This window comes from Haemaphysalis longicornis, unplaced genomic scaffold, assembly GCF_048455015.1.
Source record: "Haemaphysalis longicornis isolate Haplotype H1 unplaced genomic scaffold, Haemaphysalis longicornis Haplotype H1 scaffold_1, whole genome shotgun sequence".
NCBI lineage: Eukaryota > Metazoa > Arthropoda > Arachnida > Ixodida > Ixodidae > Haemaphysalis > Haemaphysalis longicornis.
The window spans coordinates 317,021,304-317,165,482 of NW_027526203.1; the positions used below are offsets into that span (position 1 = coordinate 317,021,304).

Consider the following 144,179-nt stretch of genomic DNA (forward strand, 5'->3'; position numbering starts at 1 on the left):
ATTGTCACCTTCATGGATTGGCCAATCGAGTGCATTGGGGTGAAGCTAAACCCCACAATTAGTGGACTTACCGAACGTACCAGTTCGGTACGTGAATTCGTCTAACCGACACTGAATCGCAACGAAAGTAAGTCACCCGAACCAGAACCGGAACCGAACCGGTTCGACATCCTGGTGTTTTCACGCGCTCAAAGACGTCATTATGTGTACAGGGATAGAGAATAATTAGAGCTCCTGGGGTTCTTTATTGTACACTGGAACTTTATACACACGGGCGTACTTCTTATACATAAAATTAATAACTAGTTGGAAGGTGGCCGCAGATTACGCTGCATGAAGTTTTAGCCCCCTTTTACTTTGAACGCCTGGCAGCCGTGTTAGGTTTGACCTAGCGTAATAACAAGGATAAGCAAGAAGCCTTTTGCAGCTTCACAGCTAAGTTCTCTAGTGCTGTGTTGAGTGGCGACGTTAGCGCTACATACTTGAGCTGCACTTGACCGATATTATGAGAGAAAATGACTTTAATGGTGACGCCGATTTAAGGGTGAAGCCGCAGCCTACAGAATGCGAGTCCAACGGCATGCCAGTCGCGGGTCGCGCGACTGACTAGGTCCTTCTTTAGCTAGTCTATAGAGCGAAGGATCGGCCATAGTGTAGAGGTTGCACGAGTCCGACGCGCTACCCCTACACTACGGCCGATCCTTCGCTCTATAGAGTAGCTAAAGAAGGACCTAGTAAGTGCGCTGTGGCTTTCAACTTATAAACGTGTGTTAGAGACAGGTAGTGATGCCTACGGGAGTAATTTGAGCACGCCAATTACAAAGGTAGCAAAGCACATTTAGGTTCATAGCTCATACATAGAGATTACAAGCGCGAAGAAGAAAACTTTAAAAAAGGGAGAACATGACGCGAAGGGAAAAGGGTAATGGTAACCAGAGGACGCAATCGCACCCCTGGAGGGCTACAGGAGCAATTTGGGCATACTAATAACAAAAAATTAGTTGATTAATCACCGGCCTTCATCGGGGCTAGCCGCTACCTCCGGTTGTCTGGCGTCTTTCTTTTCACCTTCTGATCGTTCTTATTGTCTCCTTAGCGTGCACCGCGCAACGCGTGCATTGACGCTGCCAAGCCCAAGAGAAACATCCCCCTCGCGAGGGGCACGATCAAATGCAGAGCATTTCCGGGGGCGCACGGCGTTAAGTAGTTTGCGTTACGTTAGTGTTGTTGCACTTGTTGCTGTTGGTTGTATTGTAATTAAATGAGGAGACGTAATTACGTGGTCATGTGACATCATTTATTAGCAGGTGGGTATGAAGACTCGACGACGGCAACTGCTGACGAGAGAGCGCGGCGATGAGTGCGTTCCAGCCTCGCCGACACCCGCCTTTATCACGCCACGATCGCGCCACGCGCGCGCGATGCTGACGTCACGATCACGTTAGCGTTTAGTGTTTGGGGAGTTGGTGGTAGTGAATGCGTTGTATCAGCAGCTTCTTGACGTAGTTTGAATGAGTCAAGGATATAAGGCGCGTTCGTAGCCTTTCATTCTGTGTCGGTTTTGTGGCGCAGTGGGAAGAGCACCATGTACCTCGCGTTCCGCCCACAGGTTGTGAATGCATTGTATCAGCAGCTTCTTGACGTAGTTTGAATGAGTCAAGGATATAAGGCACGTTCGTAGCCCTCCATTCTGTGTCGGCTTTGTGGCGCAGTGGGTAGAGCACCATGTACCTTGCGTTCCGCCCGCGGGGTCGTGGGATCGAAACCAGGCGCCGGTAAGTATTATTTTTTTTTAAGTGTAGGGGGAGGGGTGCGGACTACTACGGACAACTAGAACGGGTGACATCGTGAGTTAAAGAAATGCTCTGCATTTAAAAGTAGCAAACCACATTTACGCTAATGGCGTACACGAATAGGGCTTACAAGGGCGATTGACCAAGCCTCACAGGCATAGTAACAGCGAGAAGAAGGAAATGGGGCAATGGGAAAATGATCATAAGGGTGCTAGCAAGAGGACACGATCGCACCATTGGACACGTTCTCTGTCGATGCTGGCCCTACAGCGATGGACTAGGTCCGGTGGCAGCTGTGGAACATCGTCGCCCACGGAAGTACGCCTCATAAGAGGATGCAAGAAAATACAAAAATGCCGCAGGGGTAGGCCCTCGGTATAGCTTAAAGGGACTCTGCAACGCTTACGATAAACACTTGCACTCTTTCCTTCGCGTCCGGAAGCACTGCGAAAGCTATAGTTATCGCCAGCACGGAGCGGCGCTGCGTGATTTGCTCGTCGCAGCAGATCCGCCTTCGGTTTCTGCTTTGCTTTTGTGGCTTTCTTTTACGGGCGAAGCACCTTAAGGCCGAGGCTTGTCCGTCCGGTGTCCGGCGTCCGTGCTCACGGCACAGCACCGTATAAATCGAAAATATCTGTGAACAAAAGGTTCACAAAAGGTTAACAAGAACAAAATAAAAGGTTCACAAAAGGTTAGAGAGAAAGAAAGAAAGAGAGAGAGAGAGAGAGAGAGAGAGAGAGAGAGAGAGAGAGAGAGAGAGAGAGAGAGAGAGCCGTGCTGCGCATGCGCGAGGAGCATTGAATTGGATTGGATTGAATTAGATTTAGATTGGATTGAATTGGATTGGATTGGATTGGATTGGATTGGATTGGATTGGATTGGAAATCGTTTTAGCAGCAGTAAGCACTCTCACGGGTGATTTACGGTAAGAACGATCCCCAGTGCTTCGCCCACTCGTCATGATTCACTTCGTGGAGATGAGTGAATTTTTTTTTTGAAGTGGCTATCGGACGCGTTCATTGCTGAAACGGAAGGAAAGCCGGCCAATAGCCGCTACACCGTTGTAATGATATCATTCCAGCGGTCGAAGAACGCCAAGACCGGGAAAGAGAGAAGAACCTTTTGAGCAAATTTCTAAGTTATCTGATGGGCATAAAGCAGTAATTTTTGGCTGAGGTACTTTTCGGCCCCCAAATCTACTAAGTACTGGATGTGTGGGTTGACCACGGTCTGCAAGCATTTACGATTTCGAAAAAGTTGAAGAAAGTGTTGCGGCGGGTCCCTTTAAATCACCGCCAGCCGATCCCATCGCAACCGTTACGACGCCAAGGTCACACACCAGATCCCTCTGATGGCGAACACGCCGCCGCAACAGAATTTGACATAATCACGACATAATTTACTATTAGACATATAGGATCACATAGCTTTAAATTAAATGCAATGGTGTCGCATTTTCATAATAATTTATCCTCTTTTTCCCACACGTATACAGTCCTAAGTGTCTCTATCTGAATATTTTTCTATCCAGCGGGTGTTTCGGCCCGCACATCTATGGCGTGATGTCCATTGAAGAATCTGATAATCAGCTTTCACTGTAAAAAAACTTTCACCATAAAAACGGTAAGTACTTGTGTCTGCAGCGATTGTAAAGAATGCGTGAAACCCAGCAGGTGCGCGCAAAAGCCGCAGGAAACAGGAGGAGCGCGAATACGAGAAACGCGCTTGCTTTTCCCTAAGAAAAAAAAAACACATTCTAACCCACACTGCTGTACATACCACTCGTATTTTATCGGCGCGTGCACGGGAAGTAACTCTATTTACCCGTAACCCTGACTTATCTTTGTCAAGCTCCCTGCATCCCCTTTCCAGGCACGCTGTATAGAATTTCGGCGAGATAATGTATCCTCATGAAGGATTACCAACCCATACATTCCTTGTACATATCATGCCAGAGTCTCATGCAAGCCTCCTCATTTCCTCTGTTCTTGAATGCTTCCTGTACAGCGGCTGTGTTTGCAGAGTCAAATGATTTTTCGTAGTCTATAAATGCAATCTAAAGTGTTTCATCGTACTTATTTTATTTTTCCATTACCTTATCAATGACGTGGATGGAATCAACTGCTGACCAGCCTTTACTAAATAGAGCCTGTTCTCTCTTTTTTCTTCAAGCGAAGCTTGAAAGAACTGACTTGAACGAGCGATGTCTGTATGCCAAACTCCGTACAGTAAAGCCCACCTTAACGAACTATGATTATTTTGATGACTTGAATTCCTGTTCTCAAGTGTATGGGCAGGCCATGGGTAATTCTTCGTTCGGCCAAAGAGCACGCGGTCATGCGGGCACGCGCTCGTGGGGAAAAATATAAAAAAAAACAATTAAAAATTAAGAGACAAGAGAAAAATTAAAACAAGGTGGTTATATAAAAAGAAGCAACATAAAATATTTAAAAGAAATTTAAACTTAAAATAAAAATTAAATTTATAATTAAGAGTAAAAACATGTTATCTAAATAGAAGCTACAATAAACATTGATGTAGATATAAGGTGCGTTGGATGAAGCTCATTCTCCGTTGTCGTTGTGCATCGCGTGTTTACTGTCAAGTTTTACGTTTTCATTTAAAAAATGGACGTTTTATTTTGAAAATCTAGGGTGTCCTATATGGTATTAACTATTACTTTTGTAAACAGGGTGAAGGTAAAGCCCCATGCCCCCCCCTCCTACACCCATGCTTTCACCTCCCCATAAAGCTCGGCTGCGGTGGGCAAGGGCTACTCCGATTTGTAGTCAATAAACGCCATCCGCGTCCACAACGAAAAAATACGGAAACGTAAGTTCTTCGAAAAATAATAAGACTAGCTTTCACATCAACTACCACGTTCAAATAAGACACCCACAGATAGCTTTGAAATAGCTATAAATTAGGCTACAGCCTTGTATGAGACGACGAACTGTGACGAATTTTGCTCATTGAAAACGCGTCTGTGCCGCCCCTACACAGACATTGTGCAGCTAGTTCCCATACCCGCCGAGCAGAAAAAAAAAAAAATCGAGAAATGAAAGGCCGTAGCTCAGTGGCTTAGTGGCTTAGGTTGGGCTTAGTGCTACTGAGCCAAAAAACGCGGAATCGATCCCGGCCGCGGCTGCCGCTTTTCAGATGGAGGCGAAAAACGAAAACGTCCCTGCATGGATATTTCAGCGCACGTTAAAGGTCCCCCGGAGGTAATTAAACCGGAGCCCTCCACTCCAGCTCAGTTGTAGCTTCGGCGCGTAAAACCCACAAATTTTTGTAAAGCAAATTTCCGTGTTCTGTGCATTTCCATGTTTTTTCTATCTTCCTTTCAAACCCCTGCTGAGCAATGTCGTGTGCACGGGGGAGAAAGCTGCCGTGAGGCAGAACTAATCTGCATTTTGCCTCGTATACCCAAGGCATCTTTTGTCCGAGAGAGAGTGAGAGAGAAACAAACGTTTATTGTCTGAAAAGTCTAGCTAGGACTTGGTCCTTGCCGGTCCGTCTTTTTTCCGAAAAAAATAAATAAAAAAAAGAGGTTGCAAATACCAGGAGGCTCCTCAGATCTGGAACAGTTGCGATGTTTATGGTGTTATTTGTCATAAATATTATATTGAGCTTTTAGGAGATAAGTACCCGATTTTTTTTTAAACCAGGCTCATTTAAATAAAAAAAATCGTAAACAGGAGGCGGAAATCCTCATCACATAGTTATAACGACTAGTCTTTATATCTGTCACCGGTCTTGTATTTGGCTCAATAAATTACTTGGGGCCAATGACACCTCCGACAAAGTCACCACTGCAGTTTACGGTGCAACGACTCGAGTAAGAACGGTTTTCTGGGGAAAGAAAAAAAATTCGACCCTATCTATCCGAGGCCAACCTCCTCCTTCCTATTCCCCTTCCTATTAAGATCCATGGAAAGCGTAAGGAATAATTTGAAACATCTAACAATCACCGAGAAAGTCCGTATGTGAAGTTTTAAGCAATTTCACTGTTTTCTCCACGATACGGCAACCGGGCCCATGGACCAGTTGCTAAAACCCTGTCGTGAAACAACGCTCTTTAGAGGGGCGAGGGAGCGACTGCGCTTACCTGCGTCTCTATTTCCCCCCTCTTGCTGTCCTATTAAAGCGAAGCTTCAGTGCTCCCACTGATGCGTCTGTAGCGCAAAAACGCCCTGCAGGAAAGCCAACTTTCTCTGACGATGATCAAGAATTGCCGTGGGTCAAGTGAAAAAAAAAAAAAAAAAACGCCTTCGGGGTCCGGATTCGAACCCGGGTCCCTTGCGTAATGAAGCCGGCGTCTATCAGATTGCTCCATTTCGACTTTTTCTTTTTTTTTTTTTTAATGCATGGAAATTTTAGAAAACTTTAGAAAAACTCAGACAAGGCACCTCACACACAATATAAACATAACAGGCGCAGCAAAGGGCAAGGACATCAGTCGAACAAAGATCGGCACCATTTCAAAACTCGGGCAAGCAAACGCACGCATCCAAAAGAGGCAGCCATTCCGGTGGATCACTCTGCGCAGCATAAATGCTCCACACCAACGCCGCATGTTCCCGAAAAATGCACCTGGTCGGCCTAGGGGGTTCCGCATGCCGATCAGTCATGCGGCACTTCCACAAGCTAAACAATCCTAACAGAACAAAACCGTCATGTGGCACCCGATTGACATCTTCAAATGACAGGAAGCAAATGGTGCACGGGATGATGTCAATGTCCTTTTTTAGTGTCCGCTGCAAAACGTCCCAGAAGAACACAGCGTCCCGGCACAACACAAAACAATGATCAATTGTCTCTGGTCGATGTCTATTCCTTGGTCGGACAATTGTTGCTCCATTTCGACACAATCGGAAAGGCCTGGAAAACTCAGGCGACAACCGAAGAATCCGTTACGAGAAAGCTTCGCGTTCAGCCATCGTCGTCGTTAGACAGAGGGGTGCGTGATTTTTGAAGCACACTGTTTCGCTACAAGGGCTCGAAGAGAGTGCGATTATGACGTTGTGAAATGCTTGTAACGCCATTTTCTGGGAGATAAAAAAAAAGATAACTAAATTAACACTTGGGCCCAACTACTTAAATACAGGCTTCAGTACTTTTGAACTGCGTTCTTGACTAGTGATGGCCGTTACAACTTACAACAAACTACAAACAGCCAAAAAAATTACAGCCGGGAGGGTCATTACCAACTCAACGCATATTTTCTTCAATGTAAATGTTCAGAGATAAGAAACAAACACCCTAAAGGCCTCGTGTAGGCCTAGATGCGACGATGAAGTTTTCGCAAGCTTTCACGCGAGATACTCTCGCGATTGCCTCCCAGGTATGGATGGCGTCTCGTGCGACGTTACGATGACTGCCGTTATCGCGCGAATGGGCGGCACCCTGTCCGTGTTGGGCTCCCATTGGCTAGTGCCCAGTGCACGCCTGTAGGGTGTCTCGCGAAGGCGTCCGACTAGCCGCCACAGGACTGCCACTTGCGAGTCGCCACTGCTGTACTCCTGTAGTGCGCGCTTCGCGAACGTCCATCAGGACCGCCGGGAAGGTACGTTTCGCGGCACCCGTCGTACTCAAATTTCTATGGCCGCTTGCTGGCAGGTCACTTAAACTGGGACGTCACTTATACTTGCTGGCATGTTGTTTATTATTATGCGCGCTCTCATACGATACTGGGTTCTATGGTCATGCCTTTTATTTCTGAACAACAACAACAAAAAAAAACGCACTAATCGCACGCTATAACACCTAGGAACTTGTGAGGTAACTCCAGCAGCCCTATTTGTAAGGCTGTAGGGTGTATTTCGCGCTACCTACGAAGCGAGATGCGTGCGTATCTCAGTATTGTGCAGTGATTTCTCTTTTTTTCGCGTGCATGCACCGCCTTGAGGAATGACAGCGGCAGTCTATGCTGCACTATATGGTTGGCATTACAGACCAGAAAAGTATGGACTGAAGCGCGCATATTAGCACCTGCTCGTAAGTTTAGCCCTTTTGAAGTAAAAGGCTGAGTATTTGGGATTTTGGGATATCTATTGATGTGCAACCATTCTTGTTTCTACCAACACTGGGTTTGCGAAGGTCATTGAGAGTGCATCTACACAATATGCCCGTCTATAAGCTGCAAAAGAACGCTGCGCTGAATGCGACAGCGCCAGGAATATCTCAATATCTTCTAGGGTTAGTAGCTCCTCCGCATCCCCCTCTACTTATGCCACTCACGCACCCAACTCTAAGCGAGACCAATCATCGGCGATCACAAGAATGATGCTTTATGCGACATGAGTGGCAATCTATGGAACGCTGAACGTAGCCCTGCTTCGAAACTTTCTGTAATGAATTACATTTCCGCCAGAAATGATCACAGCTGAACGAAGAGACACCCGAAAAAAAAGAGAAAAATGCAAAACGTTTATTTAAGCTATGAGAGAACTAGCCCAGCGACAGACATTTCGAAACGCCGCTGTTACAAACTGAATGAGAGGCGCGGCACTACGCATATATTCGGTACTTTTTCGGACGAACACTGCAGTACCAAGAATTCGTTTTTCTATAGAAGGCATTATCACGTACGGCAGATATTCGGTTCGGAAAGAAATTGCTGCAACTGTGAATACAACTGATCGGTGTAACATCAAGGAGTGTAGGTAGGTTGTACCGTGTATAAAACCTTGGTCAAAATAGTGCTGCTTAGAGCGCTTTTCATGAGCTTATACTACCACCATCAGATCTCCGCAGCTGCAACTAAAAATTGCGACGACCGTGCCAGCAGCCAAACAGACAGATGTGAGTTAGCTAACTCTTGCGAATAGAACGGGGCTATTGCGCAGCGTTCAGGAACAAGGTGGAGTGCTAGCAAGGCGATGCCATGCCTGCAGGCGCATCATTAAAAAGCGGCGCATACGCCATCCACATCGCCGGTGAGAACGAGCCCTAACAAGAGCTCATTCCCGCTAGCCATGTGGGGGCCGAATACGATGTGTTGGCTGTGCCAGAACGGTGCTACCAAGTAGACGCCGAGTCTGTGCACTCGTCACCAAAACGCGTCACAACCGCCTTCCTAGTCGCCTGTGAGAACGACCCCTAATTCACACGGGACGTGCGGAGGGTAAATACGATGTATTTGCGGACTCCCTACATTCAGGGGAAGCACTTGAAGAATGCGTGGTGCTGCAAGTTTCTACGTCCGCTGGAGTCCTTATTTATGATGCTATTATGAAATTACGTCGAGATGAAGTATGATGATGATTGTGATGACGACGCTGGTGATGATGATGGTGTTATGATGCTGATTATTATGATGATAATCAATAAATCAGTCAACCGACCAATCAAGATCAATTACAGATGATTTCAATCAATAATAACTTCATCCGCAACGCACCTGTAGAGTCACCCCTCGAACCCTGGACACTGAATGACCGATACTTAATTTAAAAAAACGTTAACATAATGAGTTCTGTCAAGAAATTACATTCAATAAGTGATGTCCATCGCAGGACGAAGGCCTCTTCTGTAGACTCCCAACTGCTGCCATTATGTGCTGTCCGAATCCATTGCTTGCCACCGAATTTCCTTATCTCGTCCCCCCACCGAGTTATCGCTCTTCCCGTACTTATAGTCCCGCCTCCCGGTAGAAATGGCGTTACCATGGGAGGTCACCGGTTTTCAGTTCTCCGCGTTACATTGCTCAGACGAACTCCTCTTTTTTCTCTTAACATGAGCTGGGATGTCTACCAACCGAGTTTGCTCCCGAATCAAACAAGCTTCCAAGCTTTCGCTCAGTGGCTCGTTGGGACGACCTCAGTTTTCTGTCAAGGTTTCTAGGAAGTCCCAATGCTTTTTAGCCGGATAGAATCATCGCCGGATAGAGTCATCGCCGGAAGCACTCATTGGTTGTTGTTTTTTTAGTGACACAGGTAGCCCACTCTTCATTACTTCAGAGTTTGCAGGATGCTCTCCAGCCCACCACCTGGAGTCATCTTTTATGGCTTCAGTAAAGTCTATATAACCCTCTCCTCTCCCGCCCATACAATTCTGCGCCTGATTTTGTTCATATGCGATCGTGAAGCGGAACAAAAATTAGACGAAGGACGTGACATATATGTACAGGCGCTATTTCCTTCGCGTGGTTTGGACCTGCACGCTCAACGTGGCCACGATAGTTGTATTTCATTGCCTAGATTGAAAGGGGCGCTTTCAACATGTCAAGCGTTAATTTCGTCTTATTCATCTTTATTGATACAGCGAGGCTTTTAAGTACAGTTACCGAAGCAATCTTTGCAGGTATTCCCCCACGTCACTAAACAAGACGACGTCATCCGCAAATCTTACGTCCCTCAAATATTCCCCATTTACTCGTATTCCTTTGTTCTCACAATCAAGTTTCCTATATACGCCTTCTAGGCGTTGTGTAAATAACTCCAGTGAAATGGTGTCTCCTTGTCTAACGCCCTTTCTAATGAAGGACTTCCAACTCTTCTTATGGAGCTTTATTGTGCCCTTACATTCCCTGCATATGTCCTCCAGGAGCCCTAAATACGTCTCCTATACTCCCTCTCCTCTCGATAAAGAATGGGAATCAAATGCTTTTTCGCAATCTGCAAATTTCATGTAAAGAGGCTTATTACACTCCACCGATTTCTCCATTACCAGGTTGTTAGCATGAATGTGATCAATTGTAGAGTAGCCTTTCTTAAATCCAGCCTGTCCTTTGGTTGTTCGAAATCTATAGGGTGCCACTTATGCGCTAAACTAATAATGCGGATTTGTTGCAGTTGGGTGAAATTATTTATTTCATCAGCTGCGCTCAATCAAGTCGTGGCCACTTCTGTCTGTGTGTAGATGCTTTATGTATGTATGTGCGTACATTGTGGAATCCCTATAATATGCATCAACTACATCACCGTCATCATCAACCACAACAGCCCACTTAGGTTCACAGCAGGGCGAAGGCCTCTCCCATTGACCTTCCCCCGCTCCTGTCGTGCACTGCCGGAGTTTATTCCTTGCCTCCGAATTTGCATCGAAAGGGTGTTCCCCTTCTTCCAGACCCTCCTCTCAGTAGCCACTCTGTTACCCTGGTGGTTTAATGCATGCGAACGCCGTGCATCGCTAATGAAGCAACCCATGCACTGACAGTGGACGTTGTAAAACGCCGTCCGGCGATCCTTGTAAAACGCTCTGAAAGGGCATATTGCCTAACTTCTGTTACAAAGCCAGCTTTTTTGGTGTGAGTTGGTTTCGTGTGACAGTCAAGGCGCTGAATTCAACTCAGCGCAGAAACTTGCTTAAGGCACTGATAGCTTTTGCAACAGGCCGCTCGTGGGCACACCCATACCTATGCGCGATGGGTGTGTATTGAAGATTTTCGAGGTAGCGTTCTATTTTGTAAATGCAGTAACGCATCTTAACGGGACCAATCCCGGGAAAATGTCCCAGGGCAGTTCTAGTTCTTTTTTTTTTTTTTTCACGCTTTCAATTGCGGGTATCTAAAACGGGATGCCTCTGAGACATCTGGTTAACAGTATAGATGGGGTTGTAAAAAGGTTTCTTGCGCTTTCCACTTCACACATTTCTGCGTGAGGACCACGGTCGCGGCAAGCACCGAAACCGCCTTCTTATATTTCTTCCATAAAATAAATAACATCGCATTGTCCGCTCAACCTGGTCTTCAACCACGTCAAGTTTAACGTGTCTGCAAAAACGTTTGGTATTTCTCGCGCCCTTCAAGCTTTAGCACAAGCGGGTTCAGGGTGAGTATACTGCCCCCAAAATGGCCGTAAATTTCGTTCTGATTTGGGTATCTTAAAACAAATTATATGATGCTTGATTCCTAAGCACACCCTAAAAGTACGCTTCACATCATCCAATTGTTTGCTACAAAGACTTACTAATCACACTTTTAAAACGACCGGCCTGACGCTGCCCCTTCCACAGCGTCTGCACGTACGCAAGGTTCTCTGGAAAGTGGCAGTATACATGTTTTGGTAATGCAAATTTTCATGTCGCTAGCAGATGGCGAGCCTTGCCCACTCAACATAGTTTGTCATCTTTGTCATGGGCTCCTGATTTCGGAGAGTTGGTCGCAATGCAATTATTTCCTCTCTCAACGCGTGCATTTATTGCCAAGAAATATGGGCATGGCAGCGCACTCAAGAGCAGTTCGCAGTGAATTACCTTCCATTGCCATTACTTCCGTCGCATCAAGCGCGGCGACGGAGAATCAAAGAAAGGTGCGGTTCGTCGCCGGAATGCTTGGGTTCAGCGCACGGACCGCGTGAGGGGCCGGATTGAAGCTGAAACCCACGGCGGAAATTCGTCAATGCCTTCCAGGAAGCGGCCATGAAACGAACGCGCGAGGCGGCACCCCGTGCAACAGCTTCGAACGTCTTTGCGAACCGCTTTCGCCACGACGCTAACGGCGGAGACCACGATGCCGCATGGCGTCACCCGTTTCGCAAAATCGGCTGTACGTGGCATTCGATTTGATTTGCAAGCTTTATTTGATTCCACCTGACAGAGACGACGTCGTCGCATGGCGCCGGCTGAGGGTTGCGCGACATCGAACGTTCCAGATCGAATAATCGATACTTGCATGAGACATGCATGCGAGCATGCAGGGCGCCATACGTTCGGTTTTCAGACACTATGCGGCGGAGCCGGGTCCGGAAGCTTTCAATCGTTTCCACGATTTCTGATGTGGGGTCCGGCGTTGTGATAAAACAACTACCACCTTTTTCTTGATTTAAAACCCCCGCCCAGCCGCCTTCGGTGAAATCATAAAGCGTCATAAGCACGACTGGCAGTGAAAATGGATACGAATGCAACAACGTGAAGCGCTATCACCCGCCTTAAAACATCAACATTATGCGCTTGGAACCAACAAACGTTCAGTGGTGAACTACCACTCCATTTTTCCAAAGCGCTACACTTTAAGGCAGTAATGTCACATGCGATATTAAGCTTTAAATAGTTTTACACTAAACTGTAATGTCTTCTTTGAGAATTTACCTGGTCCATAAAGATGATGTAATAAAAAAATGATCATGTGTGATCATGATCATGTTAATGATATACGATCCTCCAGGGGTGCAGAGCTGCACGGATCACTAAAATCGTCGTCATCAGCACCAGCAGCCGCAGCAGCAAGGGCTGGGCTTGCTTATCGGTCGATGCGGAGCCGTTGTACTGGTGCAGTGGCTCGGCTCGCTTAGTATGGGTCGTTCGCTTAGTCCAATTTTTCTATCCTACGCAAAAGGCTTCGCGGCCGCTGCATAAGAAAAAGCCTGGATATTTGGTTCTGGAAGCGTGGAAAGGAAAAGTTCGAAAGGCTGGAAGGAGCAAGGTCAACAACCTAGGCGATGCCGCTCGCTAAGCGAAAGGCACAGGGTGTATCAGAAAAGGATGGCACGCGCACGCAAGCCGACAGAAGAGCTCCCGCGGTTCGTCTCGACGAGACACCACGAAAAAGGGACATGGAGGCGCAGTCTGGGCGATCGCCGTGCCATAATGCGTTACTTCATTTGTAACCTTGCCTAAGCATAGAACATCTGCAACTTCTTAATCAGAAGCAAGAAAGCAAGAAAGAAAGAAAGAAAGAAAGAAAGAAAGAAAGAAAGAAAGAAAGAAAGAAAGAAAGAACGAAAGGAAGAACGGAAATGAATTTTATCGGTAAAGCGCACCTTTAGACTACGGCGCCCTCGTAGAAAGTAGTGGCCTGGCCTTCCTCCCTTTGGAACGTATAGTAGAATTAAGCCTCGCCACGTGTGTATCAGCCATCCTCGCCGTCCAAGAGGGAGAGGAGGCTGTTGGGAGCACGGTAGGCGGAAAGCTGACAGTGCAGTGCTGATTTCGTTTGCAGTTTTACAAGTCGGGCAGCATCTGAAATATGAGCTGTTAATCCCCAATCATACGTAGGAGTCACAAAAGCAGAGATGTTCATTCTACACACGCAGAAACACGTGAAGTCTCCCGCGGTGCTGGAAAAAAATTTCGCTGCTGACCTTAGTATAATAGGTTTCGATATTTCAAGGATTCGTTTATTTCGTTCTTTCAGCACTAGGTTGTTGCTTTTGCTCGCCCTTTTCTAGATTCTCTGTAAATAAATTTAAATTTAGGGTCTTAACGCAATGGTCCGATGTGTTAGGCGCACCGTAGCTAGCAGATGACTACCTATTAGTTTAGATAACTAGAGGTCATTTAACGTGCGCCGACTCATCGCGTATTCGCGGGACATTTTAAATGGTCGAGCATTTCTATGTGTAGTCAACGATGAAACCCGCCTGTCCTTCTAAAACGCTTGATGTGCCACACGTTCGCCGCATAGCAAAATGTTCTGGCTTCCATAGGGAGACGTGTGTTATGAGGTATTTATAAAAGGCCTTTGGGCCATCACATTTCGACGTCCGACTTCTTATATTGCTTCCGAAAAAATGCAATCTCATCAAAGCATCTGTGTACAGAAGTGAAGCCGAATTTAAGTGGGCTCGGTGTATAGCAGAGCGGATTAAGCATTTATTGCACGACGCATTTGGGAGTTCTTCGAATTTTTTTGTACTTCCCTGCAAGAATGGAACACGGTCTTCCACGACATTACACCGAACCCGCCCATTCGCGCTGAGCAGCAGAATGACTTAACCACTTCGCCATCGAGCCGGGTGACTTCCTCTGAGTCTTGAATTCGTCAGTCTCTTTAGATTAACAAATTCTTTCTAATTAATTGGGCGTGGACGACACCATTTCTTGGGCCTTGTTTGCCGTAATCTGACCAACAAACACCTGTAGGCCGAAGCAAAAATTTGTCCGTACTGCCAGCATGGTGGATCACCAAATTCGCGGCTGCTCCTCATTAACCGGGCATGACTTGCTCTTCACTAGTGGAGGGAATGAGTAATAGTTTCGAGACTTCACTCTTCACGAGGTATTGCGGCGGCTTTTCGCGCTGATCTCTTCAGTATCGATAAAGAGGAAGAGTGAGAGCCCAATATAGGTCCTCGTGCGATGGAAGATGAGTTGAGATTTTAGTATTTTGAAACGCCGTTGCCCCCCTTGAGCAGCAGAATCATGAGGAGCAGTGAGGTGTCACCCATGCAGTGGAATCCCTTTTTCCAGGAGGGGCAACGCAAGGTCATCGGGTCCTCCCCTTAGCCTGTGCGCGGCAGCACCCGCCAACTGTCTGCTCATTCTATGTCCTTATCAATGCCTCCGTAAAAGAGAATTAGCCCCGTATTTTCGTCTTACACCATAGTCCAATCTTATCAGCACACGCGTAACTCGGGCGGTGGACGCACGGTGCCGTTACGCGGTAGAATCATTGCCCCTCGAAGTCGAGTTGACCTTCTTTTGAAGAGGGGGTAAAACTGCAAGAACGGCCTGTACATGTGTACCTGTGTCAACCAATGGAACTGAACGCCCCCCCCCCCCCCCCTTTTTTTTTTTCAGGGTTTCAGCAGCGACATCGGCGTTTTTAGCATTGTTTTGGGGGAGCTTGAGAAAGATCTACAGAAAATCTAAAATTGTTTACTAATACGTGAGCATTTTTATGCCGCTTCTGCGTTTCAATAACCTTACGTTTCCGTGGTGGCATTGAAGGAACACGTCGACCTCGACAGCGTTTTTCTTTTTTTTTAATTGTAAATTTGGAGTTCATCGCGGGAAGAAGCCGAATTAGATAGGCTTCGTGATTTTTCTGAGTTCATTTCCAGTTTTTTTTTTAAGTTTTGTTTTTGAGTTAATAGCGTGAGGGTGCTTGATTAGGTAATCCTGTGCAATTTCGTTACTTAATTTTTAGTTTTTTACTTATTATATTTTGTTTTTTAGTTTCCTGCGATGGACGATGGTTGCTGGTTTTTGGCTACCAAAAGCTAAATGGGGTGACTTCGTTATGTTTTTTGTTTGGCTATAACCTAGGCCGATTTCGTCTGGACGGCCTCTTTTGTGAAGCTTCCCGCATTTTCCAGTTTATGACTAGTTTGCGCAAGGATTGATGCGCAGTAGAGGGAGAAGGCGATGCGGGGATGCGTCGGCCAGACGATAGGCCTAACGTCGCTCTTTGAGGTCGAACGCCGTCAACCGGTACCCGCAGATCGACGTACGATGAGCATGGCGTTGCTTGGCACGTCGTAATGGTGAACTTGACGGTTACCTAGAGTTAATAGTACGCGTTGGGCCCAACGCAAGTCTTTGAGGTCTATCATCGTCAACCGATATCTATCGCAAATATCATTCTTTTTTATACCTCAATGTGCAGGTACCGGTTCAAGTAAGACCTCAAAGCGAAAGGTGTAACGTCCGAAAGTCACCCTAAGGACCGGCGCGTACCCGCCAGTTGCTGCAGTTATTCTAGCAAAGTTATAGATACCCAAAACGTAGCACGTATCCGCGGTGGCGTATTGGACTACGCTTCAATGAAGGAAGGTGTGCTGCTGCAGCTCGCGTTGATATATGAAAACGTTGACGGCCGCGGTGGGTGCTGGGACATGCACTAAGCAATCTATAAATACATCACTCAACTGCTTAGAGTACAAGCACTACAAAGGCCGCCACCAAGAAGTATGTGCCCGCACTCTATAACCTTAGTGAGCCTACCAAAGTTTACATATACACATACCGAATAACGCTTTATGAGCAGGATTGTGAGCGGCAAGACAAGAAAAGACAAGAAGCCTTGTCTGCCGTACTTGTTTCTCATTTATTCCGTGTTTGGCTATTAACAATCCCAAAATGAAGTGACCAAATCACAAATGTCTATGTACCCACCGCCCTGGGACGATGAACTCAGAAACAAAAACAAATTAATTCACATGCAAGGTGACACTAAAGAAACGTAAGGTTAGTGAACAGGGAAAGCAACGTAACAATGCTTACGCTTTACTATACAATTCTAAGAATTTCTGCACATTTTTTTTTTTCACCTCCAGTATGCTTTCAAGGCGGCTCTCGAGGCACCACGTGCAGTACTGATGTTGAAACAGCGGTACAATTATTACTTTTAAAGTTCCCCTGTTTCGGGTGACAATGGATCGCAAAACCGTGTCGTTGATTTTTCATAAATTATCGGGCTAACACGTACCCCTAATATATACAACAAAGTGAGCAGCTGATGACAAAAGTAGTGTGCTGTTGAAGAAGGGCGCGAAACCATGTATGCAATCGTTAGTTGAAAAATTGCGTCATACTTTGCGTCGTTCAATTCACGATTTGTTTGCTCGGCATGGTTCGGGAGCATTGTACAATCATGGACACGAACACGAAAATATGAACCAGAACACGCGAAATCGAAAAATGTCGTTCGCGGAAGTATAATAATGGCGCGCTACTGGGATATTTGGAAAGCCACATTTCTCAACTTTGTTTTTGTACGCGCCATTTTGCACGCGCCATTTTGACTTGCACGAAAAGAAATCGCGCCATTTGTGTGTTCTGGTTCACATTTTCGTGTCCGCGTTTCATGTGTTCATGACCGTACGTATGAAATACGTACCACGTAGTGACAAGATGAGTAATCTTGTCACTGCTCTGTTTTAAAAAAAAAACATCGTGGCATTTTGCATTAAGGTGTAGGTGACGAGACGATATGCCACTGGTGGATTACTTTTTTTAAGCGCCACCGTAGTGTCATGACAGTTTTTTTCTGAGTCTGTGATAATCTAATCTATTTAAGTAACAGGCGTGCATTGCATACCAGCAATGTAGCCTTGGAAGGTAAGGGTTGCAGACAAAGTGATCTGATTGGTTGAGAGATTTAACGCGCCGGAGCTACACGTGGGCTATGAGGCGCGCCCTAGTGGAGGGCTCCGGAATAATTTTGACCCCCTGGGATCTCGACACATGGACATTTTTTCTTTTCGCCTCCATCAGAAAAGCAGCCACCGCGGCCAGGATCCTGAAGACAAAGTGGCTGCAGGCAAATGACAGGCAGTTGCTTCAAGCAGTGGCATCATATTAATGCTCACCATGTTCCCTTTTCGAACGTGCTTAGTTGATTCTAATAGTAAACTTTGACCTGAAATTTTTCTGGTAAAGAGCCACTTTTCCCTCTTATCCCGCTGATTATTGCCAACGTGCCGCGCCTAGCCATGGCGGGTCTGCTATTTTCGTAAAAAATGATATCTCCTACATTTTTAGATTAGACCTTTCACTAAACATTGCTGATTGCAAATCTTTTTGGGTGGAAGTCGATCGCTCAAACTACGAAACTGGCGGGAAAAACACAGTTATTAGTAGTATATACAGGTCGCCTGGTACTTCTGTATCCAACTTCTGTGCGCTTTCGATGGTTTACTGCACTTGAGTACTTGTGAAAACAAAAACATTGTTGTACTAGGAGATATTAACATTAACCTTACAAATTTTACGTCGGCAAAATTCATCGAATATAGCAGTTGTTTTCAGGGCCATGGGTTTGAATCACTCATTAATTTACCTACGCGTTGTGTGAGCAATGACAATGGCTGGGCTATTGATCATGCCCTTAGCAACATTTTCTCCCCACCGGAAGCTTTCATTGTTCGTAGTACTATTACCGACCATTCTCCTGTAGCTCTTCTTTTTAAACGTACCAAATGTGCCCAAAATACTCAATTCTCCTAATCCGTTTTCAACAGGCAACAATTCACTTACCTCATTAACAACGCCGATTGGTCTCCAGTTACTGGCTCCAGGGATGCTGAAGTAGCTTACAGTGAATTTTCTAATATTATCACTTAACTCATAGCATCTTGCACCACATGTACGTTGCGGAGGAAAAGTAACTTTTTTCCTGGGAACCCTTGGCTTAGACAAGGATTGTTAACGAGTTTAAGAAAAAAAGACAATTTATATCGCAAAACAGAAAGTCAGCCATACAGCCTGCAGTTGAGAGCCCGCAACAAAAGGTATTCCACCCTTCTAACAAACTTGCTAAAAAGCGCCAAAGAGAAACTTCTACGAAAACAAAATTTTGCAGACTGGTAACAACACCACTAAGCAGTGGCATATATTAAATTATTTTCTTAACAGCCAGTGCAAAAATGAGATCAGAAAAATACGCCAAGCTTCCAGCACGTATTTCAATCCCTCAGATATTGCAAACGTTTTCAGCACTTTCTTTTCTGAAACTTCTTCCTTATCAACGTCAACGCACATAGTCATTAACATTGCACGCGCTTCGCACTATTTCTTCTTATATTTGTCTACACCCATCGAAGCCCCCGCAACAATTCTTAACCTTAGATACTATCCCCGGACACGATAAAATTCACGCCACTTGCATCAAAGAGAACGTAGACACCATAAGTGATATCTTCACCCAAGTAGTTATCCTGATTCTCAAATCTGGAGTGATAAAAAAATGATGAACTAAAAAAAGCTTGATAACGTGAACTAAAAAACTAAAACTAAACGTGAACTAAAACGTGAACTAAAAAAAGCTTGATAATTCCTGTCTTCAGAAAAAGCAATGCGGCGATAATGAATAACTACCGCCCGATTTCAATTCTACCATTTTTCAGCAAGGGCACTGAAAAAATCATATAAAAGCACCTGTCATCCAATCGAAATAAAATTAATTTGCTTACGTCTAGGCAATTTGGTTTTAGGCGCGGTTTATCTACCAACCTTGCCATTATAGCTCTGACAGACTATATTAAACTCGAAATTGACCAGGGCAAGTTTGTGGGGGGCATTTTCATCGATTTCAACAAAGCATTTGACACCATTAATCATGACACCTTGTTTTCGAAACTCTTCTTATACGGCATTAACGGGCCGCCGTTGCAACTATTACGAAGTTTCTTATTTAATCGTGAACAAATTATTAATATATCTGGTACACTCTCAGACACTAAAACTACAAACAGGTGCTCCGCAAGGTTCCATTCTCAGCTCTCTTTTATTTTTGTTATAAATTAATGACGCTCCTACTTACCTCAAATTATCTAATTTTCTACTCTATGCTGATGATATTACCATCTACGGGTCAGACTCATCTATTGATGTTTTTACTACAAATCTCAACATCGATATTAGTAACGTTTGTTCATGGCCTCAGAGCAACGGTTTATGAATCAATCCTTCCAAAACTAAATTTGTGGTATTTTCTCCTCGTTTGAAGACTCTGGCTTCTATTGCCCCTGTTTACATTAACTATGATGCTATACCACCGATTGATCAATGCTTATTTTTGGGTGTTTAACTTGGCAGCTCCTTAAAATTTATTAACCACATAAACTTTCTAAAAAAGAAAATTGCTTACGGAATCAGAGTATTATTAAGGCAAGAAATTATTTCCGCCTGCCTACACTTCTATTTCTTTACTATGCTTTTATTTATAGTCATATAAACTATTGCATCTCATCCTAGGGCTTAACTTACATATTCATTTAGTTCCTTTGAAGCGCATTTAAAACCAAGCCATCCGATTCATGACATTTAGCTCTTTCAACTCCATGTCCTTTCCCTATATCAACACCTGGATCTCCTCCCGTTGGGTAAACTTATTTTATATAATCTTGGAATGACCGGCCATGGACTTGTTGCTGATAAGAGTGGTCTTTTTGTAATCGGTAGAACTGATTTGACTAACCATAAAATAACGCTATTTGCATTACAACATAATTTGTTACTCCCAAAAGTCAGAGCAGACTGCGGTAAACAGACGGTTGTATTTGCCGCCATTAAATATAAAACGACTTGCCTATTAACGCTAAAAATACCTTAAGTCGCTCATTTTACAAACAATCAATTCTTAAATTTATCCTAGACCCCCACCTTTCAGATGATTAGTTCTCACGACTTCGTTCCTCTGTTTCTGCTTAGTTTATTTTGTTTTCTTTTTCTCACTATTTTTCCCCATATATGCTTTTGCACTTTCTTGTATATCTGATACATGTGGGCTCCTTTCGTGAAAGAACTTATTCGGTGTCAGTTTTGTGTAATGTTGCAATAATCTTAGTATTACTTCTTTTGTAAGTTCCTTCTGTTTGATTGCTTCTATGTATTATTTACTGTTCATTTACAAGAGGTCCCACCTATGTGCCAGACTTCGGAACCTCTTTCTCCACATTACGATGCTCTTAATAAAGTTCATCCTCCTCCTCTGTATTATCAACCGCCACGCACTGTCCCTTCGTTATCGGTTACAATAAACTGAACTGAAAAGAACTGAACCGATTTTCTCGTCTTGTATATGCTTCGACTCAGGTTTTCTGCTGCGTTTCGCGTTAATGCGCTATGCGGGAATCGCTATTCGAACACCCACACAATGCACTCGTGTGCGTCTGGGCTGTATGGATGCGTAACGTGTAGCAGCTTTTAGCATACAGCCTCCAGGCGAAGCCTGTGTGCACCGCCGACATTATCTCCAGAAGGCTCATTCTCAGCCCCGAGTCCACATTGAGCGACACGTATTGTCCGCGCGCAAGGCACGCACTCACGAGGTGTTTGTGCGCAGGTGACTGGTGAGCGGAGGCCGTACCATTCGGTGCCGAGAAGAACTGCTTCGTGTGGAGCGCAGGAGCGGGAGATGAAGGTCTCGGTGCGTGTGCGCGGCGAATGGCTGGCCGTGCCGTGCCGCGACGGCCGCCAGACGGTGCGGTGGCTAGGCGAAGAGGCGCTGCGGCGCTACATGAAGCTCAAGCCGTCCTCCTACCTGGACGGCCGTACCGAGAAGGTCTTCCAGATACGGAAAACCCGCGGCGGTGCCATTATTGATGGCGACGACGTCATCAGGAATGTACTCGACGACAACGAGTTCCTGTCTGTTGGTGAGCGCGCGACGATTGCTTGTTTCGAGTAATGCTTTTGTGGTTTCCCAAGTGTTTGCCCTACGTGGAATTTTTTCGTCCACTCAGAAACGAGTGTTCATATTTGGGATACAGCGTGTGCGTTATGAAGTGTCTCTTTTAGAGCTTTTAATGACCTAATGGGCGTTTTTGTTTGGACACAGTTCTGGAGACGGATCGTCCCTCGCCCGTTACTGGACCTGCGGAAATAACATACGTCCCGGAGCAAGTGTATCCTTTACATAATTCTGCACGCTTGGCTGTGGAGGTAACTTCGGCGTCGCTTCGAGACCCCGAAACCCTGCGCGCAGTTGGCCGCCACAGGTGCTGTTTCCATCACGGTCAATGCTGTGCGTCACAGTACACATCAATGGTAGAAATGAACGCCCTTATGTTCATCGCGACACCCTTGGAGAAGATAGTAAAATGGCTGCTTTTAATTTAATCGGCAAACATGTGGAATGCGTGGGCTGAAGACATTCTTTCATTTTTACGAGGCGTAAACCCAGTCGTGGCAGCTGGTAAGGGATAAGGTGGTTTCTCTGCTAGACTTGCCGTCTGTGCATTAACAATGTCCTCGTGTCTCAGTCCAGCCACACGCTTTGCAGAAGGCGTAGCATCTTTTCAGTGGAGAGGATCATTGTTCTGAAAAGCGTTCACAAGGCAGCCCGAATGGCGTCCGACAAACCTCCTTCACAAACACTCACAGCCCAGGGAAGTTCAAGACACCAACACAGGTATACCAGCCATTTCTATGCGAACCTCTCATGATTTTGCGACCCGTACATTAGTCGGGCGAGAACAAGAGAAGTGACGCATTGCCGTGCATGGATTCGGTTGCGCTCATGCGTCCAACTGTTTGTCCGGGTGTGCGCAAATGAGCTTCATGCGTTCGTTCTGGATTGCTTTCAAGGTGATGACTATAGATGGAAACAACTTGACGCCCGAAGACCTGCTCGAGCTGGGCAGAGGAAAATACAAAATACAGGTACGCATGCGCTTTCGCCTTCTTCACTTTCTTCTCCCACGGAATGTAGGCCCACGCAGACACTAACAAGTTGTGTTACTCTGTGTGTATTCTATTTTTTTTTTTCAGCTGAGCAGTGACTCCATTGAACGAGTAAAAATGGCCAGAGAGATGCTGGAGGCCATTTTGAAAGAGAACAAAGGTAATATCACGTTCATTTGTTACTTCGCCGTGCTGCTTCTGGTGCAAGTGCCCAGCCAGCCAGGCTACACACGTTATGACGGCGTCATTCTCCGGCCACCCAGTTTCGTGTTCAGGGCGATGTATTGCGGCAGCTCTGCTAGGAACATGCAGCGAATTCCTTTCACAACTCTGGAAAACAAAAATTGACGAGAAATGCGCGGCATCAGAATAATGTCTTTATAGAACAGTTTTACGTATAATAGAACTCGAATTTGTCTTGGGATCTGACGAGATTTGCCGTGTCTGTTGGGTGCATGAGGTCAGCAGTGCAGTTATGAGTAACACTGACTTTGAAGAAACAAGGAGGCAAGACGAACCTCTAGTAAAAGGTTCTGTCGGCCTTTTTAACTAAGCCTGTAGTCGTAACACCGTCTTCCACGATGAAACGTAAATGTCCGCTTTTCAAGACAGGCCGCCGACGTCAATGTAGCTGAATGGCGCTACCGCGCCCTCATTGTAGACTTGGAAGTGTATCAGTAAAGGTGCTCTTTTGCACATAATCCCGTGTCATGCCTTAACTTCCTGCGTTTCTCACGGTGTATGCATGCGCTAGCTTAACAAAAGGATCTGTGCACGGGTCACGTATTTGACCCTCGAGGCCCGTATTACTGTAACATAATTTCATAAGAAATACACGCGGAATATAATCGCTATTTACCTTGAGACTCAAAGTTTTCGTACGTTCACTTTCAGTGGCATACGGCATAAACACTGGCTTCGGCAAATTTGCCCGTGTGGTCATTCCTGATGACAACCTAAAGTAAGCATGGCTTATTCATGTATGACCGAGCACTGTAAAATGCGAGCAATATTCCAGCACTTGTAAAAGCATATCGTTTTGTTTTGCGCAGGGAGCTGCAAGAAAATCTTGTTCGCTCGCACGCAGCAGGTAAGACCTTGTCACTTACTTAACACTGCATGCACCTTTACCTTTACTATATCGATTTCAAGGAGCGTTACAATTTCCTTTTTTTTTTGCCTTTACTTGCAGCAACATTGCACAGGTATTGGCCGAGAAACCTAGCATGCTATAACTACTAAACTCGCATCTCTTCGAACAGATGGAAATCGTGATTCAACAACAACATGCGGTGCTTGAGCAGGGTTTGCGACAAACATTACTTAAAGGAGCCATGAAGAGAAAATACAACTTCGTTTAATTTGAAAGAACTAGGATTCAGTATCTCACTCAGCTCCATTACAGCCACAAAAGATGTTTTTTAACGAAAAAAAGCAAGTATTTAAAAACTTTCAAATTTTGCGCCACAGTGACGTGTTATGAGCAAGAATGACGTCATACGGGCCAACAATAAAACATAATTTTCAGTGCGTTAACTGCACGTCAGCATTCAAGTGATGCGGTCAAATGTAACTAGAGGCCCCATTACAGACGTCCAGTCATGTCTCGTCGCGACAGGTCAGTTAGGCGGCCGCCAATCGCACAAACAAGGTTCCGTGACGTCATAGAAGAGTTGCGGGAAATTGGCTAGGGGGTCGCGACTGCTTCACACGTTTTCTTTAATATCTCCGTTATTTGTTCGAAGATTGCGATGGTATTGGTGTCATTGTTATCGGGACTAAGCAATCTTTCTAATAAACCAAACTTGTATTTTGTCTTCATGGCTCCTTTAATGCTTAAGATCTTTTTTTTTTTCCAAAGTCGCCATTATCATGTGTCGGGGCAACACCTCCCTGATGATATAACTCGATAACTAAAATTAGTAACCGCAAACTAACAATATCTTTAGTTAACTGGACGGACTGAACTAGGGTTTGTTTGCTTCACTGAACTGTAGACCAACGCCAGAACCGTATTTGCGCCAAAATAAGCGCGGCACAATCGCGTTAGTATACTGCAATGACTAGCTAATGCCCCATATTGGCGCAATCAACTGCAGTCCCTTAACGCAATACGACAATTCTCCGTATTCAGTCCACGCTGTTTGGAATGCTGCACTGCCTTAAAGGGAGACTGAAGTGGGTTTGTCGAAACCTTATTTGTGACTGCATTTCGTTGTTCAGCACATTAAATCCGTAATGCCCCTGTCCAGCGGAAGTCTAGGGTCCTAGTTCATCTGTAGTCGGCGACACAGGAGAAAACACCATGCGCCGTTGGCGGCGGCCACATCAACTACCGCACTGACGTCACACTTGTTTGCAGCCTGTTCGCATGCTATCTCAGACGTGAAATGACTTTCATACATTCCATGGTTAAATCAACTTTTTGCTATTCGTATACAGGTTGTACACATTAAACACGTTAGCAATCAGTTAAATTTAACTGCCAACATGCCAGCGTTTTGTCACAGCCGACGCAAGCAAAATCGGCTTGCAGGCTTGTGCGAAAGAAACAAAATTTGGCAACGCGTTTTTCTCGTTAAAATTCACGTAATTTGGCTCGGAAAACTCAGAACACGGCTTGCGCCTTATAATAGCCCTTAGTATGGTAAGGAAATTAGATAATATTTACGACTCGCTTCGGTGTCCCCATAAATGACAAACATGTGGCTACACTGACAGCGATAGCAATCAACACGGCGGTGCTTAATGCAGAGCGCTCCAGACAGGCAGTTAGTTGGCGCACTGTTTTCGTTACGGTCTCAAAGGGTGCGCGTGCAGCGTAGAACCGCGGGAGTCACAAAAATAGTGTCTTCCTTTCGGTAGGCGTCGGGAACCCACTGTCACCCGAGAAGACACGGATGCTGCTTGCCCTTCGCATCAACGTCCTGTCCAAGGGTTACAGCGGGATATCGATCGAGTGCCTGCAGCAGCTGGTGGAAGCCTTCAACGGTGATTGCAGAGCTCCTTCTCCTCTTCGTTTCCCCTCCCTCATTCTCCACAGTTGTCTTGTAGAGGGTGTGCATAGTAACTCACGAACGCGCACTTCGACGGTAAAACGGGTCACACTGGGACCTGGGAATCCTGGTTTACCGTTCGGTGAAATCGTGACAGCTGCGCCACGCATCCTCAAAGTATTGAAAATTATAGAAACCTGTACAGCCCACGGCCCTGCACTTTACTGCGAGCACGTGCGGCCGGTGTGGCGGAGAGAGAGAGAGAGAGAGAGAGAGAGAAAGAGAGAGAGAGAGAGAGAGAGAGAGAGAGAGAGAGAGAGAGAGAGAGAGAGAGAGAGAGAGAGAGAGAGAGAGAGAGAGAAAACGTTTATGGAAACAACAGGGACGGGGTAGGGGAGAGAAAAAAAGCAAGCTTTTGCACACCCCTGCAAAATAAAGCTGCGCAATGCCGGAAGCGTCACGAGGGATTCTGAAAGGTAATGAATGACATCTCATGTAAGGAGCAATGGATAAGGACTGAAAGTTCCGGTGTGCAGAGCTCAGAGAAAATTAGCCGATGGTTGACCTAACATTATTAAAATAGTAGACGCTTTTCCAGATTTAGGTTGCAGCCATGGCCAACAAATTCACGTGGGTGCGTCCCTGGAATACAACTGCTTGCAGCACGGCCAAAAAAATTCAGCGTCTTTCCTTAATTTGCAGCAAGCTACGTGGAGAAGCGATGTGTGCACTTTCCTGGTGTTTCGCTAAATGTTGCGCGCCGTACCGCAGACTCTGTAACGCAGCCGGCGCACCCATTTTCAGCTATCTTCCTTCCCTCCAGAGAAGAGACGTTACAATGGAGCCGCCAACTGCGCAAGGACCCCAGCGTTGTTGCTCGCGGGTGCAGCGCATTACACCGGGGCAATGCGGTGTCCTCCGCTGGGCCGCTCAGTTCTTCTTGTGGGGAGGCTGCTTGGGTCAGTTAGGGTGAGGGTACTCTGGGGGTGAGCAGGTGATAAGCGGGTGCACACGCTCGTGCTTTGAGGGGGTGGACTGGCATGCCCTCAGGATGCGCTGAAGTGAAGAATGGTTCAGTATGGACAAGCATCCCCGTAGATTTGGGGTCCTCGGAGTGAGGAGTGATTGAGTTTGTAGTCTTTGGTGTGCGGTGGCCTGTTGGAGCGTGAGTGAGGCATGTGGTGGTGGGTGCTGTCTTGTCTGTCTATTATGGGCGAGGATGTCTAGCTTTGAAACCATCAAACTGACTTTTATCGATTCAACTTGCGGGCCCCATGCCCCACGTACCTGCACTTAGTGAGACCGGAATTCGATAGCCACCGTCGGCCGGCTTACTTTCTCTTCCGAAAATATGTTACTTTTTTTCCCGGCAAATTCGAATTCAGTGAGGTAGCTGTTCAGTATAAGTTCCCCAAGAAAAACTATCGCTTTTAGAGACCGCGACACTGCTTGCACATCGACAAAAGAGTTTAAAACAGACGCGGACAATAGAAAAAAAAGAAAAAAGTCGCGCGCTAGCTCTATTTTATTTGGAAAGTCCATTAGAGAATTATCCAGCTAAAAATAAAAGCAAATACAACAAAGGCATGCTGCACCTATTAAGCGGTATATGCGCATATATACCGGGAAGGCGATGAGTGCAGACATTATGAGAAAAAAAAATTGGGAGCTATAAATAAAAAATATGGCCACATAATCAAGAGACACTGCATTTGATTAATTAAATTCAATTCTTCGTCACTCAGCGTTGCTTCTCTAGACATCTTTCCTCTTTCTTTGTATTATTCGGACAAACAATGTGTTTTCTTGACAGTGAAGGTGTCTACAAAGGGCAGTAGTGTTTTCCAAGGCCGGGTGACGTCCGCATGCGCTACTGTGGATAGCCAGACAGCAGGCTAGGAGTTTATAAAAGACGTCCGCGCACGCTCAGCCACCCGGGGACTCACCCCGCTGTGTTCTACCTTAGCTTTCTTGGATGTTGATGACAGCTAATAATTTCAAAAAATTCCACACCACAAGGAGCGTATTGCAACGTGTTCAACACAACATTTATCCCCTCTCTGCTGAGCAGATTTTAAATTCGGTATAGAAGTTTCGGGAAGCCTGCCTAAAGTTAGCTGGGTAGAGAAAAAGTCCGCATTTGTTAAGAAAGCAAGGTAACAGACGGTTTAAAAGATGAAAAGCCATTCCACTCTGTGAAGGTGAATGACCAGCGAAGCTGTAGCGCATCACACAAAGTTAGACAAGGGTGCACATATTTAGTTTCATCATTTCGCAATGGTAGGAGAAATAGCTTTACGATTACTGTGATATACACTGAGTGGTTCGCTTACAACGTTAGGCACATTCTTGGCCAAAGTTAAATGTATACACGACCGTTGCTGAGTGGCTTGGACTGGCGTGGCCCTTCAAACCAAACTGCCCCAGCCCGTACCAAGTGAACCACTTCTTGTCTGGTTTTGAAATGTCCACATTCAAGTCTCCAACGATGATCACAAGGGCAGTGTCATCACAGGTAACCTATGCAAATTTCGCGGCCATGAACTTGTCAATATCACACCTGGACGTGCCTGGAGGTATACACACAGTGTACGTTCAAAATCTGTCTTCCGTTTGTACGGCACGTACAGTCGGTGTCATTGTTCCCTTGCGGGTTAAGGGTGGACGCATAATCCGTCGAAGCAACCAGGCAAAAAAGTCCATACCAGGAACGAAGGAAGGGAATTTTCTTTAACTTCCCCACATCCTTCTCTTTTCTTTCCTTTTGCCCTGTTGGCTTCACGTTAAATCCCATCCCGCCACAAAACACGGGGCAGCGATGTCTGACGATCCGTGTGCGCGCACCGCTGCAGCGTCCTGCTTGTCGTGGGTGCCCGAGCAAGGCACCGTCGGGGCCAGCGGAGACCTGGCGCCATTGGCCCACCTGGCACTGGGCCTGATCGGCGAGGGCAAGATGTGGAGCCCCGAGACCGGCTGGGGCGACGCCCAATACGTGAGTGGGCCGCCGCCGGATGGGTGGCCGGCCGGAGGCTCCCCGAGCTGCTGCTGCGAAACGCGACCCGACTAAACCGGGAAGAGCTCAGAAAAGACTTTCTTTGAGATGATCGAGAACATATCCGCTCTTAGACGAGTGCAAGAGTAGAGCAGATACATTTGTAAAGGAGTAGCGGAAACTGAGTGCGCATAAGCATCACAGTCACCTCATCGAGTAACTTTGCATGCCGCAACAGCTCGAGTAGCAGTTTTTCCGCCAAGCCACATACGCAGGAAAGAATGGCCTCCTAGCTAACAATCTGTACAAAAGCGGATACGCGCACTCGCCAAATTTATTTCGTCATCAAAATAGAACCCCGTTTTTCCTGAATCTATGGTTTTCTGCTACTATTTTTTGCCCAGCGTACAGGTACGCACACAGCCGAAAGCCGCGAAGCCACCGCACCCTCGCATTATATTTACACTCCCCCCAAAAAAGCCCACGCACTGACTTGGAGCATTATCCTCTCCTTATCCCACGTTGCCCACAGCACCAATGTTGAGTGTTAATGCTATCTCTTTGGTTCGCCATTTGCGACCGTCCGCTATAGTAATGGCGAAAACGTTTCTCGCAGGTACTTGAATCGCACAAGCTGAAGCCAATTACGCTCAAGCCAAAGGAGGTAAGTGTATTGTCTGTATGAATAATAATAATCAATCAGTTATTATTTGTATGCCATGTAATAGTTCTAATAATAATAATAATAATAATAATAATAATAATAATAATAATAATAATAATAATAATAATAATAATAATAATAATAATAATAATAATAATAATAATAATAAAAGACCCGCAGACTTAAGGGAGTGCATGAAATGCATTTGATTTACCTGGCATGGAATGAACGAAGAGTATGTCGTCTGTGACAAGCCATTATGCTGAGAAAGTAAGAAACGGCTGGTGGTCAGGTAACTCAGGTTTCCTCGCGGGAAGAGACGTATACTCAGCACTGCTCGCCGCCACAAAGGTGACCACGGCGCCGTCGTGTACAGGAGATCGTGACTGAACGGGTGCGAGGTTTAAAAGTACAAGCATTTTCAAATTCGGGTTTAGAATATTTCTGAGTTAATTAGCGCAACATAATTACGTAGGGTAACAAACAGCTTTAAGAAGTACGCCGCTGTTACGACTCTAGGTGCGTGGCCGATGATTGACTCGGTTTGCCTCCAGTCGCGGCGAACATCGGGGCCTAGTAGGACGAAGAAAGAAGGGACTTTGTACAGTATGTTACATGATTGATTCTGATCTCAGTAAACAGGGCGCGCGCTCCTGGGTGCCGGGGCAAAATAAAATCGTTCCGGTCCATCCCTATTAAAGCGAAGCTTTCAATACCTCACTGATGGCTTCGTTCGTCGCGCAAAACGCACTGCAGGAATCTTAGATAGGTTTCACAAAACGATGGCGATGATAAGCGAAGGCACATCAAGCGTCTCAAGAAGAAAACGCTTCCCGTGGTCGGAATCGAACCTGGCTCCTTCGCGTTGTGAAGCCGACGTCTATCCGACGCACCATTCCGGCACGGTCGAAGCAGTTTGGGTTTTCGACTTTGACTTTGACTCAGGATGCATGGGAGAAAGCTTTGCATTTTAACATCTTTCTCTAAAAAAAGCAGCATTGATTTTTTTTTTCCTTTCCCAACGCTGTTGCCTGGAGTGCAACAATCAGGGAAACCCTGACAGAGTTCTCACACAGGAATATACACTCACACCGAGAGGGCACCCTTCCCTCTTGCACACGAGCATGTGTCGTCGACTTCGACGATGCTGTCATCCGGGATCAAAGGCCATCGAGTCCGCCGAGGCGGACAAACACCTCGGAAAGCTTCACATGCATGCGCGTCCAGCGGGCCGCGAGTCTACGTAATTGTGGTCGAACCACTCGTCTAAGTAAAGCTCACGGTAGCGCGCTCCCACATGTGCTTATGGTCAAGAAGTCGAAAGAGTCAAAAGATTCACAGAGTCAAACGATCCAATAAGCCAGAAACCGCGTCAAAAGGTCCAACGAATTATGAGAGCTTTCGGAGCTTTGGCTATATGAAAGTTAAACTACGTCATTTCATCGTATTATTAGTGTATTAAGCGCACGAAGCGTTGTTGTAAATCGAGGGGTCGTGTATTATTATTACAAGCGGCATCCACCAACAAAAGGCTCTGGGTGACCGCGGTTTAAGCTGAAAGCGAAAACGGCGGTGGCGCGTCAAAAGAGATAACCGCTGCGAAAGGCGCCTACCCGGCGGTTGTAGCGCCGAACAACTCGTTTGGAGGCCATTTTCATGCATGCAGCCGTTAAAGCAGCATGCGCAAGCAGCGACCTCGTATCGTTTATTCCAACACTGTGGTTGCTAACACAATGAGTTAGGCAAACCTCGGTACGGTTATAGCTTCGTCTTGGAGAACAAACGTGGTTTATGTTAAGTACATTAAAAGGAGCTACAGCCATTCTCTGGGACCTTAATTCACACGTAGCGGCAAATTTATTTGAAGTGCAGAGCTAATGAGAGCAAAATATTTTTGAAACTTCACTGTGAACTAACTATTATTCACAACGGCCTGAATCTCGACGCATATATATATCTACGTTGGTAGGCTTACGCGGGGTAATGTTTGCCTGGAAATATCACTGTTGCGCCGCCGGTGTTTTATTTTTAACTTCTGCCCTACAACTGTTCATGCACACGGGCACGAACAAAAATTTAGAGATTCATTGTAACACTATAGATACCTTTTATGTCTAAGATTAGTAAGAGACTTTTAGGAGGTTAAATAACGGCATACTTTAACATCTGCTGTGCAGGGTCTTTGTCTTCTGAATGGAACACAGCTCATCACATCTATTGGTGCTGAAGGTAAGATAAAAAAAAGTTGGTTCCGACTCTTTGTATGCTTCATAACTACGTGTTCGGCATATTTTTCTAACATTGCGGTTAATAACCTCTACCTATCTCAGGGAGAATTTTCAGGGAGAATTTTCACCGTACTCACATTTTTGTGAAACAAAACTTTCCCTCTATTTGTTTGCTCCATTCACAGCCGTGCAGAGAGCCACCATACTGAGTCAGCAAGCGGATGTGGTGGCAGCGTTGACGTTAGAGGTCCTCAAGGGCACCACGCGAGCTTTCGAAAGTGGTAAGCACTGCTCGACTCCAAGCGTGTCAACGCGCGTTTGGAAACATTCATCGTACCATTACGAGCGTGCTTCAGCCATTCGAAGCACTCGCATTTTCTAAATTGCGTCTTTATTGCTGTCGCCGTTTGCAAAAGGCGGCGGGACAGATAGATCTATGCATGTGGTGCATGTAGTTGTCGTTTTAGACATAGTGCTTATGAATGCAAATACTTTATACGCGTTTTAAAGCAGAACGTTTTATATAGACGCGAGCGTTCATTTGCCTTTTTGCCGATCCCCGCGCAACCTTGGATTCAATTTATATTTGCCAGAGTGATACGACGGGGGATTTTCTTTTAAAAAGTTGCACCATTACCAGCCACGCGTGATGGGAAAGATGTCTTCCCACCATCAGGGTAAATATAACAGCAGGAGATTGATTGATTGTAGGGTTTAACGCGCCGACGCAACCCAGGCGATGAGGCGCGCCGTAGTGGAGGGCTCCGGATTAATTTTGACCACCCGGGGATCTTTAAAATCGAACCCGCGTCCCTGTGTTCAGCAGCACAACGCCATAGCCACTGAGCCACCGCGGCGGGTAACAGAAGGAGATGTGAACCATCTAATGGGCAATAGCAGCAATCTCCGATACCGGAGACAACCCGTATGCCTCGGCTTTCTGCTTCATACAACACTTTGCAAGGAAATATAAAATGACTGCCCCCCCCCCCCCCCTCCCCCTTTGTTTTTGCATGCTTGTATGCGGCAGTTGTACCTCTGGTGCGATTGAAATACGGAAAGAAAGGCCTATACACGACGTTTCGAACGCAAAAGAGGGACAGGTGGTCAAAAACAGATGGCGTGCTTCATAGCTCAGGGGAAGCTTCGGCGGGTTATATCGCTAGAAATTCGCACTGTAGGCGCTCTTCTTTTGTCTTCGCAGACATCCAGAAAATCCGGCCACATTGGGGACAAGGCCTGGTAGCAAAGAGGCTGCGCGCCCTCCTGCACTCGGAGACGTTCCCGTCGGAGATTGCTGGTGAGAACAAGATGCAGCGCTGCATTAATAATAATAATAAACGCCGGCACGGAAAATAATGCTGCCAGAAAAAAGACTTGGCAGAAATGGTTCCGCAAAAAATGACCCTATGTGGCAAGTAAGGCAAAATGGCCCGTGCGGTAGTCGTGTTTTTATGCTGATGTTGCATTGTTTTGCATTGAGTAACGGGAAGCATGCAATTTCTGTGTTCAGTTGTGTTGCACCGCAGGATCCTAATACAACACTGTGCCGCACGGCTCCGTTTTCGGGGACATTTTTTCCCTATCGCTGTGTTCCTGAAAACATCGCTGCGGATGTATTTACTGGCGATGGTTTCCATTAAAAAAATAATAATAACGGCGTTTTGCAAGCTACCTTATACAAATCATGTGAATTCATTTCGCTACAGCGCACAGGAGTAACCAGTCACTGCGTCAAACAGGGCAGCTTTGCTGTATGACAGGAGTTATAATGCACTTTACTCTAAAATGTGATGCGCTCTGCGGCCCAGTGCAATGAGAAACGTGATCTCCTCAATGCGTTTTGCAACAACAGAGACCTGTTCTCTTTGTGTTTTTTAAACGTCAAATGGCATGCTGGGTCTCGTTATTCGCTCAACTTGATTCACTGGTCGTACTGATTGGTATTTCGCTTACGTTGTGACGAAGCAGATTTATGGGAGAAAGTGTAGCACTCAAGGAAGCTGTCATTGGTCGTATTGGACCAATGAAGTTATCCTCAGTCTGTAGTTTAAACATAGCCACAATTTTGAGGCCAACACGTGAGCCAAAAAAATTCAAGCAGTTTCACTCAACGTGAAAGCTGTCAAAGTGCGAAGCAGTGATTCGCCAGAGGGGCTGCGGCGCCTTCTCTTAACTAGTTTCAGTATCAGCCTGACGTTGATACCGAAAGTAGTCAAAAGAGGGCATCACGGCTCCTTAAAAGTCCTATAAAGAGACACTGGATTGAGTTTTCATTAATGTGGGGTAATTAGTGCGTCAATTCATGTTTTCCATATTTTATATTATTGCGTTATTTTATTTTATTTTATTATTATCTTATTTTATTATTAATTGCGGCCTAGTAACGGCAGCGTCCGTGGAAACGGCGCAGAGCAAAGATCACCACCAACACTTTGCATATGAGTAACGTGTGCCTCAGCGGCGCAATGGAATGGGCATAAGCTTTCCAACGCGAGTGACCCGGGTTCGATCCGGACAGGGGAAGCGGTGCTCTTTTCGAAGCCTCTGTTTGGGTGCGTAGCGCCGTGACCTCGGTAGCCAGATACCGGAACCCCAGACGACCAACGACGACAAGTCGTGTCCCTACAGTGCTCCGCACTTAAAACTATGCAGTCAGTAGAAAGATTGGGATGATGTTAGCGCCAAGCCCCTTTCGAAGGAATACAGGGGCGTTTTTACAGCAACGTATTAGTCCTTATGTCTGTAAAGGGTGCTCCACTGCACACGTATTCATAGTGAGGGAAAGCCAACTTCATAAGGAGGCTTATGAGGCTTATATTCCCTTCATCTACATGAAGGGAATATTGGGCTTTCAGAAGCCCTAGGATTTAAGGGTATCACAGAGGAAGTTAACTTCAAGGCTGTCGAGGGGACGAAAAGAACATTAGAATGCTGGTGGACGAAAATCAGAGAGGGGAATATTGCCTAGGACAGTTACCACCTGTAACAGAAAAAAAAAGTATTTTGTGCCTAATAAGCTTTTTGTGCCTGCCCTAAGCGGCGCTAGTATTGAACCAAAAGGGTAAAACATAGGTATAATAGTCCTTTTTGGTAAGATGACATGTCATCACCCCGATACAAAGGGGAAACCAATAGAAATCATCATCATCATCATCATCATCATCATCATCATGGGGCATGATCGAGCATGATCCCCCGTTTGCGCGGCGGGCGCTCGTTGAAGTCATCCCGAAGCCCCAACGACCGATGCGAGCCGAAAAATAGTGGAAGCTGGCAGTCATATTGCGACCCATGTACGTTGCGACCATGTACAGGTCCGCACAGAAGTAAACGAAGAATGGGAGCGGTGGCCGAATTGCATCGCTGCGCCTTGTATACGAGCGCTGCCGTAAACCAAGGAGCAGCGTTCGGTGGGTACGTTCGCACTGCAGCCGCCGCCCTATCCGATATGTTTAATCGCCATTCTTCTGGCGTGTATGACTGGGCGTGACAGTTCCCAAAAGGCAGCGCTAGGCTATCCAGTGGTGCTGGTTCCATTGCCGCTCGTAGCCGGCTACGGTGACCGAATCCGCCGCTGTTGGGTTCGAGGAAACTACGCAAAAAAGTAGGCTTCCGAGCGTATCTTATTGCGCTCCGTACAGCGTACTCATGAAATCTCTTCGGCATGGGCACAAGCGGGATATTTTTTTTCAAATAACGATAATTACCATAGAGACTCACACTTCTGGGGTGCTTTCTATATTCTTTAGGCATATTTTGCAGCCGCGTTATAATTTCGTGTATCGCCTTGGCACGCCGCGAGAAACCGGATAAGCGGAGAATACTATGCCACCTGTTAACAGGACTTTCATGGGTGCAGTTTACGGAGCGCAGCAAGGCATGTTTCCGTGCGTGCGCAGTTTCCTCGAACCCAACAGCGGCGGATTCCGCCACCCCTGCCGACTGCGAGCGGCAATGTAACCAGTGCCACTGTGTAGCCCAGCGCTGCCCTTTGGTAACTGTTACGCCCGGCCTGACACGCCAGCAGAACGGCGAATAAATGTATTAGATAGGGCGGCGGCTGCAGTGCAAACGTACCCGAAGAACGCCTCTCCTTGGTTCCCGACAGCGCTCCTACGCGGCGCAGCGATGCAATTAGGCCTAGGGTGCCTCGATGCCAGCGCCGCCGTACAGGGTGGAGACACCCTTCGAACGGTCCCGTGCCGCCGCTATTGGGTCAAAGTACTCAACGCGTTGTTCTTTTCGTTTCCCACAAGACCCAGCAGCGCGAAACAGCTAAGATGTATCAAACCTCGCCAGTAAACCACGTTTCGGCGGTAATTTTAGCGGTAGTTTTGATACAATGACTTGCTTCGGTGGTGAGCAAGTGACCCAAATTGGCGGCGCCAGCGTATACGTGTCTCCACCCTGTACGGCGGACGCGTGAATTAAGGCACCTTAATTCGGCCACCGCTTACGTGCTCCGTTTACTTCTGCGCGTGTCTGTACGTTGCGACTATGCACAGTCATGGAAAAATGAAATGCGACAACGAAAACATGAACCAGAACACACAGACAGCGCCATTTCTTTCCATGAAAGTGAAATTGACGCGTGGCTTAATTACAGCAACAAAGTTGGGAAACGCTGCTTTCCAAATATACCAATAGTGCAGCATTATTGGACCTCCAGGAACAGTTTTTTTTTTTTCAATTTTGCGTGTTCTGGTTCATATTTTCGTTGTCGCATTTCATTTGCCCATGACGGTACGTTGCGTGTTGCGACCATGGACGTTGGAAGAAATCGTTGAGCGATTTCGCATTTTTGACCATGTCCGCATGCAATGCAAAGTGAAGGCGTCCCATTTCAACACAAAGCGAGAATGTTTGTTCATAGAGCTCGGCGAATCTGCCTCTGTGCATTATACATGTCCTCATAAAATTACACATATCGGGAAAAATGAACCCCTTCTTTGCTTGTGGGCTTGTAAAAATTTGAATAGCTTTGGTTGTGGAGCGATTGCTACATGGATCGCAATATGATTGTCGGCTGCTGCTATTTTTCGGCTCGTATCGGTTCTTGGTGCCTGAGGATGACGTCATTGATCGCCTGCCTCGCAAAGTGGGGATTATGCTCGAACATAACAAGTAATCGTTTCTCAATAAAGATTTCTATACGCGCTTTTGTTTTATATTTTACTCCCAATGGAGGCGGCCTATCGCACACAACCACACACCATCACGCCTCAGTGTCTGTTTTTTTTTTTTTACTTAAGATGTGGTTTTGTTTTGGAGTGCTATTAAAAAATTCACTTTTGGTTCATACTCCACTCCATCATGTAACATGCCCCCCCCCCCCTCCCCCCGTTCCCCCCTCTGTCTGCTTATGAAGTGCGCATTCCCTTTTAAACAAAGTGAACATTCAGCCTCCACGCTTATTTGGACAGTGAGACTAAAGTTCCTTGCAGCCTCCACCATGAATATATATATATATATATATATATATATATAGAGAGAGAGAGAGAGAGAGAGAGAGAGAGAGGGGGGGGGGAGGGGGGGGGCATTGGACATAGGCACGCTTTTCAGTGGGACGGGATTCACTTCAGCCCCAGGTTATAGTAAACAAGGTGGGGTGGCGCTTAGGTGGGAGAGCGGTAGCTTTTTTAGGAGGCCCCGCGCAGCTACTAGGAGATGAAGGGGAAGCGAGGGACGCATGCACACTCAACGATGGGAGGCAGCCAGGCCTAGAGCTAACCGGAGAACCTACAGACATAACTGAGAACGTTGTCAGAAGCGATTTAAGTGGTAACAATAGAGCGAACAATTTTGTAAAATACAAAAATAGACCCCATAAGTGGAAAGGGGAAAACAAATGCAATAAATATTTAATCAGCTACATAAATATGCAGGGAGGCAGAAAACGGGATAAGTGGGTAGAAATTCAAAACCAACTTGAACGGGAAAAAATAAACGTGTACACTTTAGCCGAGACTCACCTCCGAGACCTAGAAGCACCACCTGTGATAGACAACTATGTCTGGGGGGGGGGGGGGGGGGGGGGGTTGCAACAGGACCACAGGAATGAAGAGAGGGGGAGGTGTTGGCATGCTCATTAAACAAGGGACCGACGGGCAGAGAGTGCATGAAAGCCGTAAAGAGCATCTATGGGTTAGAGGCACCATAGAGGGGAAAAATAGTGGTTAGGAGTGGTGTATCTGTGGACCGGAAGTGGTGCTAGGGAGGAAAATGAAGAAATGGTAAACTGTTTGAGAAGAGATATAAACGAGTTCAAAGATTCGGGTGAAATAATCTTAGTCGGAGATATGAATGCCCACATAGAAGGTTTGGATGGATACACAGACCACAGCGGTTCTCTAGTGATAGATCTATGTCAGGAAAACCGGCTTGTAATAGTAAACACGGAAAAAAAGTGTGACGGACAAATAACGTCAGAAAGCGGTAACAGACAGTCCCATAGACTATAGTCTAGTATCCGAGACAGTATGCGAAAGGTTGCGGAAAATGAGCAGAGATGAAAATGGAAAAGACAGCTTAGGAAGCGACCACAAGCGGCTTACCTTTGCATTTTGGAGGCGCAACCCGGACAAATTTAGAAATAGGTACAATCGGAGGAACTAACTTGAACAATGAGCAGTTAAAGATCATCGCTGATAGAGCGGAAGATGAAATCAATACCCAGACAAAAATTGGGATTACGACTAAATGATTGCGTTCATAAAGGGTAAGATGAATGAAGCAAAGCAACAAAACCGATGGAAAGGGAAGAGAAAGCCGAGAAGCTGGTGGAATAAGGAAATAAAAGAGGCTATTGACCAGCGAAGAAAGGCGTCGAGAGAATACAGAGAAGCAAAAAAGAACTGGCATGGAACCGGGGGTAGTGAAGGAAAAATGGGATATCTACCGGGGGAAAAACTAGAAGTGCAGAAAATGGTGCAAGCAAAGATCAAGCAGAAAAGCGAACAATGGATGGAAGAAATACGGAAGAAGGACAAAAGCGCGTCCAAGAAGTTTTGGAACCATGTAGAATTACTAAGCTCAAAAAACGATATCCATCAAAAATTCTTGATTGATGAGGAGGGGAAACATTTAGAAGGAGAGCACGCGTTGGCGCACATTCATCGAGTGATTAGTGAGAAGTTTAGGGCAATAGTGGTAGGGAAGCCTGCACCGATAACATCAGCGCCACAGAAGACTGCGGAAAGGGAAATAAGTTTGAGCAACCTTGATTGGAAAAAAGCAGAGCAAAAGGTCCCCCCCCCCCCCCTAGACAGCAGTGGGCCCGGACGGAATACCAATGCAACTGATAAACCTGCTTGGACCTAAAAGTGAGGAATCGTTTATGAGGGCAATAGATAAGGTGATACAAACCAAACAAATACCAGAGGACTGGCTAGAAAGTAGGATGAATTTAATATATAAAGGCAGAGGCAACAAAGCCAGTATTGATTTATACAGACCACTCACAGTAACGTCAGTGGTGTATAGATTCGTAATGCAGGCGATAAAATCAGAAATTCAAACATGGATGGAAGAAATTGAAATACTCGGGGAACTGCAGAATGGATTTAGACAAGGCAGTCGATTGGTTGATAATTTGTTCGTGAAAACGCAATGCATTCAAATTGCGAAAGCGCAGAATAGACCATTGTGGATTACGTCCTTGGACATTAAAGGGGCAGTATGACAACGTAAACAGAGAACTGCTGTGGAGAATGCTGAAACTCCAGGGATTAGATGACGAGTTGATACAGTTCCTTATAGCAACCTATAAAGACAATAGAGTGCACCTTACATGGGAAGGACAGAAATGCGCCCAGCAGGTTAACACCCATCGGGGACTGAAACAGGGATGCCCTTTGAGCCCAATACTGTTTATGCTTTACATGGCAGGGTTAGAAAAGAAACTGGAAGAAGGTCAAGTAGGGTGCAGCCTAATTCATATGCTACAAGGCGAAATGGTACAACAGCGTATTCCGGGAATGTTATACGCAGACGACATTGTTCTTTTAGCTGATAACCAGACCGATATGCAACGGCTAATAATTATTAGTGGCCAGGAAGCCACCGAATTCGGGTTAAATTTTAGCGCAGAAAAATCGGGAATAATGGTTTTCAATGACGCTACCACTGACGCAGTGTCTATCCAGCAAGGCGAATTACCCAGAGTAAAGGAATATAAATATTTGGGAGTGTGGATAAACGAAGGGAATAACTACTTAAGAACTCACGAGAGCAACTTAAAGGTAAGGGAAAGCGAAACGCAGCTACAATGAAGCATAGAGCTCTGTGGGGGTATAACAAATATGAAGTAGTGCGAGGACTGTGGAAAGGAGTAATGGTTCCGGGTCTCACATTTGCGAATGCTGTACTCTGCTTAAAATCAGACGTTCTATCAGGCCTTGATGTGAACCAGAGAACGGTAGGCAATTTGGCCTTAGGCGCGCATGGAAAAACAACTAACGAAGCAGTACAGGGAGATATGGGCTGGGCGTCGTTTGAAGTTCGAGAAGCACAGAGTAAATATGTTTTGAGATGAGGTTGAGAGCAATGGATCAACGAAGGTGGGCAGCTAAGGTTTTTAGGTACCTATACTTGAAAAGCGTAAACACGCAGTGGTTAAGGAAGACTAGAAGACTAACGATGAAATACGGAAAGAACAGTGGAGAATCCAAAACAGCCAAGGTAACCAAAAAAAGAGGCAAGGCCGATTGAACCGAATAAATGGAGAGAAAAAATGGAAGCTAAAACGTCGTTAGAGATGCACAGGGCTGAGAACTTGAACACCAGAAAGGAAAATTTGTACGATAATTCCCAGGGCAGTGCTTTGCTTTTTGAGGCTAGAGCAGGTTGCTTGCGAACTAAGAGCTTTGTGGAGAAGTATTCACAAAATGATGGGGTGTGCGAGGTCTGCGGAAAAGAAACAGAAACTATGCGGCGCATAGTGTTAGAATAGAGAGGGTATCCATCCAAATCTTATTCGGCTTCCAGAAGCCCTAGTATTTAAGGGTAGCACAGAGGAAGTTAACTTCAAGGCTGTCGAGGGGGCGGAAAGAAGATTAGAATGCCGGTGAACAAAAAGCAGAGAGGGGAGTATTGCCTAGGACAGTTACTACCTGTAACGGAAAAAAAAGTATTTTGCGCCTAATAAGCTTTTTATGCCTGCCCGAAGCAGCGCTAGTATTAAACCAAGAGTATAAAACATAGGTATATTAGTCCTTCTTGGTAAGATGACATGTCATCACCCCGCTACAGAGGGGAAACCAATAGCAATCATCATCATCGTCATCATCACCTCGCACCCCTCTGCGGACACCTATGCATGTGTGCCAGCAGCGTTGGTGACAGCGTTGCAGGAAGCCTGCAGATAGCCAAGCAAGTTGTCGTTATATGGATTGAGTTTATCGCCGTACGAACAGGCGGGACTGCGGCAACTCTCGCCTCTACATCAAGTGCTACGCCTGATCAATAGTCGTCTTCGGCTCTGGTTATGCTCCTTTATTACCACCCTTATACGGCGCTGACAGGACATAAAAGGGCGTATTTAGTATCGATTTCGTTGGCCACCGCGTGCATTCCCGCTCCTCCAATCAATCATCTTTTTTTCCCCTCGCAGCTATTATGCTGACTGGAACTGCGTCCTTATAATGCATTAAATGGCCAATTGAGCGAAAAAGACGGCGTCGGTGTTGGAATCCGTGGAACGGCCCCTAACCCACGTGTCCAGGAAGCGTTCGATGGCGCGAGGCGTTCCACGCGCTTTATCTTATCATCCATAAATGGCAGACACTTGCTGACCGGAAGAAGGGCATTGGCACCGCTGCCCCCTGCACATGTACCTTTTGTCACACTGTGTGTGAAGCAAACATGAACCATCTTGTTCTACACTGCTCCGCTTTTGATATTCATAGACTAAACCATAATGTTTTTCAAAATTCAGATATAGAAGCATTACACAGGGACATTCTCGGAAATCCTCAACACCTGGTGACCTTAGCCCAGTTTGGCGTTGCCAGTGGCCTGGCGAGCGTGATTTAGTGGGCACCTACCTCCCTCCCCATTCCCCCTCCAGCGACCTTCGGTCCTCCCCTTCCTAATAAAAGAATTTATCATCATCATCTTGGCTGTAGTGAAAAGTGGCTGACCGCGCCAGTACACCGCAGGCGAAGTAAGGGAGCGCAAGAACGCAGCCACACGAGTGGACGGGCACGGAAGTTTACCATGGTCGTCAACTCTCGCACAACACGGCGGTAGGAACAAGCCGCGGCGCAAAGGCAGGCGAAATATCAAAGCCGTTCGAAAGCGCAAAGCGGACGGGGATCGCGAAATTACTTCCAGCAGTACTACTGACACTGCAACTGTTAAGTTCTAAACGAAAAAGCAGGCGAAAGAAACGACCTAGAAAGGCAGCAGACTAATAATTGACTAGTATAGTGCAACAGAGGACTTCATAGTGCACCTGCAGCCCAGCGCATGCTGTCATCCCGTAAAGAATACATCTTGCACCGTGCTTCTAACGTAACAAGTAAATGACAGCAGCTGCTTCTGACTCCGCAGCTTTTAAATTTCTTCCCATTTCTGCTGCAACAGACATCTCAAAGTGCTTGCTCACCAGCAACAAAAGCGCTAGTTGCAAATTTGTGTCTTGTTAACGTTACTGCCATCTTGTCCCCTTGAAATTATTCTTGAAAACTAAAGCTACAAAAGCCGGAGTTGAGCATAACCCACCTGTCTATACCACTGCGTCTGGTAAGACCTATTACATCAGGTGGAGCGTACGAATGCTGACAACCGACCTGTGGTCTTGCTCCTTGCAGAGAGCCACCGGTTCTGCCACCGCGTGCAGGACGCCTACACCCTGCGCTGTTGTCCACAGGTGCACGGCATCGTCCATGACACTATCGACTTCGTGCGCGGCATCATCACGACCGAAATGAACAGCGCCACCGACAATCCCGTATCCTTTTGCAGGCTCAGTCGCTGAGGCAAATCAGCCGCGGCAAATGTGTGCTGCGTGTTCCGAGCATTCTGGTGCGAGTCGCTTAATTGGCCGAGCTCGGCATTTCCCCGGAGTCGCTGTACCAAGCTCATCCGCACATTTACTATTTTTGGTCCGCTTGGGTGGACGCAGTTTCCATTCGCGTCCATACCTTAACCTAATCACACCAACTTCGCTTATCGACCAGTGATAAATGCAATCAACTGATTTTAAATTTGGCAGTGAAAGGAGGTAGTTACGGCGATATAGAGGCGCTGATCTCTACGTCATTTTCGTTACTCTTTAACCCCCGCATTTGAAGATTTTCACACAGTGTAGTATGTTATGCTGAAAACGAATATGCAACCAGTTTTTGTCAACGCAGCATTTTAACTTTGAAGATATGTGGTGCGTTATGCTACAATTTTCTGCCCGAAATGTGTACAAGCACAGAAGGTTCCAATCAGCCGGATCTATTTCCAGTTGGGGTCACAGACAAAGCCCCGAAGCGGAAGGCCGCACCTGTGCGGAGGGGGAGCGTTACGTTCAGCGACCGAGCGCCAACGTGCGGGCCTCAGAGCAGAACTGCGCCATGCAGGAAAAGAACGACGCCGCGTGGCGTGCATGCCACAGCAAGCTTGCCTATGCACCTATCTGCAACAAATCGTTATTTAACTTTTGATTAGCTAGGCGCCAAACACTAATCAATCTATACACATCAGTGTTCTAAAAGTGCCCGAGAGCGCATCTCAAAGTTTATCTTTTTCGTGTAAAAACAACGAAGAAATTTTAAGTTATACTAATATTTTCGTAAGATACAGTACAGGAAATATTGTACTTGTGTCAGCAAGTGTCACATTTTAAATATTTTATTGCACCTTTTAATTAATAGGCTCTTGAGTGCAGCAAGAGTGATGAGAATCTGACGAGTACATTTAAAGATACTGTGGGCAACAATTAGTCCCATGGCAAAAAGCTGGTTTGGAGAAAACAGGAAAAGTTCAGAAATGTAGGCAAAAAGGGTCATTTGTAGGTCTTTTGAAACCAATGACTTTGTAAATGTTCACAATAGGAATGGAATATTTTGCAAGTACTTTCTTTGGAAATTGATGATTAAAAGTACAAATATAACATTTGATTTCTTGGTGATTTTTAACACGAAAGAACAGGTTCTGCCCTTAAGATTGAGTTGTGGAGCAAGGGGATCATTATTAGTTATGGTACATTATTATTCAGTTGTATGTGCAAGAGTAATAAGGCAGTGGGTGACAGTGGAGTAATATTTGTAAGAGCGGAATGACGTACAAAATATGGGCATTTGATCTGATTTACGCTTGGGCTGGTTTTGAAAAATGCATTTTCTTGCATTAAGGCCGAGGGGGAAAGGGCAGGGGTGTAAGAAGCAAGTTCTCGCTTACGCCACTATGTCTTCTTTGGTTTCGGTTTTCATATAGAAATTTTTGTCATTACCAACTCGTATGCGCTTCAATGCTGCAAGCAGCCCCCTACTCCTCTACACCTCCGAATCCTTTGTATCTGGCAATGACGTCAGCGTAAAGTAACAAACAAGGCCCTTGCAGGTGCAGCTACAACATGCGTATGCTGCATATAATGCATCTGGACATCTAGACAAAAGTTAGCAAAAGCTCTGTATCCTTAAACTAGAATCCAATGTGCCAGTATGTCTGGCACCATGTTTACACTTTTAATGCATCAAAGGAGGTACGAAAGGCACGTCCGCAGCGTGAGTTTCTGTGCAAGCTCAAAGCTGTTTGCCACTACCTTAAGATTGTAAATACAAGGTCGTTGTTAATGGCTAATGCACCAGCGAGGTGTGGGCTTGCAGCTGGAGCATTACAATTTTTAAAAATCAAAACAGGGGCGCGAGATGATTTACCTCATCTCCACGGAAAGGCTGCTTAGGTCACTTAGGTAGAAAACAGGTGCTTTCCTATGGAAATAGTTGCGTCCTGAACACCTCACGCTTCAGCTGGTGTTCTGCGAGCGTGGCGAAATCATCTCTGGGGGCAACTTCCATGGCGAGTACCCAGCTAAGGCCCTGGACTACTTGGCCATCAGCGTGCATGAGCTGGGCAGCATGAGTGAGCGGCGCACCGAGCGACTCATCAACCCGGCGTACAGCGAGCTGCCAGCCTTCCTGGTGGCAGACGGCGGCCTCAACTCGGGCTTCATGATCGCGCACTGCACCGCCGCTGCCCTGGTGTCCGAGAACAAGGTGCTCTGCCACCCGGCCTCCGTCGACTCGGTGCCCACAAGCGCCGGAACCGAGGACCACGTGTCCATGGGTGGCTTTGCGGCGCGCAAGGCACTGCAGGTGGTGCAGAACGTGGAGCGCATCATCGCCATCGAGCTGCTCTGCGCCTGCCAGGCCATCGAGTTCCTCCGGCCGCTCAAGACTACGGCGCCTCTGGAAGCCGTTTACAAGCTCGTCCGAATGTTCGTCAAGTGAGTGCAAAACAAAACAGCCGGATAAAATACTAGACACGCAGGGACACAGGCGGGCGCCGTTGGGGAGTGTCTCATTGGGGAGTGTGTAACAGCGACTTAAGAACAACTTCTTCCAGCTTGTGAGTACAGCAAGACCTTGTTGCAGCGAAGTCCTCAGATTCGGGAAAAAAGTTCGTTTCAAGATAAGCACAAGGTCAAAAATTTCAATAATAGGATGCACATTCAGAAAATGCCGTGCACCCGAAAACCAAGGCGGAAATTTTGGGAGCCGGAATATGTTCATCTTGCACAGCATAAAAAGAACGGAACCACGGGTAAGTAATAGACACCACATAAGTACACACCACAGTGTGTATCTTTCATTAAAAATTAGTCGATAGTGAGCGTTTGTGGTGTCTATTACTTTTACTTGTTCCGTTCTTTTTACGCTGTGCAGGATGATCCGAAAACCATGCCATTTGTAATTAAAACCCAACACACATATTCGTATCTATAGGCAGAAAACTAAAAACTAGGCACTCTTTCAGAACAGATGCCTCAAGAGGAATCGTTTGAAATTAAAGGCCAACTGCACTCAAATTTTCAGCAACGTAAAAATAATGTCACCTAATAGTACACATACAAAGAGTGAGAAATGCGAAATTCCACGTTTAAGACATGAACGAGAGCGACGCAAAGGGGTCACGACATGGGCGTTTTCGGAACCGAAAATGAATAGAAAAGGCGGCCATTACCAGCGGCCGGTCGTGACATACGTGGTGGAACGGAAGCGGTCGCGCTAGAACCGGCAACCGCTCAGAGCCGCCTTCAAATGCGCGTGGTAGCCTCGCGTTTCGCACTGTTAATTCCACAGAACTACCGCTAACGTTTGCTCAGGATAATGGAGTTAGGCGCAATTCCGACATCGCGTTGCAATCAATCGAAATGAAGTAGACCGTACGACAGTTCTTTTTCCATCAGAATAACGGCTATTATAGTAATCCTTGGCATTGCGAGTAAAAAAGCGGGCCCTTTTTTACAAAGCTAGTTGCTCGTATGATATTGAAAAGCAGCTTTGGTTAGCCGGCTCCTCGGCTGTCACATCGCTCTCTTTGAAGGGAATAAACCGCACGCGAGAGGAGATCTTAACGGTAACTTTTGCGCACTCGATACGGGGACACAGAAAAAGATGACACGAAGACAAGCGCAGTCTTCGCAATCAATCTTTATTTTAGATGCGACGCTGAGAGCACCTCTTGTCGGCGGCCGTGTCCTTCCTGCGTGCGTCCGTCGTCGCCGTCGGCGTCCGCACTCTCCTCCGCTCACCCCCTCTCCTCTCCGATAGCGAACACTCTCTCGCGAGGGGCATTGGATTGGATTCGATTGGATTGGATTGAAGTGGATTGTGTTGCGTCATAGCCGCAGCAGACGCACTGGCGCCGGTGCGTGCCCAGGTGAGAGCGAACACTCTCTCTCAACATCTGCGGGTGTGCGGCCCAGTGCACTCTCACTCCGCCGGTGGGCGGCGCTAGGCGCGGTGCTGCGCATGTGCAGTTCTCTCTCTCCGCAGTCTCCTCTCCTTCGGGCGCGCTGGTTGTGCCGCTCTCCGGCGGCCTTTTGGTCGACGGTTGCTCTCCGCTTGCGCTTGAACCCCCTCAGCGTCGCATCACACAAGGTTTTCGCGAGGGGAGGTGGGCGTAATTTTTACTATAAATTACGTGTAAACAGCTTCGTGAATATCAGCCCAGTATTTTTCACTGCACATCGAGGACCGAATTATAAAAGGGATCTAAAAATATAAGCCAGCTTCCACAGCTAAATCATGCACTAAAACACGAAAAAAGTTACCTACCTACCATTGTTTTCTACTTTCACCAGATACATGTGCGGTTGAAAACATTTTACTCTCAAGTAAACTAAATCTAGCGCTCTACAAAAATAAATACTTCGTTTGGGAATTGAAAAAAATCAAGTTTATTGTTAATGGGAGGAGGAGCTTTGTTAGCTTTCGCACTTTCGCGAATACGACGGCGATATTTGTGCGGATGTATTTGTTACCAAGAGCAAGGCTGATTTTGGCTCACTTAGCAAGTGAGGCAAAAGTCGCGAAAATGTTTATACCCGCGTGTACAACTCCAGTTAGGTCGTGAAATTTTTAGAAAGGTCTAAGGGATCGAGGTGGCGTTGGGCCATCCCAAATATGGCAAATATTGTGCGCGGAAGTGCAAGTGGTCAAGAATTTATAAAATATCCTTTTTTTCTGTGATAGATGCAATAGGAATGACAAATGTAAGGAAATTGTGCGTGTCGCGATATTTTTTTAGTAGAAATATTATTTTCAAATAAAAAGTTTTGCTAGTTCCAGAACGTTCGCAAGCATTTGAACAGTTCGTAGGCTTCTAACCTCTTTTATTGCACTGAAAAAAAAAAAAAGCGGATATTGCTACCTATGCGGTTAGCTTGGGACATGTTATGGCGACGGCGGTACAGCGCGGTGGTGTAGCAGAGAAACCCCGGGCGAACGCGTCCCGGCGACCGGCGGAGCGCCGTGCGAGTCGGCGGAAAAGCGCGAGCTCCATGGGACAGGTTCCGCAACCTCCGTCAAGCCCGTTTTCTTTTGAGTCCGACAGAGCACAACATGGTCCGGCTGGGCCTGTCGTGCTCTGTCGGGGGGGCTCTGTCGGGCCAAGTTGGACGCCGAGGTCGAATTCGCTCGGCGAGCGAATTGTCCGGCTGGAGCCGTCCGGCTGCGCCGTCCGGCTGGAGTTGGCTCCGCCCATCGGCCTTCGGCAACATGGCGGCGGCGAGCTGCGGGGACGGTGTACGTCGCACAACTTGATTGTGATATCAAAAACGACAACGACTTGCAGAAGTCACGACAGACCACCCCGGTCCTGAGTCGGTACTGCGATACGCGTTTATCGTTCGTCTTTTCAAATGTTCGTGCTTTGTGTGGAGCCGAGGCAGGAAATGCCCCAGTACCAGCGTCTGCAGAGTGGTTCGCCGTGTTTTCGTTCTTTATCAACTGTGTAGAGATACGCTCGTCGTGCTCATCGCTAGCGCGAGACGATTGATAAGTCCAAATTCATCGTGGCCCCGCTCTCGCGCGCTCCGAGCTGTCAAGGTCTGTCTCCGCGCTTGGATCATCGATAACGTTCAAAATATGGTCACTGTGAGTGAAAGCAACGCGCAGTGGCGGTCAGCGCTTGTGTATAGTGCAAGTTTTTCATATCAAGTGTGTACGCCGTGCTGTTATCTGTTTGATGTGTCGAAGTTCGGCTCTCGCGATCAGCCGTGTGTGGTGCGTCGCAGTTCTCCCGGAGTTGAATGTGTGTCTGTGAAGCTGCGGCGCCGCTAGCTCCGATACTGCAAGAAACACATCGCATCCGAGGGGTGCACCTTTTACATAACTTTCCCGTTGTATATCTGCGCAGTTGGTAGCGATGTGTGGCGGTGTTTGTGCGTTTTGAAATGCGAGGGTGTTCCCAGTGCTTTAGTGCCGCTGGTGGACTGCGGCGTTCCCAAACCAGCGTCGTGAGTGCTCCGCTAGTTCGCCTATTCTAGTGGCCGCGTGATATGGTGGCAAGTGTGCTTGGTGCAGCAACTGCAGTGTGTGTCCAGGCTGTGCTTTTTTTTTCGCGTTCAGCACTGCCTGGTTACGTGATGTGTGCTTCATGCGAGATGCTGTTTCCGTTTGGGACTAGTTTTCGTGGTCATTTCACTTGCAGCTGTTGCTTGTTTACATATGCCGCATATATGCGCTAGGTAAAGCTTCCATGCACCACTATCCGAAAAAGTACCTTTACTAATGAAGCACATGGTTATTGTAATGTAATCATGCAGTCATGACATCTTCCTGTGAGTAGTGTTTACACACCGGGTTCACAAAATGGTTTCTATCATAAACCTTTTCAAATGCCCATTTACGCTTTTGTTATAGTTGTTTGCTTTAAGCCACACCAAAGTTGGCTATGTTGTGGTCTTCCCTGAACTCTTAAAATACCAGCACTGTCAATCATCAGTGAACATTCTTAAAGCGGAGTTGGGGGTAATTCGTGTTCCTTGGGCGGCACACGTGACTTCTTTTGAGAATCCCTTTTTGCTCCCAACATATCCAGTATCGTTCAGCTTGATTAAGCTCGTCGGATATGAGGGGTCCCAATTTGCTGCTTTGTTGTTTGGTTCTAGTGATGAACTGAAAAACCCGAGCTGTGACTCTGATTAGCTTTAAGATTTTGCCGTAGTGTTCCAGATCGATCACGCCCGACTCAGTAGGCGGCGATGCTGCCGCTGGCAATGATCTTGTTTTCTTCCTTTCCCCTAGTTCGATTTCATCGTATATCGCTTTCGGAACCACTCATTCCCAATATGCATGCGGGACAAATCCACAGTGCTTTGCTCCGCTACAGGGCGTTTTTGGCCAGCTGCATGGCTGGGATGTCGCGAGCTAGATTTTCTCTTCCCGGATAATGTCTACATACGCACTTGTTCGCGAGGCGTTGAATTTTAGTGACTCAGTTGCGTGTGAACTGCTCTCAGCGGCCAACATCTTCATGAATCCAATAGAGTGCTGTTGTTGAATCTGTCCGCAGGTAGATGTTTGATGGCTGTTGCTTGAGGGCTTCCAAAATATAGCCACACAATCGACCAGCGAGCAGGCATGCCATCAGTTCCAGTCTCGCCAGTGTAATTTCCTTGCCTGGTGCAACCCTTTGTTTGCTTACCAGAGTTGTCGATCTTGTACCGTTTTCACCCTCCAGGGTGAGGTAGGCAACTGCCTCATATGGCATTGGACGGGTATCAGGAGAAATGTGAAAGCAGTCCGTCCTCCCTCCATTTGTTTGCGACCTGTAGTACCGGGGTACTTGAACCTCAGGGAGATAGGGAGTCCGTCTAGCTACCTTCCAGGCCGCCGTGCTGTTGGTAGGTAGCGTGTTGAAGTCAATGTTTTTACGCCACACTTCGTGGAACAGGACCTTGGCATGGACAATGAAAAAAGAAAGCCCCCCCCTCCCCCTCCCTTCCCAGTGGTTCATGTTGAACTTCAGCGCAAATGACAAGACGCAGTACGATAGCAACAGGACACACGAAGCGCTGCTTTGTCATGTCGTTTACGCTAGGGTTCAACATGCTTACCAACACTTCCAAGTTTTCACGTTGCGCCCTAGTGGGTCACATATCCACGCCGTTGTTTGTAGCATGGGCCAATTTGTGAATGGTTCTATGCCATGAATACAATCCATACATAGAGAGAATGTTAAGTGGTCGGCACACGGGTCCCACGTACGTCGCAAAACCTTCAGCACACCCGACAAATAACCGGGATGCATGGTATCCCGGGAGTCACGTTGAAATCACTGGAATAGCATTTTACTGCTTCAAACATTTCAGTGGCATTTTTGTACAGCTTCACGGCAGCTTTCTCGCTTCCAGCTCCTGTGAGCACGTCATCCGTGTATGTCTCACAGTTTGAGGGTACTGCTCTTTGTTTAAGTGGTGTTGAAGCATTTCGGGAAGTAGAAATGGGTTAGCCATCACTCTGAAAGGGATGCGGGTCATACAGCAAGTCAAAACTGGTGAAAGTGGTACACCCGGTTTTGGTATTGCTTGAGACCACAGGAAACGCAATGCATCTTTGTCCACCGGTTTTATGCCAACCTTTAAAAATGTTTGTTTGATATCCGACCTTTGCGCCACTTGGTGTCTTCGGGAGTTCAGCAATAGGGTGTATGCACTGGGCTTTTGGCCGTGCAGCAATGCTACCTACACAACGGCCCCGACACCATATCCACAGTTGCATTCTGCCGTGCAGGCAGCATGTTTCCCGATGCAAAACGTGGTTTGCGGCGTGGTGTTGGTAAGAACGTTCGCGTGGGCAGTGTTTTTTTCTGCGTGATTCGTGGGTTTGCGAATGCCTTGTCACAAGGAGTAGTCAGCATTGTTTTTGTTTCGAAATTTCGGACTGTGCTGTGCACACTTCTGCAACCGCAGATCCGAAAGCAGGCCGCACAACAAAAGCAAGCGTTTCGCTTTTTTTTTTTCTGTTTTGAAGCGGTAGCTAGAGCAGTACTTGAAGATGATCTGACTTCAGGCAACGAATTCGCAAAGAAGCTATCGATGATGGGTTTAATCAGTACCGAATCAGGCGTGCCCATTTTATTTCAGGTGGAGACGGCGGCCGTCAAAGCTTTCACCTCATACCTTGCACATGCTTGTAACACGATGTGTTAAGGTAGCCGGCATACTTTATCAATGAGGCTAACCCGACTGTGCATCCAGCCGCAGCCTTGTCTACTTCCAGTGTTTTTAGGTGAATACGTGCACATGAAATGCAACCTTTTTTCAGGTAATTGTGGGCATCCAACTCTTTTGTCGTCTTCGAGTGCTCTTTAATGACCAAGCGCGTTCTGTGCTTATGCACTAAAGCTTGACGTTGGCTATACAATTTGACTACTTCAAGAACAGCGCAGAGATGACGACTTATGGATTGGCAAACTAGAGCAATATGGTTTATCGCTTGTCTCTGCGCTGTTTTTGCAGTATTCAAAGCATGTTCCATAATCTTGTTTTGCTTATAATTTCCACCTCGTCTACATAAAAAAAAAGCACTTGAAAACTATCGGTCGAATCTTTGTCGACGTGGCTGCACCTAATTTTATATACATATGTCACGATTGCTTCCACCGAGAACCTCTGCGTAATTGCTCACCATCATTGGGAGCTTAGGTAGACGTCAGTCATACGTTCAACACACCATAACACTGTTGCCAGAGCACCTCACCGTCTCTCGCACTCCCCAAGAAGCGCGCAGCATGCCTGGGTGGCTCAGTAAAGCCAGTGCCTCGTTGCAGCTTTGGGTGGAAAAATTTTCCTAACTCGAGACACGGTCCTTTGAAGCAACCCAAAAATAAGAAAATCAATGCATGGGGATCACACTGAGATAGTGCAAAGCGGACTACGTTATCAGCGCCTGTCCAACGGTTAGACAGGTGCGGACAGCGGTGCAGAGAGCACTGCACAATGTTTCAAGCATGTGACAAAGTGTGAGGTGAAAGCTTCAAGACCCGTCGTTTCCACTTGGAACGAAACAGGTGCAACAGATTCAGTACTGATTAGTCCCATTATCGATAACTTCATTGTAAATTCGTCGCATGAAGGCGGACTGTCATCGAGCGTTGCTCTACTTGGCTCCGAAGCAGCAAAAAAAAAAAAAAGTGACACGCTTGCTTTTGCCATGCGACCTGCTTCGGATCTTCGGTTGTAGCAAGCGTGCACAGCACAGTCTGGAATTTCGACGCAAAAACAATGCTGACTACTACTTGTAACAAGGCATTCGCAAATCCACAAATCGCTCGAAAAAAAAAACGCTGTCCACATGAACGTTCTTGCCAACACAACACTGCGAACCACATTTCACATCAGGAACGCCGCGGCCCATGCGGCAAAATGCAACCGTGCAGATGGCATCGGTGCAGCTAAGCAAATAGCACCACCACGCATTCGAAAGCCCATTGCATACACCGATAGACTGACTAAATCGGAGGTCAGGTTCAGTCCACTTTCAAAGTTGTTGAAATATTTCGGTGAGTTACTGTGCGATGAAACGTCAAAAACCACCTGAAGCTTGGGAGAGTAACGTGCAACAGCCTAGTGCAGCATGTAGTAAACGGCATCAGCTTCACTCATACTGTCCGTAAGTTTTGCTATCCCTAGCTGGTCGTAGTTTTTGATCACAGCGTCGGTAGTCCTGACACAATTCTGGGGAGTTTAGAAAGTGCCTTATCAAGTGGTATAGTGACATTGGCTTCCAAGGAAGCGCCTTCTTCTAATGTCCATCCATTTATTTGATGGTCCCGCCAAACACAGAAAAATACAATAGAGGCGTGGAAATTTCTGAAATTTCAAACACTTTGCGAATGCTGTTTGCTATTTGATTTGCAGTGCACTTTTATCATTCAAAGTGCTGAATGTTTTCGAGTATTGAAAATTTGGGAATAATTGAGCAGTAAAAGTTGGCTTTGCCGCATGACATTCAAATTTTCTAGCTTCACTGCATGGCATGCCCTCTTTTGTTGACTTTTTGCATGACGCTGAAGTTGTGCAAAAAAGCTTAACATGTGGTCATACTATCACACTTAAAAATAAATGAACAACTGTATACCAACTGGTAGAGGTTTCAGAAGTGTCAAAGGCCCTGGCTTTAACACACCATTTGCTCACTTCTCATTTTTCTTCCACTCAGTTTTTATGTGTACCAACTTTCAGCCTTTTGTCCACCTGCTTGTGGGTCTAGCTTCATTCAACAGCAGAAGATCAAAAAATAAACTAAAAAAATCACTCCACAAAGTGAACACCCTCTTCCAAAACGCTTATTCAGAGGCTGGACGGGCTGCAGAATGCAGAACGCCCTTACTCTATGAAAGAGAACATGTGTCATTTCTTGTGCTACTGCACGCAGCATGCAACCCAACACGAGACAGCGAAAAGAACTCTTGTGCGATTGCTACGAAAAAACTTTTCAGAACTGAATCACTTTTGTGAACTGTAGCAGTCATGCTGACACTGCGCTACGGACAAAGGCTCTAGATTGGTCGACGTTCTATAACTTTGAGATCCTGAGATCTGTTATCCTACTACTGCCATTTTTTTCAAATGTTCCTGATTTATTTCATTCTCCCTCTTATTCATTGTTTCTACGTACTCTTTCCAGATTTTTTTTTTTTCATTTACTGTGTTCACCCTATCTGACGCAGCAAGCAACGCCATTTGTGGAGCTAATGTCTTCAGTATTCATTTCCCAAATCATTTATCTAACATCACTATCATCATCTGGAAGGCTCCCGCGCAATTACAGCTTTCAGCCCCATTTCATGCAGCAATGGCCTCGGTCTGCCTTACATGGTTCTTCCACTACACCATTCCTGTTGCACTAAGCTCATGTGCTTGCGCTTTGTGCATAAAGTAACCGACAGGTGTCCTGAGCTCGAGAATGCCTAGATTGGGCTGTGTGTCGACCTGCCATTCCAGGTGCAGAGGCACAAATGAACGGGTGTAGCACTTTTGTCTTCTGTCTGGCTCCAAGCGTAGGGAGAAGTGGAAAAGGGCACTAGAACGGTCGGAAGCTGACTGTTTTAGCTGTGATTGTAAGAGCGTTTGATTTTATGAGGAGTACTTTGATGGTATTGGCATTATAGTAACTTGCAGCTTTATTGGCAGCGGGCATGTGTTTTTGCAAAAAGATAAAGCAAGGCGCTGCAAATGAACTGTGTTTTCGACCTCTCAACTGGTTACATTGATTTGATTGATTATGGGGTTTAATGCACCAAAGCTACACTTGGACTATGAGGCGCGCCGTATTAAAGTACTCTGGATTTATTTTGACCTCCTAAATATCTTTAAAATATGCCAAAATCTCGACATGAGCATTTTTGCTTTTTGCCTTTATGGTCGAGTCCCAGTCATGCTGCACGTGCAATCAAAGCTCCTTTGGAGTTTCTTCGGAGCACAGAACTGGACAAAGTTTTGTCATTGAAAATTTTGGCCGCATCAAAAGACATCTTTTCGTCTTCACGTTTTATTTTGTTTGTTTGTTTTTCTTCTCTCATTTAGCGTAGCAAGCCAGCCCGACGGCTCGGCTAACATCGCTGGTCTCCATTAAAGTTATTCTCTCTCTCTCTCTCTAAGCCATTGTATTGGTGTTGAGTGCATAGACTTTTTACTGATTGCAAGAACATAGTGTATGTGATGATGCTCAAGTATCAGTTTATAACTAAGGCTAAATAATTCATGTATCTATAAATATCTGGGGCCTATCTGTTTTTGTACATAGCTGTCTTGTTTTGAAATAAAATTATATCGGCGAGTTTTATTTTGTGTGGGGTATACACGTCGTGTTCTGCCGTGAGTCTTCTGCAATTAGTGTGAGGCCAATTTTTCTTCAGCACCTCCAGCTGCCCTTGTCACTAATTTTTTAAATTTTTATTGAAGTGTGTACTGCGAACCAGAGGCCCAAGAAGGAAGGGCATAAAGGTGTGAACAAGATCATAGATACCAGCAGTTCAGCATACAACATGTGGCAGCAATGAGAAAGAACAAAAGGTTAAAATAAACTAAACATTTGCTTCTATGTATTCAAATTAATTAAGACATATGTTCAGGCGTATTTTTCCAGTCGATAATACATGTGGGAAAAAAAAATTTCAACCGGTGTGTAGAACGGGTGAAAGAATGAAAATGGTAATGATGAATATTATTTTGAAGTATGTCGTGGTCTTGTATCTAGGCCAAGTTTGTAGCATAACAACAGCAAAAAATTTAAGGCATTAAGATTTCTTTTTTCCCTAGTGTTTCAATCGCACCAGTTTGCATGAGCTCATTAACAGAATCCTTGTGCCCATAGTTAGAATTCTAAACAGTGAACAAATGTAAGATGCAAAAACTTTCTCCTTGACTAATATTCGAATCCCATAATCTTATATGACCTCACAAAAAGAATTTGTGCAATTATATTTAGAATAAATAAAGTCAACAGCCTTTCTTAGAGCCTTTTTAACCAATTCGATATTATTTCCTCTATAGGGGTCTGAGACGGTGCAGGCATACTGAAGTTTCAATCAAATTAAAGTAGGGTACAAAAGTAATCTAACTTTTGCTGGAGTATCGGTGAGTTTATGATTTATAAAACCGACTTCATGACAAGATGAGGAAACATTGGTTTTTATATGTGACTTCAGCTCAAGTTGCTAGTTTATACAATAGCTAGACGAGTACATTTCTGAGCTTCGGGCAAGTTTTCCTGAAAAAGGGTAAAAAAGTGTGAGTGGACTCTTTTTGTTGACGATATGAAGGGAGACTGCAGTCATCCGGTTTTAACCCCGTAGCCCACACATGACTCCAGGAGGGGATATTATAAGAAATAGTGAAATTGCCAGCATATAGCGAAATATGTCTAGGCTCATTTACAATGGAAATATTTCATTACAGAAAATTTAAAGGAAAGACCAAGGGCACTACCATGGGGACCATTAGAAGTAGGAGGAGAGTGTCAGCTATTCACTCCAATCCGATGAACAAGCAGTAACCCAGGCTGCAAGAAAGGAGCGGGGAGGGTGGGAGGCAGTATGTGAATTGATTTTTTGAAATTAATTTGGCCAGACGGCTGGTACCCTCAGTAAGTGCAGGTGGTGGGACTGGCCTGCTCCTGTGAGGGATAAAAAAAAAACTTCCATTCTGCTGTATGAATCGCTCATGCGTTCTGGTATATGGCCACCATATGCAGACGTGTATGGACGCCTGCTTTTACAAACCTCGGACCAGGTTCTAAGCCTGTGCTAATTTGCAAACAAAATCTGTGTCGGAATCAGCATAATTAACTGTAAACAAATGTACTTGAAACATGCAGCAAAGCGTTAAATGTGCCTACCTGTGTTTTCTGTGGAAGTTATTAGTAAAACTGTTGACCTGGATGGGAGCCTTCGTACAGTCGTCCAGAAAAGGTAATCTCGTTGTAGAACACAAAGGTCAAAGCTGGCATCGCCATAAAAAAAAAAAAAAGAAAACACTGCGGTGACGGTCGGTGGAACTACTCCGGTTTTTGCCAGTTCCTAAATACGATCGCTGACTGTCGTAGTTCCACAGGCGCGTAATCGCAAAATGAGTACATAAATATGTGTTTAAGAGATGCGGACATGATGTTAAGGCAACAACTATGCTGCCGATATTCCCATACCAAAATTTTGTACCCTGCGTCGCAGAATTTAAAATACCAGTGCTCATTGCAAATGACGAAAGAAGCGCTAACATTTGCCGCAACGACGCAAATAGACAGCCCGTGCGCACCGTATCAGAATGCGATGCGCTGAACGGTCAAGAGCTTGTTTCTGCGTAATCATAGAGCGCTGCTACGTACGTGGACGCATGTTACATTGCTGGGAGAGCGATTATGCTTCAAAGAACAGTCTTGCCGCATGAGATTCGGAAAAACGGGAAGATTTTGCGCCGTCGCCGCTTCATAATCCAAGCCAGAGTGACCCTGCCCGAGCCAAGCTGCAGCATCGCCGGGCATGCACTGGTTTATGGGAAGCTCTCCAATGCGCTTGCGTCTACATAGACGTTACGGCTGCAGGCTGATTAAGTCTAGCGAGATCAACATTCGCGCCATGCTGAGGGAAATAAACTCAAATTTTCTCAAATGACCATAATAGCTGTTTGAGCGTAAACAAAAAGTACTATAAGGTCGGACGAACCAATCACAATATTCGATTCAAGTGACGTCTTTGGCCCGACACTGCTGTCGGGGTCCTGCTCCCGAACGCAAAAGAAAACGGCCGCCCGACACAAACTCGCGTGTCGGACCGACAAGTCGGACCCGACATGTTGGATCCGACTTGTCGGACTCAAAAGAAAACGGGCTTCACAGGCCGCTCGGAACTTGTTTCGGTGACTCTCCGCCAGGCGCAAACGTCGTCTGCACGAAGCTACTTTGAACGACGGTACCTAGTGTGCTGTGTGCTTACGAAGCTTAGGATTTCGCCATGGTGATTTTAAGAGCATAGACTACTTATTTCGATCAAATTTGGACAAAGAAAAATTTGAGTGCAGTTGGCCTTTAAAGGCCAACTGCACTCAAATTTCACCTCGACCGAATTTATTTCTGATGCGTAGTAAGTGCCCCCAAATCAGCTGGGACACAAGTGGTAGCCCCGTGAAGCACCTCGTTAATCAGTCAGAAGCGTTTAAAAAAGCTCCGCCGCAGACCACGCTCCATATAATGAAATTCATGAGGTACCTGGAAAACTGTTGTTGTGGAAGCCTCGTCGTTGTGAATTTGACACAAAAATTAAAACTTGGGAGGACATGCCAAAGCTTTAGTGTTCAAGTAATCACTCGGTGCAAGCAGTTCACTCTTTTTTGACAGAAGTGCTATTAAGTGATTGACACTCACTGGTCTGTTGCAGAATATTGCTCAGTGACTGGCAGTCAGTGATCAGTTGCACAACAGTGTCTTCACTGCGTGCCTCTTGCACTGGACACACCAAGTTCCTCGGGTGACACACCCCGAGTGCTGTCTTCTACTGAAGACGCACCACTGTAGCAAGCACTTAATTTTTATAATCTTTTGATCATTTATGAAACTTTCACTTTTACCTCTTACCTGACAGCACTTTTGTCGCAGAGTGCTCTGAATCACGCTCTTAGCTGGGCATCAAAGGCCAACACCTTTTCTAGCTGGGAATTGGCGGAGGATTTGCTCCTCCTACGGATACAGCCCTGACCTTGTGACAATAGCTCTCTTCTATTTGGCCTGCACTTTCTGCATGAGTTCAAGATGAGTTCAGCCAGTTCAGCGCAGGCACCGCCACTGCAGAACCGGTCCTGCGCTTTTGTCCTCTGCTTCTGCACGTCCTCCCTAGGAAGTGCAGGGAAAGCCGTGAACTCAACCTGAACTATCTGCACCGTCGGTAAATCTAAGAGAAAAGTGCAGGCGCCGCGCACTGCACTCGAAAATCGAAGAGGCGAATGCTGCACTACCTGAATGAGTGCAGCAAAATCGAAGACACCAAATATCACACTGTACCAAAATGTTAAAGCAACATTAAAGGTCAACGGCACTCAAATTTTACCACGACCAAATTTATTTTTAATGTGTAGGACAAGAGTGGTAGCCCGTGAAACGCCGCGTTAATCAGTCAGAAGCGTTTACAAAAGCTCTGCCGCAGACCACGCTGCACCTGCCGGCAGATCGCGTAAACAGCCATGACGCGCCACGGCCGGACTGGAGGAGCGGCGAGCGTGCGCGCCCGCCGCTCCTCCAGCCCGGCCGTGGACGCGCCTGTGACGTTCCAGCCAACGGGGCCTTATTCCTGTCCAGCCACGCAGCTGGAGAACCGGTCGAGCGTCGAGCTCTGCTGCGCACGCTTCACCCATGTGCTACCCCGTGCGCGCGTAGAGCTTGCGCGCCGACTTTCTCCCGAGCTGGTGACTGTCCGGCCGCTCGCTGGACGGCTGCAACGTCACAATGACCGCGCTCTCCTCGGTTTCGGTTTCAAAATCGCCGATTTTCGCTGACCGGTTGCGGCGTCCACGCGGTATTTCAGCTGTTGAATTTTGCATGTTGCTTTCTTTTTAAGCAGACTATACGAAAATAGGGGTTTAAAGAGGTCGAATATTTGAGTGTAGTTGGCCTTTAAGCTCCAGGTAATGTAAATTTATAAAAATCACAGATAGATGAGACAAAGAGGATAGAGTTTGTGCTGTTTAAATATGAATCTCAATCACCTGCCTCAAATTTCTCTTTTGTTGCAGGTGAATTTAAATTTGCTTGTTTGTGCACACATCACTTAGCTCTAAAAATGTGATGACTGCCTTCTTTTGTATTACAATCTTGGTTCTAAGCAAGTACCTCAAGGCCACTTGATGCATCTCATATCCTAGCACAACTGAAACAATTGATAGACAAGCCATCTTTCTGAAAAAAAGATGTGGACACCAGCAAAAAAAGTAATATAGAACCTTGGATACACCAAATGGGGCGGGAGGGAGGTGATAGCCTGACCCTTAGGAGAGAAAGAAGAAAGAAAAGACAGCGTGGTGTCCTTTGAACAGGTGCACCTACCATCACGTGTGCTCATAGACTGTGAGCAGGACATCCCATCAGTGCATCTATGGTTACGCCCCTCCTCCCCCCTCACTCCAACTCAATGTCTCATATCAGTGTTTGCATAAAACAGTGCCATCAAGTCGAGCGTCATGACTACTGGAACCAGAGGCACTCTATCTGACTAGTAGAATGACTAGAAAGTTACTTACCCACCACACCACAAGGACAAATACTTTGCTGTCGTTTTAGCACAAGCATGCAGAGACTGGAAGATGACTTGTCAGTCATACCCACACAGAAACACGCCTTTATTGTATGATCACGGGAGCAGAAAGACCCCAATAACAGTATCAGTTGCCATAGCCCAACCTTCCCCCCTCTAGAAATATTCTCTGCATTCCCTTTCATGTAATCGCCTTAACCTTCAGACGTGTGCATGGCTGTGTGACGGGAAGCTGCACATGCATGGCCTTGTATTGTACACATAAGTGGATTTTCCCAGATTTACTTCAGCTGTAAGAGGACTCATCTATGTCAACTATGTGCTTAACTGCCGTTGTGATTTGCGCTCACTTGTTTGTTCATTTTAAGTGTTTCAAACCTTTTGGACCATCATTTCTTGCTTTCATGAGACAAACCTAAGTCCAAGCCCAGCAGACTCAACCCGAAAAACACTCTCTTGTCACACTAGGTCTTTCATAACTCCCTACCCATGTAGCCGATGGACAAAGAGACCGCACCTTCGATTTTTTTTATTCTAGGACACAGTGCCTCATTGCCTCCTTTAAAGGGGCTTTAAATAGGCTTCCCAAGGTCGCCATTTCAATCATGCAATCGCTCTGGTACCTCTTCACGACAACATCTACACCAAATATCACACCTCTGCGTAAAGCAGGGGCCGCACAAACATGCAAAAAATATCGTTCTTTCTTCCCTTGTTTACCTGAAAATCCTCGTCGCCATTCTGCCGGACGCAGCCCCCATGGCACACGAGGCACTGAACAGTACAGCGCCACTATTGGTGGGCCCCTTTAAATGCTGTAGCCAATAAGCGTTCCCAGCTCTAGGGGAAACGCGGGTGCACGTTTCGGCGGTTCTGGCGAGTGGCACTCCAGCAGTGGCGGCACGGTGTATCTTAAAGGCCAACTGCACTGAAATTTTCACCAACGTAAAAATTATGTCATGGTACACATAAACAGAGTTCTAGCTGCAAAATACTGCATTTCAAGCAGGAACGCGGGCGACGCAAACGGCTTGTTAAGATTGGCGTTTTCGGAACAGAAACTGAAAGAAAAGGCACCCATTACGGGCGGTCGGATGTCACATAGGTGATGGAACGGAAGCGGGCGTGTCCGTGCCGGCGGCCGCTCGCAGCAGCCTCCGAATTCGCGTGCTGTTATTCCCACAGAAGAACTTCGACTAACATTCTGCCAAGGTGCAGTTTCGTTAGCTTTTGCACTTCGCGAAGACAACGGCCGATATTTGTGCGGATATATTTATTAAAATGAGCAAGGCTAGTTCTAGTTCACTTAACGAGGGAGAAAAAGGTAGCACTAGTAGTGTTTCTACCGGTGCCTACAACAACTCAAGTCAGGTCGTCCAACCTTTGGAGGTGTCTAAGCGTTCGAGGTGGAGTGGGGCCAGCCCAGATAGAGCAAATAGTGCTCGTTGGAGTACAAGTGGCCAAGGATTTATAAAAGATTTTTTGTGGCAGATGCAACACGAATGATAAATGGACAGGTTTAGTGCACCTTTTGAGCTATTTTTATGAGTAAAAATATTATTTTCAAGTAAAAAGGCATTGCTAACTCCAGAAACATCGCAAACGTGTGCATAGTTTGTTGGCTTCTAAAGGGCTGCAGATATTGCTACCCATGCAGTTAGTTTTAAAACATGTAGTGCTGATGGTGGGACAGCGTGGCAATGTAACAGAGAAATCCCCAAAGAATGCATCCCTGCGCGCAGCAGTGTGCCATGCCAGACGCCCGGACAAGCACGAGCTCCACAGGACAAGTTCCTCTTCTCCGTCACAGGCCATGCAGAACTTGTTTCGGCGACTCTCCGCCAAGTGCAAACGTCATCTGCTCGGAACAACTTGGAACGCTTGCAGTTATTGTGCTAAGTGGGTATCTGGCTTAGAACTTTGCCATGGTGATTTTTACCACATAAACAACTTATTCGGATCAAAATTGGGCAAAGAAAAATTTGAGTGCAGTTGGCCTGTAATAGGGACGAGTGTCGATTGTTGCAATCTGTCACAAGAGCTTAGCTGAGTTTGCCAATATACCGCATCGTTTACAAGGTATGAATAACGCTGAAAAACACGGAGCGTCTCTGCAGGCGGGAACACGCGGGACTGCGGCAAGCACGGTCAACAAGGAGTCAGTCAACTGTGCGCACGATATGGCATACACCGCAGCAGCCAAAACTTTGAAAGCGTCAACGCACGGCATGCCCCCAAGGGCGGGCTTTTCTGCACGACGCAAAAGCTGTGCAAAAATGCCTAACATGTGTAAGCCTTGCAAGAAACAAGGGTTTGCTGACTCTGATGTACTATAGCTGAAGTGGAACACTAAATGTGTACATACATAGTATAAGTTGAAAAGTTTCCCGTCACCATACTGGCATCAGTGAGAAATCATGAGTTATTACTTGTTGGCCTATGGCTAGCAAGGGCCTTTTTTCCATGACTGGAGGTACTGTTGCCAGACAAATTTAAGTACTTCCTGTATTTGCCGCATGTTTAGGAACACGCATTTAAAAGTTTCATTGCACTGCTTTGGCATTGTGTCTTAACCTGTTAGTTTTAACTTTTTGTACCATTTTCTCACACTTTTTCAAAAGTTCAAATTTCGAATTTTATGTGCCAAGCCTACACCTAGGCTATGAGGCGCACTGTAGTGGAAAGCTCCGGGTTAATTTTGACCACCTGGGCATCGTTAACTTGAGGCCTGTTTTTGCTTTTGTGTGCCCATCCAAAAGCAGCAGCAACGTCTGAGAATCTAACCCGCATCATTGGGCTCAACGGGACAACGCCGTAACCACTGAGCCATCGTGGCAGGCTTACCAGTCACACGTCTTGAGTCCCAAATGCCTAAGTTATCATTTTTTGTAACTATGCTTTAGAGTCTCTCTACAAACTAAAGCAAAAATATTTGTATTCAAAAAAGTTAGATTAGATTCGAAGTCGGCTTTCACTATTCATGTTTGAAATTATTCGATTCAATATGCAGTCGAGCTTTACTATTCATGTTCAATTCACAGTCCGAAATATCATATTTGTACACGTCTAATATGTATCGAAGCTTGAAAAATGAAAATGCACAGGCAGCACATTTCTTTGCGTAGACGGCAAGCAAATACAAGAAAACAAATATTGCTTATGCGCAAAGCTAATCCTATGGTGCTGACCAGAAAGTTAGCTTCCCTATCTGACAACCTGATTTCGACTGTTCTTTGCAATGTAAAATGCTTCTACTATCTCGCCTAGCGTCACTACATAGCTTATTTAGTGACGCTAATCTCGCCAGTAAGCCGATCCCTATGTTTATAAACCACCTCTGTGTCACTGAATCACGGGATGCATCCATACAGTGCGCATCCTTCCTGAGGTTATTCTTATGGTCCTGCAGGCGTATATTAAGGTATCAGCCAGCTTTGACCATGTACACGGATCCCACCTGATAGAAGAGTACAGTGGCTTTAGTCTACATTGAACAAAAGAAACGTTTTACCTTATCTTGCACCCACCCCACTTACATAGCTGCGTTGCCATGCAAATTTATTTTGAAAAAACCATATCAATGCCATACCAGCCCACTACATTCTTCAAGCCATGAGGCAACTGGTGCTGATAAGGGATGACTGGGAACTTTTTTCTTCTTCCCGACCGCTGTCGATTATCGGCTCACTGTGGCTCATTTGAATGCATCCCGTGCCCCCGTGGCATGGATGTGGTTCTTAAACATAGAGATTAACCGACCCGCGACATAGCAGAAGCGTTTCACATCGCAAAGAATTAGTCATATCAGCCAGGCTTCAATGAGGTTGTCAGATAGAAGGTTAATTTCCTGTTTGGTGCCTTGTGATTAGCTCCGGGCACGTGCAAATTTTTTCTTGCATTTGCTTGCCGCCATGCGCAAGAAAATGCGACCTGTGTAAATTTTCATTTCTCACATATTTATATATATGCATTTCTTGTGGAATAAATTTACAGGTATTAGTCGGCACACATCCTGTGTCCCCATTTTCTGAGTGTCATTTTGCCGCTGTTTTAATGATATATATATATATATATATACACACACACACACACATATACAATCATTTGTGTTCATCTGTATAGACCTATTCTCGTTGTCATTATATTCCACGAAAATAAGAAAAAATCTGAATGAATTTTCTTTCTTGGGTGTACCTTCCTCTCAATCTCAGTTGCTTACTTGACACAACTCCAGGGAAGGTAATTTGCCACTCACAGAAACTGTCAGTTTCATGGTAAGTGGCAACACACATCAGAGTAAAAATTTAATTTTAAACTTTTGCAGGAAATAATTACACTTATATGGGCAAGCCCCCAAAACCTTTGGAGATGTGGGCAAAAATTTATGTAACGATATAGGTGATGACTTTGGGACTTTAAAGGCGTTCACGTTAATATATCAAGTTGAGTGAACGAGGTTCTACTGCGACTACAGAGGGTAATCCTAACAAATCAACCCGATGGCGACGGGTTGCGACATTATAAAATCTGCCCTTACATGAGCCAAGAAACACTCGGTGCTGTTAAGGGGGCACACTGGTCTTTGAAACTTTTTTTTGTTTTCCAACCAATCTTCATGAAACTTTATGGGCTTGTTCAGATTTTTTAGCTGATTTCAAATATCCAATTAGTTTTGATGTAACACATTTAGTTTTCGAGATAATTAGAAATCTTTATCGATTGTTCTTGAGAACAATGGAGAAAAAACTAATCAATAAAAAATTACAAGCAAGGCATGAATAGATACTAGAAGTTGTGTAGAAGGTTGTATGGAAAGCAGTTTTTTTGTTTTACAATCACATACAAGTTTCCATCAATTCTTACTTTTAGGTTCGAAGTACTGCTGCTAACCAATTAAAAATAATGCTAATTAAACAATTACTGAAACACAAAATGCAAAATCTGCTTCCCATACCACATGGTTTAAACATTCAGCTTCCTGCTGAAAGAAAAATTATCATTCTAGCTGCCTACGTGCTGAGGTATGCCTCTCGAGAAGTTCCTATACGTCAAAAATATGCATTTTGAGAAAATGGCAAAAAACGTAGCGGTGCTATGTTTAATGCAAACAGTAGAAGGTGGAGTACTTTTTTTGCACGAAACAACTAGTAGGCCCCTGCAGCATAGTCATCTTGACTGCTGGCACCACCCAGGTGCCTCTTCTTGAGGGTCCGCTGCACATTTTCTGCGGATGTCCGCCTGCAGGAAGAGTCCTTGGTTTGCCGGCGGTCCTTTTCGGCCATGTGTGTGCTGCTTAGTGTGCCAACGGTCATGTTGAGCTCCTGCAGGATCTTTGATGATGCCAACTGGCTTCCGGCATTGAATCGCATCACAGCCTCTGCGACCGCAGCTTCCACACTGTGAAGCGATGCGTGGCGCTCCTTGGGAGCCAGCGACCATATCACTGAGTGAAGACTCTCATTGCTGTTTTGCGTCTTGCCGCGCTGGCACCGCTCAAGCAGCTTGTGGTCCGCCAGCCATTCATACACAGGAAGCAAGGCCTCGCAGACGTGAGGGGGCAGGTTGCAAGCGGTGCTTGAGGGCTGGCTCCCCTTTGGCCTTGGCAGCGTTATGGCGGCACCACGAGTCAGGACCAGTGGGGCAGAGGCTGTGGTTCGACACTGCATCATTGGATGTCATGTGATAGTACGTGGCCATCACAGCCTTGTGCATGGCTGGCACGTCCCCTTTGTGGGACTTGATAGCCCAGCCAAAGTAGGAGGTCAGTTTGTTGATCAGGTCGCCAGTCAGCCGCCCCCTACCACTGAGGCTCTCTGAGCCAGCTGGCCTCTGCTTTGGGAGGTTGCGCAGTTGAGTGCCCATTCTCTTCTGCACGTGGTTCACGCACTCCTCTTTGAGGATCTTAATGAAGCCATAAACATCTGCATCCGTCAAAGCGAGGTAGGTGCGGCAGTCACCATCCGAAACCACTGTGGTGTACCTGAGCTTATGACGCTCCCACGACCTCTGAAAGAGAATGAGGGCAGCCTCCACTTCCATTTCCCCAGCTTTTTTGGTGGTGTTTCTCTGGCAGAGGTGCTTCGCCTTCCACTCTTCGTAGGCAGGGTCACTCTCTTTGGGCGCCCGCTCGCAGCCGGCGCAAAAATTGGAGAGCACGACATAATCGAGCACGAGCCCCGTGAATAACTCGATGACCGTGCCGACTCCGATGTGCGACGAGTGTCCCCTCGTCATCCAGGAGCCGTCGTACGACACGGCGATGTTGCCCGGGTTTGCAAGGTCGAGCTCAGCGTACAGTTGCCGAACTGATCGTGCGCAATCTGCAGTCACCTTCTGCGATGCGCGAACAGCTGCGGGCGTCAGTTTAGTCTTCACGTAGCTCTGCCACGTTTTGTTGTGCAGGCCGCGCGAAGAAATGTTCATCGACGAAAACACGTCGTTGAACGCCGTTTGCTGCTTTCCAGTCGACTGCATGGCGCGCGCGCCCAAAACATTGATGGCAAACGGCTTCGCCTTGCTCTCGCCGTCAACGCGCGGCGAGCTCCACGCCGTCGACACGTCGCCGCAGTTCGCGCACTTGAGCACTAGCTTTACGGCGAGGCCGTACTCCCTGTCCTCCTTGCCGATTTCCACATCACCGGAGCACAACTTGCATTTCACTGCGCGCATCAGTTCGTTCAGCTCGGTCAAAGTGACGATCATGAACCATGTTTCGTCCAGCGGCGTGGCTGCGGCGTTGTCAGGGTCGCCCAACAGGCTGCACTTCCGTTGTGTAGCTCCAGTTGAAGAAAGCTCGTGCAGCTTGTTTTCCGCGTTTTGACGCACCTCTGCCACTTGTAACGGGTGCAACATTGCTGTATCGAGACGGATGCGGCCACTGCCGGAGGCGTTATGAGCGGTCGGCGGAGGCGCTAGGCCTACGTTGACAAGCGCGTCGTCGCCAACCACGGAAGGTCGGTCGCTATCTCCTTCATCGCTCCTCGCTGGTGTGGAGCGGCCTCTGAGATTCTCGAGGTTGCATTTCTTTTTCTTTTTGCCATACGGGTTCTTCGTGCAGGATTTTCTTCCGGCCTTCCACATCGCAAACGTCGTAGTCAGAGCCCGAGCAATATGGCGCCTGATTGCGCCGACAACGGCATGGAGCAGACGACAGACGCCGCCTTCAGCCAATCGCATCGCGCTGTCTAGTCACGTGCGCTCGCCGGCGAATAGGAACGCGCATTTTTGCTTTTTTTGGCGCGTGTTTCCCACTCTACGACTGAGCGGGCAGGAACCGCAGTGGCGAGAAATTGAAGACCGAAGTTCGCTCTTTCAAACGAGACCGAGATCGCTGCGATACCGCCCGTTGCGCAGCAGTGAGGAATTATAATAGTTATTTTGGCGTCGGAATCTTGAAGAATCGGCCTTGTAGGGCTTTTATAAGTTGCTGTTACTGCTCAAGTACCGACTTTTCAGAGGAAAAACTTCGCAAACCGGGAGAAAAAGACCTGAACATTTCAAAAATGATGCTTATGAAAAGTGCATTTTTTGGCACTTTTTCGGTCCCAAAGACCCGTGTGCCTTAAGAGGAGGTTAAATTCAGTTTTAAAATCTCATGGGTGTAACGTGCCGATGCTACACACCTGGGCTCTTAAGCATGCCGTAGTGGAAGGCTACGGACTAATTTAGACCACCCGGTGATCTTAAATGTGCGCCAAAATCTCAACCCACGGGCGGTTTTAATTTTTTGCCTACATCAGAAAAACGACCTCCACAACCGGGATAGAACCTATGTACACCTTAGCCACTGAATCACAGTAGTGGGTCAACTTGGAGGTTAAAGATCAGCAACATTTTTTTAACTCTTCTGACCTGGCTACCCAGCATTTCTTACCTCTTCTGTGCTGACACACGCGAGCTGGAAGTTGTTCAATGGTGGGTCTAACATACTCCTTGAAAGTTATTCCTACAGGGATAACTTGCAGTTTTCTAACCTGTAGTTAAAGATGTCATTAAAATGTACACATTTAAAAGCCACTGAGCAGAGATCTCTGCCATGATAATAGTAACTGATAAAAAAAAAATAAAAAAGACTAAAAATAAATAGTAAGTCATTATAGCCCCCACTCACACTAACCAGTGCTTTTCAACCGCGACTGCTTGCATCCAATCGAAACTCCATCTGCCCCAGATGGCAGTGAATATGGGGAGAGGTGGCGATAGGTCAAAAGAAGAGAACCAGAAGCTCCCTTTCCTACTCATGCATGCTTCTGCACTAGAGCTACTTTAACGTCGCCTAATAGTCTTGCCTGCCATACTGTCTTTTGCTTGTGTGGTAATATTTAAGGCCACGATATCTCACTGCTGTGCTTGCTCTAGCCGTCTCCAGGCTTGTTACCCAGAGCAATAACTGAGCGCATTATACGGCTACTCCACTTACAGGTGCTGGGACAAGGATCGAGTGATGGCACCCGACATTGATGCGGCCACAGACTTGCTGAAGCAGGCGCGCATCTGGGACATGGTAAAGCCCCACATGGACCACTACTTCACGGTGCAGGAGGAGGAGACGCGAATGCCTTCTCCAACCACGTCCGAGATCAGCGTGGCAAGCTCAAGCAAGAAGCGCAAGATGGACAACCACGACTACTAGAAGAACAGGGCCAGGGTTCTGGCCAGATGGACCCCAATGCACGCCCCATTTGTTTCTTTTACATTTATTAAAAGATGATTACAAAATCTGTCTAAACATGAGAATGTCACTGTCCTGTGAAGTGAAATATTTGATACAGATGCTTGTAATAATAAAGTTAAGGAGACAAGAGATCAAATCCTCGTGGGGAAGCCCTCCTGCCCTGGCAGTTACTTCAAAAGTACCCATAATGCTACGGTCAAAGAAGCATATATACTTGCGGTCGACCTGTGCCTATGGGTGAACACATTTATCTTGGGCCTTGCACTTGGCTTTTGTGCACTGCTTCCGACACACAAAAAACTGAATCAACAAAAGTTAACTTCGGGCATACAGATATCCAATTTAAATCAAGCTCACAAGGTAACATTTGCAGAAGACATCAGTAACAACTACATTTGAAAAGTGCTGGAGCTGCCATCTGTGGAAATGCACAAAGATGCCACTCTCTCTGGCTCCTCAACTGTTTTGTTTGCTTAACTGAATTTCTTGATCCAAATGTGAATATAAGAAAGAATTATCTCCAAATGACAGCCAATTAAAAAAGAAAAAAACTTGTACAGAATTAAATTTAGCATCTCAAGTGTCAATGTAAATACGAAACATAGCAACCAGCACATGCCATACTCAAATGAGCCATAACATGAACCTCTAGGTATAAATCTCAAGTTCAAAACAGTTGAAAAGTGCCATAAACCATCACGGTACTCCTTTGCAAACAATTCGTTGCGTGCCAGCAGGACTGTATTAGGTATATAACAGGTAGGCTTTGCAACCCCACCTGCAGTAGTAGCAAAGAATACGAACATTATTAAATAACTTCATGACTTTTCCTAACCAGGCAACCTGTTTTTAGCTCTATGGCACCTGTCATGTGCTGCTTTAACAAAATACTGTTTCACGAGAATGGAGGAAGGGAGCCATGCTGGTAACCAAATCTATGCTATTATTCAGACTATTTCTTAACCAAACAGAGCTGGGAAGCACTTTCTGCACTGTTTAAAACCTTTTCCTAATGCGCACTGCCTGTAGGGATACTCACTATTATGCTGTGTGAGGGCTAAGCAGATGACCTAACAATACAGTGCAGAATTACATCTCATAAAACAGCACAAACACACATGGGCTGAGGAAAGTAAAGACCCACAAGCGCCAACTTCAACGTGTTGATCTGGCCATGAAAGCTTTCGGACATCGTTTTGGAGCATGAATGCTGTGTCAAATAGTATCTTCAGAGTGGCATCACCGGGCTAGGCTGGATGCCTTTCGGACGACGCAGAGATGGGCAACTGACTAGAGATGGGCAGCATCACCACCAGGAATTTAGGTCTTGGGGCAAGACCACAGAGGTCACCACCAAGCAGGTGTGGCCCAAAATCAGACCTCTTCTGCCAAAGAAGAAAAAAGAAAACAGACTTTGCCACCGGGATCATGTGTTTGTGGACCCAAGTTTGGGTTTGAGCATAGGTTTCGGAAGAGGAGTAGCCCATGTGCAGAGGCGAGTATGTCAACACAACCACTGGGGATGTAGGTGTTCCAAGAGTTCAAGGCAAGTTACGACCCGTGGTTGAGCATCTCGTATCAGAGGGATTAAAGGCTGTTTTTTCGGATAGGGAAGGTTGCTTTGTGATTTTGTCTGAAGATATATGTTCACAGAAAGGCCATGAAGCAGTGGAGAACATTGTTTCAACAAAAGAAAAGGTCACAAAACTGCAGCAATAAGCGTTGACATAGCTCGAAGGCTTGAATTTGACTTCTTTGGCTTTGGATGCGAGAAAAGCAAAAAGCAATGACTTGAAACTGTTTTTTTTCTTTTTTTCAAAAACACACAAACCAGGCCTTCCTTTCATGACTACTGCTTCTGAGAGGGGTACATGGCAGCTTGTATTGTCCAATTACTTTCAAAAGCATCTGTTATCCCTGCAGCTTGAAAACCCCTTTTTGCTAAGGAATTCAGACACAGTAGTTTTAGGCTTCAGGGAACTTTTCCTTGATCACAGGCCTTAAGCATTGACGTCATCAACCTTTATTACTCTCTACCCTATAACCAGGCGTTCGAGTGGGTGAAAGTGTGTATTCTTCACGAGCACGATGAAGTGAAATTTAGAAACTCATGTGGCATTCCGGTAGAGTCATTTATGGAAGCACTGTCCATATATTGCAAATCCACTGTAGTAGGGTGGGAAGGTAAGCTGTTCCTTCAGTGCGATGGCGTTTGCATTGGGTCGAAAGTTGAACCTGTTAGCATTATATTTCTCAGTTTTGCGGACAGGGCAGTGAAAGAAACCCTCGTAGGGATGACCAGCCTGATTTGAAGGTAGTGGACAATTACTTGGTGGTGCTAAAAGGTACACATTTTGTGCAGAACAGCGTTGTCGTACAGCGAGCATTTCAACAGCGTGCACATGGATTGAAGCTTACTGCTGAGTTGCTGCATGACAATAAATTGCAATTTCCTGACCTGTGTTGAAGGTTTCGTGGTACCCATCTGTGCTGGTTATATAAGCCTATGACTGGGAAGCCTCTGCGTGATTATGGTTCGAGCCATTCTAAACTCACCAAAAATGGCACGGCCTTGTCGTGTCTGCATGCTGCTTAACCTGTTCACGCTCCAAAATGATGTCCAAAATTTTTCACAACCAAAACAGGTTGAAGTTGGCACTTGTGAGCCTTTCCTTTCCTTATTCTGAGCACGTTTGCAGTGTTTTACAAAATGAATTTACTCACTGACTTGCCCAATTCAATACGTTACTTAAGAATTACACCCTTCCATAGTTGATGTCACTGCAAAGAGGTAAAGTCTCAAATTGCAGCATTGAAAAAAGAAAGGAAGATTCATCTTTCAAGCCGGAAAGGGAATGGTTAATCCTGCTCTGCGTATAGCCAGGTGCCTAAAAATAACTTTACAGCAAAAGATCATGTTCATAACCAATTCCCAGATGTAGACGCTCTTATGCCCCTAACAGTACAGTTTGTGGTTATAAAACACAAAAAAGTAATCAATCATTCTTAATTCTGCATTCATATGAATTCTCAGTGCCGGAATTTTTAAACTTCTTTAACAGGGATACAATTTATCTGATCATAGATTACGAAGGTTGCCACAGGGCCAAACTAGACAGCTAAAAGATTCTTACAAGTACATTGGTTTATTTATCGTAATAATGGGTATGTATAATAGGAATGCTAGTTAAAACGGATATCATGGTCACGCTAAAAGGTACTGCCCTTATTGGGCCTCTTTCTTGGCCCTGAGTAACTCGAACCACACTTTTAAAAGTGGAACAGATGATGTCTTATCAAATTTGATGGAGTGCTTGACCAGGTACAGATAATGTTGAATGTAATGCACAGCATTACATGCACCACCTTGTCCTGCAAAAAGCCTCAATAAGGCAACTCACAGAAAAGATAGGCACGAAAAATTCTGAAGAGTCAATAAACATTGGCAGCAGGAACTTAAAACTACAGGTGAATACTTGCACCTGTTCCTAACACAAAAAAGAATTTAAAAGCCTGCGCCCAAAACGATAACTTTTGCCATAGTTTGTTCTTGTGGCAGACTGCACGAAAATGATGCCAAGTACAAGATTTCAATGTGAAGGCTTAAAGAATGTCTTTTTTTTTTTCCCTAGCAATCTCAGCCAGTATCAGCTCCATTGCCCATCCTGCCACAAAATGCTCTGGAACACAAGAGTGCCGCCATGAGAAAATTTCCCCTCCCCAAAACAGCCTACAGTCTTCTGAATAGCCCTGTACTACAAACACTAAATCCTGGACCGCAAAGTTGGAGAGCATTAGGTGTCCGCTGTTGTTTTTGTGCTCCATTAGTTTGTGCAACAGACTACACGCTGGAAGAGTTTGCGGTCCCGTGAAGCTTCAGCAACAACTTTCCCAGCAAAGAAAAGAACCGGCAAGGAAGCGTTGCTTGCAAAACAAGAACAGCTGGCTTCATGAACCCCCATTTACATCTGCAAGCTCAAGATGTACACTCCTCTATGGTTTCTTCCTCATCCTTCTCATCAGGCGTCACTGAGGGCAACTGATACTGCAAATCTGTGCAAGCAACTACCGTGCTCCCGTGCTGTGCATTGGAAACCATGTCCTGGGAGACCTCGCCCGTCTCTGCCAAAGTGAGCACGAGGTTCTGGCTGCTGACAGCCTGCTGCACGCCTCTTGGCTGGGGCTGCATAAACGCCTGCTGGCTGGAGATCATGACTGGCATGCTGGTGGTCCCAAACTTGTGCAGCACGGTCTTCACAGGGGAGGTGCTGCTGGGCGCCAAGGTCACGGGGATGCCTAGGGCGCTGGGGCTGCTGAGCACCATGGTGACCATTGAGTTGCTCTCGGGCTGCAGCAGGGTTGTGCCACTGCTGTCCACAGCTGCCAAGATGGTGGTGCCATTCTAAAAGGGAAAAACAACCAAACACTGTAGTCACAAAACCAACAGAAACTGGCAGAGTTGAAATCCCTCAATTTTTGTCATTTCCGTCACTAAGTACGCATGAGTGCGACTACTGGCCCAAAGCATTGCACACAAAAAAAAAAAAAAAAAAGAAAGCCTTTGGAAACACAAAAGACAGAAGGTTTACTTGCAGGACTGCACCAAATTGCAATAGAGCAGGTGGGGTTATACAGTGGGACCCCGATAACACGGCTTTCAAGGCACCGCGCGAAAGCGCCGTACGACCAGGGGGGTCGCATGACCGGGGTGCGGGTAAATGCCGGACTCGTAGACGGTCTCACGTGACAGGTGGGCTAAGAGCTTATTTAAACTGCAATATTTAGAGCATTCTCGCGTGATTTGCAAACTTTTAGCTAAAATCATAAGAAAAAAAAAAAACTCTTATTTTGTGTCCCCTTCCCCCTCCATGGCGTCTGAGCTAGTATGCCAGCCAAGCGCCGCGAGCTACGTGAGCCGTCTGGTGCTTTATAGCCCGCCAGCCTCGCACGCGAGACATAAGGCCGACGTGTTCGAGCAAATTGAGACTGGAAAAGGCGAGTGTGAAATTGCCAAGGCCAAGCGAAACGAACTACAGTACGAGACGGCGATGGAAAAAAGGCAGCAAAGAAATGAGCAGAGCGACAACACCGCTGAAAGACACTGATAATCAGAAATCAGAGAGGGGGGAGAGAGAGCGTCATAAAAAGAAGACACCTAGATCGAGCGTGCGAGGAAAGCGGGTGTTCGGTCATCGCTGTGGGGTTGCGTTATATGTTTCCATGTTCGTCGGTGGCTTGATGGGAGCTTCAAATTCACGGCACGCCAGCCACCTGAACTTTCACTTCTCGCGGTTGGCGCGTTGGCGTACTGCTGCTGCGTGGGACCGTCGAAAACGAACTCCTGCCGACGAGTACCCGCCTGCTTGCTTGCGTCTGTTCAGCAAGTGGTCTGGCCTGCCTGTGGACCTTTGCACATCAAGCAGCGTCAAACAGGGGTTAAGAATAAAGAAAGGTCGAAATGGAGCAAGGAAGCGGTGTAAAAGTTTGAAAAAATGCCGCTTTATCTGCGCCAGGGTACGTCGTATGAAGCGGATCATGTGCACCCGGGTGTCTTATCATCGGGGGGCTTTAATGCATTGTTTCTATGGGGTGTTTGCTGGGACTACGGTGATCCGTCGTAAGAAGTGAGTTGTCGTAAGTCCAAAGGACGTATCAGCAGGATTCCTCTGTAGCTACATGAGGTGCTCTATATGTTTCCAAATGGAAAAGAATTTTTTTTTTATTTCCAATGCCTGCATGATCAGCCTCATTTGTCATCAGAGAATGCTTCACCCCATTTGGCACATGTCACGTTTAAACATTGCAATGAGTTTACAGGAGAGGTGTCATAAGCTTTTTATACAAGTTCATCAAAACTTGTATTTGCCAACATTTGGGACTTTATACCAGACAGGGGTTCGTTTACCCGAGTGCATGGCCTAAAAATGCAGATTCCTGCGCTTTGCTTTGTAATTAGCGATTTGGCACAGACCTTATTTGACAATTCTGTGTGCAGGTTTCCTTCAAAAATGTCTCCGGTTGCTTTCTGTATTTTTGCATGTGCGCGCGCACACTCAAATCCAGCTATAAATTAAATTCATGAGGTACGTGGAAAAATTTGTTGTTTTGGAAGCCTCGTCGTGAATTTGACACAAAAATTAAAACTTGGGAGGACATGCCAAAGCTTTAGTGTTCAAGTAATCATTCGGTGCAGGCAGTTGTACCCTCTTTTTTGACAGAAGTGCTATTAAGTGATTGACACTCACTGGTCTGTTGCAGAATATTGCTCAGTGACTGGCAGTCAGTGATCAGTTGCCCAACAGTGTCTTCACTGCGTGCCTCTTGCACTGGACACACCAATTTCCTCGGGTGACATACCCTGAGTGCTGTCTTCTACTGAAGACGCCCCACTGTAGCAAGCACTTTTTATAATCTTGTAATCATTTATGAAACTTTCACTGTTACCTCTTACCTGACAACACTTTTGTCGCAGAGTTTAGGACTCTGAATCACGCTCTTAGCTGCTACCGGTGGAAGCTGGGCATCCAAGGCTAACACCTTTTCTAGCTGGGAATTGGCGGAGGATTTGCTCCTCATACGGATACAGCCCTGACCTTGCGACAATCTCACACTGTACCAAAATGTTAAAGCAACATTAAAGGCCAACGGCACTCAAATTTCACCACGACCAAATTTATTTTTAATGTGTAGTCAAATTAGCTGGGACCCGAGTGGTAGGCCCATGAAACGCCGCGTTAATCAGTCAGAAGCGTTTACAAAAGCTCTGCCACAGACCACGCTGCACCTGCCGGCAGATCACATAATAGCCATGACGCGCCTGTGACGCTCCAGCTGACGGGGGCTTCTTCCTCTGGCCAGCCACACAGCTGGAGAACCGGTCAAGCTCTGCTGAGGACGCTTCACCCATTTGCTGCCCCATGTGCGCGTAGAGCTTGTGCACAGGCTTGCTCCTGAGCTGCTCACCATCCAGCCGCTCGCTTGCCGGCTGCAACGTCACTTTGGTGGCTGCGCTCCCCTCGATTTCGGTTTCAAAATCGCCGATTTTCGCTGACCGCTTATGGCATCCACATGCGTATTTCAGCTGTCGTATTTTGCAGCTTGCTTTCTTTTTCAGCAGACTATACGGAATAAGTGTTTTCAAGAGGCCGAAATTTTGAGTGCAGTTGGCCTTTAAAGGCTGAATAGCTTTGTTTTAATTGAAACCCCCCACCCTTCATAGCTCTTTTGGATTTCTTTCAATGATAATCATTAGTTTGTTTCTTTAGAAATTAATTATGAAAGCTGGCATTTCTCTAATTTTTTTTTTCATTACATAAACAAACCCATCACAAAGTGTGACAACCAGAGCTAAATTGCTTGTGACACAGCACTGCCCAACAATAGGTAAAGTTTTCCTTTGTATCAAGGTGGTGACACGTTTCATACGCTTACCGAAGCTAGGGGATCTATATTCTACTACCCTTTTAATTTGAGCATGGCTGTTAGCGTCAAGCTCAAGTAAATCAATTTTGTGTGCAACAGGTGGTGGCTGATGCATGTTACATTCTCATCTCGCCCTTTCCTCCACAGCCTTTCAATCTCCTGTCAGTCACCTCCATGGCTTTATAGTCTACCCGATTTCTAGGTACTACCTAAGCCTTTTAATTCTTTTTCTGGTCATGAGGTTCCAACTAAACGCTTGCTTGAGGACAAAGGTAAGGGGCCCTGCCGCAGCTCAAAGGGCAATGGAGTAGCCACTCTGTGCATTCAACCATGCAGCATAATGTCGACCCACATTAATAGTAGTTTCTCTACTTTACAGAAGCATGCTGTTCACAGTTAAGAACTCAAAGGTGAGATCTGAATAAAGAAAAACTCGCGCTCAAAATGCATGATGGCTGGATTTGTTGATGAGAAATTTTCACAACACCAACCAAATACAAAAATTTTTGTGTAGGTTGCACTCCAAAGTGGTTTAAATTCTTCTGTAGCCCTTTTCCACAGCACTCCTTCTAGCCATGCCGAAATGTAGCTCTGAACCTTGCAAATAGATATTACAGCACCGCCACAAAAGCTCTGTGAACGTCTCCGTTCAGTTCTAAGATGAATAAATGTACACGAAAGCATAAGTGGCTTGATCGAGATGCCTCCATTTTTGTGTTACAAAAACAGCACGATTCAGGGCATTTTTTTTTCTTTTACATCATATGATGATGCTGAAATAGTGAGTGATGTGTGGAACTAATTTCTGCCCCCTGTAGGAACTAAGTATTGCGCACAAAAAAGAGAATAGGTTTTGACACTGCGCCAGCACGGTCAGCTAATGAGTTCCTTCGGGCTTGTTCGGACTCCACTCCTTTAATGTTAAGCTGGGTCGCAAATATGTCATCTGGTGTCGGTGATTCATTGTACGTATCGGTATGGAATGTTTAGTTTACAATGCAGGGTTACAGCAATTTGAAGATGATCGCTGTTTGGGCAGAAAGGAAGAGGTCCCTGCCAAAGAAGCGGCTATTTGGGGCGACGGTGCGAAAAAACTTCAGCCCCCTTTGTCTTTCTCTTTATCGTTTTTCCCCCATAAAGCTGCATGAAGCCACAGATAGTTCATGCTTTGGAATCTTGAATCTTTTATGCACACCAACAAGCCACGGACTCCTTGACTATTTAGAGCGGGACATTCGAAGAACAAAAATAAATACAGGACAAATGCTGATGCAAATTCAGTGCAGGCTAAACAGATACTACATTTGTACCAAACCACATGCCCATAAAGCCCTCTGCACGTATATTGTTACTGGACAATTTTCAAAATTATCAACACTTTGTGCAGTAGCCAGAATACTAATGTGTCTTAAACAAGAAACAACAATTCTCAGTCATTACTGCTGCATTTACATAACTTGGAATAAAAAAGCCGGGAGTTCACACCCTAGGATAGTAGCAAGCTTACCTGAAGTTCATTTAGTGCACCTTGATAGGCCTCGGTCCGTACTTGAGCTATGTGCTGCAAAAGCAGCTCTGAGTGCTGATTCTGCATGGTCTTGAGCAACTTCTGGAGAGAGCTGCTCGGCTGGGGTGTCCTGCCAGAAAATGCTTGGGTCTGTTGCTTCTTCAAGTGCTCAATTTCAGCATTTCTCCGTTCCAGCTGCAAGGAACATAACCAAAAATTCCACGGTCAATCCCTCTCCTACACAAACTGGTAAAGACAATGTGAGCGCAAGCAATGGGTGTAGGCATGAACACGCACATGCATGCACGCCCACACTCACCAGACACAAATAAAAAGTTCAAACTGGGTTTAAGCATGCTATAGCAAGTGTTTGTGGAATAATTTGGACTTCTAGGAGGCCTTTAATGTGCATTAAAATCTCGCACACACGGCTGTTTTTGATTTTCCTGTCTAATAGAAAAACAGCTGATCCGGCCGGGTACTGAACTGATCGCCTCATGCTCACTAGTCCCTTAATCCCAGAGCCAAAACGGTGGGCACACAGACTGCACACACACACACACATTTTGCCCCACTGTGATTTTATTTGTGTTGTTCTTATGTCGTGGTTCTCGTGCTAAGGCAAGTATTTGGAAGTTTTTGTAACGTGTTATAGGTAGCACCGTGTTCATGCGTTGTTTGTATTATTGCTCTGTATTTCCGTCCCTGCATGGGCCAGCATCTTGGCCTGCAGTATGAATGAATGAATGAATGAATGAATGAATGAATGAATGAATGAATGAATGAAGGGCATGCGTTCTCAGGCCTCTCCACCTCACCCTAACTCCAGTTCTACTTTTGTGAACTATGTGTGGGATACGGGTGTGGTGGGGTGGCAGGAAGGATCAAGGGTTTAGAAGTATTTGTGACGACAAAACCAGAAGCAGGATCCTAATTTGTGTGTTGAGAGGCTGAAGCTACACCTGGGCTCCGAGGTGCAGCACGGCAATGGATGCCTAAGCAATAATTTAGTGCTGCTTGGATTTCTTTACTGTGAGCCAAACTCTAGTGCACGCAGCACTTTTGTACTTTGCCTCCAAGCAAAATACAGCCCCCACTGATGAAGTTATGTGTGTGCATACCTGGTTAGGTCAAAAAGGATGCGGCCTGTGGGAAAAAGCTGACCGGGTGCTACGTGATTCGTGCAGTGGGGAGTTGCCGCTGAGCTGCGGTAAGTCCTATATTGGACAATCTAGCCAGTGTGTCAGTGACAGGGTTGCCAGGTCCCCGGATGGGTCCGCCGGGAAATGGCCGAAAGTAGCCAAAAAAGTCGCCACCTTTAAGTGAATACTGGAAAACGAGCCAAAACAGTCCCGATTTCCAACAAGTTGGTGCCAGTAAATACTTTTGATTAGCTTCGTGAAAAAAAATGCAGAAACTCCGGAGGTAGAAAACCGTATCACAAATTTCATTCGTTTTCTATGGGATGGGAAAAAAACAGCGAACTACTATGTACAAAAAAGCTAAAATATGCAATTTTAGGTAAAGCGTTCAAAGAATATGAATGACTTAAAATTGGCGCTCGCTACACACCATGTTTTACCCCTTTCACTGCCTCTTTACATTCCCGTGCCTGTTATACATCATCATACACACTTTCCACCACTCTGCATAAAATTTCAAGCTCCCATTAACGACTGAAGCATTAAACCGACGGCGTTGCTTGAAGGCTTTGACGCTCTTTATATGACATCAGTTGCTGGATATTAAAAAGAGCAAGGCAAAGAGCAAGATTAGTGCCAATAAGTAGCGCAGTACGGTGGTGTGTTTGAGTGATTGATTCATTGGGACTTTTCCATAATAGATTGTTCTGTTCTGCTTGTTTAGTTCATCTCGACGGCTGAAATTGACTGAAAGGACGGCTGAAAGGACTGAAAGGCCTTTTGTGGAAAGTGGGGCACCAAAAGGGCCCAGAAATATATAAAATCACCAATACTCAAAGGAGCCAAAAAGTAGCCAAGTCGCCACACTGAACTTCCTGTCACGACGAGTCTCAAAAAGTCACCAGTTTTTATGTGCCTGGTTGATGCGTGTGCAGGCACGCCTGTGGTCTAGTGAGCTTACACTCCATGTTTTTTTTTTTAATATAATAATAAGCACTCATCCCGCCTGCTTGTCTTGCTGTCTCCTTATCCTTTCGCACTCTACTTTTATTTGAAGTCAAAACACTGAGTTCAAGCCACAATGGCCATTAGGTTCCTTATATAAGGCCATTTAGGGAGATATGAATTTTATATTTTACGGTATACATCAATGAATATTTTGTATCTGAGGTTCTGACAAAATTTACATAAGCACGACAAATTTGTGTGAAATAAAGGCACTTATGAAGAATACATACTGGCCCCTTTATATGCTGTGTGGTTATTTTTTAAGCAACCTCATGGTTAATGTGGCCCATGCACCACAATATAATGACGTTACATTGCCTTGAACACAAGGTTTTTGTATTTACCATATTCCCTTGCATAATGAACACACTCCAACCGCCCCGCCAACCTGAAAAATGCCAAGGTTTCGGAGGCAAGCTTCCGGACATCCGTGCTTCCCACCGCCCCCCTTCCTATCCCAATATCGGCATTGCAGATGGCCTTTTACAAATGCGCACGCACATTCCGTATTGCTTGATTGATTTGACTGACTGATTGTGGGGTTTAACACGCCGACGCTTCACAGGCGATGAGGCGTGCCGTAGTGGAGAGCTCCGGATTAATCCACCTGGGTATCTTTAACGTGCGCCTAAATCTTGAACACATGGGAATTTTTGCTTTCCACCTCTATCAGAAAAGCGGCTGCCACAGCTGGGAATCGAACCCACATCCTCGTGCTCAGAATTCAGTGTTGCAAGCCCTACACCCTGTGCGCAAACGTTGCACAGCCAATGCACAGGTTAGCTCGTGGTTTGTCAGGCTTGACATAAGCCTGCTGACGGCAATGATGAAGTTCAGTGAAGAGGCCCTTGTTTGCTGCAGGATGCGGGCTTCCCCTTCAGGCTTCAAACCAGAGCTAACCTGCATCGTCCGATTCTGCCCTCATCTCCCTCTGCCAAGCTCCATGCCTCAGTGATCATTTTGCAACACAGGTAATCCACCTGTACTCTGCATCACATGTCCAACCCAGCACCACTTTCTCTCTAGTCTGAGCTCTAACGTCCTCACTAAAGGTCTCTTCTAAAATCTACAACCTATATTTCAAGTGTAGCACCTAGCATCCTTCTTTCCATAGCTCACTTGGGCTGCCAAAAGTTGTCTTTTAAGGTGGTTAATAAGGCCCCAAGTTTATACCCCATAAAGTCCCCCAACAGGTATGAATTGATATTATATGTTTCTTACAGACGGGTGTTATAGTTACCACAAGGAAAACCGCCCTAGAGACATTAAACAAGGACAAAGCATGCATCCAGATTGGCCTTCCATTGGTGCTTCCTTTGTGTAAGAATCTGTGCAAGAATCTCTTGCACAGTTTTTTTTGTGACAACCTGCGGTTGCCCGCAAATCATATCACGCAAATGCTGCAACGATTACCAAGCTATGAAGATTGGTGAACGGAGAACTGGACAAGTTGGTGAGGATTTATCTTACTACAGACAGCACTAAACTGTCGAAACAGAGAGATGAGCAAAGGCACAGGACAGGCCCCAAATCCTGCACCTTCTTCATTTCTGTGTTTCGTCGGTGTAGCGCTGTCTGTGGGAACTATGAAAATTGTTACATGAGAAATCTCCATGAAAAAATTTTGAAATCAACGAGTAGTTTTCCATTTAAGAATTTCGCTACGCAAATTACAACTTTCTACTATATAAGAAGCCATGAACCCAAAATGTAACTGCTCAATTTGAAAGAACTAACACACTGAACTCCACTTTAAGCCCAAAACGTTTTTTTACCCAGAAAAAAAAAAAAGAAGACAACAAATATTGAAAAACTCTTCAAATTTCGATTGAACAGGCGATGAGGTGCACGCACTGTAGTGAAGGGCTGCAGATTAATTCTGACCACCTGGGGATTTTTAACATGCGAAAATCTCGAACACACGAGTGTTTTCGCTTTTCGCCTGCATCAGAAAAGCGGCCACCGCAGCCGGGAACTAAACCCGCATCCTTGGGCCTCTTCAAATTTCACCCTAGATGATTTCAGCATTGCGATAATAGAGGGAATACGAAATACAAAGTAATCAGTGAGCTAACTGCTGGCTACGATTCACGTGATACAAGCAAAGGAAACTAGAGGCACCATTACAATTGTACAGTCATGTTGCTTGGCTGTGGCTTTGGTTGGTGATCGCTGATCGCACAAACAGGTTCCTGAGACGTCATAACGACCCGGTGAGGAAGTGGCTGGTGAGTGGGCACTGTTTCAACTGTTCTCCCTAATACGTAGCTGAGTTGTTGGAAGTTTGCATCCAAACTGGCATCACTGTTATTGGGAAAACTAGCTACCGCATTTGAAGCTTGCTTTATGGTCCCTTTCCAAACCACTAACCAAAACCTTTCCAAACCATTAAATGTGATACCATACTTCATTCATACTAGTCAACTTGTTCAGCAAACAGAAATACATTAGGCATACTTGAGGCAATATATCAGTGCATAGCTGGTACTAGGCAGTGTTCTTTAAAGGAGCCATGAAGAGAAAACACAAGTTTGGTTCATTCAAAAGATTGTCTCGTTAGAATCATACTGACACCACTTTTAACGTAAACTTCGCTCAAATAAGCTACATAATTAGGAAAAACGGGAATGGTCATGCGACCCACCAGCTCATTTCCCGCAACAGAACCTATGATGTCACATGAGCTAAGCTCTGCGATTGGCGGAGGCTGGCAGAAGCAGACGCAAATTAGGTAGAGCTTACAAACTAGACGAACGAGCGATTTGCGCTTAAATTTAGGGCACATTCTTTACAAAGCAATAAGAATGGTGGGACAAACACTGGAAGTTACGATAGCACATGTAAACATAGAAGTACTGATGCGTTCTGCTGTTCGTACTGCACACAGCATGCTTGGTTTAGCTGCACAGCACTACGGGGCTTGGGGTTGTCTCAGACGACACTGGCCGATTGACGCAAGCAACGGTGTCTTACGTGACCCCATTTGTCGAGCGAGCACTGTTTCAGGGAACGAATATTTTCTCCCAGAACAAAAACAAGCCAGGTTTAAATGAGGGCAAAAACAAACCAAACGCTTGCCCTGGTATGGTGGCGCCATCTAGGTTACGGAACGTAAAGAAACGCGGGAACAAACCAACACCGCTGTACAGGGTGGAGACAACCTTTGAACGGTCCCGTGCCGCCGCAATTGGGCCAACGGGCTCAACGCGTTATTCTTTTCGTTTCCCACGAGACCTAGCAACGCGAAACAGACAATATGATTCAAACTTCTTCAGTAAACCGCGTTGCGGCGATAATTTTAGCGCGGTTTAGACACAATGACTTGCTTCGGCGGCGAGCGAGCAACCGAAAATGGCTGCGCCAGCGTATACGTGTCTCTACCCTGTACGGCAGATGCGTGAATGAAGGTACTCTAGGCTGCAGAGCGGTCGGTTACTGTGATGTCATTTGGGACCACGAAAACGCACGATTGAGCGGGAAAATCCAAATTTTAACCTAAATTGTTTAAAAACCAACTTGCATTTTCTCTTCATGGCTCCTTTAAATTGAAAGTAGACGTGCTCTTGATATTTGCTATAGCAAATAAAAAATTTGTGTTAAAAACAATATGTTGATCCCAAACTACAAAAAGCGCTCACACCCGAGCCTAGACATCGTGGCGACATTCCAACTCCAACAGTAACGAAATGTTCCAATACAGTTAAACCCCTTTATAAAAGACACGTACCGGGGTGCAGCTTCTGTCTTTTATATGAGAGGTCTCCTATAAGCACGGTACCATGTTTTCACTAACTGATCAACCCGTAGTTCTGTGTGGGCACCCTAAGACTAAAATAAGTACAAAAAAGTGCTACAGTATGTTGCAAAAGGTTTATTCAAATTTGTTTTGCACTCAAAATTTATGAAATAGTTCTGAATCATTCTTTGCACCATGACTGTATTTACACTGTTTTTCACAACAGCTTCTTCAAGCTTTCTTTTCTTTCAATGTCTGCGGAAGATGAATTGTACATGTCGAGTTTACAAGCCTGATGAATAGCCAGAGTGCACAGCTTCTCCTGCTGTGTGCTTTGGCTATTCATCAGGCTTGCAGGACTCAATATCTGCGATGCTTCTTGACTGCGAGCTACGCGATTGGGAGAGCCCACTGCACACTCCCGGTATTCTTGGCTTGCGCAGAAGCCCGCATGCATGGTTGCGCTTGTGCGCATGGCAGTAAGCTTGAACCTCTTCTGTACATCGCATTTCCATTGGCAAGGCTTTTTGTCATCGTTTCATAGTTGACTGAACCATTGTGTGTTTGCTGAAGTAGTAATAAATAGCGACTGAAGGCGTCTGTCGTCCCCTTTGATTCCGAAATGAAAGCAACAGCAGTTAGTGACTGGTGGCGCCGCATCCAAAGTTAAAATGTCTGTTACAAATGAGCTTGTCGACCAAAACTCAAGGATAACTTGTCCTCTATAACCAACTATCTTCTACATCCCATGTCTGTAATAAAAGAGGTCAATTTGATGGGAAAGATAGGGCAGCCGTTCATGTGGGTGAATAGTGTCTCTTACAGCCATGCCTCTTATAACGAGGTTCAACTGTAGATGGCGTATGAGCACTGGAATGCGGGACGATGGCACTGACTTGAGAAAACCCCCATGTTTATCGTGGGAGGAGCGAGACGGGTGGGAGGGGGTGAGAAGAGAGGAATTTACATGGCAGGGGCGGCAGAAGACTATCGTCATTCGGCGACATTTGCAGCAAAGTGAGCAGATAGGCGGCCATTTTTTTCCCCCTTTACCTTTCCTGTGAGGAATACAGAAATGCACAAAATGTATGATTACCTGACGGCGCAAGCTGACAATTTCACACTGAAGTGCGCTCTCAGCTTCTGCATGCTTTGCTTTCATGTTTTCCATCTGTTGTCTGAAATCAACCACCAGCTTTTCCAGGAGAGCATTCCTTTCAATGATGTCTTCCTGAAATATTCCATCCAGAGCCAATTACGTGGAGCACTAAGGGTGGAACGACATGCGCAAAGTAAGTTTCTTACATCCCGAGTCTTCGTCACACAACCTGGCTCAGATGACAGTGACGTGGTGTCCTCCTCTTGAATGATCATAACAGTTGTTGGAGCCTCTGCCATGCTTGGCGAGCCAGCGTTTCCTGCAGATGGCTCTTCAGTCATGTCCACTGTCACTGCTGCAGCAAGGTCAGTATTATGAACACCAACACCAATTAAGGGGCTGGAGACGGCAGAAGTATGCAAAATGCACCAGAAAACTAACACGTGGGCGATACCCTTCCTCATTCTCTAGCCCCCTTCCCGATGTACATCTGGCGCAGACTTCAAACTCGCACCTATTACAGTCAAACCCGGTTATAGCGAACTGTAATATGCACCGTGATTAGTTCGATATATCCAATAGTTCGATATAGCCGAACACGTCTATAACGATTTTTTTTGTTACAAGTTCGCAATACGCGGGACCCACCTGCCAATCCCACGTAGAGAAACAAACGCATAAATTATGCCATTACCTTACACAAAACAATCCATTTATTGCATGCAATAAAGCTAGTTTCCGCCTTAACTGCCTATTTCACAAAAGAGCGGTGAGTTTTGTTTTCACTTTCGTTTTGGCGAAGGCGTCGTGTGCGCCAGTGCAAGTCCGTGTCCTTCAATATCGAAGTAATATTGGCAGAGCACATCGACTGGCGAAAACGCTTCATTAACCTTCATTAAAGCACCGAAGAGACTGAGGATGTCCCTCGTGATAATTTCAGTCTATTCGGTGCTTTCAGCAGCACCATCTACCATGACATCAGTAACGCTGTCTGTGTCTGAGGGGACAGTGACGGCAAAGTCGTCGTTGACACTCAGGAAATCTTCAAAGGACACTCCTTTCGGCACAGCATCTGGAACGTTGACGAGCTCTTCGCGCAGTTCACCGTCGGTGCCGTCTTGGTTCGGACTCGCTGACTGGATGTGCTCCATCGGGAATCCCGTGCGTAGGAAACAGTTACGGAAGGTGTAAGGCGTCACGTCGCTCCATGCGAGGCTCAACATCTCAATTGTGGCCACTCAGCATCTCAATCGCCGCTCCGAGACCATGCATTTCGGTGGCAATTGTAGGCGCGCCGAGTTCGATACGTCCGATGTGAACTTCGTTATAAGGAATATGTTTCGCATGCATTTTCGTAACGAATTTGCTTTTGTTCGATATATAGCATAATTCACTCTATCTGGGTTCGTTATAATCGGGTTTGACTGTACAACCACATCACCCCCCCCCCCCTACATATCCCCCAACCCCTTATGCCAGCACCAGAGCCTACCCCTTACCACCTACCACTTAGCCTTCTCTTGTTAAAGGGGCCATGAAGACAAAATAAAAGTTTGTTTTGTATTCAAAAGATTTGGTGTTGTATAGTACCCTCTGCGCTTGTCCGGCAGCAAACAATGCTGTACAATGCTTTATTCACGGAGAAATTAAAAATTTCAAAGGGGCCATGCATACACATAACAAGTTTGTTTTATTCAAAAGATCCCAGCGCTTGTCAGGCACCAAAGGATGCTGTATTCACTAAGAAATTAGTCAATTTAGGTTAAAATTTTGATTCTACCACCAAATCATGTGTTTCCATGATGTCTGCAATGATGTCATAACGGCGCATATTCAAACGAACATCCACTGCATCATTCGGCGCTGCAGCCTTGCTTTCTGTCAGTCCTCCCAGATGGCGCTACCATACTCAGCCACGAACCATTGTCCGCCGTTGCTTCGTTTTTGATCGTATTTACACCTGGCTTGTTTTTGTTATGGTAGAAAGTAAGCATTTCATGAAACCTTGGGTATGCTCGACAAACAGGGTCATGTAAGACAACGTCGCTTGCATTAATCGGCCAGTGTCGTGAAAGACAACTGCAAAGCGGAGGACTGCTGTGCATCTAAAACAAGCATAGTGGACCCAATACCAACAGCAGTGCCCATTGGTACTTCTATGTTTACGTGTATTTTCCTAACTTTCATTGCTTACTGCACCAGTCTTACTGCTGTAAAATGAATATGCCTTACATTTAGGCGCAAATATCTCGTTTGGCAAGCTTATAAGCCCTGCCCAATTTGCGTTTGCTTTTACCGGCCTCAGCCAATCGCACAGGTGGGCATATATGACATCATAAATTCTGTTGCAGGAAATGAGCTAGTGGGTCGCATGGCCATTCCCTTTTTTCCTCATTGTACAGCTTATTTGAGCGACAAGTGCATTAAAAGGGGTGTCATTATGATTCTAACGAGGCAACCTTTCAAATGAACCAAACGTGCTTTGTCTGCAGGGCCCCTTTAAGCCAAAACTTTAACTCACCCACTGCATTGTATGTTTCATGACGTCAGCAATGACGTATCTGGGGCAGGTACCTAAAACGAATGGTAGTATGTTGATCAGGACTGCAGCTATCTGACAGGTGCCCCTTTTTTACCTTGGTTATCATCCGTCTTCCTAGATAGCGCAGCAATATTGGCACTAGGTTTGCTTCCGACCGGGCAAATAACAACCATATTTTTGTTATGGTTGATGGTAATTGTTTCGTGGAGCATCAAATATGACTTGACAAACAGGGTCACGTAAGTGGCCATGCCAATTATGTCAATTGGCCAGTGTCGTGTACATGACAAGACAACGTGCCCAATGGCGGTGTTAGGCAGTGTTGCCCGGCAAAGTGCCGCACTAACTGCTTCTATGTTTATGCGCTCATTTGCAACTTTCATTGTTTACCCCACCACTCTTCCTGCTATAAAAAGAAGATGCACTAAATTCAAGTCTAAATAGTTCATCCTGCACGCTAATAATCCCTATTTAATTTCCATTGGTTATAGCCAGCCTCAGCCAATCGCAACAAGCTGCCCATAATACATCTTAACTTTAGTGCGGGAAAGTAGCTGGTGAGCCACATGCCTATTTTCTGCCTTCCTCATTATATAGCCTATTTGAGTGAAGCATAAATTAAAAGTGGTGTCAGTGTTATTCCAATGAGGCAATCTTTTGAATAAACCAAACCTGCATTTTGCCTTCATGGCCCCTTTAACACAACCTCCACCAAACCCCAACCTTGAGCAATGGGGGACCACGCAGACCAAACCATTGCCAGAGCAACACCAAGTCCTCGTGGCTAGGGCCCTGGAAACAGCATGGGCTTGCGGCCTCTTGGACTAAAGAGGCTGAACACACTCCCCAACCCTCGACCTTATGACAATGTTCATTACTACTACTGCTACCACGCTTCTGCAAGACTATTCCCTCACGGCTTTCGACATTTTTTGACAGAAGTGAATATCGATTCAAAATTCACACCACTTACCAACAGCTGCATTTGAGTCCATATTGACATCTGATACAGACGTCATTTGAGATTCAGACTGATCACCTGAAGTGCTGTCCATCCGCGACTGAAGCCCCATTCCTTCATACACATCCTGTAACGTGATGCCACAAGGTCAGAAACAAAATAAAGCACTGAGCCCCGAGAAAAAGGTTGTGTCCTGGACGACGTGTAGCAGTACTCCTTGTGGGCATGCACGCACATTTGTGCAGATAGTTGTTCGCAGAGAAACTAGCAACTATGATAGTTCCCAGACAGTTTAACGCCACTTTATCGAAAAAATGCCCGTTTTATCCGATGCCGTTTTATCAAAAGTGTGGTTTTGCGGCTTTCATTGTAATTTTTGGGGTTCATTTTGTTTAACGGGCCATTGCATTAACTTAACCTATAGTTAGCTTCATTCTACATTGTCTCTGCCGTGCATTACATACAAAAACGCGTCTTTCCCGTGTTTTCGATCACCTTTCTTTTATTCGAATTTTTTTTCCGCCTTCATTGATTGCCCTCAAGCATGTATGTCCCCCTTGTTTATATTACAGAATTTGCCACCATAGTAGCAACCCTGACCCCGTGCGCAATATTTCTTAGATGTGTATCGGTGTATTTAGGTTGGTGTTGCCAAATATATCTCTTGCGACATTGTTCATCAATACGAGATCCAAACTCTTGCCCTCCCCCAACTTTTCTAGTCACGTGGTTTGCACGTGACTACTACTCGGACCACGTGGTCACATTTTTTGCACCTGGAGAAATATCGTGCCAAGAACTTCGGAAAGATTAGTGCTGTATGAATGGAACAGGGGGGGGGGGTGGGGGGGGGGGGAGGGTTCCGACAGTGAAAGTCAGGCCCCAACAGAGGTCGTGGAGTCTAGGAGAACTCGTCATAAGTGAAGCTGTCACAGCTACTCTTCAAAGGTGAACTCGTCAAGTAGGACAAGTCATCACAGGCACTCTCGCACTAGGGAGACTTGTATCGTACGACAGCTGGACAATTGCCCATCCTGTCACAATTTACGTTTTTCGTTAATCATGCTCAAATAAAAAGATACAGGATTTTGCATAATGTCTGCTTATGCGTAAACATTCTGACGGGGCCCTCCTTCGATAGGTGACCGGTAAAAAGCGCAAAGGCAATTGTCTGCTCCCGCGGAGTCCCACCACTTCCGGTTCGAAAGCTCTCCTGGCCTCCCGTAGGCCGGCGGCGTTCATGCGAGCGTGTGCTTGTTGTTCATCTTTTTTCCATCGAAAACAAAAACGCTCATGCATCGCGAATTCAATGAATAACAACGATGAATCCTACTAGTGGCTGCTCTGAAAGGTAAGCACTCTGTGACGAATAAACAACACGCACACGCGCGCGTAAAAGCCGTCGGCGTACGGGAGGCCAGGCGAGATCTCGAACCGGAAGTGGCAAGAGCAGACAGCGCACTCATGAACCTTTGCGCTTTTTACCGGTCACCTATTCCCCAACCTTGGTGGCCTCGGAAGAACACGCCAGACCAGACAGCGCATTTTGTTGGTTTTTTGTGTGCTTTGTTAAGGCTAATATGGCATGAAGCCATAATGTGGCATAAAGGTTAATATGGCATAAAGCCATATTAGATTTTGTTTGTTCATTCTCATTTTTTTTTCAATTTCACATTTTTATTTCCAAGTAATCGGCTGACAGCGCTGTATTGAGTAGCCCTCCACGATTTCTCTATTTTTGATGTTTACTGTTTTGATCTTATTGTTTTTTTTATGCCTTACCATAAAAGGTAAAAGAGTATGGGCTAAAAACCCCAGACATGATGGGAGGCAATGAGGGGGGGGGGGGGGGGGGGGGGGAGAGAGAGAGAGAGATGAAAACCAACCAACCCGTAGTATGGTGACTATTTTCGTAACTAACTTTTTTCTCGTTAGTTCTAAGCAAGGCACTGAGAACAGTAGGGCAAGGCTTGGTACCTCTCAGCAACTAAACTCGGTGCCCATTAAGAATTAGAAATGCAGAAATTGGGAAACACTTTTGCTAGCGTTCCAATTAAGTTTTTGACATTTGACCCACAAGCACCAAGTGCCTTACTTATTTAACAACATACGTGGAGAAATAATTAGATTGTGTGTCGACATGAAAGCCGTGTATACAAAAAAGTACGAAACATATCGAGGCATTCTAGTCTATATGCAACAATGCCGTGATATGCTTCAGATCAGAGGGCAGACTAGAGACACACGGACATTCATTATGACAGTACCACCTGCGCAATGAACAGAACAAAAAAATTGTGGAGTAAAATTTCGCGCATCACAAAAACAAAAAAGGGTGCAGGAAATAAAAGACTAGTACAAAGACTACAAATTCTGTTAAATAGGCTCGCTGTGGAGATAAGATTTGCAAATTACATAGCGAGGAGGAAACTAAAAAACATTCTACAAATTTTGTTACACGGAAAGGCCGGGAAAAACACTTTCTATAAAACGGCATTCGATAAACTGTCCGGACCCCGTTATGATGCATAACGGCGGTTATTAAACACCGAAAAGTCGAAGCGCTATAGGACAGAATATAAAACATCAATTCTGACATGAGCATGCACTAGCAAACCAATGTGCTGTTTCGCTACAGTGACAGTTGCAATTCTAGAAGCCAAAGTGTTCGCTACATACCTGAACAATGTTAATTTGAAATGTTGTTTGTGGCAGTTTGAAATGCGTCTCGAAATGCTTCAACGCCTCATCCCGCCTACAAAATCCATTTTTGCATTTGTAGCAGTGCCAGTGTGGTCCTCTAAATTTTTTTTCGCCTTTGATGCTCCCCGATATTTTGCACGTGGCGGAGCATCGAAGCATTTTTAAGCCTAAGAAGAAAAGTAGGAACACTGAGTTCATTGGAACAAACTCCCAGTATCACACATTCAGCACACAGAAACCGTTGCCGCAAGACAGACAAGCACTTCTTACCCGCAAAATAGAGCCCTTTGTCGACATGCTTGACCCTGTAGTGCGCCTTCACAATCCGCGGGTCCTTGAACACAGTGTTCGTGGTACAGAACGGACAGTGCAGATGAGGAATCGGCTTCGCAACGCAGCGCTCCTTCGAGCATTCAACAGGTTCGAAACTGTGTTCGGACCCCCTGACCCGTACGCTAGGGTGGGCCTGCAAAAGCGTTAAACAATACTTCACGCACTACGTCAGTACAATCAAAGGCAACAGACTCTTTTTTTTAGTTTAGAACCCAAATACGTCCCTTCAACGCAGAGAGATGAAAAGGAGCATTTTTTTTTTAAATCCAGTTACAAGACAAAACGCTTAGTAGAGTAGATCCCCGCACAGTGAAACTTCGCCTTATTAAGCCTTTGAGGAGAAATCGGCAAGAGCGTTGAGCAAATACTTCAAGTGAACTTACAATAAGTTTTGAAGGATCCATGCGTTTGTTTTGAATGTGCTGAATGAAACCCACGTTTCTTGTCGGACGCGGCTGTTGACACCAGAGATTGTAAACGTAATTACGATTCGACGCACATACAACAGTGACGACAACAAACCCGCACAAAGTACGTCTCCTTTCTTTGCGCCCAAGAAAGCTCTCCTGAGGAAATGTGATTGGACAACGGCTGACAACGGCATGTGCACACTAGAGCGATACCAGAAGAATGACTGCCAACGCATAGAGTCCTGAAGCCCTATTTTTGACTTTACCTGAGCGTCGCCATGTTTTCAAAAGCTTGTTCTGATTGGCCTTTAGGCTGCTGAAAGCCAATCAGAAACGACCTTTTTGGCGCTGTATTAATATGGCAGCGTATACAGAAGGCTATTTTACTATGTCCGTGAGGCTGTGGGCAAAGTCATTTTACATAAGGAAGAACGGGAAGGGCCCTTGCATTTGAGCTTCTAGCGGCAGAGAAGCCTCATGTCAAACTTAGTTACTCATTTTAGTAGTTTGTTATTAGTTATAGTTGACAACTCCTTTTATTTGATCCCTGAAAACTGGCACGACTGTGCCAGGCTTTGGTGCCACGACCCGTCGGGTTTGCAGGACCATCACTGGGGCTCTTCGATATACAGTCTCGGACTCACCGCGGACTCCCCGAGAAGCAGTCCAGCATTCGATTTTTCCATGTATCCCTATGGCTTCGGGGAATCCTCGGACTATCCGCGGACTATCCGCGGAGAGTCCGAGAGTGTAAATCGAAGAGCCCCACTGCCATCACCATCAAACGGCATGCTGGCGACGCCTGGCGATGCCGTCAATACCGTGCGCAGCGCGCGGAACGTTTGAACGTTGGCTGTACCCGCGTTCGAAAGGCCTGTTCGCTATTCTCATAACTTCAGAGTATCCCCTTTGTGTGCCTGCTTTCCATCAGTACTCCAACAAGGGGTTGGACGGCCTTGAAATGGAAGCGCGAGTGCGAGTTCTGCTGTGCGCAGTACTGCAGCCCGGCTGGTCTCTTGCTGCGGTGTAAGCTGCCTGATATGTCCGGTACCGAGAGCCAGGAGGACGTTTACACCCCCGCGAGCAACCACCACGTCCACGATGCTTTCGTCGGCATGTCGTCCTCCATGACGAACGTGCTCAGCGATCCCAGCGGCATGCCATTGAAGGTTGACGGGCTGCACGTTGACAGCGGCCGCATGGACGTCGTGATATTGGCACGGCCGCTGGATGAAAGGCGTAAGTGCGCTGTCATCCAGCGGCCGTGGTATTGTATTGCCTGTACGGGATACGGCCCGTTCGTCACATGGCGTTTCGTCATAGGCCGGTTCCTAATAGGCCGTTTGGTCACGTAGGATTATTCGTCATAGGCCGGTTCGACAAATGAGAAAGTTCGTCATAGGTGCTCAAAACAAATGTCCACGTGTTTTTTTTTTTTTTTTGAATGCATGTGGGTCTCACCAAAGTGATGGGTCGACTCAAAAGGGAGAAGCGAGGCACATGTTTTCTTTTTTTCTCTCTTTTCGGCCATACATCTGGGATAGTTCAGTGCTCGTCCTGTCTGGTTTTTTTTCTTTGTGGTCCTGTTTTAACGTGCTGTTTCCAAATAATCTCAATGCCAACTCGCCCAATTAACTCCTCATCCTGATGCAAGCAGTAGGGTGACCTGGGTTGATCAAGTATAGGTACGAGTTCAACAACACTAGACTGAAAGGTCAGGCAGGGACGTAGCCTAATGAAGTTCTTGGAAGACGGAACACAAAGAAGAACCTGCGCCCCCCTTTTTAATATTGCGGCCGGCTTGGGCACCCTCCATGAGAACAGGCCCACTTGTCACAGCCGGCTCGTCGTGGGAAAACTGGTCGAAGAGGCATATGGTTCTAAGTGGTTCGTAATGGGGAAAGTGGTAGCACCGACCTTCTCATTCATGGAAATTTCGTGTGGAAGTTTTATTTTGGGCGGATGTCGAGAAGGTGGGGAAGGGGGGGGGGGGGGGTGTTAGGTGCTTCAACTCTGATAATTCGTACTAGGTTGACCCTTTTGCAGTTCGTGGGTTGGCCTTTCCTTTTGCTTTTTTGCTGGTGGTGGTTGAAATTAATTTTTTGGTTTAACTTGCTGTCTCTTTCTTGTCTTACTTCTTCCAAAAGAAATGTGTCACACGGGTCGGGAAAGATATAGTACAAAACCTGTTAAATCCACATTGCTGAAAAAGGATTGTGAGAATCACGTGGTTTGTGAGAACAATGTGTGGAAATTGGTTATAATTACACTTTCTTACTGATTAACCATTACGGAAGATGTACAACCGATAGTGAAAGAACAATGTGTGAAAATTATAATTACACTTTCTTACTGATGAACCATTGCGGAAGATGTACAAACGATAATGAATGATGCCTTATCATCACTCACGTCTAAAAAAATTGGGCCCATCTCCCCACGAGGGGGGACTCGAGTAAATGCGTCGCGTAGGGGGTGGGTGTATTGCGTTAACGTTAGAGTTTGGGGGGTGGTGGTGGGCTGGTAGTGAATGTGTTAACTATTATTGCTTATTACTATTAATTATTATTATTTCTTTCATATATTAATTATTACTTTCGTGATTTTGCGACTCGAGTCCCCCCTCGTGGAGAGATGGGCCCAATTTTTCTTTTTTTGTGACGCAAGAAGTGAAGGCAAGGAAACCTCTGCAATCACTCCATGCGGCCCTGTATGTATATTTGTAAATAAAGTAACTGTTACAAAAAAGGGCTTATGGCCGAGTGGCCTTAGCACTAGGTGCATTGTTTTGCAATTCGCAAGTTCGGATTCCCGATATGTTTTTAAGTTGATTTATTTGTGTATGGGCAGTGTATTCTATACTGAATTCACCATTTTTGCGCTGTAACGTTCATTGGTCCACGAGCGAGTTCGCAGAAAGCGTGCAGACTGACACTGACGCGCTGGCGAGTTCTCGTTGGTGTGGTGTTGCCATAAGCACCGACTGCTTGCGGGCGCAGTTTCGAATCAGCCGACCCTTGGCCTGGTGCGAACGCTCCTCCTACGATACAGGCACGAGCCAAGCAAGCTCCAACGGTTGAGGAAAAGCGCATCGCATTTGAGCGTCTCCGGTGATGCGGAGGGTTTTCATCCGCTGCGTACGCGTTGTCTAGTGTTTGTTACGATTCCAAGCCGTTCTAGCTTATCTGACGCATTTTACAGCCGACAACACGGCAGAAGCGTGGTGTGCTGATTTCTGAGATATCGAGAATGCCCAGCCAACAATAACGTCGGATGCCAAAACATGTTGTTTGACAGAACCGATACCGGAACTTGTTCGAATTCTAACCTTGGACATCGTCCAATCACGTAGCACCTTGTATGGACGTCACTGGTTTAGTTGGTGCGGCCGCCGCAGACCGTTCCGATGATGGTAGTTTTTCTTCTTTCGGGCTTAATAAAACAAATACCGCCTTATCGACTGGATAGACGATGAAAAGTGTGTTTATTTGAACCAGTCTACGCAGTGCAAGCAAAAACAGGCACTTGACAAATTCCCTTCAGTGTCTATTTAAGCATTCTTGAAGACCCACGAATGGGTATTTCGTTTTTTCTTTCACTGGGTGCCCCGTCATTTTTGAAGAACACAACCTTTGCGGCAGCACACGGACGGTGGCTACGAATTTATATTTTCTCGCCTGATACATGAAAAGCGTAGGTCCCTGGGCCCCAACTCATGCCTTGTGACGGAAATAAAAGCATGCCGTACGCGTTGGAAGTCGATGGCCTGCGGAAGATGATGCATGCAGCGAACAATAGACGAGCGCAGGTGCATGTGGCTCCGCAAGTAGAGCGTTGACCGCTGAAGGCTGCCGTAGACACAAAGGGAGCACGAGTGAGGTAATAGTTTAGATAGCGTAAACGTACGCAAACGGGAGTCGTATGACACAAAACACAAAAAACTCCTATATGCACAGCTCTTTTTGCGTCCTGGTCCATTTTTGAGTTATTGAAATCCTACTGTACCCTACAAATATATCTCCGCCTATAATCTCAACAGTTGAGTATATACTGGGGAAAAAGAATCAAAAACTAGGTCACTGGCAGCTTCTCAGAGCTCAGACTTCAACGCCATTTCTGCTGCACGCACGCATAGTGAATGCGCTAGGTCATAGGTGTCATGCAAAATTGTCCATCAATTTCATCCCTGAATTTCAGTAAAAAAAATCAGAGCATATGTCAGGTTAGTCAAGTTGGAGTACATGCGACTAATGCCGTCATGTGCCTAGCACTAGGTGATATTGCAAGACGCGCTTCGAGGTCTAGGGCTCTTGAAGCATGAGCAAATTGAAACCGGTATATAGGCTCAAACGCAGTGACTACCAGCGATGGTTCTCTGTCACAATAACAAGTTCGAAGTGCCACGTCAAATGTCACAATAAGACTTACAATAACTAAAAAAAAAACATTGGCAGACATTACTGGCTTTTGACCAGATATTAATAGAGGAAGAATACTATAAGTGTAATATACAGGCTGTAGCTGTGTCATGTGGTAAGAAGAGCCCATACCCGAAGGGGGATTGGCCCCAGAAGAAGATGTTGTCAGAAAAGATGAAGAGAAAGAAGAATCAGCATACGGGATGGTGAGAAGGATTTTGAAGTGACCAATGGAGAAGAAACACAGGGTAATCGAAGAGGAGGAGGAGGTAGCTTGTTCAGCGAATGGGAGCCGCACACGATAGAATGCGAGGTGAAGAGGAAGAGAACAAAGTTGGAGTAGACAGAGTGGAACGGGTTCTTTGGAGGAACGGTGGGAAGTTCGGGCCGTGCCTGCACAACGCACCAGCGGCATCCCACCGTTTGGCAGCGGGCTGCCCGGAACCACCGATTACCAGCAGCTGCGCTCTGCTGGCCTCGCATCGCCGGCGACCCGTCGAGCCGTGCCCCACGACGCACCAGCGGCATCGCACCGTCTGGCAGCGGGCAGCTCCGGACCACCTACGACCAACAGCTTCGCCCTGCTGGCCTCCTGCTGAGCCGCGCTGCTCAGCGAAGCCGAGTCATCGCACAGCGGGCAGCTCCGGACCACGACGCACCAGCACGGGCCATCGCGACGTTCGGCGAAGTTGGGTGACGCGTAACCCAACCGACCCACTGGGCCACGTCATCGGCATCGCACCGTGGTACCGGCGGTAGGATTTGCTTGAATCTGACAGAGACCGTTAATGTATTATAGTAACTTTAGGAGTAGAGTGTTGGTAGTGTGAGGTCGTGCTTGTTTTTGCTGTTTAGTGTGATATATGTGTGTTCAGTCACTATGATTTCGTTCGTTTGAGTGGTTTTGTTATGTAAATATATTGTTGTTGCCATCAAATGAACCAACTTGAGCCTCATTTCTCGGCCGCGTGAGACGCGTGACAAGCTGGTATCATGAACCAAGATTTTTCATAAAAAATTACGAGGAAACATGGCACCCCTAATGATGTAGTGAGTTCCAAAGCATTAGAGTTTAATTGCTGTACTTGTTTTCTCATTATCATTATGATCCTTTTCTTTCTTCTCTTGGTTATTACGGCTGATTATACGGTTATTGCGGACATAAAGATTGAATGAAGTTATGGTTTAATGGCACAGCAACCTTTCGATTATAATGCGCCAAACACGAGGTGAAATGTATCAGTCGACTGAAAAAAATTTGTCAGGGTATTGTAAGGATTACAACCGTTGTTCGAAAAGCATTCAAAGCTGTAAGTATAGCTAGAACTGGTATATAAGGCCAGTGTTAAAAACATTAAAGAATGTTACTAAAATCCACCACTGGTTCGTCACCAAGATTTTTTTTTAATATAAGGAAGAAAGAAAGAAAAACACGCGCCCAGAGTGGGGACCGAACCCACGCCTTTCGATCGAAAGGCGTGGGTTCGGTCCACACTCTGGACGGGTGTTTTTCTTTCTTTCTTCCTTATATTCAAAAAAAAAATCTTAACTTCATTAACCGTAGGAAAAAATAGAGCCTAACCACACCCCTATGCCTCCTTTGGCGTTGTAGACTGCCGACCTATGTTTCTGTATTTCCTCAACGAGCCCCTCATTTCCTTACTATATATATATATATATATATATATATATATATATATATATATATATGTGTGTGATATGTGTGTGTGTGTGTGTGTGTGTGTGTGTGTGTGTGTGTGTGTGTGTTACGTGGTGGCAGGACAAAGTTCGTGAACCATGAGATGGGCGAACGATGTACAGTCATGTCTCGTTAATATGGATGCCTCCGTTCCCTAGTAAAATCGTCCATAATGTGAGTTGTCCATAATAACGAATCAAGGTCAAAAACACGGACATTAAGGAACACATGCTGAAGGCGTGTCACTTTTGAAATGGCAAATATTTCCTTTTTATGCTGACCGGAAAACTGTCTCCGTTTACGCTAAACAGCAGCCATTGCCTCCGCCGAACTGTCCAGAGAAGCGCAGAGCCTTGCCTTTTGTGCGCATCGAATATTGACACGAACTACAATCGTCCTATTACCTTGTCCTGCGCCTCACCATTTGCTGTTTCCGGCGTGTGCCGCACCGGGCGATCTTGTTTGATAGGAAAAGGCTGTCGCCCTGTCGTCACTACGCTAGAGTGTTGTTCGCTAATCACGAATGTTCCAAATCTAATACGATGGTACTGAATGGAACGGCGTTCCGAGATGGTACTGGAAGGAAGAACGTCCAGAAATAATTGCATGCTTCTGCTTTGTATGCTTTAGCCAGCAGTGTATTCCTGGTAATTACTGGGGCCTCTGGGGGTCACCAGTCATTTTTTAAATTTTTTATTTGTGGACTCGTGTCCATAATAACGAGACAAAAATGCCCGTATACAGCCGTTTCGACCCAGAAATAGCTGTCTATTGTCCAGACTGCGGGTTTCCATATTAACGAGGCAGAATTGCTTGGCGAGAGATCGGTTGCCGAAAATTTCGCCCATATTGCGGGGTGTCCATATAAACGGCGTCCATATTAACGAGACCTGACTGTATTTGCAGTATTTACAAGATGTCGGCCATTAGACAGAACCGGCGCTGGCTGCGCGCCTTCCCAGCTTCTTCTTCCTCGGACGTTGCACCACGTTTCGTTGTTCGCATCCTTGTCGTCGTCTTGTAACATAGCCCGGCCGTCGAGGGAGACCGTCCCGGTCGAGGCATTAGTAGGTGAGCGAGTGTAGTGAGCACGAACGATGAAATGATAATACACAATGAAGACGTCGTTGCCACCGTGGATTAGGATGAAGAGCTTGGTGAACACTGGCCCCGGAACAGCCATGCCCGCCGACGTGGTGAAGCAACGTCGGAAGCCATTGAGAAGACGCGCCGGCGAGCGGGGCAGGGCGACGGCATCGTCGTCTTGTCTGGTCGCGGCTTCTCAGGTCTCGGCTGATTTCGGCTCGTCATAGGCGGGGGAACGGGCTGGGGAACAGATGTCGTGATGGCTCACCGGGGCTGGGGCATGCCGACGCGGTCCAAAAGCCTGGAGAAAGTCACTTCAGGAGCCAAGACGGCGTGATGCTGGGGGGCGAGGATGAAGATGATCGTCCCGCACACTCCACCAAAAATTGTAAAAGAGATACTCGACGTTCATGTAGAAGGATGGGCTCGTTTATTCGTGAACGAGGCGACAACGCAGGAGGGGCGAGCCGAAACGACCAGCTTTTCGCGAGGCTCAGCTTGAACGAGAGCGTCCTCTTCGTCGGCATCCGGCGCATACCCACATACGGGGATTTGCCCGTTATGACTGATGCTGGTCACAATTACTCTTCCATGTGCGCTAATACATACTTGCTACAATATATATATATATATATATATATATATATATATATATATATATATATATATAGGAAGTGGACCTGGAGGAGCCCGAATGGGGAGCACAAAAATGAAATAGACTTCATATTATGCGATAACCCTGGCGTCGTGCAGGATGTGGAAGTGCTCGGAAGGGTAAGGTGTAGTGACCACCGTATGGTAAGATCTCGAACTAGGCTAGATTTGAGGAGAGACCGCAACAAGCTAGTACGAAAGAATCCGATAAATGAGCTAACAGTAAGACGTAAAGTAGAAGAATTCAGGATCGCGCTGCAGAACCGATATTCCGCCCTTAACGAGGAAGCCGAGCTTACGACACAGGAAGCCAGCGACAATCTTACACGCATTATCACGGAGTGTGCAGTAGAAGTCGGGGGAACTATGGCTAGACAGGATACTGGTAAACTTTCACAGGAGACGAAAGATCTAATCAGGAAACGGCAAACCATGAGAATCTCTACCGCAGCTGAAGGAATAGAACTAGCCGAGCTCTCGAAGCTAATCAATAGGCGTAAGACAGCTGACATACGGAAGTATAATATGGAGAGGATCGAATACGCTGTAAAGAACGGAGGTAGCCTGAAAGCTGTGAAGAGACGTCTTGGCGTGGGGAAAAATCAGATGTATGCACTTAAGGATAAGCAAGGCAATGTCATCACAAATAGGGATAAAATAGTCATAGTGGCCGAAGAGTTCTATAGGGATCTGTACAGTAGCCGGGACATACAGGATAATGCCGAACGAGACGGTAGTTCAGAGGAGATAGACATCCCACCAGTAAAGACTGAAGAAGTAAGGAAGGCTTTGAAAGAAATGAAAGGGGGCAAAGCACCTGGTGAGGATCAGATAACAGCAGACCTCTTGAAGGATGGCGGCGAAATTGTACTTGAAAAACTGGCAAACATGTATACGCAATGCCTAATGACCGCAATGGTACCGGAATCTTGGAAGAACGCGAACATCATCCTAATCCATAAGAAAGGCGACATGAAGGACTTGAAAAATTACAGGCCTATCAGCTTACTGTCAGTCGTCTACAAGGTATTTACCAAGGTAATCGCTAACCGAATCTCTGCAACTTTAGATTTCAGTCAACCTAAAGAACAAGCAGGGTTCCGTAAAGGTTATTCAACAATGGACCATATTCACACGATCAATCAGGCGATAGAGAAGTGCGCTGAGTATACTGAACCCCTATATATAGCCTTCATAGATTATGAGAAAGTATTTGACTCAGTCGAAACCCTAGCAGTCATTCAGGCATTACGGAACCAGGGGGTAGATGAGCATTATGTAAGAATACTAGAGGATATCTATAATGGGTCTACAGCTACCATCATCCTCCATAGGGAGAGCAGTAAAATACCTATAAGGAAGGGTGTCAGACAAGGAGACACAATCTCTCCAATGTTATTCACAGCATGCTTACAAGAAGTATTCAGAACACTGGATTTGGAACAGGTGGGAGTAAGGGTTAATGGAGAATACCTCAGTAACCTCAGATTTGCTGAACTCGGGGGACGAAGTGCAAAGCATGCTTTCCGCACTGGACAAACAGAGTAGAACCGTGGGCCTGAAAATTAATATGCAGAAAACTAAAGTAATGATCAATAACCTCGGGACAGCACAGCAGTTTAAGATAGGTGGCGAGGCAGTGGAAGTGGTAAGCGAATATATCTACTTAGGCCAAGTTGTGACCCCAGATCCCAACCATGAGGCAGAGATAATTAGAAGGATCAGAATGGGGTGGGGTGCATATGGCAGGCATTCTCAGATAATGAATAGCAGCCTACCATTGTCGCTGAAGAAGAAAGTGTATGACAGCTGCATCTTACCGGTACTCACCCTACGGGGCAGCAACTTGGAGGCTCACTAAGAGGGTTCAACTTAAATTGAGAACGACTCAGCGGGCAATGGAGCGAAAAATGATAGGTGTAACATTAAGGGACAAGAAGAGAGCGGAGTGGGTCAGGGAGCAAACTGGTGTTAAAGACATATTAGTAGAAATTAAGAAGAAGAAATGGACGTGGGCAGGGCATGTAATGCGAAGGCAAGATAACCGCTGGTCATTAAGGTTAACAGAGTGGATCCCTAGAGAAGGCAAGCGTTGTAGGGGGTGGCTAATTGGAGAATAATGGGAGAGGCCTTTGCCCTGCAGTTGGCGTAGATAGGCTGGTGATGATGATGATGATATATATATATATATATATATACAGTGAATGCTCGTTAATTCGAACTTCCGGTTAATTCGAACTATGATCCACTGGTTTCCATCGCTCCTCGCAGAAGAAGTCGGCCCAGAGTGATTACAGTGTATTGCAAATCCAAACCAAACCAAATTTACTACAGGTGTAAAACAACGAAATAGCAAAACAACAACGTGCGCGCGCGCTACGCTCCTGCAACAGCTTATTCCGTTTCTACAAAGGGCGCCGCGTCACCGGCCCCAGTGCTCCGCCGCATGCCATTAGTATTTACGAAACATTATTTACGAAATCACCTGCCACAAACGTGTAGTAGCGCCTAATTGACGATAACGAGTCCAGAGGGGGCTTCTTTGAGTTCTACCCGCGCAGTGTGGCGTGATTTCGATTCATTGTAATGCCCTCCCGCTAATTCGAACTCCGCTTCGCTTAATTCGAAAAATTTTATGGTTCCCTTCGAGTTCGAATTAACCAGCTATATATATATATATATATATATATATATATATAATCAACAGAGTTAACAGCTCACCAAATATTCTCTGTTCGAAGAGAACTGGTTTATACCGTAAAAGCTGCAGAGGTAGGGGCATGCGATTAGTCCATGCTGACCTAGTAGCATTCTTCAATGGTGTGACTTGCAGGACATGAAGCTCCGTACTAATAAATCCAAAGCAAGACAAGTAAAGCTTCTTGTATTGTTTTACGGTATCCAAAATATTTCTGAATAATTGCTGTTTATAGTCTAACTTTCCACCGGTGCCTCGGTGAAAACTCAACTGAGCATGCCTTAGAATGTTTTTTCCTATCTCCTTATTGTTTCTATTCTCTGCTAACTCACATCCCCAGCAAGGGAATGTTTGGTGAGTTCAGGGCCCAAAAAGTTCTTTGCCGATATTCACGGTTGAAATTTACAAAAGCGTTGCATCTTTTCAGTATTTGCCAACGATTGCTAACAGGCCGCTGAACTATACCTCTTTAAACGTTGAAATAATTCTTCCTCACAGCAAACAGTATTCCGTTGTTTTATAAGGCGAAACCATTAGATCTCTATGTTTACTTGAACGTGTTGTGGAATACAGAAAATCGTTTTGCGGTACAAAAATGGGAGCGCGAGCCGGACAGCGGACACAGGGAACGGGAAACAGCAGCGTGGGAAGAAGGTTCTGAGGAAAGGCGACGGCGCAGACGCCGGGAAAGAAAAAAATGGCCGCGTATCTGCTCGCTTCGCCGAAAATGTGGTCAAAAGTTAGTCTCCTGCCGTCCCTGCCACGTAACTGCTTCTCCTCTTTCTCCCGCGCCCTTATCACGCTGATCCCCTACTGTCTGGGTCCTCCCGTGATAAACGCGATGTGGAGGTTTGCTAAATTCAATTAAATTTTCCCGCGTTCACACTGCTACCGCGGAAACTGTTGAGAGCTTTTGTTACTGTTCCGAACTACGAGCCCAAGGCTTAAGTGCGTGCCCTTTATGTACTTTTGGTGAAAATATTGTGTTTAACGCATTCTTTTTTTTTGTCTGCTGTCGCAAAAATTACGCCCACGTCTATTTTCAATTCAACGAACGCTGCTGTTATGAGTTATGTAATAATGTTATTCCTCAAATAGCTCTGTTTTCTTTTTGCTGAATAATGTTGCTACCAGATTTAGTAGTTTGGAAGTTTTTTTGCTTATATAATCGTCTGGTTCAAGAGTTGTGCTACCAACAGCTGTGCTACCATATTTAGTAGTTCGGAAATTTTTTTGCTTATATAATCGTCTGGTTCAAGAGTTGTGCTACCAACAGCTGTGCTACCATATTTAGTAGTTCGGAAAATTTTTTGCTTATATAATCGTCTGGTTCAAGAGTTGTGCTACCAACAGCTGTGCTACCATATTTAGTAGTTCGGAAATTTTTTTGCTTATATAATCGTCTGGTTCAAGAGTTGTGCTACCAACAGCTGTGCTACCATATTTAGTAGTTAATTTTTTTGCTTATATAATCGTCTGGTTCAAGAGTTGTGCTACCAACAGCTGTGCTACCATATTTAGTAGTTTGGAAATTTTTTTGCTTATATAATCGTCTCGTTCAAGAGTTCTTTTCTTTTCGCCGGAAGGCTGAATCAAGGGACAGACAGACAGGCATATAGACCAAAATTTTCGGGTTGAAGTAGCCCAAGAAAGACTATTATCCCCTTCAAAACATCACCGCCGGAGTAGGCTAGGCCGCTGCCGCGCATGGGATACGAGGCGTCTTGAGAGGGGAAGGTATCGACGGGGGCAAACAGGAGGCTCCTGGCGATGGCGAGCGAGCGGAACGAGTTTGGGAGGTTGCTGTCCCGGGGGCTAAGCAAGGGGTGGCGGGCGCGGCCGCGAAGTTCAGCAGGAAGTTCAACAGCGGATTAACAGAAGGTACAACTAGGCTTTCCTCTCCACATTCTCAGAGAGTTTCAAGCAATCCCGTGATTTTTCACAAAACATTTTTATACAACCTAACCCCAGAGTTTTTTACCCAGCCGACTTGTAATTTGAAATGAACATATACAAAAGATCTGCCCTATTAAAATACGTTCACATGTCTGTCTTACAGCGAATCTGCTGTGACTAGAACAAGTTCAAACAACAGGAATTAAAAAGTCCCCCATGTTTTAGCTTTTCTTCAGAGCTTTGGGTGCACTTAAAAATATATTTCTTGTTTATTCGATTTTTCTGCCGAGCTTTTGTGTCATACAAAGAGACTTCTGTGATTTATTTCGCTTTTTATAAAACTTTGATGTCGGGCAAAAAATTATTTGGCTTTTACGCAGAGCTTCAGCGTCGTGCAGAACAAACCTACTATAGGACCTATCAATTTGAAGCCCGAACTTCCCATTATGGACTGCGCAGAGGAAGAAGAGCTACTCGCTGGCAACTTTATGCCACAACACCAAAATATTGGCAGAAAGAATCACTGTTTACAGTTCCTGGCCCATGGTGAGAAACCGGGATAGTTGGTTCATACTCCGCGAAATAACAGCACAAATAAACGGGACGGAAGAACGAACACAGCGTCCGTGTTTGTCAGCTTCTTCGTCAAGTTGTTTGGCCTATTTTGATGCAAATATTTTCTGCAAACATACTGAGTGGCGCAAATACACAACACACAAGAAAGAAGACATGGACAGGCGCTACACTTCCAACAGTTTAATAGCAACGACCGCAACGTACATATATACACACATCCCGACATGCGCAATAGAGATGCCCACAGCGTCAACACAAGAATTTATCTAAAAACCGCCCCTCGGCTTTGTACAATGGGAAAGAGCAGATTTCAGAAGGCCCGAGAATTGCTGGAGGCGCATCGTATCAGATTGAAGGGAAGTGACTGCGTCAGTGACACTTCGGTGGTATTGTACAAAGCCGAGGGGCGGTTTTTAGATAAATTCTTGTGTTGACGCTGTGGGCATCTCTATTACGCATGTCGGGATGTGTGTATATATGTACGTTGCGGTCGTTGCTATTAAACTGTTGGAAGTGTAGCGCCTGTCCGGGTCTTCTTTCTTGTGTGTTGTGTATTTGCGCCACTCAGTATGTTTGTAGACCTCAACCAACACGCCCAGCAACACGTTCTCTTGAAATATTTTCTGCAGTGACCGAAGAGCGCGTTTTTGTATAAAGCAAAAATAGCAACGTCGAAGCGCTTATCGAGTCCCGCATACATACTGCCCACTGATAACACCTGTGTTCGGTACAGTCATTTTATTGGAAAAGCCGCTCAAGGTACACTTTTTAGCAGTGCTGCAACTTTCATGAACACGTATGAAGACACGCATCTACACAGGAGGTTCTGACTTCAGTTCCTGCTCAGGGTATTAAGAAAAAAAAAGAAACTCTCGGGAGGTGGCAATGTCAAATAGGACGTGTACTATTCCCACATAATTGTGCTGCCCGTGCGGCCTCGCAAGTTTGCACTTAGAATCAAAATTCTTATAATCTCACTAATATATTTTTAAATCCTGTTTCCTGCCTTGTTAACAAAGCCAGTGGACACACACTAAGCTTAAAGGGGCACTGACACAAAATTTTGAAGGCGAGATAACGTCGGAGATAGATTGGTGGGAACACATATACATCATCTGCAAAATACCAGCGGCGAATACAGCCTAGAACATATTTAAAATCAATTTTGAAGTGTGCGAAACGCAACCGAGCAGCCAGCAGAGGACCACGCGCAATTGTAAATAAACAACATCCAAACACGTCACGAGTTTGTGTTTGCCGCTTCCGCACTACCGGCGTTTTACGCGGGCTCGCCCGGCTCGCCGCTCCAATCGGAGGGCCGGAGGGCGGAGCTTCTGCTCTCGAGAACGAACGACCCGATCGTTGGCGGCGGAGGCACCGTGATTTCGTCAGCTAATCGGGCAGCTGGCCGCGACCAAAGTTCTACAGCGATTCCAGGCACTCTGTTTCTATTACTGTTTATTACCATTGGATGCGAAAACGCGCCGGAGGCACGAAAAGCTCACTGAGCTAGCCGCACGGTCGCTGTGCAGGCGGCGGCCACGGCCGCGAAGTGGCCCAGGCCGGCGCAGGTAGCTCGAGTGATAGCTTGTTACCGCTGCACGAAATTGTCCCCAAGTCCCGACCATAGTGGCTTACATGAGAAAGGAGTTAATGATGCGATAGCGGGTTGCATTAAAAATTGTCATCTTTACCGCTTACGAGAGCGGCACTCGAATATCCGCCGCAGTGCTGAGCCGAACACATCTGTAGGCGGACCTGTAGGCAGACCGGCCGGCTGCTCCCAGCGCGCGTCTTGCCACCCACCGTCTCGAGCGTCGCGCGTCGTTCTTTAGCCGTAGTAGCATTTGCACTCGCAGCGCCTGCGTCACATCCACGGTCGCTTTTTAATTAAGCGCCTCACGAGATCAGTACGTGGGGGCATTCGCAGAAACTGCCGTCGATGCGGATTCGACAGTGCTACGGCGGCTCTGCTCTGTGATATCCCTCCGACGGTCACGTGGTCAGCTTTGTTCACACAAAATCCATCGTTTCGCGGCACTCGCTGAAACCGAAACTGCGACTGGCCGCATTTAAAATGCCTCTAATTAAACAACCGTCGCACGCTGAAGCAAATGAGGTTTCTACAGGTTATAAGTAGGTCACTAGCTACTTATCGCAACGAAAAAAACAAGATGCTAAATTTTTGTGTCAGTGCCCCTTTAAGTCTTCTCTCTATCCTGCAACAGAGAATGCGCTCTCTAGCGGTCGGGCTCCGTCGAGACGGGCTGCATTGGGAACTAAATGTCCCTTACTACTGTGCCGGTTTGCTTAAGCAAGTTTTAATGCAAATGCCGGTTCAGTTTTTTAAATAGCAAGGGATTGCTGCCTGAAGCTCCTTAGCCAACGGACTGCTTGCGTGTTGCACTCGTACCCATTTTAATTTCAGATTATTGTAAGTAGAAAATCTTTTTAAAGCAAACCTTTTTTTACCTCTACCCCCCAAGTGTTCTTTCGCGACCGTTGGTGTCACCAGAAAACTCCAGCGAACAAATAAGAGAATTTACTGCCACCGCCGGGAATCGAACCTGGAACTAACGGACTAACAAAGCGAGAGCCCGTTGTCTTACCGATTTAGCTACGAGCCCACGCGAAGACTGGCAAGACAGGTGGTGTACTCACCAAGCACATCTACGGGTTTACCCCCTGCGTTCTCGCTGAATGCCACGTGAAATCGTCACGCGACCACTCACGCCCGTCTAGCGGCCCTGTGCGCACCTTGCTCATGTGCTAAGAGTTACAAAAATTAAAGGAAGCTCACACCAATGCATGGCATCTCACTTTTAGTACGCCAATGTGCTAAAGCCTGTGGCCTCCAATGTTCACGTAAACAATCACAGCTCCTTGTCGTCCGCCCTAACGCCAAACTAAGGAATACATTGAAATACTCCTTGATGGCCAGGCCATCACTCCAAGCCCCAGCATCAAGATCCTGGGCCTACATCTCGAGGCTAACACCAAGAGTGACGTCTCCTTGCAGCGCCTCAAAAACAGCATTAATCAAACCATACACATGATCAGGCGAGTTGCCACCAAGAAGCGAGACCTAAAGGAATCCGGTACCTTTCAATTAATTGAAGCTTTTGTCCTCTCGAGAGTTACTTACGTCAACCCCCTGTCTTCATATCGACAAGGAAGACATAGAGATGCTTTATATAATTATTAGAAAGGCGGTCTAGCAGGCCATTGGTCTTCTCATGAGTGCGTACCCACAGAGGCTGCTTAGCACGGGGCTCCACAACACGGTGGAAGAGCTGATAGAAGGCCATCTTTCTAACCAGAAGGTCCGACTCAGAACTGTGATGGGTAACCGCATGCTTCATCAGATTGGCTGGGCAGCCCAGAATGTCACTCCGCTTGACGCACTCCCAGACTCTTGGCGACTAAAACTAAAGATGCTCCCTTTGCTTAGAAATATGAACCCCTCATATGACGAGGGTCACCGAAAAGCACGGGCTCAATCGCTAAACACCACCCTCGGTGGGGATCATGCAGTTATCTACACAGACACCTCCAAACATCCAGGGCAGCAATACGCCATCATCATGGCTACCTCCAGAACCAACCTCCTTGCGTGTACCTCGCTTAGGACCCAAGAAATTACGGCAGCAGAAGAGGCAGCCATCACCTTGGCTCTCGCTCAACCAGGGGTTCGGAGTGTAGTCATCGATTGCCAGCAAGCCTACTGGAATTACCAGTAGGGTTGGGTGTCCTGACCTGCACTGCGCGTGCTAAAAAACCACTCCCCAAACGGTTCCATTCGGCTCATCTGGACACCCCCTCACGCTTCAATGGAGGGCAACAAATACGTCCACCCAACAAGCCTGCGTTTTTACCTACCGTGCTATGGAGCTGCACGAGGACAGTCACCCGCTTGTCACGTTCAGGGAGATAACCCAGCATTATCGCCTTCTGAGACAGACCGTACCTGCGCCTTACCCTGACCTTTCCAGAGAACAACAAACTACCCTCCGGCTCATACAATCCGGGCTCCTTCCCACAGCCTACGCGTCTTCACTTCATGTATCCGAATCGCTACGACGCTGAATGTAAATTTTGCTCAGAAGTAGGAACACTCCGCCCCGTAATCGGGGTGTGCGACTTTAGCCCTGAGCACCCTCCTCTCTTTCCGTCAACCACCCAACAAGAGCAATGGGAGATGCTGCTGTCCGGACCCTCTCTACCTACCCAGCTTCAGCGGGTGGACAGAACACAGGCCGCGCGGACTGCATATGGGCCCTACAGAAGAAGGAATCCCTCCCTAGGTCTGCACTCTGGGCCGTTCAGAAATTTGAACAGAAGTATTTCTTCCTCCTCCTTCTTCTCTGCCGCAAATCTCGTCGCCTCCGTCCGCGGCGCAGAGGCGGAGAAGACAGATCGTCTAACACCGGGTGGGAGCTTACTTTAATTTTATAAAAAAAAGTTTCCACTCTTGTGCTACACCAATATACAACTCAACCAAACACCGGTCATGCTTCATGCATTGATTTAACCTTAACAAGAATATCTCTTTGAAGTAATAAATGGTGTGGTTAAGTGCATTTCACTTCTGTCTGGTTTTGCTATTTGTAGAGCGATGTGAGTGAATTTAAGTGACGTCGCATGGGTAATCGTTATGGGTGCCGTTTACAGCTTTGCTTTCCAACCACATTCACGGGGTGGATTGGCGCGATTTTTTTGCGTTCGCGTTTTTTGCGTTAGTTGTAGATCATTAGGCAGCGCTCAGTATGCGTCCCGCATTAGCTTATGACATTCATGCCACCTTTATTCCGTGCACTTTCCGGTGCTTTGACGCTGTTGCAAAATATATGTCACCTTCACGTCGTTATAGGCTGCTGTCAGGGTCAAAGTTCTCGTGTCTCGTCGTTGGCTTCGCCCATGACGGCTGTACTTTTGGCAGTGCGTCCGTGGCATAGCAATGTTCGTGCGATTGGCGTTCACAATTACTTCGAGTAAGGCCCTGTCGGGCATATATGGAAAAGGCTGGCACAAAGAACGCGCAGTTAAAGAATGCGCTCAGCTTACAATTAGCTGTAGTGCCCAGTTCTATAATAACTACCGTATTCCATGGCCAGAAGCGCGCTAACAAGCGCAATTGTGAATCAATTCTATGCTGTAAAGCTAACATTGATTCATGTGTGGGCTTCGATAAATTGCAGCTTGCTACAGCCGAGCTGGCCGTGACTGCACTCAGGGCCGTACCCAGAGGGGGGGTTTGGGGGTTCAAACCCCTCCCGAAATCTTTTCCAGGCAGCACGTAAACAATACTTACTCTTGCTTTCACCAAAATTACCCCCTTCCCAAAATTCATAACCCCCCCCCCCCCCCCCGAAAAAAATTTCTGGGTACGGCCCTGACTGCACTGACCTTATTCGAGCAGCCGAAGGCACAACAACTGCGAAAAACAAAAACGCCCGTGTGTACGAGATTTCGGCGCACGTTAAAGATCCCCAGGTGGTCAAATTTAATCCGGAGCCCTCCACTACGGCACGCCTGATCGCCTGCGTTGCGTAGGCGCGTTAAACCCTACAATCAATCAATCGAAGGCACAACTCGGCATCGCGAAGCTACATAAAGTGACGCCGACGCAACACTTGTTTGAAACGAGCAGCTGACTCTTCGGTTGTTATCGGTTATTATACGCTGGCGGCTTCGATAAGGCCTCCTCCGAGGCAGCTGAGCCTAAAATGGCGAATTTAAATAGACAGTGGCGGCGAAGAGAAGAAAAAACAAACAACGAGGAGACGAGGTACTACGTCACTGGCCGTTGGCCAATGGCGCGCGGCGTTCGCCGGCGAAAAAGAAAATGGCAAAAAACGAAGGAGGAAAGGGGCGCGGGCGAGGGCGAAAGGCGGCGCGATCTAAAGATGGCGCTACCTTAGTAATTTCAGGGACCTTAGCTCGAAACACCAGCGCACGGAGCCTATAGCATTGGAGGTGGTGGTGAATCACAGGAGCGTGCTCAGGCAATTTTCTGCCCATTACAACCTGCGTTGTAACTGGCGGTCCCACGCCTGCTCAGACGTCCGCAAGTGCGACGTGATGAGGCCTGCTGAACCTCCCGCAAGGTGCCACTAGTTTCTAGAGCAAGAGCGGGCAATTTGCCGTTTTCGGGCGCAGTATATCTGGGAAGTGCTGCTTGCGTCATCCGTTGGGGTGATTTTTAAAGCGAAGCTTTATATGGCTTGGCGAAAGGAAAATCCGGCGGTTTGAGCACGAGGTCGCGGGTTCGATTCCCGGCCGCGGCGGCCGCTTTTCTGATGGAGGCGAAAAGCAAAAACGCCCGTGTGTACGAGATTTCGGCGCACGATAAAGATCCCCAGGTGGTCAAAATTAATCCGGAGCCCTCCACTACGGCGCGCCTCATCGCCTGCGTTGCGTCGGCGCGTTAAACCCCACAATCAATCAATCAAAATCCGGCAGTCCTGTCCACGCAGAAAACTCCTCCGGCACAACCCGATAAACATGCGTGAAAAAAAAAGAGAGAAAAACAGTTTGGAGGGGAGTTAAAAGTAAGGGGAAACAGTGTGGCTTGGTTTATCGCAGAGGAGCGCGCGCGGAGCCAACTACTGCGCTAATCTCAGCTCAAGCGATAACGGCGGTCTGTGCGGGTAAAGCAGCGTCAACGTGGTAATGGCAAACACCGGCCACTCGTTATTTCGAACTGGGTTGACCCCGCCTCATACGTAAACACCGGCCGCACGTCACAGCTTCGCTGGTTAATCATCTGTGCAGTGTGCATGGGCGCATTTTTTTTTTCGATTTTGTTCTTCTGTGTTATTAGTTTCTCTGTTTTTTTTTTACTCTTGCTTTCACTGTTTTGTCTTGCTCGGATTCGCAGACTGGGGATGGGCGTTGAGTGAGCTACCTGGAATGCAAGAAAACGTTTTCATCTTAGAGGATCATGCCCAGGCATTCCACTATTTTCATGGGAACAAGAAAACATGCATCATATGAATGCTGCGAGTGCCGCGGCGCAAAAACAAGCGCGCCCTTCTAGTACACCTGCAATTGAGGTGTTTTTTTATCGAAATGAGCCACATCCACATAACGCGAATTTGAGGAACAAGCGGAAGTTTGTTACCGGACCTAAATGCAACGCCGTCAAATCTATTATACGATATATCTTACATATGTCAGCTGGGGAAAGTTTATGGCCACAAGTACTTTAAAATTATGCCGTGTATATGAACAATATTGGGGTGATAAGCATGAATTTGGCTCATATTGATTTGAAATACTAAAGTTTAGGCGGCATTCTTAAAAAAACTTTATTTAAATTGACTTTCAAGCATTGGGCGGTTGCGTTTTGGTGGCAAAGGCATTTAAAATATGCAACAGGGCTTAAAGAACACTAGAACTATACATGAAGAGCAGGTGAGTGCTCTTGGCACTATTAGCAGCTCTTTGTAATATTTCTTGGGCACGCCTGAAGGCACCTACGAAGTAAGCAAGCTATTCATTGCTTTGTCACGAATTTGGAAGAAGTCTGCGTATCAGCTGCCTTGTATTTCGTCTCTTTTTTTCCGTGGTATTTTGCTATTTGTGCAGTCATTTCCACAAGAACGCCTGCCTCTTCCCGGAGGTTTTCCCCGTATGCATCGCCGGGGTCCTCCTTGGAATCCGCCGCCATGAAAGGCCACCGCAGACCGAGTGATGCTGCCACCGCAGATCCCATAATGGCCCCTCCTCCTGCTGAGAAGCGCTTAGCTGCCCCTGCGGAGGACTCACCACCTGTGCCACCGGTACCCTGCGACGACGACCACACCGGTGATGCCCCCTCTTCCCAACGAGAGGATGCCACGATCGTGGGTGAAGGAGAAGACGTCGCTGAGATGACTGACGCGGACGAGTAAGGCTTTAAGCTGGTGAGCCACCGGAAAAAGCGTACCGTCGGGGTACTTGTGATCGTGCCCCCGACTAAAAGTGACCACGTCCTCAAGAAGGTGAACCCTTTCACCCTGTTCTCAAAGTTTCAATCTCTCCTGGGAAAGGCTCCGATTCGGAGTAGATTCACTGCTCAAAGTGCCCTGCTTCTTGACGTAGCCACGGAGAACGATGTGAATGCTTTGCTGCGATGTGACCGGATCAGCGGAATTACAGTGTCTGCCCGCCTACCTCACTCGTACGTGAAGGACACGTGCATTATCAAAGGTGTGCCCAAGGGGTACACGGAGGAGGACCTTCTGAGCTATCTCAAGCCTTAAGGGGTACTGCATGTGAGAATGATTATGCGCCGGACTGGCTCTTCGGGAGATAACTGGAAAACCACCCCATCTGATGCCGTAGTGTTATCGTTCGCGCGAAACACTGAACGGCCGAACATGATTAACCTCGGGTTTATAAGGCACGCAACGGCCGATTACACGGAGACCACTCCACATTGCTTCGAGTGTCAACGCAGTGGGCACGTCGCCAAATTCTGCAAAGGAGATCAGCGCTGTAAGCGGTGTGGCGACCCGCATGACTTCCAGCAATACAAGGAAAGCTTTGTCTGCGCCAACTGAGGCGGCGATCACCCTGCAAGTTTCAGCGTGTGTCCATTTCGCGTTAGCGCACTACACAAGGCTTTCATCGAGGGACCCAAATCCCCTCCACCGTCACCAGGCAGTGACAGTTTTCCGGTCCTGCTTGCACAGGAGTCCATAAAGGCGACAAAAAGCATGGAACCTACGGTCAGCGTTGCTCAACCAGAGCCACGAGATTCATGCACCACTCCTGCAGTGCAACGCGGACGCGATCAATACGTCATCCTCTTGAAGGAGCGTCGTGCCCATTCAAGGGAAGTCAAGGTAGACGACTATTCAAAAGTTGTACGAGCCCTTTTTACAGCCCTCCGGTCCTACCTTGCTTCCATGACTCCAAGCTTCTTCAAAACCATTCTGGAGACCATGCTGAATCTGGAACCTGTCAATTTGGGGTTTACTCCGACGATCCTACCACAGTTTAATGTCCCTTCGGAGTATCATGGCCTCTAATTCAAGATCCTTCGGGATGAAGTCAAACGCGCCACTATACTCCAATGGAATGCAAGAGGCCTTAAGCCCCGTTTGTCGGACTTTAAAGAGTTTGTGTTCATAAATATGAAGCATTTGTGTCATCAGCTAGGGATGCGTCTAGTAAAGCACTGGTTTTCGTCCGACGGGAACTAACATATGATCTCCATTCTGTGGAACCTCATGACAGCAACCAGTACATTTGCCTCACAGTGAAGAGGAAAGTGTCTCGTTCACACTCATAGGAGTTTATTTATCTCCTTCAGGACGCTTCGATTCCAACAGATAAGAAGAAATCATCAGAGACACCCCTGGACCTTGGATATTTATGGGGGACTTTAATGACCATCATATGCTCTGGGGAAGCCACAGAAATTATCCAAGAGGTCGAAAGCTGGTTTCACTGGCGTCATGTCATGAGCTTTGCTGTGTCAACGATGGCAGCCCAACATTTCTTCGCGGAACGACGTATAGTAGCTGCCTCGATTTGGCTTTTGTCTCGAGAAGTCTCACTGACAGCATTCAATTGGTTCACAGACATGCAAACCCGTGGAGGTGACCACCTTCCAACATACCTGAGGATAGAGGGCTTTGATGGTTTTCTTCCTGGGAAAATCATCTGATGAATAGACTGGAAGAGGTTTAAATCTCGCATGGAAGATCTCTGCTGCGAAGGGCTCTCCTCGACTTTTGAAAGTGCCGTAACCAGCACTGCGCAAAATTCCATGCGTCTTTTCCGGGTGCATCCCAAGCTTACAGAATTTGAAGTGCTAGAACATCTCAGAGCTATTCGTCGTCGTGCAGAACGAAGATACAGGCGCACTAAGTCTATTCATGACCTTCGTGAGGCCCGACGTACACAGAAAAAATTCAACGTCGGATCGTAAAGGTGCAAGCGCAGCGCTGCAAATCGTCCTGCGAGAAACTTGATCCTCGGTAACCTCTATCTCACACCTGGAACACTGTCAGAGGCCTTCGAACAACAATACAGCAACGTCGGCATTTCAGTGCTTTGGCGCTTCATCAGAAACGCCGAGAGGTCGACGTAGCGGAGGACATTTGCTTAAGAATCGCCAATGGTCCAGCTTCGACCAGCCAAGCGGGCATACGCGTCGTCCCCGTATCACGCTACTCCTACATGGACGTCCCATTTTCAATAGAAGAGCTCGATGCGGCGTTACATCTGTGCCGAAGTAGATCTTCACCAGGACCAGACGGAGTGACGTACGCCGTCCTGCGTCACCTCGGCCAAGAAGCCCGTCAAATTCTTTTGTATCGGCTGAACCAGTCATGGCAAGATGGTTTGGTCCCTGAGGATTGGAAGGTAACCGCCTGGCCCCAGTTCTCAAAGCAGGCAAGTCTCCCCTTGACCCGGCATCATATCGTCCTATAGCCCTTGGAAGCTGCATTGGAAAATTAATGGAAAGGATGGTTTCGGTTCGTTTGAAATGGTACCTCGAGCACCATAAAATTTACCCCCATGCTATGGCTGGATTCCGACGCGGACGTTCATCCATCGACAATGTAATTGACCTTGTCACATCGGTGCAGCACAACAAATTACTCAAACGTTTGTCAGCCGCTTTGTTTCTCGACATAAAAGGGGCGTACGATAACGTAATACATGATGCCGTTCTGGGCGGCCTACAAGATGCGGGAGTCGGTGGAAGGACATTTAGATGGATACAAAGCTTTCTATCAGGAAGATACTTTTTCGTTGAGACTTCAGATGATCCAACATCACAGCAATTTATTTCTCGCGGCGCCCCGCAAGGAAGTGTACTTGACCTACATTATTTAACCTCACGTTGATAGGACTTATTACCGCATTACCAATCAACGTCCACCTCTCAATCTATGCTGATGACATTTGCATTTGGGCATCAGGAGTTTTACGTCCTCAGATTCGGGCCCGACTTCAGAAAGCCGCAACACTGACATGTTTGTTCCTGCGTCAAAAAGGCCTGGAAATATATCCGGCGAAATGTGCACTGGTTGCTTTCACCGGCAAAAAAAAAAAAAAATGTCGCAGTATAAGATTTCTTTAAATGGACAACATATTCCTTACGTCAAAAGTCACCGGTTTCTGGGAGTTATCGTGGATCGGGATCTATCATGGACTCCTCAAGTTTCATTCCTGAAAAAAAGACTAACTGCAGTGGTCCAGCTATTCAAGTTTCTGGCCGGAAAGACGTGGGGTGTCTCAGTGCACTCGATGTTACGCCTATACGATGCCCTGTTTCTCGGTATTTTGCGTTACAGCCTGCCTGTATTAACTAACACGTGTAAAACCAACCTACAGGCAATTCAGACCATACAAGCCCAGGGTCTTCGGACATGTCTCGGTCTCCCGCGTTGCGCCTCAACTGTGGCCACAATTTGCATTGCAAGGGATCACCTGATCACAACCCACATGACAGTGAAGACACCGAGGGCACACATTAGGCAACTCACCCGGTTGCCCCACCACCACCTTGCATCCCTGCCTTCAACACGGCCGCAGGCATCTTTTTGTCAGGTGGTTGCCGCTCTCAGTGGGAGCTTGCCATCGATCTATGCACTTCCGTCTCGGCCCTCGTCGCCACTTTGGTGCCTGTTACAGCCACTACTGCGCCTAAACACCCCGGGAATGAAAAAGAAAGCGGACCTTCCACCTAGTGGTCTTTAACAGCTCTCCCTATTCTTTCTACATGAGGCTTAGATAGAGCGGGTCCATGTCTACACGGATGGGTCGGTAACCACGTCCAGTTCTGCCGGTGCTGTTATAATACCACAAAAGACGACCTAAATTCATTTTAAGCTTTCAAACTCGACGACGTCAACCGCTTCTGAATTGACAGCTATTCGGGAGGCCCTCCTATTCATCCAGCGGGAATCGCCAGAAAAATGGGTTGTGCTATGCGACTAGAGGCCTGCTCTTCAGTGCATCCAATCTGCCCTCCGCCGCGGCCCATACGAACAACTTGTGGCTGAAATCAGGTGCTTATATGACGCAGTAGTCAGGCATGGACTTGATATTGTTTTCCAGTGGCTCCCAAGCCACTGCGGCATTACTGGGAACGAACAGGCGGATAGAGCGGCTCATGGCGCCCACACAAGTGCAAGATTGACCCGAATCCCTCTATCACGCACTGGTGCAGCAAGGTCGCTGCGGTCCATTGCCCGCGAAGTCACTCTCGCTAAGTGGAGTACATCAGAGTTCTCCAACGCTCGTCTTTACTCGCTCGACCCCGATTTGCAGCGCACCTACCTAGTAACGTGCCACGCTCGGACGTCACCTTACTTTGTCGCCTGTGGCTAGGTGTTGCATTCACGGGTGCTTACTCCTACCACGACCGGCTATATTTCGTACGACCTGCGTATGCCGCCGCCGCCTCCAACGGCAGCGCGCGTCCCCAGAAATATCACGTGGGTTCGCTCTGGCGCCGGGCGCCCCCGTCAGGTGGCACTGTAAATGATCTTCAACTTCGCTTGTTTACGCGCGGCCCGTCGTGGTTTCCATACGGTCTGCGAAGTTCCGCGTTTGCAGATAACGTAAACATAGCGGAAGTGGCGCGCGATTTACGAAGTTAGTTAGATATGCATCTAAGTGTCAGGCAAATGTATTTATATATATTGTGGAAATGTATTTTTGCTGTGGTGCGCTGACAACAGCCTCACTCGTAACTGTGACTATGATAGACTTCTACTCCGTTTTTTTTATTTCAAGCATATGGAATATTCGGCTCAATTATAAGTTTACGTTCGGCTAGTCTCTTTCCGGAAAAACGCTTTAGATATCAGTGAGCATAGTTACATCGTACGTTTACGTTACGAAACGTAGCGCATTGTGCAGTAAAATGTTGTCTTAAAGTAGGGGAAAAAACGACTCGGAACATTTACATTACAAAGATTAAAATGGTCTTCGGGAAAGTGGTCATTATTTGGTATTTGGTTGATAAATTGTTGGTCAACGGGAACTCGTGAAAGGAAATTCCTTTGGCGGAACGGCTGTTCGATTTGCAAAACGCAGGGGATCGCGACCTTTTGAGGTGGAGGACCGAGTTGTATAAATCCGACACGGTGGAGGGCCGCACGGCAAATCGGGGAGGAGGGGGGCTTTGCAGGCAAAGAGAAAAAATTCAGCGAATTGACAATACTACTTGACAATTATCTGGCTAAATGTGAAGATGGGGAGCGACCAATTCTCTGCTGCTGTCTCCCGCCTATCACCCGGGCCATTTGAGGTCAAAACTGACGCGTCGGCCTTCAGATAAGAATTAAGAACAGGGGGAGGGGCGTACGGTTCTGACAACCGAGCCGCATGCGTCCTGATCGAGGGCCGCAGGTGGCCCGAGGGCCGCGGGTGGCCGACCCCTGGCATAATTACGGAACGCAGCAGTGTACCATTGTCGACAACAAGCGCGATGACGTGCTGCGATTTAAAAAAAAACATTGTAAAAAAAGTGGTGTAAAGGTGTTGTAAAAAAGGTGAAATAACACGACCACGCACAATTCATTTCGAGCAGTGCACGCGTGTGGCAACTGCAATTTTCCCGGCGCGACACGGGAGACACGGCCCGAGCCCGACAAATTTATAAAATATGACCCTGGTCTGGCCCGAGCTTGACAGAATGTAATAAAATAAGCCTGCGCCAACCAGTCATTTTTTTTTAAATATCAGCCCTAGTCGGAATTCAGGAGGCCGAAAAAAATTTGCGGTCTTCAACCTAAAAACGTAAGCATACTGCAAGTATATTGGATTTAAATTTTTATTAAACTTGGACTGAGCTTGAGCTTTGTGCAACCAAAATTTCCTGACTTAGAGTATGTATTTTCAAGAATCTAGGCGAATTTGCTGCACTTGCGACGCACACCGGGGATCATTTAAAGGATTTTGAGAAAAGGGGATAATCTTTATTTACACATTTATTGAACAGATATTTCACCTTCCGTTGATCCATTGAATTCGTTTCACAGAAAAACTCTCCTTCAATATGCTTTTGTGGAGACAAAAAAAGTTGTCCAAAAAAGCTCTTTGTAGTTCTTCAGACAGGACGTCTTGCTTGCATTATGTAGCCCGCCGCGCTTAAGTTCCGTTCGCTTTTGTTTTCATTCGCTTTTCTATGTGTTCACTTAACCTAAAGGGTAAATGAGCAAACCTTTTGTTATCAACAATTTAAAATTTGCGGCACGCGACTGCCGGGCCTCAGGCACTGCGGGCCGGCGCGCGCCGGCACGGCCAGAAAAAAAAAAAATTGTTCAAGCTCGAGCCCGGCCCGAACCCCGACAAACTGCGTGCTACAACGTCCGAACCCGGCATGCGGTCAGAAAGCCCGAGCATGCTCGGGCTTTCGGCAGTCCCGGGCCCGCGCAGTTTCTTATAGTTTCCGTGCAGTTTACTATTTATAGCACAATTCCTATGCAATTCAATGCGACCGTGCCACGACTTGAGGATCAAACGCAGCGCCGTGGCTTGCAGTGGCGCTCCGGCGAGCTAAAAAGAACAAGATAAGCAAAACCAAATTGCGCGCGCTGGGGAGCGGCGGCGTGCGCACCATTGAAATGGCCAACAGCCCTGCTTGTGATGTGTGCGCCACCGACGAGACGATTTTTTTTTTTTTGTGATAGTATGCCCTTGGGCATAAAGTCCTAGAGGTACAACTTGGCACCCGTTTCCCGGAGGAAATCCAGAAGACAGCGGTGGTGGGGCCCCACATCCATCGTTGGAGATCGGGGGGTCTCCCAGGATGCAGGTCTGTGCCGCAAAGGTGTCTGGATCTCGCTGCACTCAGGGAAGGGCACGTCCATAGCAGGTGGTTGGTGTCGGCGTCTTCGGCAGGAACCGTACAGAAGGGGCAGGTGTTGGTAAACGGGGCATGGTATCGTGGTGGGCACGCCCGGGTTACCGCAGGAGAGAGGGCTACCCCAAGTCGAAGTCTGCGCAGCAGGAACTCCTCCCAGCGAGCGAGTCCACTGGAAGGTCTGTTCCACACGGTGGGATGAGAGCGCGTGTGGCGCGACGCATATCTTCCTTTAGTTGGACAAATTGTTCATGTGAGTTCGTTGTCAGCAAGGGCAGCGGTCGTGGAACCGAGGAGAGGTGACAAGTATCCGCCGCAATATGCGCGGTGATAGTATTACGCCGGATCCACGACAGTCGGAGAGGGCAGGGGCACGTATCCAGCAGTTTATGAATCTCTCTTGAAACGGACGAGTTGGAGGCTACACGGCGCAAATCCCGTATGGCCGCCGTTGGGTCCGTGTACATTTTCACAGTAAAACTAAACAACTTCTGTGCCATTGTGACCGATTCATAACGCCCAGGCAACAGCTCTCCACCACACTTCGCCGACTCGACGACCGCCCCTTTACAGCACAGACAATTTTGTGTCATAGGCGTTGTCCGCCACGGGCCGAAAATGCTACAAAAGCCTTACTTCGCTTTTTGAAGGACACGGGCCTGTCTAAATGATTGTAGGGACACTACTACAGTGCAGTGCCCTTACTTCACCAATTTTCACCTGGCAACCCACTGGTAAATCACCTGGCAACCCACGTCTGCGTTCTCCATTTAGGTCCTGTAGAAAGAAAACAAATGCCTTTATTTGCGCTACCAAACGCTTATACCTCGTCCAAAAAAGCTGTCGTTTTCGTTTCAAGCTCCAAAAAACTTTCTCTTTGGTTTAGAGAGATCAGAAGCCAAGGTTTTGCTAGTTACAAAAACCCAGAGAGTGTATAGCCGGTATTCAATGGCGTGGAATGCATGCAGGCAACCATGCGAGTGCGCCGCCATATCTGTGGCCAAGCGTCTGTTGCTAGGCGACGTTGTGCGCACGGCCCGCAGATGAAGCACCCCTCTTTTCCTCCGTGCAACCGTGCGAGTGGGCCGTCACTCGTTACGTCGGGATCCGCGGGATGGCGGTACTTGTCCATGCTAAGCACGACTGTGAAACACATGACGGTGTTTCACGTTACAAACTCTACCGAACGCAAAGTATTGCCTCGAGTTCAATGTGAGTGCGATTAATATTATCTCTGTTGACGCCACCGTTTAGAATCGGATTGGAACGGAGCAGATGACGCACGCCGGGTTTTTTTTTTTTGTTGTTTTCGGCGTGCGGCCGCAGTGGCGCAAGCCGCGCCGTGTCCGTGGCGCATCGGCCATGTCTGTGGCCGTTTCCAGCGTTGCCAAGCGAAGAAATTGACCGCTAAAGTTTCAACGAATACCGCCTATTCGCAAGCAACTGGTGTCCCTGTTCCTGATGGAAATTACGAAAATCAAAACGTAAGTAACAAATATATTTTCCCCCGACCATTTGGAAGAACTTTGTATGTTGATGAGTAGCTTTAAGTAGCTTTAAGAATTTGTATGTTTGACTTGCACCGCAATTCTAAAATAATGAGAACTGGGCTTTAGAATATTATATTTTATTTTGGAAAGTGGTGTTATGTCTTAATTAACCGCTGCAGTGGTAAGCACACTTTATAAATCTGGCGTTCGTACCGTAATTCAAAACTACCGTATAATTTATATTTTATCTTGCTTGGCAAAACTACTAGAAAACATAAATTTACAACAATAAAGAGCTTTTAACCCGGCCATGGTTGCCTTTGAGCATGCCAGTATGGTTATGTTGAAAACAAAATTTCAATCTGGAGGATTTCAGTGATGACTATTTGAATCTTTTGATAAAACATGATTTCCGGTGTTGTCTATCTAGACGTCACCTCCTAAATGTCCACCTAAATGCAAACGTTCCGCAAGGTTCAATTTTTTCTCCATTGCTTTTATATCCCTCTGCTAAGAACATGCACAATGCCTTATCCAACTGCAAGCTCGTCCAATACGTTTACGATAGATTTCTTATAGCTACACTCCTTAACTTCCCCTGTGATATAAAAATTCTTCAAGATGGCACTATGAAAATAATGGCTGCTTTAATTTTTCTAGTTTGTCAGGAAATAACCTTGCAAAACCCAAATTAGTGTGTTTTAAAACCCCTCTCAAACATTTTCCTAACTATAGTTCATTTAAGGAGCTGCATGCAGCATTGTAGATGCTACATTGTTGCCAACTGAGCACGCTTGACTCACCTTGAAGGTCCCCTTGAAAGGACTTTCCCTCTCCCCTTCGGGCAGGTGGTGTCACTTTCCTCCACGGTGAGTTAGGCGCCCTCACTGGGCGGACTGTTGACAACAATGTATCCTTTACAGTGCTGCAGGCAGCTCCTGAAATGAGCTATAGTGAACTTTACACCCCCCTGCAACGCTAAGTGATTTGGCCAGCACGTGACAGGGATGTAATGGAACTGCCGCGGGCTGACCACCCGCTCTGTTGAGCGACATCAGCGCTTCGCCGGAAATGAGAGGCTGACATTCCTGCTGCTGATGGAGAAAAATACCCCTAACACAAGCCACGAGAATTCCTTGCGTACACAGGCGCTGCTATTCGACAAAGGCACAGAGGGCGCAACAACGGTGACACGTCGCAGCCTCATATTTGCAATGGTGAAGCCGCAGTTCTTATCGACAAGCCAGTAGCGAAAACTCAGCTTGACGTGCAAATCTGTATGACCCGAATCGGGAACTCGTAGCGGGGAAGACATAACTCAGTTACATTTGTTTCGGTCTACGGGAGACCCATTGTTTGCAGTAGTCACAACACAACCAAGGTGATCTTCCCCATGCACACCCTACAAGGTCACACGGTACTTGCTGGTGGCGACTTCAAGGCTTGGCACTCCACACGAGGCTATAAACGTAACAATTTTGGAGGCATTTAGCTGTTTCTCACTATGCGACGGGCACAGAACTGTCCTAGGTCCCGGCGTTCCTACGGAATCTACCGGAGTTCCGCATGTAATCATTTGCATCGCAGCGAGAGACGACACCGCACCTTACTTGGGCTTCTCCCAACTTTCGAGGCTTTTGGCAGACCAGTTCACACACACTAGGAAGTGATCACCTGCACACATAACACACAACACTTCAAGGACAAGCCAGGCCAGAAAAGCACTTTTATAAAATGGTACACGTTCCTCAGCATCCTAAACAAAAATATTCCTGCAGGTGCTTTTTACAGACGTAATGGTACTGGTCTGTGGGACGCTACAAATTCAAGTCAAAGATAGTACACTCAATTCCGAACTGCATTTAAGAAATCTACCCGCCGCCACCGTGGTGAAGTGGCTGCGGCATTGTACTGCTGGGCCCAAGCAAGCGTGTTCGATCGCGGCCACTGTGGCCGCTTTTCAGATGGAGACGAAGAGCAAAAACGACCGTGTGTCGAAATTTCGGCGCACGTTCAAAATGCCCAGGTGGTCAAAATTAACCGGAGCCTTCTACTACGGCGCGCCTTACAACCCATGTGCAGCGTCGGCGCGTAAACCCCAAGTAGTAGTATAAACGTTTATTTGCCACAAATGGTAAAGTAGGGGAGGATGATCTCCTGCGATGGTCTTGAGGTGATCGTCCCCTTTGGTTGGCGTCCCTAGTCCGGGATGCCATGGCCTGCCGCAGCCCAAAGAGCCCGGGTCACCAGACCACGCTAGTTCTCGAGGACCGCGCTGGTCAGCACGGCCTCCCACTGCTCCAGTGATGCACCAGGACCTCCGGTAGTTCCTTGACGCCCTTACACTCCCACACCATGTGGTATAGGGTGCTGGGCGTTCCGCTGCACAACTGGCATTCGGAATCATTGTGATGTCGGCATGTTTCCAAGTGGCTGGCAGCCTGCCTTGCTCCCATACATCGTTGATTTTTTAGTATGTTGTTTTGCATATTTTCGTTGGTATTACGCAGTAGTTTGTTCGTCACTTTATCACTTCCCGGGGTGGTGTTTCTTGTGAGTTGGGCCAGGGCGGCATCCAGCTCACACCTGGTAAATGGTCTGTCTAGCTCGGGGTTGGGTGTCCCAAAAATTAAAAAAAAGAATGAATTTGAGAAATCAATGTACAGCCGCCTGCACGCACTCCCGCACTTTCCAAAATAGGACAAACGCCTTTGCTTCTATGGTGCCATACAGACAAAACACAAGTTTGGTTCATTCGAAAGATTGCCTCGTTAGGATCATACTGACACCAGTTTTAACGAACACTTCGCTCAAATAGGCTACATAATTACGAAAAAAGGGAATGGTCATGCGACCCACTAGTTCCCGCAACAGAACCTATGATGTCATATGTCCAGCTGTGCGAGTGGCTGAGGCCGGCAAAAGCTAAACGCAAATTAGGCAGGGCTTATAAACTTGCCGAATGAGCTATTTGCGCTTAAATGTAATGCCTATAATAATGCCTATAAGAAAGTAAGAATGGTGGGGCAAACAACGAAAGTTACGAAAATACATGGTACCAATGCGTACTGGTGTTGGTGCTGGGCGCACTATGCTTGTTTTAGCTGCACAGCAATCCGCCGCTTTAGAGTTTTCTTACACGACACTGGCCGGTTGGCGTAAGCGACGTTGTCTTGCGTGGCCCTGCTTGCGGAGCATACCCCATGTTTCACGAAATGATTGCTTTCTACAGTAACAAAAACAAGCCAGGTGCAAATACGGTCAAAAACAAAGCAACGGCGCAGTACGGTCCGCGCCTGAGTATGGTAGCGTCGTCTGGGAGGACTGACGGTAAGCAAGGCTGCAGAGCCTAATGACGCACTGGAAGTCCTTTTGAATACCCGCCCTTGTGACTTCATGGCAGACGTCACGAAAACACATGATTTGGCGGGAGAATAAAAATTTTAACCTAAATTGATTAATTTCTCAGTGAATAGGGCATCGTTTGCTGCCGGACAAGCGCTGGGGGCACTATAAGACACGAAATCTTTCGAATAAAAGAAACTTGTATTTTGTCTGCATGGCCCCTTTAAGCAAGCCACTACTAACGGACGTCAATGTTCTTTGCAGCTGTACCGGAATAACTGGCATCGGCACTGCACTATGCACAAACCGGGCTCAGTGTAGTCTCGTCCACGTTTCGCGGTACGCAGGATAAAAGAAAGAACAAAAAGTCAGACCAAAACAGCGCTTCGATTGGGAATCACTGAGACCGAACTCGCCGTACAGGTTGTTCGACTTTTTTTCCACAACCACCGCTAAAGCTTGTAGGAACCGACGCTGCCAATCTACACTCGGACACGTGCGTGTGTTTACGTGAGAGTGTCGAAGCAGCGCGACCGGCGTATCTTGTGGATCGCGCACGGCAGGGAGGCTTCGCGCGATTACACCTGAGCAGAACTATGCATGGTGGCCCAGAAAATTCTTTATAACGGGTGTGCGCGCCTGCCCGGGGCTCTTTTCTTCCACAGGCAGCTGCTGACGACCGCACCGGACGCCACACCCACGGAGCACGAGCCACGGACGGGAGCCTGCCACGCTTGGGCCTTCTGCAAGGACCCCGGCCATCTGTGGCACCGGTCTACCACCGCACGGGCTGGGCCGTGGGAGCTGCTGTGGGCGGCACCCGTCTTCACACACAGTTCCTGAAGAGAGTCCGGGCGACAGTAGCTGAGGGCAGCTAGCCCCGGTTGTGAACGCCACCGCCGATACTCGAGAAGGACAACCCGGTCTTCGAAGATCGTCCCTGGCGCCGGTTTTCAGCCGTCAGACATCAATTGTTGTGAACGGGGAATAAACTGATGTGTTGCTGAACCACTCCTTCAGCGTACGCTCCTTGCCGGTAGCAGCAAGGCCGAGCTGCTTCAAGCTTCAGCCCGGAGAACAGATCCTTCCCCTTGCGACACCCCCTGAAATGAACTCTAGCCTCAACGACCTGTTTACATTGCCCAAACTTCTGTCAGCTCTTCAAGACGCCAAAATAACCAGCGGACCTCGTGCGGATGGAATCACTTACGCGGCCCTTAGCAACTTCTGAAGAGCACAAAGAACAACTCCTCGACTGACTCAATGCTATTTGGGAATCCTCTACATGTGCTCTCGAATGAGTGGATGGAGTCGGGGTGAGTGGCCTCCATTCGGAAACGAGGCAGGCCACTCACGCGACTAGAGAACCTCAGACCAGTTACCTTGATTTCCAATGTTATGAAATTTAAGGAGATGATGGTTCTTGGCAGAATTCAGTGACATTTAGAAACAGCGGGCCAAGTTCACCCATATTAGACCGGATTCCCAGGCACCTTTGTATTCTTGGCAGCTTAAAATTGCTACCTGAAGACATTGTGGCTAAGGCCTTATCCTCTTTTTTGTATATAGTTGTAGCCATCGACTTCTAGAAAGAATTTGTCTGGATGCTTCATGACGCAGTTATCCAAGGCGCACGTAATCGCGATCTTGATGGGAAGCCTCACATTCATACAATATTTCACACAAGACGGCCGCACCAAGTTAGTGATGAACTGAACAAGTGAACTGGACGGGCTAGTTGGTGCATGATGCTACTTAGAAAAAACAGCGCTAAAAACGATACGATAGGAAGTAAAGACAAGCACTGCGCTGAACTGCCAACTGAGTTTTATTTAGATCAATAACGAATATAAACTAGAATCAAAAACAAGGAAGAGACAAGGAAATCCATAACAGAAACACACAAAAAGGAAGTTGATTGTGGATTGGTTTTTGATTCTAGTGTATATTCGTTGTTCATCTAAATAAAACTCAGTTGGCAGTTCAGCGCAGTGTTTGTCTACTTCCTATCGTATCGTTTTTGGCGCTGTTTCTTCTAAGTAGCAAGTTAGTGATACTTGCCCCCAAAACAGCCAACTGCGTCGAGTACCCCAGGGCAGCACTCTATAGCCAACGTTATTAAATATCGTCATGTCTTTCCGTCACCTACGTCTGGATTAAATTAAAGGCTTGCGTTTCAAAATCTATGCGGACGCCGCGTCACGCTCTACATGAAGGGAGGATCAATAAGCCAGCAAGAATAAGCAATGCGGCGAAGCTGCGCGCGATCTATTCTCGCCTGGCCGTGGTAGGAGCGGCTTGATCACCGGAGAAAACTGTGTTTGTAGTAGTAGCAAATAAAAGGCAGCTCGAGCAAAACATAAAAAATTGTCTCAACTCATCATGAATGGAGCCCCAATCCGAGGTCGGCCTATTGTCCCCATTCTCGATCTGGATGGCGGTGGTAAAAAGAATGGGCCACTTCATGGAAGTGGACAAGATAGTGGTCAAGAAAGTGGCCACTACCTAGTAATGCACCTTTGTCCTGATCCGCTGGGTTGCGTCAAAAAATTGGCGCGCCGATGAAGCGCTCTCGGGATTTTAATTCCAAAATCGGCGAATGGGTATGAATTCTACCTACTTACAAAAAGAACGCAAGTTTGTAGAATGTTTTAACCACGAAGCCATGCAAATACTACCTGGTCGACCTCCATTCGTGATGATTCATAACTTCCCCCTTCACTCCCAGATGAACACCATAGAAGACAGTGGAGAGTTTGCCCACCTTGCCAACTATATACTTCGCCTCGAGAACCGGCAGGGCCCTTCTTCGTTAAACGGTAACTCACTGTACATAAAGCCTCTGCACTCCCAACCACCTAAACCATGACACAGATGAACATAGTTGACCACCAGTCCAAACACCTCCCCCCCCCCCCCCCAATAAAAAAAAAAAAACAGGCCCAGCACATACGACACGCCGCTAACGAGAGGCAACGACACACGTTAAGGGGACACTAAAGGAAGAATGACCTGTTGCTTTAATTGAAAGGTCACGCTAGTTAAAGCTGTTTCGGCCTTTGTTCGGTAGCAAACGATGCTTTACTTGTTTAAACCAAAGTTCTCGAGGCACTTAAGTCAGTTATGCACTTAGAAGGCGAATGCCTGAATGCCTGGCGTACTAATGTGGCGGGTACTTTTATATACACGTCCATCCGTCTACACAGCAGCAGTCCCGCTATTTTACCGCTCTTAATCCATCTGAATTAATTGCTATCCAACTTAATCCACCTCAATCTATCTTAATCCATTTTAATCCCACCTTATTCCCACCTCGATTAATCTTCAATCATCTTCATCCACGTATTACCACCTTACTAATCAAAATGATCAATCACAAATCAATTATTCATCCCCGCAATTCATCCTAATGAACCTTAATTCATCTTAATGAATTTTAATTCGGCTTAATTATTTTTGATGTCACTTTATTCCCCGTCACTAAACTTTACTATCAATCCCTAAGTCAATATTAATTTTGGTTACCATTATCCACATTTCATACTCAGCTGACATGCACTAATTTGCTTTTGGCCTTCCTTGGTTTTTTGTACAGTTCGTGTTGACGACAGGGTCATTCAAGGTCACCTTAAACTTTGATCATAAAGTGGCGGGAGGCCTAGCTCATTTCGTAATTTTTTTAACATTAGTCACGGAATTTTTCATTACCAATATATTCATGGGTAATATTACCCTCCTTGTTTTTACGTGACGCAAGAGCTCATGTCAAACATCGTGAAAAGGGGCCACCTACAAATTCATTTAATACATTTCCTGCGAGAGAGGTGCGGCCACGTGGGGGAAGCATATTAGTCGCGTGGTTTATTAGCACGGTGGTTGACGGCCGAGTCGTCATTGAGGAGATTGTTCCAGTAATTTCAGAGTTTTAATGATGGTCATCATAAATAGATAAACAGGGGCAGTGGAAACTTGCAATGATTCATTGTTCACTCTCATGAGTGTTTCGACAGTACTCGTACTACCGTATAGAACATTAGACCTAAATTGACATTGAAACGAATATTACCAGCAGTTGTAAGAAATGAACCTGCGGTATAAAGTTTAAGAGCTAATGTTCTTGCCGTTTTGAAACTCATGTACTCATCAGCAGTTCTCGCATTTATTTTGCATTTACACGTACCTGCTATAATGCCTGTTTCAGAGAACTACTCGGACAAACTCCACCAATCCCATCTCACCGTTTACAACTTGAGACGTCACAAATCGTAGTGCGGGAAAGCGTATGGGGTGGTGATACATATTTGGCTTTTTTTTTTTTCATTAATGCCCACGAGTAATACATTTGCATTCACGGACCTGCAACCTACTGATAGAGGCAGACATATTTATACCTTCTGGTGTCTCTTTAAATTGCTCTAGCGTACCGATAACGACGTACGGGGGCGCGGAGCTTACACTGATCCAGCCCTCCAGAACCACCAGGTCGGCACAGCGCGGTACTGGGACAAGGCCAGATCTAAAGGAGCAGAGAGAGAGAGAGAGAGAGAGAGAGAAATGTTGATTTATTGGAGAGGTTAACTCCAACCAAAAAAGGACCAGGCTACTCCGAACATTGCAGTTATGAAAAGGTGTAGTGACTGCTTAATAAACCACAAGGTAACACAAATGTTCTCCGTTGTGGCCCATCTGCGCCTAAAGTCGAACTCAGGCCCTTAATAATAGCGACGGAAGAAGCCAACGAAATAGCTGTAACAAAGTTTAGTAACAACTATTAATTACAGAGCGTTCAGTAACAACTTTTAAATGCAGATCACTTTAGGGGTCCGGCTTGTCGTCGTAGCTCGTCCGCGGTCACGCTATCTAGCCACAAGCAGTCACGCGGTGTGACGGACCCAAACAGACTCCCACGTGGTCACGCACCCAAACAGAGGCTGCGAAAAGATACGAGCTTGAAAAGAGGTTTATTTAACCATCGAAGCAGGCACATAACATGCCTCGTTGGAATACACATTACAAATACACATTACAACAGGGAAACACATACAAAAAAACATGCACGCCAATCCACCCTGTGAAGGTGGTTGGAAAGCGAAGCTGTAAACGACACCCAAAACGATTACCGATGTGACGTCGCTTGAATTCACACACGCGGCTTTACAAAGAGTGAAACCATAGACAAATGAAATGCACTTAACCACAGCCTTTATTACTTCACAGAGATATTCTTTGCTAAAGTTAAATCAATGAATGATTCATGAACGGTGGTTCGTTGAGTTGTATTGGTGAAGCGCAGGAGGGGAAACTCTTTTTTTGTGTGTGAAATTAAAGGAAGCTCAAACCCGGTGTTCGACGATCTCGCTTCTCCCCCGTCTCTGCCGCCGCTGACGGAGGCAACAATATCGGCGGTAGAGACGGGGCAGAAGTGAGATGCCATGAGTTGGTGTGAGCTTCCTTTAATTTTTATAACTGCTAGCGCATGCGCAAGGCGCGCACACGGCCGCTACACGTGTCGTGGGCGGAGCGCACAGCGGCGCGAGAGGTCGCGTGACGCTCGAGGCATTCAGCGAGAACGCAGGGGGTAAACCCACAGATGTGCTGGGTGAGTGCACCGTCTGTCTCGCCCGTCTCCGCGTGGGCTCATAGCTCAATCTCTAAGACAACGGCCTCTCGCTCCGTTTCTCTATTCGTTACAGGTTCGATTCCTGGCGGTGCCAGTAACTTGTTTTATTTCTTTGCGGGCGTTTCCTGTTGACACCAACGGTCACTACAGAACACTTAGGGGATAGAGGCAAAAAGCCTCGCTTTAATAACAATCCAAAAATGGCTGCCTCTGGCCTACATACCCGCTTGTGCCTCGATTCAGGCTTCCGGCCAAAAGTTGAGAGGCTACTAGAAGAGGCTTATATACGCAGAAGCGTTCGAAACTCATGGAACCGCTGGCACTCGTCGTACATGTCCCCATTATTTAGCGCAAAGAAAACTGCAGGTACATGTGAGGCAAAATATATGTAATTAACCGGCAGTCCCCACGTCCATTTAGTTAGGAATGCTCATTGGGTTGGCTTTTACGATAGTAATCGAAAAAAAAATGGCCGCCGATAAGATCTCTGGACACACCGCGCGTGCGTGAAATCGGGCTTCCATTCTGCCAAAATGATTACTTGGAAACTGCGAAGAAGAAACGGTTCTAGACAAAACAACACACGCTTCGGTCAGGAAAAAGCAGTACAATAGCATATATTTATCTTATAAACCATGTCTTCGTTTGCGATTTGAGTCTTTGAAGGTTTGATGATCGACTGGACGCACTTTCAGGGAAGGTTGGACGCATTTTTAGCTTTCGCGCTTCACTCATTTTTTAATTTTTCGCTCATTTTCGCTCATGTGACTCCCAAGCTTACTTGAACAAGTATGGACGAACGCAGTGCGTTGCCTTCTTTATAATGCAGAAGCATGTGCTACCCGCCCCCCCCCCCCCCCCCCCCCCCCCCCCCGGTGATGCTGTTACAGCAAACCAACAACTACGATTTTATTGCTGCTTATAAAAACTTTTTCCCTTTACGTTTCACTTAGAAGCAGTCATATTTATTATTCCTTTGGCCAGAAAACAATGGGCGGGAATGAGCCGAAACCTCGCGCACGCGTGTCTTCGTATTTCGCCTCCGCCAGAAACACAGTCCCCGCAGCCGAGAATCAAACCAACCACATTTTTCTAGCAGTGGTACGGCTTAGCCACGCCAACGCCGGGGGTAGAAGGAGCGGGTTTCGCTTCTTCTAGGGTGATTTCAGGACGCAGCACACGCGTCACGAAATGACATGCAAGACTTTTGCTGCGGCCAGGCGTGTATCGCATTCTGCGATGAAATTCTCTGCTCCTTTCATCCACCCCATTATTTTCCGTCTCGTCTGCCATTGAAACACAAGCCACGTTTTACACGGTGGCTGCGGGAGCACTGGACGTGGATCGTCATGGGGGAAATAATAATGGAGCAAGAAGCGGGAACATATCCCGATGAATGGGTGCGCGAAAACGGCAAGGAACCGGCAGCTTATCGCGTTTGGGAGAGCAGACCAAAGCTCGCAGTGCCTTGCGGGGGCCATCTTAGCGAAGTTGGCACAGTGCGGAACCGGACGAAGTAGAGCGACCAAAGTGCTTTTGGGTGTCTCTGAATAATGTGGTCGCGTCCATGCGTTGTTTGCTTTTTCGAGCCACAGCGAGCGCGGACGTAGACACGCCGTGACGAGCCACCCCGTCCTCCTCCCTGGCAAGTGCATGCCCTCTGATGGGGCATGCCATGGGCACCGTGCTCGTTGCGCCTTGATGTAAAAATCCTGGGTAGACGTTCTCGCCGGCGCGCACCCTTCTTTTTTTTGCTGTAAATCCGGCAAAGTTCCCCTGATCGCTTTCACGGCACCTTGCTTTGTTAGCCTCCGATTTCATGTTTGCCCCGAAAAACACCCGTACCCAAAAGCAGTCGCGGCCATCCAAGGTTAAGTGATAGAGAAGCGGTACTGGCATCGCTTGCAGAGTTACTGCTTCTCAGGGGTCGAACACGTGAGCGGAAAAGCACGCGTCCCCGCACGCGTCTTCTCCCCGAGAACCGGTTTGGCTGCCGGATGGCCCGCCGCGTCGGCCATTCCCGCGTGCATCCAACCTGCTAGATATTTTGACGCACCACGTCGGAAACCGGATTGCTCGGACGGACATGTGTCCCCGCTTCAGGCTGTTGTGCGAGCTCCGGTGGATTAGCGGGTGGGTCCAGCGACCTTCCGTAAATACGGGTGTACGAATTCCACTAAGCGCTAACCTCTGTTCTTTCCGACGCGTGGTTTGCGGATACATTTCGAAGGCTAAGCACAGAAGGAAGCTTAAAACTGCGACAACGAGATTCTGGGGAGATGAGCGGGATCCAAAAGCACTTGGCCCTTCACACAACAGACAACAAATGTTTTCGAATCAATACAAGTGGTACTGTCTGTGCATTCATCGACGCTACCTTTCCGTATTTTCGTTGTACTTAGAGCGACACAGCGTGTTTTTTGGACGCTATAAAAAACAGATTGAGGCATGCGAAGTCGAGTGCTAAAATCCTTTTCAAGATGTTCCTGTGGCAAACGCCATATATTTGCAGGGAGCGGGGATTAAATTATATAGAAGTCTTTTTCAGCGAAAAAAGCATAGAGTGGAGGTTTAAAAGGAACAGAATGACGAGATATCGAGTGCACTTAATAAATAAAGTTGGGCAACATGTTGGTATTACACAATTAGCCTCAGGCATGCCGGATTTTGAGTGCGTGGAGACGTCACGGGTGTCTCGTGTGACTCCGCTTTATGGATGCAGCCAATGCAGCTGAGATGGATCTTGAACTTCCGAGATCAGCACAAAGAGGTTCCTGGAAGGGTTTGTCGCATGTCCACACGAATGGAACGCATCCTCCTATCTTCTTCCGGTTACTGAGGGCGTAAATGCAAGCTCAAGGCGCGCAGAAAGGCGTTAAGTGAGATTGTGTTTGAAAGGGGCATGGCAATCATCAGCGCATGTCGTTCATGATTAAAAATGTGCGTCGCGACATACTTTACGCGTAGCAGATAGTTTTCGGGGGCGAAGTGAGGAGGACGTAGGCGCGAGGCCGTCGAGGGAGGGGGAGGGAGCGGCGCAGCGAGCCCGTGGCCGAGACCCCGCGGCGGCGCCGCCTGGTGGTGCTGCGGCGGCGGCGGCGCTGGGCCCGAGGCGCTGCGGCGCCAGTGAAGAGGGAGCCGATCCCGACGACGGGCTGCCGCCAGCGAGCAGCGGCCGCGAGGAGCTACGAGCGAAGCGTGCGAGCCCGCTGGGGCCGCCAGCGCGAATGTGCGTCTTCTGATGCGCGGCGTGAGCAGCGATGGCTTCTGCCGAGGCGACGTCGCCCGCGCCCAACATGTCGCCGGGCGAGCTGGAGTGCATGCGGGAGCGGAAGTGGTGGTGCTTCCTGCTCTCCAGCATCTTCACCTTCCTGGCGGGCCTCTTCATTATCCTGATCTGGCGAGCCCTGGCCTTCCTCTGCTGCCGCAAGGAGAAGGCGGCCGCCTACAGCCCCGGGGCGCCCAAGCAGGCGGCCGCCGCCAAGAAGGGCGCCGTCGACGCCAAGCGCAAGGCTGGGGGGGAAGGGGCCGCCGAAATCGGGTTCATGACGGAGGCCAAGGACTGGGCAGGGGAACTCATCTCGGGACAGACCACCACGGGCAGGATACTGGTGCGTGCCTCCTACTCTCTCCTTTTCTCTCCCTGCTGCCGTTCCTCCCACCACCACTGCTGCGCGCCGCCTGCCTCGCTCACTGGTAGAGTAGTTCGCCTTCCGCTGTTACGAGGCGCGCGGATGAGGAACCAGACCTCATGGCAGGCGCAAAACTGCGCAGACGTGGTCGCTTCGCTGTCGGAAAAATCAAGACCCTCTTTAGGGCAGATGCAGTTGGAAGTGCATTGAGAATGAGACGCGCGTCTTGTTCTTTGTGTTCTTTCAATTGCTGCTCACTCGCTCAGTGCTAGATGTTTTGCATGCAGTCTTAGTCATTCATGCTAGCAACTCCTTGCTGCGTGTGGGAAATGCATGTGCCGGCACGCGCCCGGGAAAGAGCAGGCGCCAGCCTCATTGGCCCGTCACCATGTGTCTTGGCCTTGTGGCTCAGCGATGCAACCGGTGACCCGGGTAGCGCGGAGCGTGCGTGTGGCCGGAGCTGGAACACATGTATCGCTCATCGATCATTGCGGCAGGGGGCAAAAGCCCACCGTCTCGGCCGCTCATGCGAGAAGCGAGCGGAGTTTCAGCCACATGTTTCATGAGCCCGCAGATGACACAATGAAAAGCAGGGGGGAAGAAACAAAGGCAATTGTTTGTTTACCCTTTGCAGGAAAACAGCTGTGAACGGCACACAAAAAAAGTGAAGCCATGAGGGGAAGTAATTTTAATATTTATATATTGCAAACAACAATCATGCAGCGACAGCTCGGCGTGAGCTGTATACATAGGTTCAGGTGCAGAAAATGCATCATGTAGTACTATTTATAAAGAGATTACATGCAGCGTCTCACGACATGTACATTTACAACGTAGTTATCGCAAATGTTTATGTTCCGGCTGAGCGTTCAGGTCAATTGTTCATGGAACCTGCGTACCTTCTAAAAATTGGCACTGTACTCTTGCCATGTCAATGTATAAAGGCTTCCATCCATTTTTTTGTCTAACAGCTTGCCTGCCATCCGAGTGTCCACGCAGATGGCCGTTTTTGGCGCACATTAGGTTATTTACACCAGACCATACAAAAAGGCCCCGTATCAGCACGTCCACCGCCTCGTTAAAGCTTAAAAAATATCTCTGCTGTGTTATTTCTTCGTCCTTTCCCGTCCACCCTGAAGCTTGGAAGCATCTGATAAGTTATGGTCACTCGATTGTGCGTAATATGGGAATTGCCGAACTATATAGCCAAGCAATAACTTCTTGACAGGCCTAACCGGCTTCGTATAAACTGACGCGCATTTCTAGTTGGAGGGATTTTACGAGCATGATTGACTTCTCGCTAGGCAGGTCACTGACGGGGCGGTGACATGCGTAAATAGAAAATTATATGCGTGACGTCGGCGGCCGTCTTTGTCGGCGTCTTCATCTGTGCTGGAAACAGGATGTCAAATATCAAATGTTCAAGACGTACGCCTAATGAGAGCTTCTGTGGTGTGCATCGTTCAAAAACCCTCACATCACGTCTGTCCGACATTAACGTTGATGCATCGGTCTCAGCTACGGGTCGTTCAAAAAGGGCGCACTTGCCGGCTCAATGCGCGACGCGAGCGCCTTGTGCTCGTACAAAAGCTGATACAAATGGAGCCTGACGAGTACGTTTGTGTCCTTTGCTTGCGCAAAAAAAGAAAAATGTCTTTCAAATTCACATCGACGAGAATCTTTTAAATCGAGGTGCTGCACAGGCTGTGACAAATTAATTGCGGTTATGTTTTACATGCAACAGAGCAGGTATTCGTATTCCACAGGCCCAGGAACATGGGTTTCGACAAGCGGTGATGTCGTGTTCGCCGGAAAACAAGCGTTGACGAACCCGCCAAAATGACATGGCGATGAGCCACGAGGCACCATCAGCAGAGACTATGCATGAAACGTCAGGAAGAAGAAGTATACACTGGAAAAATATTTCCGCACTTGCATGACACATTGCTATGTGTGAGTAGCATCACATATAGCTTGTCGCACGCACTTTATACGGTGAATAGGTTTCATGACTTGCTCGAAGATTTGGCGAAGGCTCCACTGGCTTAGTGCGCGCTATTTCCCCTGCGGAAGCACCACATCGGTGGACTGGGTCGCGCTTCAGTTTGATCCCACTGACCAGTCGAGGCTATATTCAGAAAGCGTTTCGGTTAAACCCAATGAAATAAAAAACGTGCAAAGTAGCGTGCCCAAAGCACCAGGTCGATCCCCATCGGCTGAAGCCTGTGTACTTAGCCCTAGTAGTGATGCGGGATCCGAAGCGGCCGAGATTTAATCGTCGTCGCCGGGCGGCAGAACGCACTGCGCAGGCGCAGCGCGGATATGATTGATTCAGGAGGAGCCTTATACATAGGAAGAGCCATGGGCCTACGAGGTCAGGATCATCACTGTCAAAGCCGGGCTTCACCTTAACTCCTTTGTTTAACACCCAGGTAAAAGAAAGAAACGGTAGAAACGCCGATTTGCTGATGTCGGTGTTGTCTCTGATTTCATTCCGTTAACTGCGCGACTGCGTACCGTCCCATTCGGCCGGTCGCAATACTGTCGGCATCTCCATTCCCACTGTATTGGGCTTGTCATCATCAGTTGATATTCAGAGTTTAGTGTCACCGTTGATGCTATAGTCCACATTTGCGTCTTGCCTGCAGCCTGTTAGAGTAACAAAGCGGCCAGTGGGTGGGTAGGCAGAGTTGTATTAAAACATAATGACAGATCGCTGACATGGGCAGCATGCAGTAGGATATTACGGAACAGCGTCGTGACTTTTGTTTCAAGTTTGGGCAAGAGTTGTGCCAAACTAGAAGCTGTCAAAGCATACGAATCGTAGATAATCGTGTAGCGATCTGTTTAATCTCGTTAGCACGTTGTATAAAATAAACTGGCGTTTGAGTGAATGATTGCATGAACTCACCATGAGATTCACGCAGGACGCCTGACTTGCTATGTCAAATGGGGAAATTACAAGCAAAAACGCACACGCGCAGGCATGGAACAGCCCTGGGTCAGATAATTTACTGCCTTAATGAGGCACAATTTGAACGCTATTGAGACAATTTTCATGCTGTCATGTACGTTTTTGTGCTGCGCCAAGCGCATGTCTTTTGTAGGCACACCCCTAAATCGTTTGAATAACCTTTAAACACTGATAAACAAGAAAAAAGAAAGATGTAAAGAGGTCAATAGAATATATTGTCTGCCAATGTCCGTGACGTATACTGCAGGCGGAAGCTAGGAGTGCCGCTGGGCACTTGCTTCCTCAAACCGTTCTTTCTCTTTGTCACTAGTAGCAGGGAACTTTTTAACTTTCTAATGTGTTTTCACATGACCGAAGGATTCCCTCGCTTCACCACACAGTGAGGTACTGCACTTACAAAAACACTTGGTTAGTTTTATTTTTAGTCGTCTTGTTTATCTTCCTGTTGATATGTTTAGAACCTGCTTTCCATCGAAAGACTAAAATAACAGCGTGTGGTAAGCGACAACAGGTATGTTTCTGTACGTGCGTGCGGGGGTGTTGCTGAGGCTGATATTCTTTAGCCGATACTTGCCTTCAATTTAAGTTTCTCATCCAACAACTACAAGTGTATGATGGGAGAGTATCGAGTTTAGGTAGCAAAAAATCTGAAATCATCGGCTTGTTCGTATTGTACGCCCATTTGATAACTCAGAACTTTGAGTTATTTTTCTAGTCCACCGAAAGTACATTTGGACTATGATGTGCGCCGTGGCAACCCCCTGGGAATATTTTACGTTCGCCGGAATCTAGTACAGGAGGACATTTTGGTTTGTCACATAAACAGAAAGACAGTCGCCACGTCGGCGAGTGGGACTTATCCGACTAAACAATCCCGAGCTGCGCTTCCCCCTACGTTATGATTGAAAGTTTTTGTGCAATTTGCTCCAGAGCTTTTGGGGGGAGAGGGTGAGTGGAAGTGAAGCAAGCGTTATCTCAGTCCTTTTAGAAAAGCATTTGCCCTGACCGCTTTCGCTGGGCTGCAACGGAAACATAGACCCCACAGCCCCAGCTTGGATACGAATGAAATTTTGGGCAGTAATTTGCCTTGCAAGCCGGCTTTATTTTACGGAACCCGGATGAAATGCACCGGCACTTTTTTACGTTAAAGTTAAATTTTAATGACGAATTTATTTGTATACGTGGACTGAATTTCCGAAGTATCTCAGTAATTAGCGCAGCCGGACTGTTTTGTCTACTTTTAATTGACAAAATAATACGTAACGTCCAAGTCAAAATAAGGCTACTTGACAGGGACAAATCTCCTCCCTCGTTCCGAAACGCTTCATAAGCATAATGCGCCATGATAGACGATAGACGTTGTAAATAAATGCTGCGGTGCGTAAAAATTTACATTTTGTGAGGTAATCTTAAAAAAGAAAAGCCGCTTTCCCCGACGGGAAACACCTTAAAGTTTTGATTGATTTAAGCTAGCCAGGTTACACACCTTAAAGGAGCCATGAAGAGAAAACACAAGTTTGGTTCATTCAAAAGATTGTCTCGTTAGAATCATACTGACACCACTTTTAACGTAAACTTCGCTCAAATAAGCTGCATAATTAGGAAAAACGGGAATGGTCATGCGACCCACCAGCTCATTTCCCGCAACAGAACCTATGATGTCACATGAGCTAAGCTCTGCGATTGGCGGAGGCTGGCAGAAGCAGACGCAAATTAGGTAGAGCTTACAAACTAGACGAACGAGCGATTTGCGCTTAAATTTAGGGCACATTCTTTACAAAGCAATAAGAATGATGGGACAAACAGTGGAAGTTACGAAAGCACATGTAAACATAGAAGTACTGATGCGTTCAGCTGTTCATACTGCGCACAGCATGCTTGGTTTAGCTGCACAGCACTGCGGGGCTTGGGGTTGTCTCAGACGACACTGGCCGATTGACGCAAGCAACGGTGTCTTACGTGACCCCATTTGTCGAGCGAGCACTGTTTCAGGGAACGAATATTTTCTCCCAGAACAAAAACAAGCCAGGTTTAAATGCGGGCAAAAACAAACCAAACGCTTGCCACGGTATGGTGGCGCCATCTAGGTTACGGAACGTAAAGAAACGCGGGAACAAACCAACACCGCTGTACAGGGTGGAGACAACCTTTGAACGGTCCCGTGCCGCCGCAATTGGGCCAACGGGCTCAACGCGTTATTCTTTTCGTTTCCCACGAGACCTAGCAACGCGAAACAGACAATATGATTCAAACTTCTTCAGTAAACCGCGTTGCGGCGATAATTTTAGCGCGGTTTTGACACAATGACTTGCTTCGGCGGCGAGCGAGCAACCGAAAATGGCGGCGCCAGCGTATACGTGTCTCTACCCTGTACGGCGGATGCGTGAATGAAGGTATTCTAGGCTGCAGAGCGGTCGGTTCCTGTGATGTCATTTGGGACCACGAAAACGCACGATTGAGCGGGAAAATCAAAATTTTAACCTAAATTGTTTAATTTCTCAGTGAATAAAGCACCGTTTGTATCCGGACAAGCGCTGGGGGCACTATAAAACACGAAATCTTTCGAATAAAACCAACTTACATTTTCTCTTCATGGCTCCTTTAACATATGCTATCTGGGGCAGATAAAACGCCAAAGTTAGGATATGGACATGAAAAGGCAAAATTTGAAAATGGCGAGTGATGAAGGTGAAATAAAGGCAGGCATAATTTATTACAATGAAGTTCGACCCCCGCACCACACCAGTATCGATCACCGAACTACTCGCGGCTTTAGCGGTTATTGGGCGCCAACTGGAAGACCCATCCGTTCGCCAAGGGTTGCTAGAAGTGTTTTCATTTTGAGGCTATTCCTCGAGGACCGAGTGTAAGCGGGGAAAGAAGAGCGCGGTGAGCGATGATGACGAATTACGAAGGATACACTCATCGCTGCAGAAAAAACCTGCAGCTAAGCTTACTGTTTCGCTCATGTGATTTGCCAGTGCAAAGCATAGGGGATGGCTCGGCATGACGGGGGGTGGGGGGTGGGGTGGCACACTGTTATTTCAGTCGGTAAAAAGAGTCTCGAAATATATGTGAAGATGCGGGCAGACACTCCCTTTGAACCTTAACATCCTACTTTCCCCATTGGATACGCACATAGTGAACAAGAAGTTCACTCTAGATACCCGCGCCCGCATCTTGTCGTCAAGCTGGCTGCCTGAGTTATCAGAATTCTCTGTTCCTCCGGCGACCCTTCTATCGCGCTCGCACGGGCGTTGTTCCGCGCGCTGCTGCGAGCCACACCTCCATTTCGTTCTAGGGGCGAAGCCCTTAGGGGCTCCGGCTGTCGGCGTCTCATGTCGTCGTCGTCTGACGTCACCGACATCGCATGTATAGTCACGGTACTAAAACACCGGGTCACTCGTTTCCCAACGCTTCGCGCTAGAGCGTAACACGTACTAAAAGAACACACCGGGACGCCCGTTTTCCAACGCCTCGCGCTAGAATGCCTCTGGCTTCAAAGACACGAGACTTACAGCAAAGCTCTCTAAACCCCAACGATTTCATCTCCGTGGGCAAAAATGCTAAGGCCAGAGAATACACTTATACACTGCATGCTTCGCCCCTCCCTAGGTTTCACCAGAGTCCTTCAATGCCTTTCTGGTCATGAAACTTCGCCGTCATGCTATGGGAGAGTTTCGTACGCCGCCGCGCCGCGGAGCTGGTGTTGATCGGAGGGCAGCCGGGGGCGTGGTCAGAGCGCGTTTGGCAGGGAACGGGAGTAAGATAAAACAGACGCTCGCCGCCTTATCAGCAGTGCTCTTTCCCTTTACGTGTCGTGGGCCGCTCAAATGGACTTATCATTTTGTGAGTGGCGAAAAAATTTGGTGCGAACGGGCATGCTGCTACTGCGTTCCTGCCTGCCGGTCTGGCTACAGAGCAGCGGCGGCCGCCCGATGCCGTCCGATCTGCGGTGGCGCCCCTCGCGGTAGCCTTCGTCCCCGTACGAAACTTGGCCGGGAGTTTCATGACCAGAGAAGCATTGAAGTTTCATGTTTGGGAAGATGGCACGGGATTTTAAATGCAGAGCATTTGTATAACTCACGATGTCACCCGTGCGTCGGCGTCCGCAGCAGCCAGCCTCCCCCTACACTATAAAAAGAAATAACAGTTACCGGCGCCTGGTTTCGATCCCACGACCCTGCGGGCGGAACGCAAGGTACATGGTGCTCTACCCACTGCGCCACAAAAGCGACACAGAATCAAAGGCTACGAACGCGCCTTATATCCTTGACTCATTCAAACTACGTCAAGAAGCTGCTGATACACCGCATTCACTACCTGTGGGCGGAACGCGAGGTACATGGTGCTCTTCCCACTGCGCCACAAAACCGACACAGAATCAAAGGCTACGAACGCGCCTTATATCCTTGACTCATTCAAACTACGTCGTCAGCGGCGTGCGTTGGCGACTCAGCGGCGTGCTAGCGGCGTGATAGCTGCGTGGTGTACACGTGATAGCACCAACCCCCCCAAACACTAAACGTTAACGCAATACACCCACCCCTATGCGACGCATTTACTCGAGTCCCCCTCGCGGGGAGATGGGCCCATTTTTTTCTGCCCGTTGTTACGCGCTCAGCCAAGTGGCTCGGTGGTTGGCAGCGGCCATTAAATTGGCATGGTGCTAGATCAGGGTGCATAAGAGCATCCAGAATCGCTTGTTCTGGTGTTGCTCGCATTGCTTGCAGTATGCGTGCGTGCTGCCTTGCAGGAATGAGGGCGGAGGATGGCGCGCACTTTATTCTCTCTCCCTCAATACTGCCACACAGCCCAAACACAATGGTTACAACTCAGCGGCTTGTTATTAGTAGAAGCATGGTCGAACCACAATGATCTGCAATGGAGTTCCTTTGAAATGTGTGGAAGAAGCGGCAGTTTGCTTTTGCCCCATTCACTTTTTGTTTAGCGTGTACCGGGGACTCGTTACGTGGACAACTCTAAAGTGGACGTTTGTGGCCCCATTCTGCATCGGACACGGGTCGTACGTGTATGCTTGTCGTGCCCAAGCAAACGTCAGCACGAAATGGCTACGCGCCTGTTAGAAAAGGTGGCTAGCGTATGCGACGCTACGCAGCGGGACTTGATGTGGCACGATGCCCAAGGCGGGCAGGTGCTGAGTGCGGTTTACAGCTATTCCCGGCTGCCGCATTTCCGCTCGGGGGTAACCACAGAAAGACGAGTGTACAGTTGCCTTCATGAGTATTTGGAACATGGATTTGTGAATTTCACAAAATATTTGTCTCAAGGGCTTTATGACTGCCATTACCGGTTTACAGGAAGCTTTTTCCATTAGGGAGGACTCCTTCAAACGCACACCAATGCAGCCAGGCAGTTTCCGGAAGAAGAAATTCCTGCAAATAGCGAGACTGGGTTCCAATTACTTTTTGTGGCACCTGTACAACACTTCTGTGCACATTGCATAAATTTTATGGGCCCGCGTTTTTGGGGACACCTTCAAGACAATGCACGTGGCTTGGTGTAAACGCTTAAGCTCCACTTTTTTTTAAACTTTTTATCACGTGTAACCAGCGCATAATTGCTTCTTTATTTTTTGCCACGAAACATCTTCTATTTCTTGAACGCTTTTCTAATAAGAAAAACTATTTTTGGATCTCTGGAAATTGTGCATTCTTTATCTTCCAAGACGCCGGCAAGCGCCATACGGTATAACGATTGTTTGTTCTGCGGGTTGGTGATAAAAGCTCTTTTGGCGTTCCTTAGATGTGTTTCTGTCGATAATAACGTTCTTGGGGTACAGCGCCTTCGCTCATTAATTTTTTTTATTTAGAGTAATCGTGCGCGCCTCGCGACAGATCCCATGTTTAAGGCGCCGCTGAAGATTCAGTTGTCCAATCGCGGCGTATTGTAAGCACGAAAACACTGTGTCGGCAAAGAGTGGCCTTCTTTGTTCAGCCGTTTTGGCAATGTCAGTAGCCATAATAGAAAAGTTTTTCTACTCAACTCAAACAAGTTTTTCTTTTTCTTCTCGATTGTTTTTTTCTTGTCATACGATAAATACCAACAAACTAAGGCTGGCGCCTCTTCCAGTTTGGCTCGTTTATCCTTGAGGGCATCCGTTTCAAAAGACATGCATGCTCTAATATCCTTCACGTCTAGCTTCTCCGATTCTGGAGGTTGAAGATTGGCGAACGCGGGAAAAGGTGGCGCATTCTGTTCTATAGATTGAATAACGAATCACAAATCAAGCGTTTTTCGTGCTGTCATGGTCTTTAACAACCCCTGCTCGACAAGTTTCGTCGCTCTGTTAAAGGCTCCGCTTCCATTGAGAAAATAACACTCGGGACAGACCCCGAGGTCACTTTTTGTAAGGCCGCCCCTCCAACTTCGGGTGCCGCTGGAGCGCACCACTCTGTCGTTCTCCGCTCGGCGCTGCTCCTTGCCTCTTCCGGCTCCGCTTCCGGTCAGATAGCAGGTGATTGCTTTGCCCATAGCCTTTGCCACTGCGGCACGCCGAGCGCAAAATATGTCGTAAATTACCTGCTGCAACGGAACAACACTTGACCCACTTTAGGGTAGGGCACGGATAAAAATGACGCAGCTTCCGTCATGGTTCCTGCAATGCACGCGTCGTATACTAGGGGTCACTCCTGAGTATTTATTCCGCCATGTTGGTTTATCAAAGGTGTGTCCTAGTTTTTGCAGTTTTATTAGCCGCGTAAGCGTTGCAGCCCATCGGTGTTACCGCTTAGCAATAGCTCATCGGACTCAAGCACAACCGATTAGAGCCTACGACCATTGCCATTACTAACGATTGATGCCCCAGGACAATTTATCCAACAGAAAGAAGATCTTCGTCGCGCCACACAAGCTCTAATTCCACCGTATGGAACGGATCTCCCTAGTATAGACTCACTCGCTGGGAGGAGCTCTTGCTGCGAAGGCTTCGTGTTGTTGTAGTCCTATCTCCCGCTGTTAACCGGTAGTGGCCACCACGCTACCTTGCCCCGTTCGCACAGAACTGCCCCTTTTGCACGGCTCCTGCCGAAGATGCGGACACTGAACACCTGCCGTGGACGTGCCCTTCATTGGAGGCGGCCAGAACACGACACGTTCGAGGCACAGGTCTCCACTCTGGTGGACCACCTGACCTGCATAGGTGGATATGGGGACCCCATCACCGCTCCCTCTTTGTTCGCGAAACGGGAGTTAACCTATACTTGTAACGTAGTCTTCATGCCGTCGGGTATAATATCGCAATAAAAAAAAGTATATCCCGTTTCTTGACATAAATTACTTGCCGCTGTTTCTTTTCTACGCGAACAAAAGCTCCCGGTGAAAGGTTTTGCTCGTTTGTTTTGATTTATTTGGGGCTTGTTTAATAGTTTATGGGTTGGTTTTCTATAGATTGCTCTTTTTTTTTCATTATGCTAGTGCTACTCACAGCAAAAACCCGCCGCGGTGGCTCAGTGGCTAAGGCGTTGCGCTGCTGAGCACGAGGTCGCGGGTTCGATTCCCGGTCGCGGCGGCCGCTTTTCTGATGGAGGCGAAAAGCAAAAACGCCCGTGTGTACGAGATTTCGGCGCACGTTAAAGATCCCCAGGTGGTCAAAATTAATCCGGAGCCCTCCACTACGGCGCGCCTCATCGCCTGCGTTGTGTCGGCGCGTTAAACCTACAATCAATCAAATCAATCAATCAATACTCACAGCAAAAGCCGAGGCATAAGCCAAAATGTAATGGCCGTTACTGCGCACCTTTTTATGAACAGAAGAAAAACGGACGCGAGCTGGTCACTTTACAACAGGCGAAATTTCTTCCTCGGACATACAGATATAAATTTACTACTTCTGAGAAGGAACAAAGAATTTGGTAATGCGAAATTCAAAGCTGCACTGATTTGGGCTGTAATGGAAGCCATTCTGTGGGTAGGAGTGGTATACCTAAGCCAGCCGTGATACCTGCGTACGACATAGCCCATCACAAATTGGAGGGCCGGTTCGCAAAGAAATGGGCTGTGGCTACA

General features: G+C 46.8%; 3 protein-coding genes across 6 annotated transcripts in view; 2 read left to right on the top strand and 1 right to left on the bottom strand.

Annotated features, from left to right (window-relative positions):
- Positions 1-7,208: 7,208 nt before the first annotated feature.
- Positions 7,209-68,436, top strand: LOC144150968 (histidine ammonia-lyase-like). 2 transcript variants are annotated; one of them, XM_077682276.1, is made up of 17 exons: positions 7,209-7,359; positions 21,244-21,556; positions 21,739-21,805; positions 22,284-22,311; positions 22,488-22,562; positions 22,671-22,743; positions 23,478-23,544; positions 23,636-23,673; positions 25,449-25,574; positions 28,432-28,571; positions 29,188-29,235; positions 31,413-31,464; positions 31,649-31,744; positions 32,668-32,763; positions 42,278-42,417; positions 44,429-44,904; positions 68,130-68,436. In XM_077682276.1, exons 2-17 carry the CDS (start codon positions 21,316-21,318, stop codon positions 68,338-68,340), a joined length of 1,974 nt encoding a protein of 657 aa, XP_077538402.1. In that variant the 5' UTR covers positions 7,209-7,359; positions 21,244-21,315; the 3' UTR covers positions 68,341-68,436. The 2 variants fall into 2 exon arrangements, with proteins under 2 accessions (XP_077538402.1, XP_077538397.1); XM_077682271.1 differs by lacking the exon at positions 22,284-22,311 and having other exon boundaries at positions 21,739-21,842.
- A 28-nt stretch (positions 68,437-68,464) lies between these two features.
- On the bottom strand, positions 68,465-91,432 carry LOC144150982 (uncharacterized). The gene is made up of 8 exons (XM_077682287.1): positions 91,219-91,432; positions 90,773-90,968; positions 90,479-90,669; positions 87,812-87,926; positions 84,503-84,651; positions 84,294-84,428; positions 77,312-77,506; positions 68,465-72,784 (listed from the first exon to the last, which is right to left on the bottom strand). The coding sequence occupies exons 1-8, from the start codon at positions 91,237-91,239 to the stop codon at positions 72,359-72,361; spliced, it is 1,428 nt and encodes a 475-aa protein (XP_077538413.1). The 5' UTR covers positions 91,240-91,432; the 3' UTR covers positions 68,465-72,358.
- A 41,231-nt stretch (positions 91,433-132,663) lies between these two features.
- The window catches only part of Slo (calcium-activated potassium channel slo), a 206,247-nt gene continuing 194,731 nt past the window's right edge, over positions 132,664-144,179 (top strand). For all 3 annotated transcript variants that reach the window (XM_077682288.1, XM_077682290.1, XM_077682289.1), the window contains exon 1: positions 132,664-133,156. In XM_077682288.1, the coding sequence (XP_077538414.1) occupies positions 132,806-133,156 (351 nt within the window). In that variant the 5' untranslated portion in view covers positions 132,664-132,805. The remainder of the gene's footprint in view (positions 133,157-144,179) is intronic.

Excerpts from the sequence above, each read along its gene's own strand:
- LOC144150968 (XM_077682271.1), top strand. The coding sequence starts at position 21,316 with ATGAAGGTCTCGGTGCGTGTGCGCGGCGAATGGCTGGCCGTGCCGTGC. Across the intron at positions 21,843-22,487 it reads CTGCACGCTTGGCTGTGGAG|GTGATGACTATAGATGGAAA; the intron begins GTAACTTCGGCG and ends ATTGCTTTCAAG. Across the intron at positions 22,744-23,477 it reads CATTTTGAAAGAGAACAAAG|TGGCATACGGCATAAACACT; the intron begins GTAATATCACGT and ends GTTCACTTTCAG.
- LOC144150982 (XM_077682287.1), bottom strand. The coding sequence starts at position 91,239 with ATGGATCCTTCAAAACTTATT. Across the intron at positions 84,652-87,811 it reads GGACTCAAATGCAGCTGTTG|CAGTGACAGTGGACATGACT; the intron begins GTAAGTGGTGTG and ends ACCTTGCTGCAG. Across the intron at positions 84,429-84,502 it reads GTGTGACGAAGACTCGGGAT|GAAGACATCATTGAAAGGAA; the intron begins GTAAGAAACTTA and ends GGAATATTTCAG.